The sequence below is a fragment of the Podarcis raffonei genome, chromosome 4 (assembly GCF_027172205.1).
Source record: "Podarcis raffonei isolate rPodRaf1 chromosome 4, rPodRaf1.pri, whole genome shotgun sequence".
Taxonomy (NCBI): Eukaryota; Metazoa; Chordata; class Lepidosauria; order Squamata; family Lacertidae; genus Podarcis; species Podarcis raffonei.
The window spans coordinates 52,304,153-52,448,331 of record NC_070605.1 but is presented as its reverse complement, the minus strand read 5'-3'; positions in this window follow the sequence as shown (position 1 = coordinate 52,448,331).

Here is a 144,179-nt window from a genome sequence, read left to right as displayed (position 1 = left end):
CCCCACATTTAACGTTAGAAAGGTCTGAGATAACATTAGGATAGGGTCCACATTTTCTTCTGGTGTGGAGAATCCCAAAGTATTTAGGAGTTGAATCTCTGAGCAGAGCATTACCAACTAAAATTTTACTACTCCTTCTCTGTAAAGGGAAAATATTTTCTCACCAAATTTAGGACCATTGGAATTTGTTTTATCCTAAGTCAGACCACTGGTCCATTTAAGCTCAGGACTCTTAACACAGTCTGACAGTGGCTTTCCAGAATTTCAGAAAGAGGACATTCTTAGCTCTACCAGTCAGTCTATGACCACTTCAGAAAGGATTGGTAAGATGCAGCATGGGTTTCTCAAAAACAAGTCATGCCAGAGAAATCTCTCTCTCTTTTTAATGGAGTTACAAGCTTGGTGGATCAGGGGAATGCTGTGGATATAGTGTATCTTGATTTCAGTAAGGCTTTTGGCAAAGTCCCTCATGATATTCTTGCGAAGAAGCTGGTAAAATATGGGTGGAACGCGGTAACTGTTAGGTGGGTTTTTAGCTGGTTGGCTGACGAAACCCAAAGAGTGCTCATCAATGGTTCCTTATCATCCTGCAAAAATGTGACAAAGTAGAGTCCTGTCCTGGGCCCTTTGTTGTTCAACGTTGTTATGTACTGAGCTGAATAGGATCCAAACTGCAGCAGTCTGATTGGTCCTAGAACAATAGGATCCAAAAGGCAGCAGTTTGATTGGTCCTAGAACAATAGGATTCAGAATGCAGCAGTCTGATTGGTCCTAGAACAATGCAGCGGTATGATTGGTTGGCAGGAACCACCCAATCATGCTCCAGATAGAAGTGAATCCACAACCTGATTGGCTTACAGTAGAATTCCGGAATTAGCCAATCATGTGCAGCCCATTGTGTAAATAATGTATATAAAGCAGATACTTTGAGGGGACATTCATTCATTCCTCCTCACCACCAAGAGCATGAAATCACTTTGCGACTCTGAGTATATTTCACACGTCTTTATAAATGACTTGGATGAAGGAATTGAGTGAATGCTCATCAAATTTGCAGATGACACGAAGCTGGGAGGGGTATCGAATGCCACAGAAGACAGAATCAGAATTCAAAATGATTAAACCTGGGACCTTGTGCATACAAAGCATTTGCTCTACAATCTTTACAGTTTCTGCATATCTGATGGCTGTTGAAAGATCAGTGGCAGCCCTTGTGCCCAACCTGATCCATATACCGAGATGCTTTAATATCCCTCCCAGTTTACAATAGGAACCATGTTCATAGCTGGGATGAAAGCTAATTTCTTGTCAGCTTGAAGACCTTGTTGCACACACTCAGTGGAAGCTGCTCTGGGAAGCCTTTGTAGGCAAGAGGAGTAGGCTTTAAGTATATTACAGTGGTACCTCTGGATGCGAATGGGATCCGTTCCGGAGCCCCGTTTGCATCCAGAAGTGAATGCAACCTGTGTCTGTGCATGTGCGGGTCATGATTCACTGCTTCCGCGCATGTGCGTGATGACATTTTGACCGTCTGCACATGCGTGAGCAGCAAAACCCAGAAGTAACGCGCTTTGTTACTTCCTGGTTGCCGCAGTGCGCAGCCCGAAAATACTTATCCCGAAGCTACTTCAACCCAAGGTATGATTGTAAATGAATGAATTAAAACAGAATCCCACAAAATAACTTAAAAAACATAGCTTGCATCTTAAAGGCACTGATTCTTTTTAAACAATATTTGATTTTATTGCCTTTTCTGCACTAGCATGACACAACACAGCATCCAAGATCAGAGGGAGACAAGCTGACCCAGGGCTTTCTTGTTGCGTATTTCAAATTTAAAATCCCTTTCAGAGTACATGTCAGCCACAGTACACAATATTGTAATTTGAAAAGGAGTGAAGAGCAGGTGGGGTGCTGCCAATGAAAGGACCCCTTAATAAGGAAGGTATTTTGCTTCAACCCCAGTAATTCCAAATCTCATGCAGTAATATTCTGAAACAGAATGTATCCCGTTCTCGAGGTTGCTAATGTCTCCACAGCAGTTTACATGCTGAAGGTGGCAGTATAACACTGAGAAACAATTTATTTTTGAAAATGAGATGGAAAATCAATTTTACCTTAGTTTCTGCATCACAAGGATAACCATTTCCCTTCCAAAATCTGTTAAGTTTCCTGGAACTTTAAATTTTTATTGTCACATGATAAAACGTCAAAATATTATCAAAGGCTTTTGTTTTTGTATGTTCACACCACTGCTTCTGTCACCATGTTACCTTTCCTTGGAAGAAGTCCGCACCTAAAACCCATCCAAGAAAAACAATCCTCTCTTTGCTGATCTCACTTTTTGTTTCTGGAAGCTTTTGTTCATGTTATATCAAAGGTATCAATTACTTTTGCATATCCAATTCCTTTAGCTTTTTCTTGCTAACATCTCTCTCAGATTGCAGAGGTGTAAATCAGCTGTTCTTTTCCCTCTAAAGGTAGAAACGTGTTTTAAAATGACCTTCTCCAGAAACACATAATATACTCCTTGGGTGGTATTCAACTAAGTGGTACTCACAGTAGACCAACTGCAATCATTGGACTTGAGTTAGTAATGATTAATTGGTCCATTGATTTCAATAGGTCAACTCACTCCGGTGGAATAGAGTATCTCTTTCAGTTCTTCAAGGCTGAGCATCTGCAACGGTGAATCCCAACTTGGAAGTAAATTCTACTGAAATCAATGGAACATGGTAAGGATCAGGTTGCTAGTAGTGCTACGGAGCAAATTAATGTGCTTCCTGTTGTAAAAGTGGTGTAGAGGTATTTTCTAGCTCCCACCACAAGACAGACACCAGATCCTTATGAGAAAAGCTGTTTATTTTTGGATTTTTAAAGCAACTGAGACCAGATCCTCTAACAACCATAACTGCAGTTGCCTTGCTAACCAACCAACCAACCAACCAACCAACCAACCAACCACAAGGGGCTTCTTTATCCACAGGAAGGTTGGTGGCTCTCCACTCAATTCTGTCAACTCACCAACACTCCTGGTTGCATATTCATTATCCCATCTGCATTTCTGAGCCTGGAGATGATGACAGCTTCACTTCTGAGATTTCTTCTGACCATTTGACAACCACTAAGATTCCTCTGAGGGCTGTGGTTTGTCTGTGCATCCATCACTGAACCAGCCATTGAACTAACCCTATCATCACTTGATTGCAGAGAAGTCTCTGCGTGCTCAAAATGCTACACCAAGCTCCTGGGAAACACAGTCTTCTCCCAAATCCATTTATTGTGGTTGGTTTGCAGTGAGGATGAAGGCTGCTTTAGTAGTCTAAGTGCTTTTTAAACAGTGCCAATAATATCACTGTGGAATGGACCACAAGTTCCTTCCTTTTCTACTCCCGCCATCTAGAGGGCCATTAGCCAATTTTAAATCCCCTTCCTTCCCCCCTCCAGCCTCATTTGCCATGCTTGAGCATGGGCTCCTACGATACAGAAGCCTGCATAATGTAAAAACATAAGAAAAGCCTGCTGGATCATATAGTACAGCATCCTGGTCTCACTGTGGCCGACCAGATGCCTGTTCCATGGTACCAAAGCTGGTCCTACCCCATTATCTGAAGAATGATATTGTGAGATAATGGCTGGTGCTGAAGATTAAGAGAAAGCAGCATTACTGCCACAGGAAAAGACCTTTGTATGAGCCTCTGCCATTTTTCTTTTAAAGACTACACCATATAATGTAGTTATGCAAAGCCTCTACTTAAATGGAACGTCCATAATCAGGCAGTAGACCTCTGGTCACCAGGTGAAATTACCTGGTTTGATGAGGCCCTAAGCTATTGAAGGTAATGGGGCCCTTTATATGTCCAGCTGTCAACAACAAATTGTCACTGTTTTGTGCATTGAATGTATGCTATATGATAATTTATGGACCTAATAGGTATCTAAAGCCATTTGCACATAACAAAATATGCATTTTATCAAAGTAATTATTGAACTGAAATACAATTAAGAAGAAGTATATTAATAGTGAAATAATTATTAAGCTCTAACTTAAAATGATTTTTTTATTCACAACAAACTTAATAATGCAAACACAATGGTATTTGGCAATAACAAAAGTTCCTTTAGAAATGAGCAAACCAGTGATATTTTAGGGAGCAGGCTAGCAAGCGGGGCCCATTACTTACATATTAGGAGCCTACACAACACAAAGCACTGTTGCTGTATGTAGGGTTGTTTGTTTGTTTGTTTTTTAAAAAAATCTTATATTTTGGAAATGTACATCCAGTTTTTTTCCTTTAAACTTTTTTGGGGGCCCCCAAGAGAGTGGGGCCCTAAGCTATAACTTGTTTAGCTTATATGTAAATCCGGCACTGATTACAGGCGATCATCTGGGCCTGCAGAGAGGTTCCTGGTAGTAGCTGGCTGATAAGAGGAATACATAGCACTGGGATAGATAGATCTTTGCTGCAATGCAGCAAAGACATTTCATTTAAAAAGATGTATACAATGTGGTCTTATGCTCATGTTTTAATCATTCCACATAAAAACAAGCAGCTTCCCCCTTCCCCCACTTACACTTTTACCCAGGTTACTAATGTATTTGCCATATAGAATGGACATAGAGATCTGGCATAATGCACAAGGAAAAAGAGTCAGCTGAGAGCTATCATCCAGCTCCAAACGGAAAGAATACCTGTAGGAGGAGGATAACACACCCTGCAGAAGCTTTGGAAGACAAACCATGTGTGTGCGTCTTTTTAAAAAAGCAGCTGCTACATAGATTAGCAACACAGAGATTTCCTTGGGTTTGCTCATTAATGTGTGGGCTAGACGTGGGTGGAAATTTCGGATGTGTTGACACACTTAGGACAGCTGTTGTCTTGTCAACATCTGCTATCTCCAGTCCAAAAGAAGATACCTTAATCTGTATCTCTTTCTCAGTGCTTATACTCTGTTGTTACATCATATTCTGCTCTCTCTTTTCACTGAGCAGCATATTAAAAATTCTTATGAGAAACAGATCCAACACTATTCGGGGCCAAATATTCAAATATGGAAGAAACCACAGCTTGACAAAACAGCTCACAGAAGGCATTTTGCTGTCTTATTCCCCACCCCCAACTGGAATTTATATTGTACAAGTTCCTTGGTAGAGAGAATTCTTGCAGTTTTAGCATCTGCCATAGTTCGGAGATACTCTGTTCACCCCCCACCTCAAAAGAGACTTGGTGACTTTAATACCTACATGGCAAGCAGAGTATCAAAATATCATTTCCCCCTACAACATAGAGCTACAATAGGAAAGTTTGCACCTGTTTAACCTTTTGCTGTCATACAACTGTTCAAGGCACATAGCTTCTTCAGGGGGGAGTCTTCCTAAACATCTACCGGGGTGAAAGGAATGTATTAGGAAGCCACATTCTACCTTGGAAGACAGGTGGTGCTTTTCGTTACTCAGTCTCTGATAGCTTGAACGATGGTTGCCAGCTTTTGAACTTGGACACTTAGTTTTGCTTCTAGCAGCTGAATGTTAAAGTTCATCCCTATGAAAATCTTCATCAGTTAATTGCTGCATATTGTGCTCATCTTCCACTCAGCTTTTGGTGACACTAGAAAGGTTGGTGAGGTTGGCTGTTGTTTTGTTTGCTTCCAGTTCAACAGTAACTAAAAGACCAGTTGAAGCACTTTCTGAAAAGATGGATGAGTAGGAAAGAGGAGACCACAGATAGATAGTTACCTGCTCCTTCTGTACTCACAACTGAATGTCACTTAAGTGATGCTGAAGTTTTCCACCCTTCTACTTTCAAGTGATGGATGGATGAATACACCTGAATAGATAAATTTTGGGAACAACCTATATATGGGTCATCCCAAATAAACGTGATGGACAATCCCAGGGAAACCACTCCAACTCATCCTCAAACATAGGGTTACTATCTTTTATACTAACACCTTCTCTTTGCCTCCCAAGTTTACATCCTCACTCCTATGCTGTATGTATGTGACTTTGGAAGTTTGCACCCACATTGCAATGCAGATATGGGGGACCTGTAATCCTTGGTGGACTCCAGTTCCCATCAGCCCATCCTTGTGCTAATGGTATGTCTTCATCAGCCCCTTTCATGTGAAGAACTGTATTTTTGCAAACTCTCCTTATGCATAGTAACTCCCTACATTTTTCTGTTCCCGCATTGTAGATGCTTTATTGTCTTCAGCTGTTTCATTATGACTTTTGTAAGCTGTACTTTTTTCAAAAAAATAAAATAAAGGTAGCACGTGATAAATAACCATTTTATTTTTTTTTAATCACATGGCTCCTTCTCTTCCTTTGTCATCAGAAGGTAACACCAGAGAATGTCCTCACACTTTTACCACCATGAATGGGTTGTTGTTGTTTAGCTTCTAGCTTTTCTTCCAGTTACAGATAGGTAGCCGTGTTGGTCTGCCATAGTCAAAACAAATTTTATTTTATTTTATTTTATTTTATTCCTTCCAGTAGCACCTTAAAGACCAACTAAGTTAGTTCTTGGTATGAGCTTTCGTGTGCATGCACACGAAAGAAGTGTGCATGCACACGAAAGCTCATACCAAGAACTAACTTAGTTGGTCTTTAAGGTGCTACTGGAAGGAAAAAATTTTTTTTTGTTCTAGCTTTTCTGACACTTGTAGCACTGAAAAAGCCAGAACCATTTCCAGATTTGTATATTGTGAGGGGTTAGGGTATTCCTACCATTAAATTAGAAGAGAGAGACTGTGAAACTCCCAACTGATAATGGTTGCAAGATGCTTAATCTTAGATTTGAGTCCAGGACTTACCGGTATCAAGAGCTTGTCAAAAAGTCACACAGAGCTGGCTTGGTTACGAATAAATGGCAAGCAGCTTGATATAGGGTCCCTCTCCTGCAACAGAGATTCTTGAGTGTTGAATGAGCTCTTCCCCCTTACAGAACCTCGTCCCCTGAAATTCAGCCATCTGTACAAGAGCTCAAGAGGCAATGACCACATGTGTTTTGAATGTTTGCATTTTTCACTATGAAGGGGAAAAACCCATTCTGGATTTGGACCAGAACAGAAGTATGCTTTCTTCATCATTTTCCCAGTTGGGGCATCTTATATATATTGGTAGGGCCGTCAACTTACAAAAAGCAAACAGAGAGCTTTTCCTTCAGAAATACTTTTGGAAAATGTGGGTGGCAAGATATAGGTGGTCTTTATACAGCTGAGAGTTTACATTGAAAATATATGCTCTGGGTCAGAGAGAAATGAGTTTATATAGACGTATAAAATATACATAGCAGATGTAAAACAGGGAAGATTGATGAAAGAAACTATAGTACAAGGAGCTTGTTTGTAGATTCAAAAGTTCCAATTGGGACCACTTAAAACGGTGGCAGGTGACATCAATTGTCATAATCTGTACTGCAAAATGGTTGAAATTAGCAGGTGAAATTGGAAAGAAAGTGAAAACAGATTCCACTTATTTCTTATAAAAACATCTTATTTTCCCTGCAGGTGCAAATTGAATAATTTTCCATTTGTACCATCTCATGAAAGTGTTAGGACACTGCAGACACTAGAACTGGTGGTACAGGCTAAGCCCACTCATACAGTGGCTCTGCTTCAAAGGAACAATAAACAGTTTGTGGTACTGCCCCACCCAATGCAATGAATGGAGCCCTTGTGCTCACACTGAGGGTAGGTTCTTTCATGAGCTGATTTGATGTCACCAGAAAACATACACCCTAGAATCTGGCTATTTGGTTACAGGTCTATTTTCCACACAAATAATTCTTCTTTTTTACTTATGGGGAACCTATCCCTAAAATGAAAACCTCTGTGGCATACAGGGTATATTCCAAGACAATTAAATGCAAAAAAACAAAGAAGGCGAAAGTTGGGCAACTTGTGCTTCAATAGCTGTGTAGGATAGTCACCAGTTAATAAAAGAGCTAGTAGTCCGATGTAAGATAATGACTGTGAAACCTGTAACTGAACTACAAAGTCCATGTTTCAAATCTCGATCAAATAACATAATAGATTAAAAATGATGTTTTCCTCCACAAAACTATTAAATACATGGCTTTCAGCTTGGTTCAGTATACCTGTTCTAATTTCACATTTCCATATCTGGCATAGCTGTTTAGTAGGATCTCAGTTATTTTTGCTTGCGCCCAAGCATCCATTGACACTTTTAACATAGAAACACAGCCAGCCAACAAGGAGTTCAAGGTCTGTAAAGAAGGTGTGTCTGGAGAAAATGGGTAAAATGCCTCCCTTCCTAATTTCTCTGTCCACAAATTGGGTGGAGAATTATGAGAGGGCATTTGTGCACAACTCTAAAGCCCACATTTCCCATGAATGCTTTGACACAATCCCACAGCCCTGATACCTTCCTGAAACTGACCATGTGTCAGTTGAACTAAACATATATTCTTCATCTGTTTACTTTCAGTGCCACCATCCTTCCTACCCCTCTTATTACTTCTGCTTTGTTGAACTGTTAGGTGGCAAACTTTTGGGGGTGTGGATCTGGGCGAAATCCAGTGCTGCTGTTTTCATTGTGGAATGGCTTTTGTTCCAGTGGAGGCATAAGAGAATTTTCACCAATTCTCCCTTTTCCCTGCTCCCCGTGAGTGACTATCTGTGTCACTTACCATGCGGTTTTGAAGCATCCTTCAAATTTCTGGAACACATTTTCAACTGCAGCTAAAAGGCGAAAATCCTTCACCCCTTTACAGTAGCAGACCTAACCTATGGTTAGCTCCAGCTGAATATAAGAGTTGAAATAAACATGCAAAATAAATGTGTCATTTAGAAATAGAAATGACAAAGGTAATGCTTGCTTGTTGTGGGACAGAGAAATAATCTATGTAAATACCAAGCTTCCTGCCACTAAGTTTAACAGATTTCATTTGAAAATCTGCTTCTTTTGAAACCTGCCAAGACTATTAAAAATATTAACGAATAAAAGAACTGAAGGAAATCTCATCTTAATTACTTGAAGGTCTTAACAATGAGAACAACACAGACCACCAGTATTTTAGGCAGGAAGGATTATTTTAGCACCGTAGCCACGTATTGCACCTCCAGTGTGTGTGGGGGGGGGGAGGAGGGGGAACCCTGAAAGGATTATCATGGAGTGAGAATTTAAAACATTCTCTGATATAGTTTTATTTACATTAATAGAATGTATTTCAAAGTTGCACTCTGATTTTCACATCTCTATAGCACAAAACATTTTTGCTTTCCTCAGACAATTATCCAGAAGAACTATAACATGTTAGGGCATGTTGTGAAACTACCAAGGTAATTTAGCTATCTCTATTCCCTCATCTCTTCAAAGACAACAATGCCCCACTAAGGGTCATTTAAGAGATCAGTGGAAAGAAATTGCTTCCTGTTAGCCTGCTGTATGTCTCAGGGTTGCCTGAGGCAACCACCTCAGGGTGGTCTGAGGCAGCTGCTTCTGGCAGCAGATGCTGGATGAGGGGCAGCAGCAGGCCTTGAGTGTTCTTTCTGAGCACTCCAGTCATTCTCTCCTGTTGCCACACAATGCCTTCCTCTATTTGCACATGGCCCAATCTTGCCTGCTGCCTCAGGTGCCTTCTGTCCTTCACTTCAGGCAACAAAATGTCTTAAGCGGATCTTGGTTCTACTTCTCAGCAGCAAAAACACACTTGGAAGAGGTGCTTGGAAAACACAGGATGAAACACTGGTTTTCCAGTAATGTGTTTCTCCTGCAAATGTCACATCAGCATAGAAACCGACAGCGTTCAGACCCTGAAGTTCATTGCATTATTACCTGTAGAATAAATACAATAGCAGAATGTTTTCCCCTTTCTTGCTTTTCTGGATGTTAGGCAGAGACCTGTGAATCTCAGCTGTACTCATGAGGAATCAGCCGCATGTGTTACCTCTGGCCAGTCCTGTTTCAAGAATCTAGCTTTATGCACCACCCTCTAATACTATGATGATCTTCTAGCTTTAAATTAAAGATTCTTGCCTGACATTAGAACTTTCCCTACACAGCAATGCAAGGGTGGGCAGCCTTTTTTCTGTCAAGGGCTACATTCCCTCATGACTTATCTGTTGGGGGCCCATATACTGGCAAGCTAATGGGGGATGGGCCTGAGCCAAAAGTGAGGGAGACTCTCTTTTCTCTGTCATCCCATTTCTCTCTCTTCTTGCCATCCACTTCTCTCTCTGTTTTCCCCTGCCCGCCACTCCACTTCTCTCTTCCCTGCCCACAAACTATCCAAGCAGTGGGCTGTCAGAGAAGGTCTTGCCCAGAGCTGTCCCCCCCCCCCGCAGGCAGAATACTTAGTTTTGGCACCTCTCAGGTAAACGCCATTGCCATTATAAGAGAACAAGGGAGGCGTTCATGGTGAGTTCTGGCACCTCTTTTTCTAGAAAAATGGCACTGGTTTTGCCACTCCTGGCCCAATATTTGCAGATTTGGCCTGCTTTGCAAACAAAAGTAGAATGCTAACATAAGCATGAATTAATTCCACCCCTATATAATAAATAAATGTTGACTATATCTTGACCTATTGAAGTCACCCAATGCTTTGTTAAAATCCAATGATTTGTTCCATTATTTCCTGTTCAAGCTGCTCTTCTTACTCATTAATTCCAAGAATGTCACAAACCAAATTATTGTTTTAGGACAACAGTTTAGGCTGGGAAGAGGCAGATTCTATGCCACAATATAACTCTATTCACATCCAAATAAAAATGATGAAATTATGGAAATATGTGACTGTGGGCTTGAAACACTCTTGTTTTAAAAAACCGCATAGAACTGCATTTCCAAAATGCAGCTAATTATATATGAATTTTTTCTGCTTAATAGCAAGCTGGTGATTTACATTTTGTGCCTGTGGAAAATATGCCTAATAATGTCAGGCATGCATTATGACAGTTTATAATAGGTTCAAGGGGTGTCATTTAAAACACATGTAGTTGCAGGGAATTTTCTGCTGTGTGACAGAGAAAGATGTGGATGGGAACTCAGGACATATATTTTGATAGCGCCCAAGGCTTCTCCACCATGGATTTGCTACATGCCCACCAAATTACAGAGACACAACTTCCTCTCCCCCAAGCCTACATAATGATGATGAAAATGACAATCATATGTTGATCATTCATTATCAGCAATGCTGAAAGATGCTTACAGCTGTCCTGTACAGAACAAGATAGAAAGGCAATGACAATAAAGTATACTTCAAAATCACAGCAGAAACCAAGAAACAAAAAACCAAATTAAAAGCCAGCATTTGCAGTTTAGAGAAGGAAATGAAACACTCAAGGTAGTTCTCCAAATGTTTTTCTAAACAACAGGGCATTCCACTGTTTCTTGAATGAGTTCAGATGTTTTCTTTGGGGTGGGTGGGACAGCATTTTAAAGGCTTGCTCCTTCTGTTGGCAGATCTAACCACTTTAGACTTTAGATCTGAGAAGAGCTGCCCTGGTAATCTCAATTGACATGAAAATGATGTTTCCTAAGGTATTCTGGGCACAGAACAATACTTTTCCTGTGCCCCTATTCTTTTGTTTTGGTGTGTTCTGCAACATGTTCCTCACACAACAAGAGAACTTTGCAGGAGCAAAGTTAATTAGCAATATAATATCATTTGACCAAATCAGTGTAGGGCTGTTGGATCAGATACTACTTCCTTCATTAGGTTGTGCTGACCAGAAGATGCTCTGAGTGGAACATTTAAAAAATGTGAACTAGGCCTTAGAGTCATAATGTCTGCTCTCAGGTGACCAAAGTTGAAAACAGAGAAATGAAGTCTGGGAGTTGCATGTGACCAAAAGTATCTATGTTTGGCACTTCTGCAGCAAGTCATCCATCTAGTGATTTATTCAACATTTACTTAAGGAAAATAATACATGAATAATTGTACCCTTCCTCCAAGATCCAAACTTAAGAGACTGTTTAGTGATGCCCAGAGTAACCTAAGAACTTGCATTAGAGGCTGCAATTGGGTGACATCTGATCCTTAAATATATTGAAGCAACAATTCTTATTGAAAGCAGCACTTTAGCAAAGCACAGTGGAATGAAAAGAAAAAAAAGAATGGCAGACTGCATCTGGTTTAAATATTGCTGAATAACATACTGGTATGATTCTATGACTGGATTAACAAGTGGAGAGAAGGTGCTCATATTCCTTGAAAGATGGTAAAATAAATGGTATTTGGTCATTGATTCTGGAGCTTTAAGGCTGTTGAAATATTATGCTAAAAGTGCCATTTCATTCACACACAAAGGGTGAGAGCTAATGTAGTACATGCAGGCATCCATTGTACAACAGTGTTTATTCACACATGCCCCAAATTTGCAGATTTTGGTTGCTACAAAGAAGAGACAAAGGAGAAGCTCCTTTGCTCATGCAGAGGTCCATTGTTTAAGCAAGTGGACATCACATGATGTCTCACACAGAAAATTCAATGTGTCAAGCTCCTTATTCCTTAATTTAATAGAAACATTTCACCCTTGTATAGCCAGGGTGACCTGAGTATGGAAACCAGTTTTGGAACATGAATACCACCCAAGCTAAAGGTGATCTCTTTCTCTTTCGCTCTCTAACTTGCGTCCAGTAACTGGAGATGTATGCATGGTATGCCTTGCTGGACTGGAACATTTCAGGAGAAGCCATTATCATCTAGTAATAAATACCATTATTTGCACTCAGAAGGTCCCATGTTCAAATCCTGACACCTCCAGTTAAGAGGACCAGGTAGGAGTTGATGGAAAGGACCTCAGCTAGACACCCTGGATAGCTGCTGCCAGAAAGATGAAAGAATACAGAGGAAGATGGACCAATGATATCATTCAGGGTAAGGTGGTTTCACATGTTGTGCCTAGTAAATAGCAAATCCGGCACTGAAAAATAGTACTGAAGATCTGTTTGGTTGGAGAGGGAAATGGGTTGTTCTCCTTTTCCCACAGATAGCTGACAACTTGAGCCATATAGGGCATAGCTGTCAACATTTCCCCTTTTTAAGGGAAATTCCCTTATTCCGAATAAGATTCCTCGCAAGAAAAGGGAAAAGTTGACAGCTATGATTTAGGGTTAGGGCTGGGTAATCCTGACACTAAGCAGCAAGCATCATCAGCAGCAAACATGCATGCAAAGACATCTGGATAGGGGCCAATTCTTCTCCCTTTCTGTGCTGATTCACTTGGGACCAAACCAGTAAAAAAGGTCACCGAATTACGCCTTAGAGTGGAACTAGCATACGTCAAAACTGACCCAGTTTCACTGTTCTGTTATTGTTAGTGCAGCATTTGAATTTGGTTTATAGAATGGCTTGCTGAGGTTTATGAAATATTTGACTTTGGCTTTTTGAGAGAACCAAGGCTAATTTTTGGTTTTTACACGGAAACCTCAAGGGAGCAAATCTGCTGAAGTTTCTCCCAGAACTTGCCTAAAAGGGACAGTGGGACACTATTAATCACTTTGTCCCCATTCTCTCTGTATGTATACATAGGAGAAGAATATCTGAAATGCTGCACGCTCCTTACTGAATGGATTCTTCTCACATTCCACCTCATGAAAATTGACTGAGTTTGTATTAAAATGATATGGTTGTTGCTTAAATAAGTAAGACTTTATGCAAAGTCCCATATGATCTAGGTTTATATGCTCATAAATGACAGAGCTGACATATATCAAGGGTGGTGAACTACTAGCCTGTAGGCCAGCCCACCAGCTCCCTCGCATATTTTTTTGCTGGCAGCTGCTAACATTGTAGAGGATCAGTCAAAACACACTTTCCCCCTTGTGTTATGGTTTCCCTCATGCAGATCACAAATTGAACAATATGCACTTTACCTGTTATCCAATCAGTACGGCTGGGGAGGGGAGGAGATAATGTTGCAGAAGAAGGCAAAGACCCGCTGCTGCTCCCTTAAAAAAGAGAGAGAGAGGCCCTTGCTGAGCAATAGGAACAGAGCAGCTCATTGTCACTGTCATTGAAGGAAGGAGGTGAAGGCTGCTATGGCAGGTGTGCGGCTCAGGCAAGTCAGGTGGCTCTAAAGAACTACAAAGTCATGAGAGAGGGCAAGGGGTCTTGGACCTGTACTGAATAGAACCACAGAATCTATTGCTGCAAGATGTAGTGATGGCCGCCAACTTGAATAGCTTTAAAAGAAGGGTAGACAACCTCAGGGAGGATAAGGCTCTGCCTTATACTGAGTCAGAGTATTGGTCTATTTAGCTCAGTATTGCCTACACTAACTGGGAGTGGCTCTCCAGGGTTTGAGGCAGAAGTCTCTCCCAACTCTACCTGGAGATGCCAGGGATGGGCCTTCTGCATGCAAGGCAGATGTTCTGTCACTGAGCTATGGCTTAGCCAATCCATGACAGGGAATCACATTGGCAGGCCATAGTGGCTTGGTGACTTGGGATGGTCTAGCAGCAAAACAGCTATTTGGGCTTAAAATGTCTTGACTCCCAGCGACAATACTGTGGCAACAGCATTGAAAATTATTGTGGCCATCTGCTCAGCACATTATTGCCTTTCGTGAATTTAATCATGTTTAACTGTGCTGGATTGTGGCCATTGTCTGGAGAAGCCTCAAACTTCTAAGCTGTATCCAGTGAACCAGTTGCATTGCCTCTAGGTAATAGGGTCTGCCAACCACAATTACTCAGACATATCTAGACGTCATATACCCACACCCAGTCCTGAACTATAGCCAGAAAAATAGAGCCTATAAAACTGTGATGAGATAAAAACAGAGAGATACGGTAAGTTATCAAAAGTTATACCCAAAGGGCCATTTAAAGGATGTGAACATGCAATTTTCCCCCTCACTGTGTTGGCTGCAGCAACTATAGGAGTGCTGATGCAGTCATGGAGAGGGATACTGTGAAACATTTGCACAGACATTTTGCCACACAGTCTGTTCCATAGGAGAGCTCACAGGAGGTGAGAACTGCATCTTCATCTACAGGCAAAATGGTGCAGGAACTTCACATCCATGTTGAACAGAAGGGACGTTTCAACATTTATACACAAACATGAAAGTTGTTCCTCACCCACAGCACCATTCATAAAAAAACCTCACTGGGAATTGCTTCAGAACATTTGTCATTAAATCATACCTTAACAAGCCACACCTTACTCTCTTTGCTGCCTTAGATTCTCTGAAGAATTAGAATACTAGCCCAAGTCCTGCACACCCATCTCAACTAATGGTGCATTGATAACCAAGTGAGATTTGAACCACTCAAATGGAAATGGCTTCCATGGCTCAAAGTCTTTAAAACTAAACATCTCAGGAAATAGGAGGGTCAGCAGGTTATGCCACTAAATACATGGACCTAATGCTTCTGCAGTCATATACCATGGAGCCCTATGAATGGCAATTGCTGTCCTCGCTGAGAAAAAAATGCATCTTCCAAGCAACAAAAATACTGCCGTTTCACTCTGACATATTCACAAGCAATAAAAACGCTTCCTCAATGAAAGGTTTCTGGGTCTCCTGAGTAACAATGGTATATTTATGGCACTATAACAGATTGTCTGGAAATGTCCTTAAACCAGGAACGGGGAATTTATGACTCTATAGATGCCATCGTACTACAACTCCCATTATCTTTAGCCACTGGCCATGCTGGCTGGGGGTGATGAGAGTTGTAGTCCAATGACAGCTGGGGAGTTCCCCATTCCTGCAAGAATGCTTTGGGTGCGAATGGTTTTTAAGGCAATATTTTGGCTATATTAGAATCCTGAATTTTTCACTAATATGTCTCATCTCTGTGGGATAGAATTTCCATTGGTCTTTTGTTTTAAGAAAAGAAAGAAGAAAAAAAGAAAATGAGGACAGTCTGCACTGGACAAATCGGCTCACTGCCTATTCCACTCATCTCTGACAGTGATTAATTTTGGATTCATCATAGGAAATATATGCAGGAACTCAAGGCCCCTAAGAAGTGATATTAAAATTGAAGTATAACCAAAATTTAATCCCAAAGGGAAGTTCTGGCCAAATATGAGACTGAAAGATTCACAAATATTTTGCCAATATTTCTTTTGTCCCCTTCATATCATTGGATGAATTACCGACCGTGTGTTCTTGGTGAAAAAGAAGCGGCAAGGTTAAAGTGGAATGCGAAATTAGGCTTTTTAAAATAGTTCCTTTTCTCCAAGTGATAACTAAAACCTCATAGAGGATACATTGTGTGGTTTAATAACAAAAGAACCAAAGAGAAAGGGAGGGAGAAAAGGGGGCTGGCAAAGGAAAGGAAGTTTATTATTTGTGAAATATACACTTTCTGTTTCTCCTTGCCTGACTGTTTTAAAGGCTGTACTTATTAAGGAGAGGAATGCAGAGTTTATTGTCAGTGCGAGAGTTATGTGTGTGGTAATGAGCCTCTCGAGGCTGTTTTATTTTAAGTACATGAAATGTAGGAAAAGCAAGTAGTTATAAATTTTTATCATGGAATGTAAGGGACATTAACAGCCCACTCAAGAAGAATTTTGCAGCATCCACATCTCAGCATCTCTCTGTATTGCGAGTGGAGCAGCGGAGGACAAGCTTGGAAGTATATTTCATCATACATTACCATCCATTTCTGCAAACTTATTTAATTGCAAATTTCCATTCAAGTGCTCAAACAGCCATCTAAAAATGCATCAGATAAGGGAATGGTATGCTGTCCGATACTGACGTTTGCAGCTTATTTGGTCAAAACACCACATTTTGCTGTGTTTACCAGTGGCTGCTGTCAGGATTTTTCCATGACTTTTTTTTCCTGGACCTGCTTTCTTTTTCAGTTCTGTATTTTCTTTGCCAGGAATTCTAACTGTGTAGAATTCAAGTGCACTTGAAATTCTGACAAAGCATCAAGCCTTTTAAAGAGCGATTTGGCCAGTTTGCAGCTTGCTTGTGTGCACATGGAGAAGATATCACCTCGTGGGATCTTGCAAAAGCTTTGCTAATTTGGTCCTTCATGCAATGCCTAATTGACGCAGGCCTTGGAACTGATTTTTAAACTCAGTTATTTAAAAGTACATAAAAGGAACTTACAATATTAACCCTGCAAGGACACAGACTTTACAGTGCTCATCCAGACTGGTGTTTGGGTGGGTGGTTTTTTTTTGGGGGGGGTATTTTTTCAGGTTTATTGGAAACATGTGATTGATGCAATAATGGCGTAATAGTAGTGGATTTATATGGGACCTTCCACACAGTCTCCATTTTTAGTTGCTCTGATTCTTCCCCAATGCTATTGCACTATTGCCAGCCAGAGGGGCATTCTCGCACTGTGGTGTAACAAACAAACAGAGCTGGAACATTTGTAGTATAAAAAGTTACAGGATGTCAAAAAGAAGTACATTCACTGACTGGAAATAAAACCATATGACTGCCCTGAAACTTTTGCAATGCCAACAGCTTTGAAAGCTGTATTACGTACTACTATCCCATGCCCTTCAGGACCGCAAAACACCACGAATGCAGGATACAAAGGAAATCTGGAGGAGAACTTAATCTAGTAGATAAATTGTTTCTTATCTGCTTTCCCACAAGACACAGGAATCTGGATATTATGACCCAGATTCAACTAAATAGCTGCACTAGTGGGAGTCAGTGCAATGAGTCTTGCTAGTGCAATGGGGCTTTCCCCCTTCCTGCCCCCCAAATCTGCTCAGAGGGGCGTTGGGAGGAAAGCTTCTTGATAGTACATGGGGGAGAAAAGTGGAGATTGTTCTGTCTGGGAAGCATACATGTTTGCTCTGCTGAAACTATTGTACTAGCACAACATTGAATTCCACTCAATATTTTTAAAGCATTAGTTGAAAAAAATATATCATTTGGTGGTGGCACTGCTTGATGCCTTCCGTCACTATTTCCTGCACAAACTTCGAAGTCAAACTGGAATTCCTGTTAGGCATTTTATGAACTTGAAGATTCCAGTCACACAATGCAGGATATTCCTCTACTGACCAATGAGTTGAACACGTTGAGCTCATAAGATGGCTGCTCCTTTAACTTCCTTTTTCACATTTTCCTAATGATAAACATAGAATTTAACTTCCAAAGACCTGACATAGGATGTCAATGCATCATTAGCTTAAGAAACCCGGAGATCCCACTATATATTATATTATATTATATTATATTATATTATATTATATTATATTATAATTATATTATATTATATTAGGAGACCTTATATTATTGGCTGCTGTTTGCGAGAGCTTCCAGACATTCTGAATGGCTGGTGGTTTACACATTCTGGCAAACATGAGATAGCTTAACAAAAGATACCTTCCTTCATTCTGATTGTTAGCATGATGTCTACCCTAACCCCATGTAATATCAGGCATCACACTAATACCCAGGAAGCCGGTGCTAATTATTCATGGTACAGGCATTTCCCCCACTTATGTGTGTTCTACTCGCACACAACTGCATATAGGTGTAACTCTGGGAAATAAATACCTTATTTTTTGCTCTATAAGACTCACTTTTTCCCTCCTAAAAAATAAGGGGAAATGTGTGTGCATCTTATGGAATGAATGCAGACTGTGCAGCTATCCCAGAAGCCAGAACAGCAAGAGAGATTGCTGCTTTCACTGCACACCGATCCCTCTTGCTGTTCTGGCTTCTGAGATTCAGAATATATTTTTTCTTATTTTCCTCCTCCAAAAACTAGGTGCGTCTTGTGGTCTGGTGCGTCTTATAGAGCGAAAAATACGGTAAATAGAATCATGCCAAGAAACGGTGGGAGACAGCTGGAGAGTCCTTGTGCCATCTAAGATATTTTCCCCCTACTCTGGAGCTCAAAGAGGACGTTAGTGAGGGTGGCGGAAGCCCAAAAGAGCCTAGAGCAGGGGTAGGCAACCTAAGGCCCATGGGCCTCAAGCGCCCCACAGGGGTTGTTTAACCGGCCCACAAGCCACCCCCGAACCGAGCCGCCCACTCGGTGAGTCCCCATGCGCTGCGCTAAACTGGCACGGCACGGGGACTCGCTTCCGCAGTGCCAGAAATCGTGTCTGCACAGACGCAGACGCCGGAAATTGCGGACGTGCGCATGCGCACACGCATGCGAGCAATCCAACCCACAGAGAGATCTTTGCTGGAGTGAACCAGCCCAGGCGAGGTAAACCTTGCCGACTCCTGGTCTAGAGGCACAGTGGGGCTTTGTTTAGGCTGCTCAGTCACCATGCCTAACAGCTGATGGGCAGGGTAGTGCAGCAGTAGCTGCTGCTTTTCCTCATGTCCTTCAGCCACCTGCCTTGAACCCTAGATATTTTGGTTTGGATTGGAGAGAGAGCTGGAGAACAGGGAAAAATAGCTATTTAGAGGCTTTTTAGAGGGAGCTCCCCACTTTACGCAATTTCACTTATGTGTGTTGGGGCCCAGAACGTAACCCCTGTGTAAATTGGGGTTAAATGTGTAAATCTTACTTAGATTTCTAGAACTTGCAAAGGACTGACTAAAGTGTGTTTATTATTTACTGGCCATTTCCTTCCTTATTATTTTGAGAGTAAGAAGAAATTGCCGGAGCATATGTGCACACTCAGAGCCACTGGATCATGAGACATATTCCTCATAATATTATACAGTCTGAAATCTACAGTATTGGTACAGTTGAGTATGTATGTGTGCGGAGAACAAGAAATACACACAACTCTTTTATTTCAGTTGAATATTTGGAAGGAAGAAAATAGAGTTCACTTGCATAACAGCTACAGTTAAATAGGATTGCATAGCATTTATCAACAGAAAACAAAGCACATTGTGTTCAATGTAGATATTGAGTTGAATCAGGAATAATTAATGTGTTCTGCATTATATAACTGTTTCTTTGGACGAGAGTCTGGAAATGTTTATTTTGAAGCAAACTATAGTCATAAGTATAATATGTTAAAAATCCCTAATATGTTTTTAAAAACCCTAATTTCATGGCCTTTATGTTTGCTTGTGTTGTGGAAAAATACAGTTCTGGTCATTCGTTTTAAAAACACAAGGAAGGGTGGTTGCACAATGAACAACAGCACATGGCAGTCTACTACAGAGCATAGAGTCAGTGTTTATTACACATGGTTTTAATCATGAAATGCCCACCTTCTGGACTGTGGTAATGCATGAGAGTGGATGCTTCAGAAAACAGCAGAGTAACTTAACAAATAACCTAGTATTATTATTGTGACTTTTCTAAGTAAATAACCTGTGCTGTTAGTATTCTGAAGGCATATTCTTTCTTATTTTCCCCTTCTTCCTAAGGTCAGTTTCGAAAACAATATGCAAGCACACGCATTGCCAGAAAGCAAGGGAAATAAAAATATATATGCACATTTCTTAAATAGCAGAGAAAAAGAGAGAATTCAGACTGAATTGTATTTGTCACAGGAGGTGTTCAGGACAACACAGCAGATGAAAAATTGCTCTTTTGCCACAACCCCTAGAACTTTTACTGAAAGTACATTCCATAGAAATAATAGGCAGTTGATTCTGAACCCATGTGTTTAGTAAATACATAGAATTGTTGTTAATTAAATTACCCAATGGTGGTGGTTGTCCCTTGGGACTTGGAGTAGGGCAGAAGGTTGAGAGGTCAACAGTAGGCAGACTCCTAGTTATGACAGGCAGAACCAAGAGATTTAGTTCTGTCGCCGTAATCTTCTATGCTGAGTTCTACAGGGGCAAAACTTGAGACCTGAAGAGGAGGAAGTTGACAAGCCTTGGATTGCTTGTAAGAAGGTAGACAAGTGGGCGCTGACCAAGGATCATTTCCCCTAGTAAACCAGCCTTATTGCCCATAATGTATTATGCAACATGTCGGTCTGGGTGGAGTATTGTGCCAACCTCTGAAATGGGCCCCAACCAAGTATGGCAACTCGGGTTTACATTAGGATCTGGAATTAACACTCCAAGATTTAATCACTTCATCTCACCTTGATAAAGTATCTAGAGGATAATTCTTTTGCTCCTTTGAGGATCGTGCTTCTGCAATTTAAGTTTGTGTGTGTTCGTATCCAAGGGGCAGATCAAATGGGCTGCAGTCTCAATGAAAGAGAGGATTCCTATGAAAAATATTTGGTTCTTTCCATTCAAATCTGACACTAAAGAAATAGTGATATGCTGGTTTGGGATTTATCTCATAGGAAATAAATGTGAGCCAGCACTTGGCCATGTCACAAGGATCATTGTTTCTCCAGCTTTCCACTTACTGTCTGCTCTGGAATCTGCTGCATTTAGTCTCCTGCTTGAGCTTTTTGGCACATTGATCCGTCATGGTGTTGGGCTGATGGCGACTTACTTTACAATGTTTAATTAATGCCAGCTTTTAAAAGCCCTGAATTTGAAGGAACGTATAAGCAAAGAGAAAAAGAAAGAAGGGAAAGGGGAGATTCATTAGCTACAGTGCCATTATTCTAAAGGGAGTTGTGGATGGGGCAGAACCATTAAGCTAGTTTCCTGGCAGGTGGGTAGCTGTTTAGTGGGTTGGCTCCACTGGCTAACCTTCCTGCTGCTCCACTGCTTCCCTCCCCTTCTCCAATGAAGCTAGCATAGTGGCTTTGCCACATCCAGGGAACCACTACCCTAAGTTATGCTGAACAAATATATTGATTATTATAATATCCTTTATATTGCAGGGATAGGAAACCTCAGGTCTGAGCCTCCAGGGCTCTATTTGGCCCTCACGATTCTCCCCAGCCTGCACTTCTTTCTCCGGCACATCTCCAGCCTACCTTAGCACCCTTGTGTGTGTTTTTTCCTGGCTGGAATGTGTCTTTGAATTATAATAAAACCTCTTGTTTGCCAGAATGGAGAGAGACATGAGACCAGGTATGAAACTGGCCTACTTGACAAAATCAATATCATATTGTTCTGTCAACTTTTGTCTCTGGTTCTCCTACAGCTGGCATGTGGACCCTGGAAGGTTGCTCAAAAGGGTTTGGAAAAGGTTCCCCATCCCCTGCTTTATATGAGATACAGTTAACTGCTAAATGTTGGATAATCTGAATCTTATTCTGGTACGATCAGGGACAAAGTTCCATTTGGGAGCTATTTCTCTAAGGTTATGTACAGAAAGAAAATCTTACATCTCTAGTCAATCCTACAAGAAATAATGGATTCCACACTCCTGATAATTGTGAAATAGAATTTTTCCTCAATGATGCACCCATTTTTACATTTTAAAAAAGCATGAATTTGTTCAACACTTTTAATAGCCTTTCTGGAATGAAATATGGCACACGTGGAATAAATTTCCTGAGTGTCTTCAGAATATCTAACAGCATGATAGATTCAATGGATATTTTATGTTCACTTTGTTTAGCAGGATTCCTATTTATTTATTTAAATAAAATAGGAGACAACTTATTTAACTTAGTTACTAAAATTAAATGGTTCCTAGGATGCCCTTTCTGTGTGACAATATAATTTATTGCATTGTCAATATGGCACATGATACTACATAGATATAAATATATAATGCTCCATATACATACATTTGCTGTTTGGATATAGCCTTTTGCAGTGTTAAAAACTCATAGAAAGGAGTAGCAACAGAGGGAGCATAATTCTGTATATTTGAACAAGTCCATTGGCTTCTTACATGTGCTGGAGTTCTGGTGCACCTATGGCACTCCTCAATACATGATGACTTTCTTGTCTAATACTGTGTTGGAGACCTGCCCACATCCATTGCTTGTCTGAAGATGCTACTAGCGTTGCAGTGAGAAGATAATATTGTATATGTGATATTGCATGTGTAAAGCAGGTTACAGAGCAGGTTGCAGTTAGAGGGTAACATCTAATAATGTCCACCCTCTTGTCGAATGGAAATCCTCTTGCGTAATGAGACTTCTGGTTTCGTTTCTCCCCACTTTAACCCTTGTACACTCTCAAAATTTGCTCATGGGGGAGGGGTGTCCCTCAGCTATATGGAGACAAGTTGCAGGAAGGGAGCTGAAGAAGAGGAAGGGGAAGCCCCCTTCTGCAAGTAGACACCTACTCACATGTTGCCAATGCTTGGCCATAAAATATGAACAGAATTATTCTGTTCATGGGCTACTGAAGTGATGCTTAAGTTACCTGAAGAAAGAAGAACGGCTATTCCTAAATACCCTTTTGCTCAGATGCAAAGGACCCAAGTGCTCCACATGTGTGTTTTTGTATTGGGAGGGGGGGCTTATATGGCATGTATGAGCTACTTGAGATTCCTGCTTTGCAGGGGTTGGACTGCATGACCCTTGGGCCTCGGGGTCCCTTTCAATTCTGCAATTCTATGATTCAACAAAGCTTGAGCAATAAAAGTCTGTACCATGTTTCAATGGTACTGGTGCACAAAAACCCTCACAAATGATAGTTGTTATAAGATTGTAAAATTGTTTAGCCCCATTAGCTATATACTCGTGGTAAGTAATGCTATAAAATATTTGGAACCAGATAAAAGAAACATCAAACCTGATGTGAAACCAGAATTAGAAGACCCAATTGAAACCAGATTCTGTAGCACATTATCAATACATGGTGAGTTTGAATAGATGCAAAGTATAAGCAATTAAGGCAGCTCATATTCTTTTTTGTTTAGTTGTGAAAAAACTGAAACCATATGTTAATTAATTTATTATTTTTCCCTTCGGCTAACTGAAAATAATATGAAAACCCAGGTCCATGGAATTCAATTGTATTTTCCCATTGAATTTGTCATGTATCAGATAGCTATATTTATTGTCTCAGTAAAAAGCATTCAATACTTCAGATTTTTGAAGATCTGCTCAGATATGGAAGTTACTGTTGAGGTTGTAATACAGTGGTACCATGGGTTACATACGCTTCAGGTTACATACACTTCAGGTTACACACTCTGCTAACCCAGAAATAGTGCTTCAGGTTAAGAACAGAAATTGGGCTCCGGCGGCACGGCAGCAGCAGGAGGCCCCATTAGCTAAAGTGGTGCTTCAGGTTAAGAACGGACCTCTGGAACGAATTAAGTACTTAACCTGAGGTTTGTTGTTGTTGTTTAGTCATTTAGTCATGTCCGACTCTTCGTGACCCCATGGACCAGAGCACGCCAGGCACTTCTGTCTTCCACTGCCTCCCGCAGTTTGGTTAAACTCATGCTGGTAGCTTTAAGAACACTATCCAACCATCTCATCCTCTGTTGTCCCCTTCTCCTTGTGCCCTCCATCTTTCCCAACATCAAGGTCTTTCCCAGGGAGTCTTCTCTTCTCATGAGGTGGCCAAAGTACTGGAGCCTCAGCTTCACGATCTGTCCTTCCAGTGAGCACTCAGGGCTGATTTCCTTAAGAATGGATAGGTTTGATCTTCTTGCAGTCCATGGGACTCTTAAGAGTCTCCTCCAGCACCATAATTCAAAAGCATCAATTCTTCGGCGATCAGCCTTCTTTATGGTCCAGCTTTCACTTCCATACACCACTACTGGGAAAACCATAGCTTTTACTATACGGACCTTTGTTGGCAAAGTGATGTCTCTACTTTTTAAGATGCTGTCTCTCACTGCCTCCATTTCTTCCCCTTCTATTTGCCAGGAGGTGATGGGACCAGTGGCCACAATCTTCGTTTTTTTGATGTTGAGCTTCAGACCATATTTTGCACTTTCCTCTTTCACCCTCAATAAAAGGTTCTTTAATTCCTCCTCACTTTCTGCCATCAAGGTTGTGTCATCTGCATATCTGAGGTTGTTGATATTTCTTCCGGCAATCTTAATTCCGGCTAGGGATTCAGCCAGCCCAGCCTTTCGCATGATGAATTCTGCATATAAGTTAAATAACCAGGGAGACAATATACAGCCTTGTCGTACTCCTTTCCCAGTTTTGAACCAATCAGTTGTTCCATATCCAGTTCTAACTGTAGCTTCTTGTCCCACATAGAGATTTCTCAGGAGACAGATGAGGTGATCAGGCACTCCCATTTCTTTAAGAACTTGCCATAGTTTGCTGTGGTCGACACAGTCAAAGGCTTTTGCATAGTCAATGAAGCAGAAGTACATGTCTTTCTGGAACTCTCTAGCTTTCTCCATAATCCAGCATATGTTTGCAATTTGGTCTCTGGTTCCTTTGCCTCTTCTAAATCCAGCTTGCACTTCTGGGAGTTCTCGGTCCACATACTGCTTCAGCCTTCCTTGTAGAATTTTAAGCATAACCTTGCTAGCGTGTAAAATGAGTGCAATTGTGCGGTAGTTGGAGCATTCTTTGGCACTGCCCTTCTTTGGGATTGGGATGTAGACTGATCTTCTCCAATCTTCTGGCCACTGCTGAGTTTTCCAAACTTGCTGGCATATTGAGTGTAGCACCTTAACAGCATCATCTTTTAAAATTTTAAATAGTTCAGCTGGAATACCATCACTTCCACTGGCCTTGTTATTTGCAGTGCTTTCTAAGGTCAGCAACCACACTACCTGGGTTGTACGAGCCACCCATATCTTTCTGGTATAATTCATCTGTGTATTCTTGCCACCTCTTCTTGATGTCTTCTGCTTCTGTTAGGTCCTTACCACTTTTGTCCTTTATTATGGTAATCTTTGTACGAAATGTTCCTTTCATATCTCCAATTTTCTTGAACAGGTCTCTGGTTCTTCCCATTCTGTTGTTTTCCTCTATTTCTTTACATTGCTCGTTTAAGAAGGCCTTCTTGTCTCTCCTTGCTATTTTTTGGAAATCTGCATTCAATTTCCTGTATCTTTCACTATCTCCCTCGCATTTTGCTTGTCTTCTCTTCCTCGCTATTTGTAAGGCCTCGTTGGACAGCCACTTTGCTTTCTTGCATTTCCTTTTCATTGGGATGGTTTTCGCTGCTGCCTCCTGTATAATGTTGCGAGCCTCCATCCATAGTTCTTCAGGCACTCTGTCCAGCAAATCTAAATCCTTAAACCTATCCCTCACTTCCACTGTGTATTCATAAGGGATTTGGTTTAGATTATATCTTACCAGCCCAGTGGTTTTTCCTGCTTTCTTCAGTTTAAGCTTAACCTGAGGTACCACTGTACTAATGTATCAAGCACAACACTGGACTGTTTTCCTGATATACAAGTAGTATGCTTTTACCATGCTATTGTGTTTACTTTCTGTGGCTCAGAGGAAAATGATAAAGTGAGATTTGTTACAATGTGTACATCTGACTGCACCTATATGTCCACCACATATATAGACCCAACATTATTCAGACGAATAAAACCTACCTTCCGTATGGTATCAGGACATGTGTCTGTTAACAATGAGTATATATCTTTAACCCTTAGGTGTAATAAAGAGCTTTACACCAAGAAGTTCAGCAGGCTTCCTCTCATAGATTCCAACCATGTACACAGGATCACAGGTTTGGAAGGAGCTCACTGGTATCAGCCAGACTAACTTCCCAAACCTGTAAAAATTGAAAATCACCTATATCAGTACACAGTAGTGGCTTAAAACACAGCTTTATGAACACACCAGAGAGCTGGCAGGGGTATCGTCACCAGGTGTGCATTACCTGATTTGTTTTCCTGCCCCAAACTCCTATTCAATGATGCTATTCATCTGTGCGTGCATTGTCACCTGTGCATACACAATGGCTGTCCAAATGGACACACCTCAGCCTAACCACAGCTTACATTTTCAAAATGGATGGAAGCTGGTTTGAGGGAAAATGCATTAGATGGCAGTATTTCTCAAGTAACTACGGGGTACATATGGATTGTGGCTAATGTTGTGTGTACCCAGCTTCAAACACCAGGGGTGGGAACACACTGGAGGCAGAGTAAACAGTAATGTGTACACAGTCTAGGTCTAGGAATTAAGGACAATAAATCACTAGAGGTAAATTGGTCCTGGGACATTTAGGTCTGGGTGTTGTGACCTTATACAATAAATACAAAACCACAGACTGTAGGAAATCTGTGGTGAAGTTAAAAAAAGAAAAGGAGATGAATTTATGCTAATTCTGAAATACTGTTTATCCCTATATGGTGATGAGTAGCTGGTACCAAGATGGTTATCTGTAGTCTTATATCTTCATTTTAAATGGTTAACCAAATGTCTCCATTTCAAACTTGAAGGTTTAGCTTTCCAGATGCACTCTATGCTGCCCTTGTACTGTGACATGATAAGACTGTCACCATAACAGATGGAGCCAACCACTTGGAGGCAACAAGATGCCCAGGGTTTTGTGTATATAAGAAATATTGTTTTACTGAGCCCCGATCATATTAATATCAAATGCTAGTACATGGAATCATTTGGTTTAAAGAGTAATAATGCCATTCGACATGCTTTTAAAAGTTTGGAACCAAATAAAAGAAAAATCAAACTTCACCCATAACCAGAATTAGAAGTCTCCATTGAAACCAGATTCTGTAGCACATTATTTGAAAGGAACTTTCCACCAAGAGAAATGGCTTCATCTGGAAATCAAAAACACTTTGCATGCTGAATCTTAGATCCAGGCTTTCATCTGGTATAACATGACATTGTTCTGTTTCAGTTAATGGAATGCCAAGGAACTAGTTCAGAATTTTTGTACTTTACACTTTGACTTAGTCTGAAGAAATCCTTTCCTCCGCATTAATACATGTCTATAAATACTAGTACAAGGTCTTCTTCTGAAACCACAGAGGGATGTTCCAGATCCTTTCCTTATTAATTGTGTGAAACAACTACGTCGGAGCAATGCATATGTGTTGTTTGCATGTAGACATTGGTCTAAAAAATTAGTAACTGTATGCCGTTGTATGCCACCTCAAAATTAAACACGATTTAGTTCAATGGGACTTTCTCCTAATTAAGGAGGGCTGTATGGGGCTGTAGACTTAGAGGGCTAGAAGCCCTACTTCTTGACCAGAGAAGGTACCTGGCTTGTAGCCTGTTTCTTTCTTTTTCTTTTTACATGACTGTATTGTTCTGGTATCAGCCACACATAAGATCTCCACAATTATTTGATTTGTCTTGCATTGTAGCTGGCAATGACTGAAATAGATCAGGAGAGTGAAACTTTTGAAAATGATAAACGGCAACTAATATTGCACAGATTAAGTTTTGTGAATATAATTGTGGGTATACTCTACCTATATTTGCTCTGATCCAGGTAAATTTAGTTGTGGCTAAGTCCTTTTGAAGTCAATGGGACATTGGGACAAGTTAGTAATCCCTATTAATTGTTCCACTGATTTGAGTGTAGCTTTAGCTGGATTGTCATGATGCAAAGTATCTTACATGCTTTATCTACATTTATTGTATTGCTTCTTTTATCTTGATGTTGATGAATAAAGTTTGGATAATAATACTAATACTACTACTAATAATAATAACTTCACCTATATCCAGAATTAGAAGGCGTTATTGAGACTTTTCTTACATTTAAAAAGTGTTTTTTTCTGGGACGACGCAGGGGTACGCACACCCTTAAACATTTTGTGACTCTTTGTACTTTTGTCCATTTACTGCATCTATCTTTCCCGATTTGAACTATAAAATGGTGATTTTCTTGAGTCAAAATGAGAGTATCCCTAAACATTTTTTAAAAAGAAAAAAAGCACTGCATTTAAATATTTGACAAGCTGCTTCCTTCCCTCCAGACCCTCTGGGATGTCAAGATCAGCAAAGGAATAGATCACCTTTTTCATTCCACTGTTTTCTGTTTGATGTGACAAGTTTTCAGTGTTATTTTTTTATACAGCAGCTTCGAAATGCCCACTGGAAAGAGATTTAACGATGTAACGAGGGGCTAGAAAAAAATGGCTGCCTAATACACGTGGTGTTTAAGTAAACAGCTTCCACAATATTAAAGTGGAAAATGTGAACATGTGTTTAGATAGCAGTTTTAGCCATGGGACTCCCTCAGGAATGGTGTTACTCACAAAATGCTGATGCTTCCATTTTCCACCATGCTTTTAACTCAATAATTTCACTGTGGTCCATTAAAGACTCTAGGAACAATTTAGACATATTTAAAAGATTCCAATCTCTGTGATGGTTTAGTGCTTTGACCAGAGCTGGTTTCTGAAACATGTGTTAAATTAGAGAAGGAAAGCAATTTACCTTTTAGTAGGACCTGCAGAAGATCAAAAACCTTTTAGGACAAAAGAAACAAAGTCATCTCCAGTTCCTATCTAGTTCCATATGCCCGTACCTACCCAGATTCCACATTTGCTTAACTTGGCAGACTCCTTTCCTCTTCATTGATGAAAACATCCCACCCCCCTTTTTTAAGAATTGGAGAGAGACTTCCAGAGTCAATTCCTAAACACATTTGCCATACTCGCATTGCACACGTCCCACTCTATAACTTTATTTTTTAAAATTAAAATAACTCCATTGTTTAAATGCCATTGTTTATACTATTCAGTGATAGTGTGGATATTTTCAGCTTTAAAGGTGGATCAGACCAATTTATGGAGAGTAAGTTCATTGGCCTTGAACATTAATCAGAACATTCATGTTCAGAGGCAGCATATCACTGATTACCATGGGCACAAACAAGCCCTGCTTATGGGCTCCTTAGAGGTATCTAGTTGGCTACTATGAGAGGCAGGATCATGGGCAAGATGAACCCTTAGTCTGATCCAGCAGGGTTCTTATTATTTTCATCCTGTATTCTTTTTTTTTTTTTGCATAGTTTATAGTTTCATATGCTGAGAAACGGCAAACACATTACAATGTTTCTTTACTGGAAAGCGTCTCTGAAATTATTTATTTCCACAACATAACCCTCTGAAGGATACTACTAGGGGGGTGCCCTTTTATTCTCCCCCCCCAACTAACATTTTAATAGAAGAATTACAAAAGTGCATGGAACATGATTTAATGTGTCCTGCAGGCAAACTCCCTTACAGTGCCAGTGTTCTTTAGAGACAGGGCGTACAGGAATGCAAAGTACGTGCAGAACTTTCATTGGCATACGCATCAAGGTTGCTGATTTTTTTTATTATTAAAAAAGGAGAGCTATAGGAGGAATGATGATGTCATTGTCAAACCTACTTGAAAGCAACAAGTTCAATTAATTTCTTTTCAGGATAATCAGGAGTGAAAGTTATAGACTGAATGTTCAAGCTGTGCTACTGCTCTTGAGCAATATTTAATTTAACACATAAATCATTCCCTGCAATTCATTTTTGTCACCATAATCTTCAAATTACATAAAGAGACTAATTCATGACTGAACCAGAAGAAAATCCATGGGAGATAAGAATGGGTAGGAAAATAACAGAAGGCTGTTGGATCCAGACCAACCACGAACTGAGTTCTACTCATGGGCGGGAGCAGGAATTTTTTGCAATTCCTCCTTCCCCTAGATAGAAGTTACCTGTGGCACCTGGAAAGCTGAGCACAGGAGGATGTAAGGAGACTGTGATTAGCAGATAGAATCTCCTCTCTATCTCTAATGGGAGCCTCTGCTGCATCTCAGTCGCTCCTGTTCTCAGAAGAGCATGTCAGAATCCAACACAGAAAAAGTGTAATTATGTCAACAATGGGCATGGACAAGTTCAGAATAGCATGACATGAAAATTCAAGGGGAGAGGAGAGCGGTTCTTTTGTTTGTTTGTTTTCAGGAAAATGGCAGTGAGTTTAGATTGAACCACGAAGCAGCTTTGATAAAGAAACAGATTCATAAGTTTGGGCAACTTTTAAACTACAGTGATACCTCGGGTTAAGAACTTAATTCGTTCTGGAGGTCTGTTCTTAACCTGAAACTGTTCTTAACCTGATGTACCACTTTAGCTAATGGGGCCTCCCGCTGCTACATGATTTCTGTTCTTATCCTGAAGCAAAGTTCTTAACCCGAGGTACTATTTCTGGGTTAGCGGAGTCTGTAACCTGAAGCTTCTGTAACCTAAAGTGTCTGTAACCTGAGGCACCACTGTAGAGAGTTCTCTCAATAAAAATGGTCAGGGATGACCAATGTTCCACTGTCATAATAGAGATGGTGCATGTATGACCACATAGAGAGCATTTTAGTGTTTTTGCTGTCTACAATAAATAAGCTTCCCATGCATAAAACCTTACCTTGTGGTGCAAGTCTGCAAACTGATGTTTATGTCTGATTGACTCCAGGCAGGATTTTGGAAGCAACCCTTATCTCATTTGGGAGTGGCAGGGCTGAACAAATTGGGGGAGCAATTGCTATATCTGGCCAGGAGAGAGGTGGGGTGGTGGTTTTCCCTGCCCCCCCATGCCAACTCTAGACTGGTGCTATAGAAATGCCCAGATTGGTCTCACTGCCATTAGCTGGACTGGCTTAGGATCTGGGCAGCTCCTTGATTATCCCAGATCTGTCATTTTGTGGGTTTCCGTAGCTACCACAAGCAGGAATACTGCTGCAGCAGTACTTTGACAGGTGCTGTGGGGACCTCTTCCACCATTGGAGCCTAGCAGCATCAAGCACCGTTGCCTCTCTGCCATATCCAAAACTGCTTCAGTGTGGTGGATCGGGGATGTTAATCGCTCTGTTAAGTTAAGCACCCTGTGTGGTGCCTTAAAGCCCCAGTGATTTCAGTAAGATTTAAATGCATATAACTCTGCACTGGATCACCTCATCATCAACTTTTTTATGTTGGATATTTATTCATTTACTTAATGTGTTAACAGTTGGGTAGATGAAGGTTTTAGCATTATTGTACCTTGGCACTTCACGTTCAGCCCACCCTCCCTTTTAAAACAACAAAAACAACAATGCTAGGATTTACCTTTTAAAATTAAAATGGGATTTATGGTTATGCCACACAGGAAAAGAAAGAAAGAAAGAGATTAGTGCTTTGTCAATTCATACTTCCTTTTTTCATTGTGGTCCAAACTAATATACAGGGGAAATTAATCTAGGATTAAGCCTGGGCGATATATCAATAACCTTGTTTTCAAACAGAAATTAAACATTGCTCTGACTCTCTCTGGCTTCCCAGTCTGCAGTTTTTCTTCTAGCTTCTAACTCACATGACTCAACTCTCTGCTCTCCAATCTGCCTCCTTTGTCCTTCTAACTACTCATTAGAATATGGAATAGAGCCCTTTCTTTTGTTCCCCTTAATGGCCCATCACCCAGGCTATCACCTCACCAGGAAGCTAGTCTGACTATTCTAATAATTAGAAGAGAGCCCAGGCACTCAACCTAATCCCCTCCAAAACTCAAAATTGCATTATAAACATGAAGTTCAAAAAATGATCGAACTGATCAGTGATCCACGGCCAGTGTGGGCCTGCTTTTACTAACTTGCCACATCATGCCTATTCAGAAATGGGTATTGTGTTCTGTTATATTGAATGACATTCTCTGGATATAAATGATGTAATAAAAACATTACAGAAACAGTGTAAGCACGTTTTAAGCAAAAGAACCATAATGTTGGCAATCATGAGAGAACATTGAATTCTCATCACTAACTCATTATTCAATTTTAAAGTTAAAGCTTCAACTAAAATAATTCCTACAGCTTTAAAAAATGTACTACTGTTCATTTTTCATGGGCAACACATCATAACTGCTACTTCCTAAGTAATTATCAAGTTACTGTGTAAGTCGGTGGTTTTCAACCAGTGTGCCGTGGCATCCTGGGGTGCCTTGAATGAATCACATCCACACCACAATGATCATCAGGAGTGCCACAAGCGATGCTGCCCGCTACCCCTCCATGTCCTAACACTTGGCTGAAGCTATTGAAGGAACATTCTTACCAGTGTGCCTATCATCCCAGATATAAACAGCATGAATCAGTAGAAGGATCCTCATTATCATCCTGAAGGATACAGCATCATTTGCCTCCAAGCTCTGAAATGTGATGTGATGACGTCAGTGTTGTGCACCAAAGCATAGGCACCTGATCTGGACCAAGTTTGGAGTCCAGAGTGGTATTGGGAAATCAATACAGCCCCTCTGCAATTTTTTTCTGGAGTGGGTATATGTGTTCATTCTCAATGACAAATGCTGAAACCAGAAATCCAGGAGTAAATACTGAGCATTTTTCACAACTCCAAATCACAGTAGAGGATTTAGAGGGCAGTCAGACATGCTTCATTTTCTTGCTTCACCCAACACTGGTTAGGTTTCAAATTTTTGCTCCAGCCTTCTGTAGTCATTCAACTGATTTTAGTTTTTCCTTCAGACGAAGGTATACTTTGGTAAAGAAAATAGTTGTGACTGGCCTAGAGTAAGGAAAGAGGCAGAGTTTTGAAAATAATAATAATCAATGCACCAGTCCTTTCCCACCCTCTAATGTTATTCTTGAATAATCATAACCCAAGCTTGTTGCTTTTGTTATTGCCATTCAAATTGGAAATCATTGGGCATTTTAAAACATGTGATAGGTGACAGCAGACTTTAACACTTCAATAGGTTTGGAATTAGATAGTTTTATTATAGTACATTCCAGTTTAATACTGCCCCATTAGTATAATGCAGCTGTGCTGATTTAGATCACACTGAAGAGCCAGCCTTCTTTTATTTTTTCATCTGCCTTGTTTAGCTTTCCAATTTACTTTAAACAGACTTTCACTGGGACTGTCAGCTCTGTGTCAATTTCCTCCTATTCTCATTAATGTAACATTCCATTCTGGCTGTAGACATCAGAAATATTTCATTCAAAATTTTATACATTGCTATTTAAGTTTTTTTAAAAAAAACAAAAACACCCTAAACCTTGCTTTCTGAGCTAAAAGCAATATGGCACATGACACTCCATAATAATTTGGATCAGAAGCATCCTTCTCTTTGTGTCCACAATGTGATGTTCTACTATACAGTGTATAATAAAGAAACCTAAGAATGTCACTCAGTATGCCTGCATGGTTGTAAAAACATCTATAATTCAAAATGGCAAGCACTCATTTTGAGTTGAAGAATATAATTGTCTGTGATGGGCCTTTTGCTCCTTTCCTCCTAGAAGATGTCTGGCCCTGATATAATCTTAGAGACAGGATATGGTAGTAGATGGGCCATTAGTCTTATCTAGGATGACTATTCTTTGAGTCTATTCTCCCCACAAAAATGTCTGAGCAGGGCTATTCATTTTGTTTCATTATATGTTCTCACTGACCTTAGCAGTGGCACCAGTGTTATCATTAAACTTGCATAATTGGTACTTTTACTGCTGTTGCTAGTAAAAAAGGGAGAGATTGCATCAGTTGTCTCATTGCTTTTGTGTTCAGAGAAGCAGATGGATCGTTTTATAGAATAAATATGAGTGAATAGTACTTATAATACTTCTAATGTTGCCGTTGTGGTTCTTGATTATCTTTGCCATAAGTAATATTGGGAACATGGTAATGAATCTGACAAGGCCTGCAGGGTTCCCCATCCTGGCCTCCTTGTGAGCACCTTCCCTTCGAACTTACTGGTAAATAGGGAGAGTGGTGATGACAACTACGAAAAGAGGCACAGCAGTGGTCTTCAGTAGACTACAACAGCATTGTGGGTGCCAAGATCCAAGGGATGGCGAGAAGGGCTGTAATAGCACTTTGGAGAGCTTGGGCTTTGTATATAATTACTTTGTATGTTCCAAAATGAGAAAGTGTTATTTCAGACTCCCCATTTCTCAGCTTTGGCTGCACTGGTGTTAATGTCAATTAATTTTTTCACTCCCAATAGAAAAACACACTGTCACTATACCCATTGCACCTTGCAAATAGATGTCATGACTGCTCAGGTAATTGAAAAAAATCACATGACAAATCTGAGGTGGGTTGAACAGTAATAATAATAATAATAATAATAATAATAATAATTATTATTATTATTTGTACCCCGCCCATCTGGCTGGGCTTCCCCAGCCACTCTGGGCGGCTTCCAACAAAGATTAAAATACATTAAAAAGGTCCACATTAAAAACTTCCCTAAACAGGGCTGCCTTCAAGTGTCTTCTAAATGTCAGGTAGTTGTTTATCTCTTTGACATCTGATGGGAGGGCGTTCCACAGGGCGGGTTCCACTACCGAGAAGGCCCTCTGCCTGGTTCCCTGTAGCTTTGCTTCTCGCAACGAGGGAACCGCCAGAAGGCCCTTGGAGCTGGACCTCAGTGTCCAGGCAGAATGATGGGGGTGGAGACACTCCTTCAGGTATACTGGGCTGAGGCCGTTTAGTGATAGCCCATTTCATCATTACTGTTTTAAAGGCTTTTTGTGGACCTATGGGTTTCACCATGTCACCTCTAGCTTCAAATATCCTTTATCTTAAGGCCTAGTCAAAATTAGGAAAATATCCCAGTGGGAAATATAATCAAAAGAGGTAGGCACTGACCTTATTGTTGCCAAATTATAGGACATCGCCCGTGAAAGGAGAAAAAGTTACTGCTCAGCTTTGAAGATGGTCACTTTGCTTATTACCTGCTGAAGGAGTCAGAAAGTGAGAGGTGCATTTCAGAAAGACCAAGTGGAATGCAAAGAAAAGAGATTATGACAAGCGATGAAGGAAGCAGAACCATTGCAGCCCAATGACCAGATGCATATGTATGAAAGTGCAGCATAGACACGTAGTAGCAACTTTTGATGCACAAGTAACAGAAGGTATATTTAACTCATTGCAAGGAGCATCAAAGCGACCAAACTCTGGCAACTACAAAGAGTCACACACAGAATGAAGTACAGCAAACACATTTTGACTAAGTTCTACCTTAGGGGCATTGTTTACCATGTTTTATTCAAACTTCGTATTATATTACTTTGAGGTAACTCATTTTTTAAGAGTGTGATTTTGTTAAATTAATTTTATTACTTATTATTATTTTTAAACCTATTACTTTTGGAGAAAAAGCAAATAGTTTACACTTCAAGTATCATTGCTTAACATTGTTCACCCTTGTTTTTGAAATGTGGCTGTTATCAATTATATAGCATTGCTTGGATGTTCCATCGATAATATTTTACTCTCACCTCCACCCTCCTTCATTAGAAAGTCCCAGGACAGATTACAACAATAGAATATTCAATGATAAAACAAATCAAACCATTACAATTATAAAATCCATTAAACCATTCAAACAGAATGGAATAGTATAAACAGTATACATATGTGCCATTTGGTTTCATGCCCTGTAAAAAGACATTTGTTTGAACATGGTAGGTGTGCATCACAAAATAAATTACTAATTTTTTGAGCTCAGGTTGGAGGCCTGCCTTTTCCTGTCCAGTGCCTATTGTTAGCAGATGATATCCTTTCATATTTTTAAATAATATTAAGTAAAGCTCACAAAGGAAGCAGAGAACAAGAGCAAAGTGGAGTTCAAAACTGCTTGGAAATAGGAAATAAAAGTAGACATGGCACGTAACCAACCAACTCACTCAGATACAACCCATCTATATGGACAGATTTCCGTGTTCAGTCCAGCCATTTGATGGGCATCTAGCTAGACGGTGATATAATATCTTCAGTTACATAGCATTAGTATTTTGCTATTGTAGTAGCTGACTCTGGTTATTTTATAAACACTACAGGAGGTACTTTCAGTATACATTCTTGTTTCAGGTGTTTACAATTTTACAAAATGATGGAAGTAATGCTTTGTTTGGAATTTCTTATTTGAAAGCCTTGTTCTCAAGCCAAAAAAATGCTTTGGCTAGTTTCTGTTTGATTACTTTTGAATTTAAAAAAAGGATGGGGGCGATTTAATTTCATGCTTTGCAAGCATTTTTGGACATATCCCATATGTGCTTGGAGAATGAGAAGAATGAGCTATTTTTAAAAGGCCAAATTTTCAATTCTTCAGTGAGGTCAAATTTCTTTGGATTAGAATGTGCAAAAGTGATCAACAGTGCGCCTGCAAGAGGGTCTTGCTGTGGACTTCCCTGTTTGGAATTGAGAATAATGTGATAGCTGAAATCCCTATCACATCAAAAGTGACATCAAAAGTTAAAAATTGAGGTAATGGGGATGCCTTCTAAAGCAAATGTGCTGTGACTTCCGGTGGATCCTGTGAGAAGGTAGAAGGGATCTGTGTTCTCTGTCCTATGAAAACGATATAGAGAATTAAAGGAGTCTCTGTTGATGGCTGCGTGAAAGGATTCTGGAAGGGGGTCTTGAACAGGAAAGGGAGAGGGTGCTCTTGAGCATTTTCTTCATGGTGATTCCAAATTCTTCACATTTCTCACATATGGTTTCCTGCCTTTAATTCCCAAGATCTCATCTTTCCTTGGTCAATGCAGCACCATTTAGAGAACAATGTTATATAGGCAATCTGACTTTTTTGGTGTGTTTTTTTTCATCATAAGATGCATCTTCTGTGATTACTGGGCACATGTCCATACTTTTAAATTTACAGTGGTACCTTGGTTTAAGAACAGCTTAGTTTATGAACAACTTGGATTAAGAACGCTGCAAACCTGCAAGTAGGTGTTTTGGTTTGTGAACTTTGCCTTGGAAGCAGAACATGTTTTGCTTCCTGTTGAGTGTGTTCCATTTGTAAATTGAGCCCCCTGTTGCTATGGGAAAGCACGCCTTAGTTTAAGAATGCTTTGGTTTAAGAACTGACTTCTGGAATGGATTAAGTTTGTAAACCAAGGTACCACTGTATTTGACGTTTTCATGATCTCTGCATCATGGTTATACCAGAATCAAAATGGATGGTTTTCTCATAGTAAGCTTCACTAAGTCAGATGCCAAGTAATATGAATAAAGCCATAGTTAACACCTGTGCTGTAATGCAAGATACTAACTTTGCCGTCGGACACTAATTTTGCACATCAAAATGCCAGACCTATTATGACATGATTATTATCACCATCATCTTCTATAATTTATGTTTCTCAGCTCTCAGGCACAGCACGGTTATTAGTTTAATTTGGCAATTATTTTGAAAATAAAAAAGACTTCCCAGTCTAATTAGATTATTAGTTTGTGAGCAGACTAGGAAATCCAGTACATTTATGAAACCAGACCTTTGAAATGATAAACAAACTGAATACATGCCTCCCATCAAATAGTTTGTCTTCTGAGGTGTAGTAGATTTGCTCTCTTTTTCAACTTAACAAGCTCAGACAACAAATTCAGTTTATGAATCAGCAAACACAAGGCATTCAGCGAAAGGCACAGTAGGCACAATTCTGCCAAATGTAAGCATTTTTATATCATGTTATTCGTTTTAATAAGACAATTAAGCAGATGCTTAACTTGGTCCTACTGAAATCAATGGGACTCAAAAGTTTATTACTGTGGCTGGATTGTGCCCAGGTGCTTCAATGCTGGGTCTAAGTCTCACTTACTGAAAAATGGATTTATTGAGAAATTACTGAATTGTTCATTTATGAAGCCCTATTTAGAAATTCTCCACAAGTTATGGCTTCTAACCCTGTCCCTATTCATACACCAAGCACAGATGCCTGCATGATGGTACCTACCCATGTTTCAGCTGAATGCAAATACATTACTTACCTGGCTGTTCCTCCAACCATACAGGGATCCCAATTGCAAGGAATAGCTATCCAAGCAGGCACTTCTTTTGAGATGTAAGATTCCCCTCCATGCATTTAACTTTACAAATTTATGAACTGGACTTGAATTGGGGCCACATTAGTGGAGGCCATAGGCTGTTTCCATCTTATTTTTAATTTAGCCAGAGCAGTTCCTTTGTAGTGGCAAAACCTCCACCATGAAGCGTGAGTTACAGTTTTTCCCTATTAGCAACATTTTAAGAGTTTGGAAGCTTGTGCATGTTCTCTATGTAAGAATTTGGTATTTCATTCCTTTAAAAATAAGAACAACTGGATATGCTCTTGACCCTTGTGCTTGTGCAACTTATTTTTAAAAAATCCCAAAAACCCTCCAACAAAATGCTTTGTTTATGATCAAAACTTGACATTTGATCTGTGGAAGAGACCGCATATATTAAAGTTTGCTTTTTAGTTGAAAAGAGAATTTTCAAGTTGGTTATATTTATAGAAAAATAATTACACCTATAAATATGCAGAAGAAGCAGCATTGTGCCAGAAAGTCACTCTATTATTGTTATTAAATTATATTTATACACTGCTTAATGCCAAAACAGATTTGAAAGTGGTTTACAAAGTGTAAAAACCCATTACACAACCATTAAAATATTTACATTCACAATGAAAACACATAATAAAAACAATCCCATTTAAATAACAACAATTAAGAAGTGGAGGGGGTGGGACAAGTTCGAAGCAAGATGCATGAAGTGGGCCAAATGTCTGTATTGCCATCTGTGGTTTATGAAATAACTCACCAGAAGTGGAATTGTATGAATCAAACTTTATTCTTGATGAGGCCTGGGAGCCTGCACAGAGCCAGGTCTTAGTGACTTCTCCAGGAGCTGGCCTCCTGGGTCATGCCAGATATTTAGTTGATAATGCATGCAATACAGTGCTAACAAACCCACAATTTCTGAAGCATCCATTTTGCTTCTTTGGTATAAACAGAGGAAAGGAGCTGGAATAACATTTCTCATAATGCTAAGCATTTACATGGAATGGCACACTGAATAAAAACACACACCATGTTTTCATGATTTAAAACAAAGAGGGTAAAAAAGCCAGAAAAATTGATAAATGTTGGCCAAAAGGCAAAGGGATAAGGCGCCTCATAGAGTGTCTGTTGAGTTAGTAAATACCACCCTACCTGTGTCAGAGGCGTCTCCAAATGTTCATGTGCTCATTTCATTGCATAAAAACACCTTCAAAGCTGTTTGAAATAAATCTTTCCCACATTCAAACCTGGTGCCTGCTCTCCAGTGCTAAACTAGTTCAGAGTGTTTGTAGCTGTGTTGGCTCACAGAACGAGGTACACCGAATAGATGAATCAGCTGCAGCTGAATCAACCAGCTTGATTCATTTGTACTCAAAGTACAATTGGCTTTCATGCTTTGTAAGTGCCTTGTCCCAGTTGGGGATTGAAAGGTGAACCTGGTCAAAAATGTAATGATGGGCAGCAGATTCTATGGTATGAAAATTGTTTTTAATGTTGTTTTAATGTTGTAATCCATCCTGGGAATTTAGGGTGATGGGCGGGTAATGGTAATAACAATAACAATAACAATTATGTGAACTGCCCTGATTATTCTATGAACCACCCTTAGACCTCCTGGTATAGGGTGGCATATAAATTCTAATAATAATAATAATAATAATAATAATAATAATAATAATATATGTAATCATAGCAGATTCTATAAAAAATCCTTCTGGTAGCACCTTAGAGACCAACTAAGTTTGTTATTGGTATGAGTTTTCATGTGCATGCACACTTCTTCAGATTCTAGCAGATTCTGTGTTTCAATTTTTTCATCACAAAATGTATATACTTCTTGATTTTATATGCATCTTAAATGACCCCTTTCCACTAAACAGTTTCACACACTTGTATAGGTTCACTAGTTCTCATCAAGTGCCAGGACCAACTGTACCTATTGTTGGATGGATCAGGATTTGAGGGGCCCTTCTACTAGCTTCCCACTTAAGCCAAATGCCAAGAAATGAAAAGCAGATGGGCCTGTGGCTTCCCCAAGCTTCTAGATGAACTTCTGAGCTGCCGCCACCTTTCTTCCAAAGTGGAGGTGCTTCAGCGCCACCAAGGGTTTTCATTGCAGCGGCTGATTGAAAAGACCCAGGAACAGAGTTGCTAAGAATTTTGCATAAAGTAGAAAGCCTAAAACAAAAGCTGAGGTCAATTGGGTACTTTTTGCTTTAAAGGGAATTCAAGGAGGGGAAATCGCTAGCAGCATTTTTCAGGATGTGTTTCTCAATGGGAGACATCTGAAATGCTGAATCTGAGTACTAAACATGATCTATGTGCAGGTTACAGGTACTCTTCTCTGCCATCTGGGCACCAATGTAAATCAGTAATTGAATTTTCAGCTGAGTTTTCATGGCATTGATACAGAACAAACATACTGGAACTCTGATAGTTAAACAGTGTTTTCACTTAGAATAATTCTACGACTAGAAATGGAACTACTTCTCAGATATTTGTAGTGTTTGCATTTCGGTGGAGATTTCAATCTCTTTGGCTGCCCCAGTAGTGCAGATTACCATTCTGACCCACAGGTTTCTCTGTAGTCTCACAAAACGTCCCAAGATCCTTAGGAAGCCAAGTGGTTCCATCCAATTATTTTGTTTTAATTTGGTTTATATTTCATTTTGGTGAAAAGTCTCAACTATATGATTCCATTGGAGCCTAAATTACTCACCTTTCCGTAGCTTATAGATTTACATGAGGATGAAAAAGATCTGCTGGCTGAGTCCCACATGAAAGTTCTTCCCTTGGTATTTACAAGTTTTGAAGTGGGAACATATGGTCCTATAGCCTAGCGTGCCAAGGTGTATGAGTCTTGTAACTGCGCTTTCCAAGCATTTTGTCAACCAGAGCTTACTACTGAAGCACACATTAAAGAACAGAAAACAAATATTTTGTTGATGATTGTATGCTGAATGCCTTCAGTCACACTGTCTACTCCTGAAATGTTACTCCTGCACTGAAATTTCACTGGATTTAAATGCACTGAAGAACTTGGCTTATTTGAATAATGTCAGTATGCTTCTTATTTCAGTTTTATTGCAGTTGACGCAGCTGATCTCGACAATTGATCAAAAGTCTGATTCCTTGCACTGACTGAAGTCTCATTCTCCTTGCTATTGATTCAAAATGCAAATTAATTTGTAGAGATGTCATGCTTTGTCTTGGCAGTCACTTGTAACTGCAAGGTATAATGCATGAAATGTGAACTGACTGAGGGTGAGTTTCTAGTTCTGTTAGAAAGGTTACCATTGCACTGTTAGCTCTTTTATGTTGATAATCAAATCCTTTTCTTTGCATATAAAATGTTTGGTTTGGCTATCAACAGTTAAGCTTGCAATCCATTCAATACATACAATTTTCATGTATTTCATGTATTCATGTGTTGAGAGGATTGAAAACATGCAAAAATAGATAGATAGATAGATAGATAGATAGATAGATAGATTCTTTATTGTCATTACACACGTGCAACATTGCACAAGTGCAACGAAATTGGATGCCATCCCTTAAAAACAACAAAAGCAAAACAACAACAACAACCAACAAACCACATTCCAGCCACACCCACACCCATCAATCTCCCAGGTCACACTATCGAGTTACAGCATTCAAAAGGGCCACAGCTCTCGGGTAAAAACTGTTTTTCAGTCTATTTGTCCTTGACTTGATGTTTCTATATCTCCTGCCAGAAGGCAGTAGTGCAAACAGACTGTATCCCGGGTGAGATGAATCCTGCAGGATGTTGTTTGCTTTCCTAAGACAACGGGAACCGTACAATTCTTCCAAAGATGGGAGAGGTTGACCAATAATCCTTTGTGCTGTGGTTATGACCTTCTGGAGCACCTTCCTCTCCCTAGCTGTACAACTGGAGAACCAAGCACAAATACAGTATGTAAGAATGCTCTCTATGGAGCCTCGGTAGAAGGACACCAGCAGTCTCTCACTCAGATTGTTCTTCTTTAAAAGTCTGAGGAAATAAATTCTCTGCTGGGCCTTCTTCACCAGAGCAGTGGTATTTGCGCTCCAAGTCATGCCCTGATCGATAGTTACTCCCAAAAACCTGAATTCCGCCACCCTCTCCACCCGTTCCCCATTGATATGCAAGGGCTGAATGTCCGCCTTTTTTTTCCTGTAATCCACCACTAATTCCTTGGTCTTAGCCGTATTAAGAGCCAGATTGTTCTCTCCACACCAAACACAGAGCCGCTCCACCTCGTCCCGATAGGCGGACTCATCCCCTCCTGAAATGAGCCCTACCACCGTAGTGTCATCAGCAAACTTGATGATTTTGTTGCTGGAATAGGTGGCTGTACAGTCATACGTATAGAGAGCATAGAGCAGGGGACTCAACACACAACCCTGTGGTGAGCCGGTGTTAAGGCTAAGGGCTGTGGACATATGTGACCCTACTCTAACCCTCTGAGAACGTTCTGACAAAAAATCCAAAACCCAGAGACAGGTGGAGTTGGAGAGTCCAATCGCCTCTAGCTTGGACACCAGTCTATGGGGGAGGATAGTGTTAAAAGCTGAGCTAAAGTCCACAAACAACAGCCTCACATAACTCCCCGGCTGCTCCAGATGGGACAGAGCAGCATGGAGAGTAGTGGTGATAGCGTCCTCTGTGGATCTATTTGCCCTGTATGCAAACTGGTAGTTGTCAAAAGTTGATGGAAGACAGGAAATAATATGACGGCGCATCAGTTTCTCAAAACACTTCATGATGATTGGAGTCAGTGCAACTGGTCTGTAGTCGTTCAAACTACTGATTGTGGATTTTTTAGGCAGAGGGACAATAGTTGACGACTTCAGGCAGGGTGGGACAATAGACTGGTGTAAGGACTTGTTGAAGATCTTAGTAAAGACCCTCGCCAGCTGATCCGCACAGCCCTTCAACACCTTTCCAGTGATGCCATCAGGTCCAGCCGCCTTCCTCGGATTCACCATCCTCAATACCTTTCTCACCTCATGCTCCTCTACCGTGAATGAGGGGCCCCTATGGGCTGGTGGCTGTAATACCGGCGTCTCAGGTGGCTCCTTCTCGAAGCGAGCAAAGAAGAGGTTAAGCTCCTCCGCCAGCAAAGGGTCACCGTCGACAGCACCAAGGTTAGGTTTGTAGTTGGTAATGTGCTGAATCCCCTGCCACATCTGTCTTGTGTTGTTGCTCCTTAAATTGTCCTCAATCCTCAGCCTATAATCCCGTTTTGCCTGTCGAATACCCCTCTTCAAGTTTGCTCTTGCCACACTGTAAAGCTGCACCTCACCTGACCTGAAAGCCCTGTTCCTTTCCCGCAACAGGCCCTGGACCTCTCTATTCATCCAGGGTTTCTGATTGGGATAAAACCGGATGGATTTGTTTACTGTGACAGTGTCTGTGCAGTGATTGATATAGCACAGAACTGCCGCCGTGTGCTCCTCCAGGTCTGAACGATCGAAAATATCCCAATTAGTTCTCTCAAAACAGTCCTGCAGCTGGTGAATAGCACCTTCAGGCCAGATTTTAACAGATTTTAATATTGTGGGAGCCCGTTTCCTGAGTGGGATATATGCTGGTACCAGGAACAAAGACATATGGTCGGACTGGCCCAAGTGTGGCAGCTGTAAAGCCCTATAGCCGTGATTTACATTCGAATAAACTTTATCTAGTGTCTTGTCCCCTCTTGTGGGACATTTCACATGCTGATAGAGCGTTGGGAGCACTGTTTTAAGTTCTACATGGTTGAAGTCTCCCGCAATGATGTGCACAGCTTCAGGATACTTGTCTTGCTGGCTGCTGATAAGGCTCTGCAGGCATCCCAAAGCCAAGTTGGCATTGGCATCTGGTGGCACGTACACACCAGTTAACATAACAGCTGTAAACTCCCTAGGGAGATAGGCTGGTCTACATTTAACAGCCACATATTCCAAATCCGGTGAACAGTGACTGCCCACAGTCTTAGAATTATTGGACCAGCATTTGTTCACATATACGCACAGCCCCCCTCCTCTGGTTTTTCCGAAGTCCATGCCTCGGTCATGACGATGTACCACCCAGCCTTCCAACTGAATAGCTGTGTCTGGTATGGACGGTTGAAGCCATGTCTCAATGACAAATAAAAATGTGTGAGAAGAGAGTGTGAATTTGTTTATGGCAGCATTCCCCAGAATCTGGAGGAGAAATGGAGGCTGCATGGAGAAGAAAATGGATTTTGTTTCCACTTTAAAGAGAAAACACCTAATTTGCCCTTCTCAAAGCAATATGTGAACCAAAATCCTGCTATCCTTTAAAGTTTGCTCTTCTCTGAATTTTGCGATGATGTTCTGCAACCAAACAACATGTAAAAAATGCATTATATTGCATTATATTAGGGAAAATTGCATGCACAAATGTGTACAAAAGTCAAAATTGCATACAGAAATGTGTTTATCAAGAGAAATTTTCACAAAAATGCTGACAAATTGTCATAAGGTTTTTTAAATGTAAATTGTTGCAGAAATGAGAACTGAAGATTGGAAAAATGGAAAACTGTAAGAAACCAAAATCGACTGATATATCCATTCCTACCAATATACTTGGGACTATAGCACCCATCAGCTGCAGCCAGCATTGCCATTGTTCAGGAATGATGGTCAGGAAGTTGTAGTATAAAACATTTGGAGGCTGGAGTAAGGCAACACTGAATTGCATGGGCAAATGGTCTGAATAACAAATGTGAAGGACAGTAAGAGACAGCTACTGCCCTTGTACTTGTTTTTGAGAGGCATCTTGTTGGCCACAGTGGAACAAAATGCTGAACTAGATAGGCCTTTGGTCTAATCCAGAAGAGAATTCTGCTCAGTTATATGTCTGGCATGACTTATTTATTTTCTTATGTGGCCAAAGTGGGAGATATTTTGCTAATATGCTGTCAACTGGTGCAGATGCATTTAGACTAGTTCTGAGTAAAAATAGTTGTGAAGCAGTTGAGAAGTGTACCCCCAAACCAAAGTGGCTTGAGGATTACAGTTTAGCTGCTTTGGGGATTACAGTGCCAGAGACACTGCCATCTCTAATTCCTCCTCTCCATCCTGATTGAGAAATTATACTTCAGAAAAAAAAGAGCCATGAAGTCTCTCATTTCAGTTATAAACTCTTCATGACAGCCATATTATGTCATGCCCAACTAGTGGGTGGGTGTCTGTAGACAACTGAGTTTATTTAAGATGTCAGATACAGCTTGAGTTACATGAATTGTGGTCCCAAAGATGAAAAACCAATACTTCAGCCCATAAATATTTCAGTTTCTATTTCGCTCCAAGGTAGGCTTGAAGCAAAATAATCCAACACTTTTGGAATATCACCCAGTGTTGAGATGTTCTTTGGTTTTTACAGTAGCATAGGTCAGGATGTCAAAATAAGAATGGAAAGAACAGATGATTTTGAACAGTTTAAAGTTTTTGTACATTTGCATTTGGCTTTTCATCAGTGTTCAGTGTGTTTGTTGCCATTAACCTGGATTAAAAAAAAAAAGATTGACTTGCAGATATACTGTTTACACTGTTTGTTATCTAGCTGGGTCCTGTTCTTTGAATAGCATTTCCCTTACCATCCCCCTCACAAATATCAAATGAAACACATTCCCAAAAGTATCATATTAATTTACCCCTTACAGAGCTACAACTCTAAGAAAACCACAGCTCCCAATATTCTTTGGCGGAGAAACAATGACAACAACAACAGTTAGAAATAATCATAAATTTATTTATTCACCAGCAGGTCCCAGGGTAGGTTACAGAGATTTAGAATTCAGGTTTTAAATGTATGGTGTGTACACAGCCAATGTAGCCTTCCATAGCTCAGGTAATTATAAGCTCTGAATGACATAGAACATACCGATATACCCTTTGGATTTCCATTAAATATGTCTGTATTTTGTTCACTTACAAAAAGATATATGAAACTGTGTAGCTACAGACATACAAAAAAGTTGGTACAGCATCACATAGGTAAAAGGTAAAGGACCCCTGGACAGTTAAGTCCAGTCAAAGGCGACTGGGGTTGTGGCGCCCATCTCACTTTCAGGCTGAGGGAGCTGGCATTTGTCCACAGATGGCTTTCCGGGTCATGTGGGCAGCAAGACTAAATCGCTTCTGGCACAAGGGAACACTGTGACGGAAACCAGAGCGCACGGAAATGCCATTTACCTTCCCACCACAACGGTGCCTATTTATTTACTTGCACTGGTGTGCTTTTGAACTGCTAGGTTGGCAGGACCTGGGACAGGGCAACAGGAGCTCACTCCGTTGCAGGGATTCGAACTGCTGCCCTTCCGATCGGCAAGCCCAAGAGGCTCAGTGGTTTAGGCCACAGCGCCACCCGCATGCCTCCACAGCATCACACAATTCCCCCATTAGCAAATGCAGGTGGCTGAGTGCCTATCAGGTTGGAAGTGAAATGGAGTCATATCACAACAAAGGAGTTGTTTCAACATAGCACACAGAGAAGTGTGTACATGAATAAAGAAAAGGAAGCTCTGCAACAAACCTGGAGTGTTCTTGAAGTGTGTGTGTTTGAGAGAGAGAGAAAAGTGTGTGTGAGAGAGAAAGAGGGGCCCAAAACAGGACTGGACAACCTGTGCCCCTCCAGATGCTGGTAGACTACAACTCCCATCCCCTCTGATAACTGACCATGCTAGGTGGGCAGTATTGTCTCACCCATGAGGTGGGGTGAAGCAGCTGCCTCTGGCAGTAGATTGCCCACCCACCCCATCATTTCCACCGCTAGTGGAATAGCCTCCTCTTGCCGAGTTTCAGTGCACAGCATCACTGCTCTCTTCCCCTTCCCCTGGAGCAGAGAAGACAAGGGTCAAGGCCTTGCAGAATGACTTTCCCTCACAGAGTTCAGCGAGAAGGGGGCATTCTGGTGGTGGTGGAAGGCGTGGGGGGGTGTTTTTGGCAGTGGGAGGGGGCACAGCAGGGGCCGGCACATTCCTCAGATGGTGAAATGAGACAGGCCACCCCTGTGGGTGGGGCTAAATAGAACAACATCCGGAGAGCCACCCCTAGTCTCAAGGAATCAGGAGTTGGGCTGGGCGTGGGATTTGTCAGCTGCGGCAGAAAGCAGTTGAGACATGGTTTCTCAGTTGGGGTGGGGGAAATGGAGGGCAGGGGCAGAGAGGAAATGTGCCTGCTCAAGCCTCTAATAGCTTATAGTCAATACTGTACACTGGGGATCAGAGGGGTGGGAGACGTAGGCCTGGAAGCTGCCCTGCACCATATAGGGATGTTTCAGGTGGAAGGAAGCTTTTCCCTTTCCTACTCTCCAAAACTCTCATGTCCTTCCTCCCCTACTCTAGAGCTATAAAATGCTCAGCTTCCAAGCTGGAGCTCTCTATACATACATCAATATATAGCATAGAAAGGAAAGGGGGGGGGAATCCCCTCCCTGAAGCTTTCTTCTATGGCATGATGCCTAAACAGGACTATATGACTCCTGTTCCAGAATGGTTTGAACACTGAACAGGAACACCCTTTTAGGGACTGGGGTACATTGCAACATTTTGTCAGCTGTCCTACTTGGGGTGTATTTTCTCCCCTTTTTATATTTTATCTCCGAACTTAGACCTCAATTCTGAGGAAAACATATTGTTTCCTCAGCGTGTATCACCACCTGTAACTGGAGCAGCCTGGCCAAAAGCCTGTTTAAATGAAAGCAACCTGTCAATAAATCATTATCTTGCCTTTCAGCTGCATTAACAAAGCTTTTTTCATCCTATTTCTTCCAGGAGCTTGGCCTTTCCTGAAAGTTGCTTGTGTCTTTTCTAATCCTGGAGTCATAATGCAACAGGCTGCCCTGCTATGCTTTTACAAGAAAGTGTCATACTGAGCATTTTCTGTCCCTTGTCAGTCAGAGGAATTATGTGAAGTGGGTTTTGTGTGCATGAGCTAAGCCACTCTCGCAGTTGGGTGGGTGCAAGGGGTGGGGGCTGGGAGGTCAGAAGTGAAACTGTTCAAATGAAACTGTAGGAGCACATAGCCTCAAAAATGAAGCAAACCTCCCAGATGTCTAAGGGCAAGGGGAGGTCTGATAAATTATATAACTCTTGGATGCTCTCCAAGATCACAGCCAGTGTTTTAAATCTGCAGTGGCTGTGCCATTTTCAAATGAGAAAACACCATGTGCAACATGTGTGTCTCATATTTTAGAAGCCTGGGCCAGGGTGAGCATTGCCCATAGATGACATCAGGCTCCTACAGTTTCTAAATAAACTCCTATTCACTTGCTCAGTTGCTTTTTGTTTGTTTCTATGCGACCACCATCAAAGTTGCTGTGCTGGCCTTATGTATTATGCCTTCACTGAGGATCAGGTTTGCCAACTTGGGGCTGGGTGGTGGGAAAGTGATCCATCAATCAAATGTTATCATACAACCCTAGACCTGTTAACGGGGGTGGGGAGGATGTTGGAGGGGGAAGGGGGACCTCCTTGACTTCCGTGTTTGTAGCCTCAGCTCAGTATGGAGGAAACAGCAGTCAAAGCTTTCTGCAGAATGGAGATCAGCACTGTTAGCTTGCTAAATGGGTGCAAAGCAAGCTGCTCTTTCACGACATATTTGGAAGTCAGAAGGACAGTCAACCACCCTGGTTTAGGAGTAGGTACCCTGATTTCAATCTTGCAGGACTTGTACAAATTATGACTGTGCCAGGACATAGCTTTAGCCTTGCCCTACTGTACGATCAGTCAGTGATTCCACAGCCATGCTATATAAACAAGACAGCCAACTCCCACCAATGCATTGATAACAATAGTTTAAACTTTAAACATTATTTGGAACACTGGACAGGCCTTTCCAAAAAGTTAGTAATTTGTGGAGTTGCCAATATTTTTTGAACTGTGGACACATTTGTAAACTGGGCAAAACTGTTGTGGGCAACACACGCACACCAACCCACATCCCAATTCTATTGGCTAAAGGAGAATGCGTCTTTTCATGTCTAATTTCAGGGGGATAGGGAGATGAGACCCAGAGAGCACCTGGGATGGCCTCTGTGGCCACATGTGTGTCTGTGGGCACCACATTTGTGACCCCACAGGCTCAGTGGAGCAGAAGAAGACCTAAGACTGCTGTGTGAATGGTTGACTTTTTCTACCCATTAAAGTTGTCTTATGCTGGGCCTCACTCTGATTTCCTCGACCCCATATCCTGACTTCTAAGAACTCCCTGATCTTGAGAAAGAGCCAGGTAAAGCCTTTTCCAGAGCACTACCTCCATGCAAGCAAAACCATCACCTTTAACATTGGTGCTGGTCATGCATCTCTTACCTCTAAGAGAGAAAGGCCATTATTCCTTTATGCAGGCATTTTCAAATTCAGCATGATATGGATTCAGAGTAAGGCAAACCCCTATGATCTCTTGCAGCGGATCCAATATGGCCTTGGAATAGTCTTAGTTCCTTTTCATTGCCTAAGGCAATTAACACAATTATTTTAATTAGGGACTTTAAAGCTCCAAGGAGCAAGGGAGACAAAGCAGAAGGACAGAAAAAGAGCCTTGTCAAAGGCTTATTTAATGCAGTATCGTGTTTGCACGGCAGCCAACCAGATGCCCATGAAAATCCCACAAACCGTTCATGAGTACAGCAGTAGCCCATAGCTTCTGATACACTAAGCCAGTGGTATCCAATCTTTTTTCAAAGATTTTTTTTAGGATTGAAGTTGTTGAGGTTTTTTTAGGATTTTACCCCAGGAAATAAACTGCCACAGGGGCCAGATTAAACCGACTCTGATAAGTCTTATCCTCCATTGATTTGTCTAATCCATTTACAGTGGTACCTCGGGTTAAGTACTTAATTCGTTCCGGAGGTCCGTACTTAACCTGAAACTGTTCTTAACCTGAAGCACCACTTTAGCTAATGGGGCCGTGGCGCCGGAGCATGATTTTTGTTCTCATCCTGAAGCAAAGTTCTTAACCTGAGATAATATTTCTGGGTTAGCGGAGTGTGTAACCTGAAGCATATATAACCCAAGGTACCACTGTATAAAGCTTTCAAAGCTGATAGCCCCCATATCTTTTTGTAGCAAATTCCATAGTTTAACTCTGCACTGTGTGAAGAAGTCCTTCTTTTTGTCTGTCCTGAATCTGCCACCATTTAGCTACATTGGATGAACCTGGGGTTTAGTATTATGAGAGAAGGAGTTCTTTCTCCACTTGAGAGCATGTGGACTACTGAATATGGATGGGGTGTCATTATAGCTGAAATTGTGCTACACCATAGTGGCTAATTTGAGTTTGATTAGGACATATACCTTGTCATTTTGCACTGGTGTATAGGTCACAAAATCACGAGAAAGAGTAAGCAATGCTAGGTTGCTGCTTCTAAAACGAATGCAAAATGTATCTAGGCTCACACATGCATAAATACATGCACAAGCATGCAAGTACACACACAGACATAACCACACCCATTGCTTTGATTGTGTCTGCTTCAAAGCTCTTCTCACTGTGCTACTGTTGTCTGTAAAATGCTTGCAGGGCAACAGGCCTGTGCAAAGAAATTTCCATGTAGAACTGCTAAAGATGCTGAAGATATATCTATCTATATGAAAATGTGGTGCCAAAAGTCAGGAGTGCTTCTAATTTTGTAAACAGGATGGGAAATGCTGAAATGAGAATCTCTGACTAGAAACAAAGAGGAAAACATCCATTCTGGGTGAGGTTAAATTGCTAGTAAAGTCTAGTCCTTGTGATGAAATTCTTTCCTATTATAAAGTTCCATAAAAACACCAGTTAAACCCAAGATTCTGTTGTGGATGAACCTTTCAGATGTCTGCAGGTAGAAACTGTTGGTTTATAAGTTTATGACACTATAGGGATGGGCAGATCTGTCAGTTTCACATTTTTCCTATCTGAACTCTTAAAAAAACAAACAAATTTTAGTTCTCCACAATTCCACATCAGCTTCCAATTATTATTATTATTATTATTACTATTATTATTATTATTATTAAAAAGTCCCCATGAAAACCCACCAACATTTTAGTGCAAATTTCTCCTATTATACATACTTTTGTATGTATAATAAAGGTAAAGGGACCCCTGACCATTAGGTCCAGTCGTGACCGACTCTGGGGTTGCGGTGCTCATCTCGCTTTATTGGCCGAGGGAACCAGCATACAGCTTCCAGGTCATGTGGCCAGCATGACTAAGCCGCTTCTGGCAAACCAGAGCAGCGCACAGAAACGCCGTTTACCTTCCTGCCAGAGCGGTACCTATTGATCTACTTGCACTTTGACATGCTTTTGAACTGCTAGGTTGGCAGGAGTAGGGACCGAGCAACGGGAGCTCACCCCGTCATGGGGATTGGAACCGCCGACCTTCTGATCGGCAAGTCCTAGGCTCTGTGGTTTAACCCACAGCGCCACCTGCATCCCTACATACCCCTATTATACACTTTCCTGCAAAGCAGTTTCCTCCAATATAATGCATTTGTGTGTGTTATGTATATTCATTTGCACCTTGCTTTAGCCCAGTATATGCATTTTTGTACACATTACTCTGCTGGAGAACTGACTGCATTGCAAAATCCGAAGAAGTATGACTTTGAAAGGACGGCTGTGTTTACATCTGTGTATTGTGTCACAAGTGTAAATTAGGTAGGTTCGCCTTTAAATGTGAATCATAGACTAGAATCATAGAAATGGAAGGAACCACGAGGGTCATCTAGTCAAACTGCCTGCAATGCAGGAGCTTTAAGCCCAACATGCGGCTTGAACCCATGAACCTGATAGTAAGGAGTCTCATGCTCTCTTCCAGCTGTCTTCCTTCATCCCTACTAAACTCTCAGTTTTGCTCCTGGTGGCCATAAACACCAAGTGGTATGTAAGCATTTCCATCTTCCATCTCCTCCATTTTCTTTTTTCATTATTATTAATTTATGCTGATTGATCCTTTTGTCTTTATGGGAGTATTGGTCCAACAATTTACTTTAGCAGAGTACAATGAAGAAACCCATTTTTTTACATTCAGTAAGGCAGGTCAAATTGCCCCATTATCCCTGCCTGAACATTTTACTTCAATATTAGCTCTCTGTCTTTTTAAGATGGCACATGTAAATGCAATAGATCCTGTTTATGTAAGGAAAAACTTCAAATATGAGAACACATCATTTTCTTCCATCTTTACCTGTATATCAGATATTACTAATGAAATAGCTTGTCATCAGACTGCTGTAATAACATAGCAAATTCAGCTGGATTTCTCTGTAGTCTGCATATATTTGGTGCTCAGGAGAATTTGCTTTTCTTTCTGCCCTTTAGAGTTGTTTGGTCTAGCTGGCATTGTGGGATGTCAGCACGTGTGAAGTGCTATATTTTAGAGTAAGCATTGGCAAACATCACTTGATATTTTGCTGAAATTTCACACAACCTTCCAGGAGCACCTCTTTGAAACTCATTGTAATAAATTACTAACATGGCTACTTGTAGGCATGTTGTATATCTAAGCAGATGGGTTCCATGTGTAGCTAAGGGAGACCATGGAGAGTAGCTTTGTATAAGTACCAGGAGATGCTTATAAAAGACACAGTGCTGCTAATGTGATTTGGAGGTATGAGTGCATCTGTAGCTCGCATTTATGTAATAAGTGTAACACAGCACTGTGTGTATTTTCAGGACCCCAAATTGTATTTTCACACATTGCAGAGTTTACTTTTCTGAACATTAAAAGTTGTCATATGTTGCCTTTGGAGGAGACAAAGTGCTTAAGTCCCCTAGTATCAAAGCATATTTTAAAAGTCTTTTTTTGCCACTGTGCAGTTCAATCCTCTCCATGCTTATTTAGAATTAAGTCCCACTCACTTGAGCTTATTCCCAGAATGTGCATTCAGGACTGAAGTCTAAATGTACTCTCATAGGCATACACACAGAGAAGGCACAATCTTTCCCCCATCTACTACCCTTCTGAGAAAAAACCCACCCCACCCTCCCACTATATATAAGGGTCTGGTGACTTCTGCTTCAGTGTATCTGATGAAGTGTGCATGCACATGAAAGCTTATACCAGAACAAACTGAGTTGGTCTCTAAGGTGCTACTGGACAATTTATTTATTTTAAAAATCTTTTTCCTGTTCACTAATTGCATAGCATGGTATGTTAACTATAACTTCCAAAATGAAACTTCAGATGGAAATCCCTGCTGGAAAAGTAATAAAAAGTCTTCATTTTATTATTGAACTTTGATAATGCTTCTCGCTTGCCTGGATGGAAGACAAGAGAGGGTTGTGTGAGAGTGCAGGCAATGTAATATTCACATTCAAGTGGCCAGTAGATGCCAGAAGCTTTCCTAGATGGGAATGTGGTCCTCAGACTGAAAAATTTAAACCAGTTCTGGGATATTTACAAGGCAACTTATGGGCCACTTTAGAAATAAAAATGTATTTGCATATTGACGCAAGGTCATTGGGGAGTTCTGGCTTAAAAGTACCATTTGTCACCAGTTGAGGCAGCAGTGAGTCAACTATTACCAAAACTGTAGCGTTTACAATGACCCATCCAGCCTGAAAGACAGCGTAAGAGTGGCCAGATAGGTTGAATTGATCGAGCGGTTGCCTCAGTTGGCTGAAGCATCAAAAAAGGCACTGTGGGCCACAGTGGACACAATCCAAGAGCAATGCTTGGTCCCAGAGTAGCCCCTAAAGTATGCTTGTGATCTTTGAGGGGGAGCACGAGCCATCCACGTGAGGTCAATTGGCCTTTTTTTATCATCAGCATCTCAGTCTTGTCTGGACTGTGGTTGAACTCATTGATTTTTCATTCAAAGATGCCAACTTTGATACAAAAGAAAAGTGTCAGGGGGTGTTGTCCCACTCCCATTGCAACAAGTTGTGGTCATTTCCTTCCTTTTGCTACACCCGAACAACTTTTCCTGGGAAAATAATTCTGTCATTTCCATTAGGAAGATGATTGACCGAAGCCAATTCCTCTCATGAGCCAAGTCAGGAAATCAGAATGACTACTTGATAGTGTTCATAGCGTGTCACAATTCATCTAGCTAAGATTTCCTGAAATGAATTAAATCAACAGGCTCCTTCCTAATCCAATTTGTAACCATAAATGGAAATGCAAGCTGAATAGTAAAAGCAGATTTCGAGACTGGTAAGTCGTACAGGTAGAACCCTTCAATTAAGTTATCTTCTCTTCATAAAGGTGTGTTCGGTTGTAAGCACATACTTATCCCCACTCCCAAATTAATCATGTGCTTAAACGCTTTGCAAACTGGTGCCTTGCTTTTGTGTTTTGCAAAACATTGCCTTTCAACTGCAGCAGTTAGCATATGAAAGTTGCATTGAGGAGGATTAATTTAAACATGATCTGCTATAGCTGAAGAAAGTAGAAAAAGTACCCTTTGCAGGAGGCTAAGAACCCTCAAACAATTTTCTGACAATGGCAGTTCCTCTTTTAGCTAGATCATATAATAACAAAAAACCATATAGTACTCTTTTTCGCATATTGTGCATAAGTAATCATAATTTTGCTACACCCAACCATATGGGTTAAAAACAATTTGGTGGTCACTTGGCATGTAACAAAATAGTTTTAAATATATTGTAAGCCTAGCTGCCACGTGAAGTTTCTTGCTTTCAGCCTATATGATTCCATATACCAAAAATGAGGAATCTGTTGTTGGGTTACAGCTCCCGTAATCCCTGCCCATTGAGCACGCTGGCTGGGACTGATGGGAGGACCACAGTTTGCCCATTCCTGCTTTATGCATATTGCTGCTTGAGCTCCTTTGAGATTTCTGTCACATCTGTCTTTAGAGCTCCGTAACTTAAAAAATAAAATTAGCTGAAAAAAGTTGCAGCCAGTTAGTTATAACGATGTAAAAATGAGAGAAAATCATATGGGAAAAAGATCTGTACCTGAGAGGTACAGTTCTCATTTCTTGTTCTTTACTTTCTAAATGTTACTCTGTTTTCTATAATGAATTGAACAGGAAACTCTACCCTTTCCTTTGAATGACTCATGATGTAATGTAGTTATAGATTAGGAGGGACACAATTTGACCAATGTGTTACAAGGCAATTTGCAAAGGCTTTGCCCAGTTCCTCACATTTGCCTTAGTGGAAATATCACACTACATCATTTGTGCTAAAATTAGAACATGCGTAGAGGGTTAGTGCAAGACACCACCTAACACATTTGTGGCTGTATCTTTGCTGTTTAGAACTTTATCTTTTCATTTTCTAGGAGCATGAATGCCTAAAAATGCTTTTGCTCAATTGAAGTCAAGGGCTTAGAAAATTTCATGGTAACTGACTCAGGACAACGTAATTTCTGCATTTTTGTGGACAATAACACCCCCAACCTTTTACTAAAAGTTATCTGCAAAACATCCTGCAGACTTTTTTTTGTAGGACTAATTTAAAAGAACAAAGTTCCATGGGAAGCGGGATGGATTGTTAAACCACTTTGAGAATTGTAGCTTTGTGAGGGGAATAGGCCTCTACTAATAACTTTCAGCACCTTTAACAGACTACAGTTCCCAGGATTCTTTGAGGGAAACCATGGCTGTTTAAAGTACAGTGGTACCTTGGTTCTCAAACGCCTTGGTTCTCAAACAACTGGGAACCCAAACACTGCAAACCCGGAAGTAAGTGTTCTGGTTTACGAACTTTTTTCAGAAACCATACATGCTTCCAATTTGAATGTCACACTTCCACTTCTGTTTTGAGTGTTACACTTAGGTCTGTCTGTTTTTGCTATTTATTTTGTGTTTTTGTGGCTCTTTTTTGTTTTGTTTTTGTGACTGTGTGGAACCCAGTTCAGCTACTGATTGATAGTGTGACTGCAGTACATTGTTTATTGCTTTCATTTTAATGGTCTTGTAAGACAGTAAAATCATTTGAAATTGCTGTTTTGGGGGTTGTTTTTAAAAGTCTGGAACGGATTAATCCATTTTGCATTACTCTCTATGGGAAAACGTGCCTTGGTTTTGGAACACTTTGGTTTTGGAACGGACTTCTGGAACGGATTAAGTTTGAGAACCAAGGTACCACTGTAGTATGATACTGCTTTAAATGTTTAGTGCAGATGGGGCCAAACACTGCACTTACTTGGGTGTAAGCCTCACTGAATTCAATACGATTTAGTTTTGAGTAAATATGGTTAGGAGACTCTCCAATACATAGATTTTCAAACTAAACATTGATGGACATGCAGTTCGAAGTGTTTGGCTCTTTTACATTGCATCTTTTTTGAAAAATGTAATGCATGAACAATGCAAAGTTATTTGAAGCGGATTGTATTTCCCCAATGACATGCCAAACTCTTTCAAATAAAAGCCACAAGTACCATAATAATTAGTTTTTATCCGATTAAACAAACTGCAAAGAATGGATTGTATGTTTTGTTTCTGAAACCTTAACAGAAGACAAGAACAAGAGGTATATCAGATTATATTTACTGGCTTCCATGCTAAAGTTTATACACATTTTAAATTGCCTGTGTAATTACTTTTTCTGGATCATTCTGAAGAACCACACGTTATTTACATCAATGAAATCTGCTAACTGGGCAGATATTATCCCTTAATATGACCTTTGCTGTTTTTTTTGGTGATATGATTATCTGCTATTCTCATGCTTTTTCACATTCCTGTATTTTCCCTGCATAAATTTGGACTATTTCCATAGTAGTAGTAGTAATAATAATAATAATATTTTTATTTTTATTTATATCCTGCCCTCCCCAGCCAAACCGGGCTCAGGGTGGCTAACATCAAAATATACAATACATTAAAACATAAAGTCCAGCGACTGACTGAAATACAGCTTAAAATCAGATTTTATTGAAGGACATGGTGCCCCAAAGACCACTGTAGAAGTTTAACCACAAGACTAATTCAAATTTTGAATAGAAATGGGACTGAAGTAAGAATCCTATCCTATTCCACCTCTCAAATCACCTATCCTAACACATATCCTAACACTTGCATACGCTCCCACCACAGGCCAGATTATAATGGCCATGTAGCCCATGAACCACCTTACTATCACAAAACAAAGAGTATCAGACTAGTTTCTCTTTAAGCCTCTGTGATTCTACATGCCAGCAGTCAACCAATGGCAGAGAGTCATAAGAACACCCTCAGGGTTCCTTCCCACTCTACAATTCTATAATTAGCCTACTGGATCAGGCCAATGGCCTATTTAGTTCAACATCCTGTTCTCATAGTGGCCAACCAAATGCCTCTGGGAAGTCCAGAACTCCAGAAGAAAGCTGCTTAGCAACTTAACAAGTGAAGATCACTTGTTCCTTTTGGAACAACAACGGCATGGTGTGAAGTGGTGTTCCAACTATCCAATATTGGCCATTGCTGCTTCTTCATTGTCCCTTTCCATCCCAGCTTGATATCCACAGATCTGCCACTGCCCCCAGCCTCACTGCCTAACTTATACATCTGTATTATGTCCTCTTTCCCTCATCTTTTTTCCTAAGCTAACCCCCTCCACCGATGGTCTAACTGTTCTTCACACAGGAGTTGCTCCATCCCCTTTTGATTGCTCTTTCCTGCACCTTTTTCAGCTCTACACACATGGCAAACTTCATTCACCTGAGTAGATCAGAAATTACTTTCAGGCTCATTCTGTGCACAAATCAAAGCATGGGCCTGAAGTGCTCTGCTTTTCTGTGCTCTATTTCTAGAGTGTGGCAGCAGGAGGTTAGACACAAATACAAAATGTTGATTAGGGCAGCTGATTCAAGGTTACTTAACCAGCTACTTGTGTGAATGTGGCCTTGGAAACAGTAGCAGTGTCCTTTTGCTGAAACTTCTATTGAAACGGGGATTTATATGCAGAATCAAATCAGGTGCATTATCTGTTATTTCCTTTAACAAGCCATTTATTTTACATTGTAGCCATGGCAATACTTGGCAAGAGCGCTGTTATAGTGAATGTGTTTATTGAATTATCCTTGTGGTTTCATAACAGTTCAGTTTCTAGAATATGCAGTTTTACAGGAAGAAAGTTGGGCCCAGGGAGGATAAATGAAAACTGCAATATGTGATCATGTCAACAGATGAAGGAACACTCTGAATAATTGAGGTAACAGCTGAAAAATAGGTCCGTGAAGGTGTTTGGAGTTTGTCCCAACACATTCTGATGGGGTGGGGTTAGAAGTGCAGCATATGCTTCCTTCTTAAGTTTAGTCTTACATTCAATTCATTATCAAGGAGGCATAGCTGTTTCAAGGCATGACCCTGAATGACATAACCACTGATATGCTCAGTGATCATGTCTGAACGAAAATTGTGAACGTTGACATTCACACTAAAGGACATTTAATAAAATCACAGATGCGCTTTAAAATAAAGATTGAAAAGAAGAAGAAAAAGACTGACAAAATAAAATTTAATTTATTTGTCACTAGTAAATGCTCCTCCTTTGAGGAGCTTCGTGGAGTTTTCCCATTCTGTCTTCACCTCCACCTAGCAAGCTAAGTAAGGCTTGTTTATGGTTAAAGACAACATAGTAAAGAACGAGAACTTATAGTGGATTTCTCAGCTGAAAGGAAAGGGTGTCAGCAACCTGGTATCCTCGAGAAGATTTGGATTACAGGCCCCATCAGCCCCAAACCAGAGACCCCGGTTTGGCAAAGGCTGATTTAGAAGAAGTACATACCAGCAAGCTGAATGCTGGTTCACCTGTTATTCTTAACCCCCACTCCCCACTCATTTCAGACAGGCTGCCTGCTTTTAATTTTCACTTAAAAAGCGATGGGTACATATCCACATATATCTTTTGCTGTAATAAATTTATCAATAGAAATAGTAATGTTATCCTTTTTTAAAAAGTACAAACTGCTCCAGAATTTGCAGAGGACAGTGAGGTTAATTGGGGACATCACAGAGCAGTATCCAACGAGTGCTGTCCGCACATAGGATCAGTTGCAAACTTGCAGAACTTATTTTCTTCGCACAGCTGATGCCAAGAAGAGCATTTCCAAATCATACCCCCCACTGCTTTTAAAGTGTCGTGTCAGTCTGACCCCTCGGAGCACTTTAAGAGAGTTTTCTAATCCAGAGAAAAGAACATAAGTGAAACTGAAGTCTAAATGTGGCTGACTCTAGCTTACCTGATACAACCACTAGCTTTCCCATCTCTGTGGGGAGTGGAGATGCTGATCATTTTACCAAACACCACTGCCTGACATGTGGTAAAATTCTCAGCACCACTGGCTTCAGAAGTCCAATCTGTCCAAGGTGTGAGGACTCGTTCTGGAGTGCTTTGGTGATTTGTATGAGTTTCATTACTGAACTGAACTGCCATAGATTCTGTCTGACCCACATGGTGTACTTGAGTCACTGGACCAATTTACCTCTGAATGATGTGGCATCCAAGCAGACCAGTCAAACCCCATGGGACTAATCACTTTACATGATGGGGAAGTTTTATACCATCTCTTCCACATTGTGCCAGTGAAACATGTGCCTGGCCAAATGGGATCAGTGGGAGAGCATCAGCCTACCACCATTATGGGCTGTTGAGAACTTGATTGTGTTGAAATAGATAGCGCAGATCCAAAAACAACAGTAGAAGAAGCCATCTTTATTACCACCTACAGCATAGGGTTCTTGGAGGGTCATGTTTTCATCAAACCCTTTCATTAATGCTTTGAGAAATGTAACTCAAAGTAGCCCATTGTCAGATGGTGCAGAGTTTTGCTCTTAGAACCTTTATGCATGAGAATGGGTCACAAGATTCTGGTTGTAAAGCCTTAAATAAGCTTTTAGACACTTATGTTATTACACCACAGTCATCCCTTCTCTGACTGTAAATTTTAAATGCTCAAGGATCAGACCTTTCTCCTTCCTTCCTGGCCGCTCCAAAGATTCTCATTATTTTCAGCTGTCACCACAGTGTCCAAACCCTTTTAAATCCAGGGTAGATCAGATAATTCTGATAGCTGCAGTATGATGCATATCCTGTTTCAAATCATAACTCTGCTCCAGAGGAAACAGGATAAGTGAAGATGAGGTCTAAATGTGATTGCCTTTTTTATACATGTGTTCTTCCAAATAAGTACCCTCTGACTGAGAGTGCCTCACACTTCCACATTTGTATCTATAGGTAGTATTGGCCAAACTTGTTTCTACTGCATGTCTTCACATTTTCAGAGAAAGATGATCACGGAAGAAAATTAATTATTAACATTAAATAAAAAAATGAATTTTGTTTCATATTGAATAGCAGCCAACTTAACTGAAAATTTGATCCCACACGCATCTGAACTTGTGTGTATCTGCCTAAATCTGTATCTGCAAAAACCTACAAGCTGTATATAACTATGTCCAGAACTATTTTACTGAGGCTTGTCTTTTGCAACAATAAACCATTTGGACCTAAAGCTGTTTCCATGGGGTGACTGGTACTGGAAGCAACTTCCACTGCGTTTGTATCCTACCTGAGATTCCCAATAGGTTATGAGTTCAGCTACCCAGCTACCATATCCCAGCTAAAAGAAGTCAGGAAGCAGTAAATTGGTGGATGTCTGGACAGACACCAGCAGAGATGCAGGCTGGAGTTGAACCAGTAAGTTTGTCTTGACTGATTCTTGGGAAGCAGATGCTTGTGAGTGCAATATGGATGATTTTGGATACTATGTACATTGACTCTAGAAGTGGGTGGCAGTATCATTTGCCCCTTCATCTTAGGCAACAAAATATATTGTACTGTTCCTATGAATGAGTGCATGATATATGCAATTAAGTAGCTGAGAAGTTGTGGTGATTTTGCTTTTCTAGAAGCAGTCCCTCATAAACAGTAATGTCTAAAGGTTTCAACCAAGTTTTTCAGAAATTTCAATTTTCTTTCTTAATCTGCAAAACAGATTTGGAGAAATTAATCTTCTGTCCACCTCTTACATCAAGGCAACAGCCAGCATTTCTCCCTCTTCTTTCAACTTCAGAAAGAATCCCTCTAACAGCAGATCAGGGACAACAATAAATTAGATTTACCTTTGCTATTTTGAAACAAAACCTAGAGCTTTTATTGGCCTATACTAAATTTAGATGTACTTAGGAAAAAATTGCTGTGCGTAAACTGAGTCAAAGAAACTAAAATGAGACAATGAACACAAAGTTACAAATGAGTTGTTTCCAGTCTGAATTCCCAGTCTGGTTTCCCTTCTCTGACACTTCCTTGATATTGAAAATGTATCCTTGGAAACAGAATCCTCTTATTTGTCCAGGCATAGCATGACCTGTGGCTCCTAAAAGCTGTGAGCATGTGACAGCAGCCACAGCCCAGGAAATGGCTTCAACTGGCTGGCTAAACCAGGTGAGGGTAGCTCATGGGTCTCAAACTCTCAGTGCGTTAGGGACTTCCCCTGTATATGAATACAGGCTCTGGAGGATTGATTGGACAAGACCATTAGCGGGTCCAACAGCAAAGAAGGCACTTACTGGATATGCTTTATTGGGAAATGAGGGGCAGATGGGGCCCGTCAACCTGGAAAGGTAGCCTATCTAGGAGAAGGAGAACTCTGATTCCAAACCTTGGCTGTCTTATGGCTATACTCATTCATTAGTAAGTGTGGGAGTAAACCCTGAGATAAAATTCATACCCTGTGTTTAGTGGGGTATCTTTGGGAGAAGAAAAGGTTAAAGAGTAAAGGTTAAAGAGTAAAGAGTCCCCATGATGGTTAGCTGGCATCTTATATGCCGCCTCCTGGCAAAACCTGCAGCAAAAACAACACAGGAGGCAGCAGTTATGAGTCACCAGTTTCTACATCCACAGCAGGCACTGTGATTCTCCAGTGGTTTGATTCCCCCCGAGGCACACTCTATTGTCTCTTGAGGCAGATGCATGCTAGCAACAAGCATCTTCAATGAAATGAACAAATATAGAAATGCTTTATACCTTGCTGAAGATGCACCTTTGGGTATTTGACTCCTGAGATCTGTGTTTTTGAGACCCACTTCTATTCCTGTGATTATAATTGTCTATTGATATTTGCTTACTTTTCAGGTAAGCAGGTCCAGATGGAAAAATGGGAAGCCAGAGGACTTTGCCCAGGAAATCCTTTATTTAAATACTTAAGTATTGGAGACATGGACACACATAAGATTTTATTGGATTGATTGATTGATTGATTGTATATCCTGCCCCCCCCCCAAGGAGACCAATCACCTGAAGCAAACAAATGCCGTTGCTATTTGGAGCTGTGCAATGGCTTCATAATCAGACTAAATATTTTTGAAAGATGGAAAGGACTGTGGGGGTTGGACTAGATGACTGTTGTGGTCCCTTCCAACTCTATAATATTAGATGATTTTATTATGCTTTTTTCAGGCACCCAGTTTTATGCAAGTCATTTAGCCAAAGTAGGGGGGGAAATGCATTTACTCATTGTACTTATGTTAAACCAACGCTTAGAAAAGGAAAGAAACATGTTGATGTCCTGGTTTCTGACTGATTCTAGATTTCTCCTGAATATTTTTCACCATGGCAATGTGTTGATATGGACTGCAGCCCAGGTCTTTTTCTTCTGGTAAATTTCCCTTTCTTGCCGTAAATAGTATAACTGATGAGATGCAGACTTCAGTTTTGAAATTGTTCCACACCTCTCCATTCTCTGTGAGTCTTTTTGTGGTGCTTGCCAAGACTATATATTATGTAAGAGATCTCAGTCTTCAATTAACTGTGCCAGTACAGAATTGCCCCTGGCTCTCGTGGTTATAGATAATAATAATAATAATATAGTGTACCTGTAGTAGTTTAGAGCCACTTACTACCCTAAGTTGAGGCACAACACCTAAAGTAAAGGCAGAGCAAATGATAGAATGGGAAAGAATTATCCAAAAGAGGCTTAAGTAACAATTGTGCTCCAAGGTTAGTTATGCAGATTTCTGTTCTCTGAGTAATAACATATATTTTAGCACAATATCTTAAAATGTTTCCAGACAGAGGGTGGAATTCAAAGTAGCATTAAGGAGATTGCTCCATCAGTGTTTGCCTGAGGTAACACCCTCCCCTCTCTTCCTCTTCCACACTGTTCCGGGGTTCTACTGACCCCCCAAGCCATTTGAGGGGGAACATGAAGGAAGGAGATGGAGGAAGCCCCATTGCAGTAGCCGGGCTCCTAGTGCTAGCTCCTGCTAGTGCAACTAATTCAGTAAATCTGGCTCAGAGGGCTTTTTGAATGCCAAATGTATTGACTTGAGTGAGCCTGCAGCTCCCTCCCCACACTTTACATTTTTTAGGTTACAGATATTGTTTTTGAAGTGTATACCCCAGCAGGGGGCCCACCAGTATCAGTTTGTGGGGTAGCAAAGGTGGGTCAGCATAAAGGCGGATGGTGACTTTTTGCTTTCATCTTGTTTTGTTGTTGTTGTTGTTTAGTCGTTTAGTCGTGTCCGACTCTTCGTGACCCCATGGACCAGAGCACGCCAGGCACCTCTGTCCTCCACTACCTCCCGCAGTTTGGTCAGACTCATGTTTGTGGCTTCGAGAACACTATCCAACCATCTCATCCTCTGTCGCCCCCTTCTCCTTGTGCCCTCCATCTTTCCCAGCATCAGTGTCTTCTCCAGGGAGTCTTCTCTTCTCATGAGGTGGCCAAAGTACTGGAGCCTCAGCTTCACGATCTGTCCTTCCAGTGAGCACTCAGGGCTGATTTCATTAAGAATGGATGCGTTTGATCTTCTTGCAGTCCATGGGACTCTCAAGAGTCTTCTCCAGCACCATAATTCAAAAGCATCAATTCTTCGGCGATCAGCCTTCTTTATGGTCCAGCTCTCACTTCCATACATCACTACTGGGAAAACCATGGCTTTAACTATACGGACCTTTGTTGGCAAGGTGACGTCTCTGCTTTTTAAGATGCTGTCTAGGTTTGTCATTGCTTTTCTCCCAAGAAGCAGGTGTCTTTTAATTTCGTGGCTGCTGTCACCATCTGCAGTGATCATGGAGCCCAAGAAAGTAAAATCTCTCACTGCCTCCATTTCTTCCCCTTCTATTTGCCAGGAGGTGATGGGACCAGTGGCCATGATCTTCGTTTTTTTGATGTTGAGCCTCAGACCATATTTTGTGCTCTCCTCTTTCACCCTCATTAAAAGGTTCTTTAATTCCTCCTCACTTTCTGCCATCAAGGTTGTGTCATCTGCATATCTGAGGTTGTTGATATTTCTTCCGGCAATCTTAATTCCAGCTTGGGATTCATCCAGCCCAGCCTTTCGCATGATGTATTCTGCGTATAAATTAAATAAGCAGGGAGACAAAATACAGCCTTGTCGTACGCCTTTCCCAATTTTGAACCAATCAGTTGTTCCATATCCAGTTCTAACTGTAGCTTCTTGTCCCACATAGAGATTTCTCAGGAGACAGATGAGGTGATCAGGCACTCCCATTTCTTTAAGAACTTGCCATAGTTTGCTGTGGTCGACACAGTCAAAGGCTTTTGCATAGTCAATGAAGCAGTAGAAGATGTCTTTCTGGAACTCTCTAGCTTTCTCCATAATCCAGCGCATGTTTGCAATTTGGTCTCTGGTTCCTCTGCCTCTTCTAAATCCAGCTTGCACTTCTGGGAGTTCTCGGTCCACATACTGCTTGAGCCTTCCTTGTAGAATTTTAAGCATAACCTTGCTAGCATGTGAAATGAGTGCAATTGTGCGGTAGTTGGAGCATTCTTTGGCACTGCCCTTCTTTGGGATTGGGATGTAGACTGATCTTCTCCAATCTTCTGGCCACTGCTGAGTTTTCCAAATTTGCTGGCATATTGAGTGTTTTAGCTTGTTTTAGCTTGATTCATAATTTGCTCCAGCTAACTGAGAGCCATTTCCCGAAATTCAGAAATTCAGAAAATAGCTTGCCTTTTCTCAGGTGACATTAGGTGCCCTTTTGGGACCTCGTTATACTTCTGGTAACGTCTGGTAACATCATTGGGAATGCAAAGGCATCAGGATTATCCACAGGTAGGCCCAGATTTAGATGAAGAGAGGCCCTAGGCTACTCCACTTGTGAGGCCCCTCCCCATCTCCCACCCTCACAACTAGAAGAAAATGGAAGAGTGTTATAAACAAAATTGAGTGATGCCAAGGAGGATGACGGGTATTCAAAATTCTGCAATTCACAATTTCTCTGTTTTGGTTTGTTTGTTTAAGAGAAAGATAATGCTTTGAATTCGGGTCAACTTTCTTCGTTGTTTCTTGCAAATGTTTTATGTTTTTGTCCTTCATTCAGATCTAAAACCCTCTCTTGTTTCTGAGAGTGAGGAGGGGGAATTAAATTTCCAGATCTCTCTGTCTCTCTCTCTGTCTCTGTCTCTGTCTCTTTCTCTCTCTCTGCCATGACTATAGGGTGTGTGTAATCATAGCATGTGAAACAAATGTCCCCAGTCTACAATGTGATCATATGTATGTCCATAGCATCAGCAGCACATACACCAACACTAAAGCTAGGAGTAAATTCTCAAACAAGCAAACATTTTCCCCAACATTCACTGAGAAAGTTCTTAAAACCACACTGATTCTCAGCCAAGAGAGCGGTGTCCCTGTCCATATACCTATTCTATGTCAAACCTATGTTTGCTGCCATGAATGTATGGAATGGTCCTGGGATCTGCAAGTCCCATGTAAATTTGCTAATCCAGATGACATACCAGGTGCTAGTAGGTCAGTGAAGAGAGAATGAATGCAAGAAGGTACCTCTGCTTGAAGGATTTCCCCCTCTTACTTAAGTGCAACAGTGCTAAATCATGCATTACGAAAGCTGCCATCTGGGTACCGCCTTAAACTAACAAACCCCGTGGATATAAAGAAAAGAGGGAATATTGTATGTCAGACATGCAGACACGTAATATCAATGAAAACATGTTTTTGGAATGTGGCATTTAAGTAACTTGCTCCCGGTGAGATAGATCCTGAGTTCCTATTAAACTGAGCTTTCTGGGTGATTCTGAACCATATGGCACATGTTAATGATGGCCAGAAGACCTCACCGTTGCTGCTTAGCTGCCATCATGCTAGAAACAATGTTTCTTATTTATGGGTGGCACTTGCCTTCTAGAATCCACAATATTCTGGGACTGAGGTATGTACAGAAAGGGTAAGAGTAGGAAATGAGAAATAGGGAAGTTGTCTTCTACCTGCACCCTATCAAGAATTTGTAACTACATAGGCTCTGTTTTGGAAGGAGACTTCTACAACAATGAACTACAAAAACATCACATACTTTAGGACTCTCTATTTTGGTGGAAATGCATGCATGCTTCCATAATGGATTTCCTGCCTAACAAAACTCACCAAAACTCTTCTGAATTCGTGTGTGTTTGTTAAAAGAATAGATTCAGTTTTAAAGTGCAAATGGAAATTCCTTCTGTTCTAAGTATATTTGGATAGCTGTGTTGTAACCTCACAGAGTGTTTGTTGTGGGGGAGGAAGGGAAAGGAGAATGTTAGCCGCTTTGAGACTCCTTAAAGGGAGTGAAAGGCGGGATATCAAATCCAAACTCTTCTTCTTCTTCTTCTAATGGGCTGTTGCCTGTAAACCTGATTTAAATAACAAAGAAAAATAATTCGATTTGCTTATTCGCTATTCTGTGATAATTTGTTTTGGCTCATCCTTGCCTTTTTAGCAGCAAAGTTAAATTAAAGGAATGTAACTGCAGAAAGTATGAATTGATATCTTTTGTTGTACAAGTCAGATGAAGCGGAATAAAAAGCTTTAAACAATAGGTATCAGGTTGACTTGAAGACTGCAATGTCGTTACTTATTTTTCAAACTGTTATTTCTTAAAAATCGAATTTTTACATAACTTTGCAAGTACAATTAGAAAAAGAGACTCCCTCTCCCACCCACCCCTGTAATGTAGCAGAGAAAATACACTATGCCACAAATGAACATGTGTATTTGGTGGGTGCCAGATATCTTCGTTGCCATTAGAAAAGGTGAAGTGTCCTTACTGAGTTTGAGTATCAAATGTTCATGATAGTGAGAAGTGTGAGACATCTTTTGAATTTGCTGCACCAAGTACTTGGAATCAATTACTAGTGGTCTGGCTTCATCCCATCTGGATTTTTGACTTCGTTCCAAATCCATTGCTCAGTCTAGCAGCCTTTGAACTATTCCAGGCTTTAGGTAGTGTTAAATCTTAGTTCTGAAGTCAGCAAAACCAAATTTTTACAAAAACCACATTTGAATCTACACATAAGCCACTAACGTTAAATCACCCTTCTAACGGTCTATTTCATTTATGGAGTTTCAGCAAATGGTGGCAAAAGTATCTCAAAGAGCTTTAGGAGAGCAGAAACCATCAATATAGCTTCCCATTACAGTGGCAAAATCTTCAATTTTAACAGAGTGCTATTTTAAATTCAAATCAGTTTTGATAAACCTAACATAATATAACCAGTGTGACCAAAGACATATTAAACATGTTATGTTATGGACAGAATGATCTATTGGCAACATTTAGTCTTATGAAAGCTGTTGATCTGATTTACATAATTATATGGCTTGTGCTTTTTCAAGCTGTTACTAGTGAACTCACATCATGTGATGATAGAAAGAAGCCACTTGAGGTCATTGCCATACCATGCATGTGTCTTTACATGCAATACTTGAGGGCAAGAGATGTCCCTTTTTGTGATGACTCATCTCTCTCTTCTCATGAGGATTGTGGAAAAAAGAAAGAAAGAGGGGTAGAGTGGGGGAAGCAAGTTCAAAAAGAGAAAAGTACAAATGAGGCTTGTGTCCTAACCAATTCCAAGAAGTTTCTAGGGAGCTGAATGTTTTCTGAAAATGCGATGACGTCTGAAAACTAGGGACACAATTCTCTGGGAAGTTGCCCTTGTGTGTTTCTCAGAGAAGTGTACTGCAACGATATATCTACATAGCAGCTTCAACCAGTTTATTTATTTTAGTCAAGATATTTACAACTTGCCCTGTGATCTCAGGACAGGGCACACAAACAATTAAAATGACAATGACAGTTTTAAATAAAATAAAATAAAATCCAGAGCAGAGAAAACCATGAAATAATCTTGAAATGCAATCAGCAATCAATAAAGTTGTAAGATCAACAATTTCTGAACACTTGAGCAAATAACCAGGACTTAACCTGGTGTCAAAATGAAAACAAAGTTGATGCCAGACAGTCCAGAATTTGCTGCTGAACTCAACATGGATTGTTCATGGAGAGAACCTATTAAACCAGGGGTCAGCAAACCTTTTCAGCAGGGGGCTGGTACACTGTCCCTCAGACCTTGGGGGGGGGCACTTTATTTTGAACAAAAAAGAAGAAGAAAAAAAGAATGAATTCCTATGCCCCACAAATAACCCAGAGATGCATTTTAAATAAAAGCACACTTTCTACTCATGTAAAAACACGCTGATTCCCGGAATTTGTTCAGTCCCCCCCAAAAAATATATAGTCCGGCCCCCACAAGGTCTAAGGGACAGTGGACCAGCCCCCTGCTGAAAAAGTTTGCTGACCCCTACACTAGTCCATGGACCACACACCAACCTTCCCACTGCTCAGCTTTATATGGACTGATAAGACCTTTTTATGTACAGTACTTGAGTGTGTGTGTGTGTGTGTATTGCAACACAAACACAACATTAAAAAAGAAAACTTAAAAAGAAATTACAAAAACAAGTACGAAACAAATAATGAACATATAACCATATTTTCTTCTTTTCTTCTAGTTGACTTCCTTCGTCCACAATGTGGGTCTGCTTTCATATTTAGTAAAATATTTCCTTCTCACTTCATTTCTCCCCCTTTTCTTTTTATTTTAAACCTTTACAGCATAATTTATTTTGCAAAAGTTAATCAAAACAAGTCCAGGTATTAATCTGAGAGCACTGCTTTTTAAGATAATCTCTACATTTCCCCCATTCTTTTTGATTTTTTTTTGTTTATTCAGTACTTGAATGTTTCTTTACTGGGAGCTTATTTTTAGTTAGTTCAGACATTTCCCTTTACACTGTTGGGCTGAATTTTGTTTTGTTTATTGTTTGACTACTGTTTTAATGCTGCCATGTTTTATCGCACATCGCCATCTTATCCTTTTTGACAGAAAGGTAGTGAATACATTTTATAAAGCAAAAAAGAAAAAAAGAATGAAAGAATGAAAGAAAGAAGTCATGCCAAACTACATGTTCGGGAGGAATGCGACTGAAAGAGAAGAAACCTGCAGACTGAATGGCATTGCTTCCTTGGCTTGTGTAGCCTGCCCAGTTTGTACTAGTTCCTGTTGTGGTCTCCATATGCTATGCTTAGTGGGTCTGAAGTTTTAGCATACATTTCATTTAATCCAATATTTATTTTGGATCATTTATTTATACAGCCATCCGTCTTGAAACCTAGAGCTGGGGTATGAATTAATACAAAAATTAATACAAAATTACTGAAATGGAAAGCTCCCTGCTGCACTAAATATGGAATATTTATAAGACTTTCATGGACCTTACTTAAATGTGTAGCCTGTAAAAAGAAGATGGAAATTACTCAAAACATTTCAAACTGACTGACAATCTATGTTTCCCTTGGCTGTTCATGGCATCTTGGGATATGGTGGAAACCGTTCTTTCCTTCTCTCCTCCTCTCTTCCTCCTCCTCCTTCCTGTCAAATTGTAAATAATATGTGAAACAATTTAGTGTTGACTCAGTGCTTCTAATTACTTCACCAAATTCCCTATGAACAAGAGAGATCTCATATAGCTTACACACCTACCTGAGAGTAAGTCTTATTGTACCCAAAGGGACTTATTTCTGAGTAGGCAGGCTAAGGATTATGCTGTTGAAGTTCCACTACTTACTTAAGCACTTGAAGAGCATTTACTTAAACCTTTCCCACTGAAGTTGATAGGATGTACTTAACTTTGCCTGGATCCTGATTGTGGCTTGGTGTGGCGATCACACAGGGTCCCCAGACGTTTGACGGTCTATTGATCCCTGTGCTACCACTGTGATCGCTTCCCCGCTGCCACCAACCCGTTTCTCTTGGGTACACACTGAGTCCAGACAGTTGTTAACATTGAACCAAATAAACAAGGTGATTTTATAAGCATTAACAAGTTTATGGTTTCAGATCATTTTTCTTGTCAGTTTCTTAATCTTAGTTTCTTTACCGGCCTATACCTTCCTAATATCTTCTAACTGATTATCCCAACTGTTTAACTGACTCCTCTTAACAGATTCTCTCACTCTCTCACATCAAACTAGCCCAACCCACAGACATCCTCCTTCTCTAACTCCAAACTGACTTCTTAACAACTCTAACTCTAACTCCTCCCCTTGGGTTCCTATTGGTTAATCATTTTACACTTAGTTAACCCTTTCATTATGACCCAGTATGATGTCACACACCTAGGAGGGCAAACGCCACACTTGGAAACAAGCGTCACTGATTTCAATGTAACATTTTCCTCCATTAAGAGACTGGGGTTTAATATGACTGTAAGGTTCAGTTTCATTCAATTAAAATGATTACAATTATAACAAATAAGTACATTTTATAACATATCTATAATATCCATCAAAACCGATTCTTTTCTTTAATGTTGATTCCAATGAAAAATAAAGCTCAATTGAAGAATTAGAGCAATAGTTTTCCAAACCTTTACAGTCAATATAAGGTGCTTCTGTAAGCAGATGAATGAACAAAATTTGTACATTACTCTGAACCTGATGTTTTCCACATCCCAGAAACATTGTCATTGGAGTCAGTTACAGCTGGCAACTAGCTATTCCTTTAATAATTACTTGAATTTCTCTCTGGAATTCTGGAATTAAACAATAGTCTCAGTTTAACCCTCTGACACCTCCAATGCATATCTGGTGCTGTGATAGGAAGGTAATATTGGCTATGCTACTCGGGAAGGCAGTAGCATACTGCTGCTCATACATCTTCAAATTTAATAAATAATAAAAACATAATTTTCATTTAAAACATTGGACTTATTTTTATATAAAAATAAGTATTTATGGGCATAGCAGCATTAACAGTTCAATTTTGCTCTATCCTGTCCTAGTCTCCAAGACTTGCTTGTGTTATGTAAAGTTGAGTAACTACCTCTACTCTTTCGTTGCCTGTTTTATATTAAGAATGAAGCATTTAATATTTTTCCTTGTCATTGGGGATGGATGGATCTGTCCATTTCGGTACTTTCAAAATATTCAGTCTTCAATTTGGTTTTGCAGCAAGCTGTTTTGTTACCAGAGCAACTGAAGTTTCTAATCCATCATACCAGCTCAGGCAATCAGTGTCAGAGACTTCGAGTATAATGGGACATAAATTATAATTGTTAGGGTTACTATTATCATTGTCCCATTCCTGCATAGGGCACTACACACACATATATATATTAGATATGTCCTATTTTTCTAAGCTTAAACATTTCCCCATGGATTATAGGTTTCACTGTGAATGGGTCATGAACTGTAAACAAAAAAGAGAGAAGTCATAACTCAGGTTAATACTAAACCATGTCAAATGAGAGTTATTGTATAAATTTGGTACAATTTGTCTGTTTACTTGGGGAATTACTTCCTTTCATTATGTGGGCATTAAAATGCTGAGGGGCTGAGTCATCAGGAACAGGTTTTGAAAAGTGATCTCCTGCCATTGACGTATATGCAAGGTAAGAAAAGTTTTATTTCATTGTAACAGCAGACTTTAATGTGATGGATAGAAAGGAAATCCACTAAGTCAGCAGAGTGCATTAAATGTAAGATTTGGCCTTATAATCACCATCGTATCCTAAGCTGAATATCTCCTGCTTCTGGGAAGCCAGTTATTTCAATTACGACCTGAATGCTATAATTCTGATAAATATTTTTTAATGGTTCCTTTTTTACCTCCCCTCCTACTCAGGTTAGAAACAATGGTATTATGGGGAAGCTATGACCAAGACAAAAAGCAGGTGTTTCTAAATAAGAATTACATGTGGCATTAGATTGTGCCGTGGAACGGACATTGCAACTCATGAACCATTTCCTCTGAGCGAAGTTCCATGGGATCATTATCTCCAAGTAAGTGATTCACATGATTGCAGCCATTCACTGCTCTAGGAGAAGCAGCAGTTTGTGACCCACCTAGAGATCTTAAAATATAATATGCAAGAGACATGGAAAGAGAAGAATTTCCACATGGTGCCATTATAAACATTCTATACTAATTTTTTTAATTATGCTTTTTAAAAGCTACCATGAATTTCTTGCTAGATTTGCAGAAATTGATAGGAGAACAAGTATTTTCAACTTAGTTTCCCCCCCTGTTTCATGATATATAGTTTTCATTTTTATTTTTAGTTTATTTATTAAAATATTTATATATCACTGTTTATAAGAATTAGAGAAGTTTACAACAATTATACATAAAACCATACAATAAAAACCATGTCAAAAGTTCAAATTAGAAATCAGCTATTTTGCAAAGATAATTTTAGTATATAAACATCTAGGCAGGCATGATACTTTTCTTGTTATCAACAAATCACAATATATATTGACAACCAGTGGAAGGGGGAAATGGTTTAAACTTTCTGCTGTGACCTGTGATGCACCACGGTAAAGGTAAAGGTAAAGGTACCCCTGACCATTAGGTCCAGTCGTGACCGACTCTGGGGTTGCGGCACTCATCTCGCTTTATTGGCCGAGGGAGCCGGCGTACAGCTTCCGGGTCATGTGGCCAGCATGACTAAGCCGCTTCTGGCGAACGAGAGCAGCACACAGAAATGCCATTTACCTTCCCGCCGGAGCGGTGCCTATTTATCTACTTGCACTTTGATGTGCTTTCAAACTGCTAGGTTGGCAGGAGCAGGGACCGAGCAACGGGAGCTCACCCCGTCGCGGGGATTTGAACCGCCGACCTTCTGATTGGCAAGTCCTAGGCTCTGTGGTTTAACTCACAGCACCACCCGCGTCCCAATATGCACCACGGTACATCAGCACAATTTACCTTGAGGAGTACCATTATAGTTTTGTATGCATTGAGATTATTTGGTAAAACTGCTGGTTTCTAATTTAAGCAAAGTTGAAAACCCCTCAACATTGTGTAAAATAAAATCCAAAGACAAATGAAGAATTCCCAGCAATATTTATTTATAATACTCCTAAGAAAGGGTTGCATGGTCTGAAACATGTGTTAGAAATATACTTTTAAAAGATAGCAAAGTCTTGATTTAGAATGAAGTTATATTATGGATTTGCAGTGGTAACAGCTGTTTTCAGTGTCAATTGCCACAGTAGCGTCAACTCTTTGTGTTGTCAACTAAGATAATTTTCTTTTGTCCTAAGTGGAGTTTGTTGTAAATGATCAAAGGCCATGTGGAATCAAATATGGGAAACAAACCCACCCGGTTCTTTGATCACATAAATGCATCCTGAAGACCAGGATTTGCTGGCGGAAGAGGCTGACTGGGGAACTGGGGATGAGACCTTTGCAACAAATGAAGTGCTAGAAGGGCATAAAACTGGAATCATGGCATAACCTGTTTTCTCATCCTTTGAACCAGTGAAAATAGCAAAGTACAGGTAATGCTATGATTTACAGAGCATCTCACCCATTGAGAAACCATGTGCTGAAATATAACAGGGACAGGGAAAAAAAGGAATTGCATGTCATTCCTTTTTAGAATGATTTTTAATGAGAATGGAAAACTGAATGCTTTAATTTGCTCGTTGCTTGTTACACTCTTTAAACTGCAACCCATGCTGTATTTTTAGCCAGGGCACTAGCTAAAGGCAAGTAAGGAGAACACAAATATGATTAGTAGGAAAGAATACACAATGTTCCCCGCAATTAAGGATAACGTCTAATTCTGAGTGTTTTGAAATCAGATTGGGACTGGTGAAGAGATGATTGCTGACTCAGACGACATGTTCCATTTGCATGAGTACTGGATGGATCTGGATTTATAATATTACCTACATTTACTTAGGACTTAAGAAAATAAACTTATTTCCTGTTACCTATGATGATGATGCTTTTAAATGGGTTTTAACACTATGCATTTTATTTCTTGTTGAATTTATATATTTTTATTGCTTTCTTCTTTGTATTTTAATATATTTTCATTGGACTGTGATTTTAAATTGTTACAAGCTACCCTGAGTGGTTTATGGGTACAGGAAAGATAGTATAGAAACATCTTTCAATTGTTGATGAATTATCTTGCAATATGTGCTATATTTCATTAGGTAAACTTTTCTGATGTTGTGAATCACTAGGAGCATGGCTTGCCAGGGCAAAGGAACAATCAAACAAACTGGTGTTGCAGCCCTAGAAAGTGTGCCTGTAAATTGTGGCTGGAAAGTGTAAAGCAAGACTGTTCTCTGCATTGTGCCGAAATGGGGAGTTACTATTCATCACAATTGCCTTCTGATTTTTTAAAAGATAGAAACATGCTGTTGCTTCTCTTAATATAACAACAACAACAACAACAACAACAACAACAACAACAACTCTTGTATAACGACTACTCCTTGAAAGAAGAATGATTACTGCCTGTCCCTTAATACAAATGATACCTGTCAATTCTAGTCAGAATGTCTCTGTCTACAGAGAATTGCAGGATGTTAAAATAATCTGTCTTCCTAATGTATATAAGCATGGGATGAATGCTTTGGTTTACGTCTACATTTGCTGAATAGAGGGAAAGGTGACAACCTGAGCCATCTTCATTACATGGAAAGTGCTTTTAGCACATTGTTTTCATACCTGTTCCATCATCGTTCTTAAGAACCATTCCATTCTCTTCCGTTCTGTGAATATAATTGTGTTCTTTATACTTTTATCCTACCATGAAAGTTTCATTACTGCACAAAAACCACCCTGTTTTGAACAATTTGTTGAACCCTGAAACTGGCACACATACATCAGCTTCTAGTCATAGAGGAAGGAACTAAGAATGGCTGCTTATTTGGATCATTGCTGAGGACACATGACACCATCAGTTTCCTACAACAAAGGGAGTTTCTATGTATTGATTTAGATTAATTTGTTTGAATTTCATTAGTCACCTTGAACACATTAAAGGATATAAATTAAGTGAACTAACTAACAGGCAAACAGCATAAACGTACAGGCTCTGTGGTAGTACATCATCAACATTTTTGGTTTTGCTCTTTGGTGACCTTAAACAGCATTTGTGCATGAATGAAAATAATCATGGGAAGTTGCCAACATGTCAGAACATACAAACTATATCAGTCAAACAAGATGGCAAGTTTATGCAAAAAAAGAGAATTAGACAGTTTATCAGTGTTTGGAACTAAGAGTATGCTGTTAGTATTGGTCAGTACAATTGCATTATTCTTTTAAAAAATCTTCTTTTGTGTTGTATGTTCAAATCTTTATTCATATAACCTGAAATTATTAAAACATTTAGAAAAATAAAATAATCCTTGTCCATCAGTCAGCATGAACACACATGCTGGTTTTTCAGATCCCTTTTCTCTTGGCTTCTTTTCTATTGGAAATGTTCATTTTAAATAGGTCTCTGGAATGTAATTTAGAGGGCTAAGCAAGAATTTTTTTAAAAAAACAAAACAAAAGCTTGTCATAGCTTCAAGCTTCATACATTTAATCAAAAACACCCTAATTCTTTTAAGGTTTGTATTGTGGTCTTTTGACTTCCTGAAGAAGCATAAGTGGAACCACTAAGCCACATCATAAAATATTTTATTTGCTTTGAGGAACTAGTTAGTATAAGTCATGGTAAAGTACTCTTGAAACAATAGGTCCCTCTGTCATGATGAAAATAAATTTCTCCTCAGTTCCTTTTTGGAATAAATGAGCTGACCCAGAGCCAGCTCAAGACATTCTACTGCCTGAGGTGAATGACAAGATGCTGCCCTCTCTCAAGGTAAATGACAAGATGCTGCCCTCTCTCAAGGTACATATTGATGCCAATTGGACTGACATCTTACTCCAGTACTGGTGAAGGGAAAATATCTTCCACTGCACTTGAGGGCAGTAGGCTACCATAGCAGGTATAGGGCAGGCTACATGGCACTCACAGTTCTGTCTCCTCCCTACTTTTCAATCTCTGCCGCTTGAGGCAGCTGCCTCCCTCTGCCTCATCACAGGGCTGGCCCTGAGCTAGCTTCTTCCCTTCGCCCTATATCTCCATGCCAGCGAGCTGATGAGTCTGGAAGTTAGCTTTGCTCAACTATATCACAACCTAGAAATCATAACAAATAAAATGTAAAACCTAAAAGTTTCAGAACCACCACAGGTATTTCAGGACCCCCTTCCACTTTTAATTCTCAATCCTGTGAGTTGTGTAGGTTAGATCAATATTAGCCCCGGAAGCATATGCGTTTTGTTTGTGTGTGTGTGTGTGTATGTGTGTGAGGGGGACACACAGAAGGAGAAAAATGGGGTAGAGAATGAGCACTCAGTTATATTTAATATCACAAGAGAAACAAAAGTATATGAGAATGGCAAAAACTATGAAACAAAATAAAATTCCTTTATTAGAATTTGGACATTCAGTGACATTCCTTATCGCCAAGTAAACAAGGCTTGCATAGAAGTTATTTAACAATGATAACTTTTTACTCCTGATGAACTGCTTGTTGATTGTTGTAACCAGACTAGGGAAAGGTAAAGAGCTTGGTACTTGCTCCAGAAATATCAGATTCTTTGAGCATTTTCTTTGCGAACACACAAAACCCCTCAAGAGGGCCTTTGAACATTCAAATGGAATCTTTTGCTGATGCTGAATATCAAATATTTGCAGAAGATTCCTCATCAAAGTTTGCAGGGGATAAATTTAGGAAGCAAGCTATTCCACTGACAAATGCTAAGAAGCAAACATTTTTAATGCGTTCTTCTGAACAGTCCTGAGAGTTCACTAAAAGTGCTCTTGCCCATGTTTCTTACATTGTTTACTGTCTTTCTTTTTTAAAAAACAACAGCAACAGCAAACCCATCATCTTGTGATTGCTTGGACCACTGATCCAGGTCAATAAGCAGTTCAGTCTTATAAATGTGATGACATCACAACTTAATGTACCCAGTCAGATTTTGCTACACACTATGAATGGGCAAACATGCCCCTGCCCTGTTTTCAGTCCTTCTGAATAATCACCAAGAGAGGAGACAGTGATTTCTGTAGATAGTGATGGCTTTCATGAAAAGTATTCTCTCACAGGCTCACAGGAAATTTGTTTAATCTCTAACACAGAAGGAAAAATTGGAAGGACTCAGCAGGCTTAATTTTCAGAGTGGATTCACATACCCAAATTTTCATGTGGCTATTGCATAGTAGTCTGATTGATTGCAATGCTCATAATGAATTGGCTTTTCCTGTCACAGTTTTCCTTTTAAATGGGAGAAAACAAGACCAATTTGTACATTCCATTATACATTCGGATGGTGTCCTCCAAGCTTCAAATATTCGGGAAATCCATGGAACCTTTTCAATACTTGTAAAACATCTCTGCAAATACTGACATACCAAAAGAATATTTATAGCCTTCCCCATTGGTTCCATTCATCTTCTTTCCAGCCTTTCTTTTAAAACAACAGCTTCTTAAATTGTTCTGGATGTACTGAGCATGTTTGACGTCAGAAGTCCTTATGTGTGACGCAGGCTAGTGGTGGCCGGAACAAATCTAAGGTTGTTGAAATTGTCTTCTGGCATGGCTGAGGGGTTGACAAGAGGCACAATGTGCAGTCCTCAATAGCCAAAAGGTCTAATCTCGCCTACTATCAGTTGGAAAGGCTGATGTGTGGGGTTTTTTTGGGGGTGGGGCATGTATTTGTATTCAAGTTCTTAACTTCCAGCTTGCATGTTTACTAGTTGTAAAATTCTAGCAATGGAAAGCAGTGCCCTTTATGATGCTTTCAAGGAACATTTATACTTTAACAGAATGAGTCTTGATAAATGGTAAGGAAGATCTTGGCCTCACATCCATTATTCGTTAATTTACAGTTCCAGTCAGAGCCTTGCAACATTATTTTCTCATGATTTGTTTAGTCTAGCTGATGCACTTAACAGTAACAAGTGCTCATATCTCTTGTACAATGATGTCTTTGAAATCTGAACTTTAAAAGTAACTTGCTGGTAGATTACCCTAGGGACATTTTAATGGCTACCCTTGAAAGTATGCACTATGGTACTCTGGAGGAATCTCTGCTTTACTTTAGTTCTGTGTGAGGTTTTGCTAGGTGGAATGTGTGACGAGTGGGGACCCCATAGTGAGCATGACACAGAGAGATCATAATTCCAGAGTTTTCTCTAGTGCAAACACCCAATAGTTGTTAAATACAAAATTTTATTCAGAACAAGACAGAATTTGAAAAAGCATATCAGGATTATTCTGTAATTTCTGCTCAAATGGGCCCATTCATACTCACAGCCATGTGGCCCACGATTGGCCACAAACACAGGCAGCAAATCTGAACACTGTACCAGCTGGAAGAGGCTGGAACATCTCCTGTTGGATGCAGGAGACCAGAGACACACTGCAGGATGGGCAACAGGGCTGGAGGTGGCACCAGACTGAAAACACAGCATTATTGGAAGGGTGAGCAGATGATCTTGTGGCCTTCTGGGAACTGTGGTTTGTTTATATTCACTTAAATTCTTTGCCCAGTCTCAGGAGAGTGGATGGCACAAGTTTGGGCAAAACAGAGAACCAACCAGTTCAGTGCCACTGTACTAAGGCTGTGACATTCACACTTCCTCATCAATCTACATAGAACCACATGATTCTAGGGGTAACTGCTTAATGTGCCCAAGATTCTGAATGCCAAGTTTCTTCCATGGACCAGCTTAGAGCAAGGCATAGTATAAGGGGAGCCAGTGTTGCACTCCAGCTTAGAAAATCCAGTGATTCTATATTTTTCAAGCACTTTATTTTGAAGTTGTTCCTCACCGTGGCAAGTTCCAGCTATTTGAGAAGAAGTCATTTCATGGCTTAATTCAATGCACATTCATGTCTCTGCTGGAATAAAACACACAACTTCACTCATCTTCAGCTCATAAAGTATTTATCCAATTTTGCAACATGGTTAGGAAAATTATTCCTGCTCAGCTTCTCTGCTTGGTGAAGTACATTCTACATTGTCATAGCTTTCATAACTTTGAGGTTTCTTCTGGTTCTTAAATGATTAAATGCCTTGTAAAATGTTGTCTAAGTGTCTGTCTTAATGAGGTGTGGAACTCCAGTTTAAATGTATACTATAATATTCACGGCACAGTGTGGTACTATAACAAAATTAACTTTCAGCAAGCATCTCTTTGTTCTCACATTTTTGGCCTGTTAGAGACCAATTAAGTTATTTTAAGGTTAATTGAAGAGGCAAAGTTGCTTCTTTTTTTAATGGAGCTTTCATCATGCTGCAAATCTCTGCTGGTGCCATATGAACAATTTTGCAACATTAAGTTCCTTTGATTAACTGAACCTTGTCAGGAAGACACTTCATCAACATGTTCCATGGACACAAACTCTGGTGTTTTTAACAGACCATTTGTGAGCAAAACAAAAGTATCTCTTGCTGCGAAGACAGATACAGTATTTCAAGAGGAGTTCTTTGCCCACATGTGAACACACTTTTCAGTTTGCATGAGACATACATATCAATCCATTGAATGCTGGCTCAGACACCAGTCTCCTCCTTTCATGTTTCCAGCAGCCTAATAATTTAAAAAAGTATATATAAAAATTTATACGCCTTTTCTTAAAAAAGAAAAAATCAAGCCAGATACTAACTTAGGGATTTTTAAGGAGCTGTAGCAATGTTATGTGTGCTAGCCAATCAGTGACCTGTTTCAGTCAGGTTTTCACCAAGTCAAATAATATTACGACTCAGCAGAACCTATTATCCAGTTTATCTGGAAGAGAAAATGCCTGTTTGTACTAAACAAGCTCAAGACACTTCTGGACTAGCCTCACTGCTAAAAAAAATATGCGCCTTCTTTCCCTTAGTTGTGCATAGTTTTTATAACCATCCTCATATTTTATTGATTACTTTGCTGTAGTTTTCATGAGTCAGGATTTTTATTTTTTCCATTTTCCTTTTTTTTAAAAAGAAGCCATAGAAAATGTTTGTCATTGAACAAGCTTCATCTTCTTCTTACACAAAAAAAGGTTCTAGTTTTCAAAAGCTGGTGGAAAATGCAATTTTACAGGCATGACAACAGGAATATTCCCAATCATAAATGTAGAACATTGGAATGCTGAGTGTGGATCAGCTACTAAACTCTTTTCATTCTGACCATCTTCCTCCTCAAAATTATATCCCAAACTGTGTTTTCAACATGTGGAGGGTAAGATACAAGTGGATTTGGATCTCATTCTACAAGCATTATTAGACTTCTAACAACCAAGTTTTTGTGAGCATGGAATGTTTCACTTTGCTGAGGTCATAGCACCAAGTTTTTAAAAATGCTATTGCATCATGTTTTCTTTTTGCTAAAATCTTATACTTGTGAATGTATAGATTCTATAGATTCAACGTGGGGATGAGGGAAGGAGGAATCACGAGCACCACACATTAGCAGACTGCAAATTGATGGAGAGAGTTAACAACATGATAGCCAACTTGAAGAAAACTTCCCATTTAGATCTGTACAGTTTACGATCTGTGAAATTCATTAGATTTAGAATTAACTTGAAAATATGTTCTCCAGTGAATACATAAAAGCATGATGGTAGAATTATATACAATCTTTTCTTCACTCATTAGTCACCACAGCAGAAGACAAGCAGAACATATATGTAGGTGGAAAAGTGAACAGTTTGCCTTCTGGCTGGAAACCTGAGATAATTTGACACATCCAGCTTGACCTGATCTGCCCTGATGTGGTGCATTTGACAATCACACCACTGTTGTGTTCCGGCAACAACTGTGAATCCCAAAGCATATGGGAATCATTTAGAAATATAGGTGGGCGCAAGCAGGAAAAGGAGGTTTTGCATTTCAGCTTATGTTCAATATTTTTAGGAAGGGTTTTGCCATTCTGGAAAAACCATTGTTGGTGCATGTGCCGTAACCAGACCCACAGAAGTATTAGCAGCAACATGCCCCTGCTTGGGATAGGTGCACTGATGACAGGTTTTTGGCAAAACAAAAGACCCCACAGGAACCTGGATTGGCAGAGCCTGGTCTGTTTTACAACCGTACTTTAGTTCTCAGATGTTTTTAATGCGTCTCAGTAGAGCAAGCAATCATATGGTATTATCCAGATTCAAAATATCAATCCATGCCTCCAAACCATACAAATAGGATCAACTAAATGAATTATTTTATGGAGCCAGACGTTATCCTGTTAGAAATGGATATATTGTTGCTGCGATGTGCTTTCATGCGCAGAATGCCTTGCTGCCAGTAGCATTGCGTGGACAGGCGGAGTCCCCAGATCCTGAGCGGTCCCCCCCATCATGTGGAATAACGACTCAAGACAACGTGTTATGGGATTAAATTGGCCTCAACTTTATTAAATTTCAAATGTGGGTAGACCTTGGCTCAGGCATTGGGCGTTCTCCCTCCCCAGTCCCCAGCCGGGGACCTAGGGAGCATCAGGGTTATCCCATGTGTGTGGGGGATGGGCCGGCTCTGGAGAACATATGTTCAAGCAGAGATAGCCACCCTCGTTACGCCGTCGCCGCAGGGGAAAACAATGACGACCTTTCGGCGTATGGTCAAAGCCTCCCTTCCGAAGCCCCTTTAACGCGGAACCCTGGTATCGCCGCCGCAAAGAGGAAGATGGACTAAAGGATTCCGCCCAAGGCCTGATACCGCCAAAGTTGTGACATTTTGCTACGGGAAAGGCGAAACCTGCCAATGCAGGGAAATTCCTTTCTGGCCCTTTAACAGCAACCTTAACGTAGGAGCGCCCGCATACCTGTGAAGGAAAGTTAGCCTGCAAAACCTGTGAAGAAAAGTTAACCTGCAAAATAAGACATTAACTGAGGGTGGGTAGGGTGGGAGAAGCTCTGGAGCCAAGTGAGGATTCCCAGGTAAGATCCTCCCTCTATTGTGTGGGCAGGTAAACCCTCCCCTACCTGGCTTGGTCTCCTTGGCAACGCTTCCCCCAGGTGGGATTGGACAACTGACTGAGGTAGGCGGAGACCTCCAGGTATCCCACCTGAGGGAAGGCAAAGCCAAGCCTATGCTGATGGAGCCGCTCCAGATCCAGGGGCTGCACACGTCCACGCAAAGGGCGCCCCCCGTTTTAAGTGGGGAGCAGTCACTATGCACACATTACTTGCGTGTAGGGCAGCCCTGATAACAGGGCTGCATGTTCAGTCCTGCACTCAACATTGAGTCTTTTTTCTATAGCAACTTTGTACTGAGTGTGGTTGTTTGTACAGGAAAACCAGAACATAAGCTTGTTTCTTGTAAGGAATTTCTGTGTGATCAGAGCACTGGGTTGGGTAGATGTTCTGATCACACAAAGATGTTCTGATGTGTTTGCACACTGGCCATTCCATACAATGAACATGCGCATGGTGTGGTTGCCAAAGAAAGAAGCCCAACGCCACAGGCAGCACCATTCTGGGCTGTACTTTGCTGTGCCCTAGATGTGAGTAATGCTTCTGTAGAGCTTTAACCTTGCTAGTCTTCACCAACAGAGAAACACTATTTTTGTTTAGTAGATGGAGAACTGAATTTAAGGCCTCTCCTTCGCAATCAGGCCAAGTTGGACCTGTGTGTACTTCAGTGCATTCTGCCCTTGCAAGTCTCATGTAGTGCTGTATCTCATTTGCTTTTAATAATGGAGGAAATGCTTTGCTTAGGGCGAGGGAGAAGAACTGGGTTCAGGTGTCCTGTGTGCCTGCTCAGTCTGCTGTCCAAGTGGTGTTGATGGGTAACTTCAAGGCCCCTCCTCTTTTCTTATGGTTCTTTGTCTTCACCTGGGCTTCACCACACAGCCCTTCCTATGATGCCTTAAAAGAGATGGCTGTCCTCTTTAAAGTTGGCTATGTAGCTATCCTGATTCCTCTTTACAAATTTTTCACCCTAGAAGAAGGAGGAGGCATAGGCTTAGCTGACCATATCCACCTGCTCAAGCCACAGGCGTGAAGGAAAGGCTTTGCATTACCTCCGCTTCTGCCAGAGCCCACTGGGCCTTGCCCTCTGACCTAGGTTCTGCCCCCATGACCTGCACTTGTGCCACAACATTGCACATTAAAAGTTGAAAAGCCTACTTGCATCCCAGTGGGTGCTGAAGGATTGTGAAATATTAGTAAGGCAAGATGAATAGAAATTATTTGTCCAATATACTAGTCTCTTGCTACATAAAAATTCTCTAAGCAATTTACAAAACTTTAAAAAGCATAACATAATGATGTACCTCTCATTCAGTTATAAAGACAAGATGGCTGTGGCTGTGTTAAATCTTGGTTCTACTGGAGAGCCTGAGTAACTTATCATATGAGGGGACAATCCTACAGAGCATTTAAATTTGGGATGTAATCAGCCAATCCTGCTCCATAAAAGTCCAGCAGAATATTTAAGAAGTCTGCAAAATCAGAAAAGTTCTAATCCAAGCAACCAATACACACTGATGTTGTTCACATAAACTGTTAAGCGAAACCATGGCTTAGTGTAAACACACAAGCCTGTGGGTTCTTGGAGAGGAGATCGCAACTATTTTGCTCCTCTTCTACATGGCTTGGGTTAGCATGTCATCCAAATCTGGGCTCGTGGTTTATTTTGTGGTTTCTTTCATGACATGTGAACTAAGCCATTGTGTTTGCAATTAAAACCCAGTATGATTTTTAATGGAAGGAAAAAAAATCATGTTTTCTTGTCAGGATTGACCAATTCTACAGAAAATTGCAAGGATTTTCTATCGTGCTGCCTTGAAGAAGTAACACAAAACATTTTTTTTAAAAAAATATTAATTGAAAATTGGCAATAGAAGCATTTCCTTTGCCAAGTTCCAAGTACAAGTTGCTGTTCCAAAGCAGGTGGCATTGTAAAACAAAAGTTGGCTACAGAAAGCAAGTACAGGTTACAAGGAAGGAAAAAGTTCATATGCTCAAATTGAAATAACAACAGGGCAGAGCTAGATCTATGACTTTATGCTCCTTTTTAATGTGGTCAGCTTTAAAAAAAAATCATGGCAACAGCTTTCACCTCATTATGACTCGTTTTTACTTTTTCTTTTCTTCCAATCTACCAGGAAAGTGAATTTTGTTTATTGCATTTTTACCCTTCCTTCCTTCCAATAAACTCAGGGCAGCACAGAGGGTTTGCCCTTTAAACCTCACAACAACTCTTTGAGGCAGGTTATGTTGAATGGGGCTGACTGGCCCAAGGCCATCCCATAAGCTTTGTGGTTAAGTGGGGATTTGAACCTAGGTGACCTTGGGCTACTCCAAGGCTTCAAACAGTGGCTCTCCATTGAATGGATTATGGCTGTTACTGATAAACAGTCATGTCAACCCCAAAACATCTGCAGGTACAAACAAAATTGAAAGCAGGATCACAGATAGCCACCTTGATACCATCACAAGGACAAATCATAATGACAAAACAATAGAGGGTCCCTAAGAGAGAGAAAGTGGCTGAAAGCATGTTGAGTTTTGCAGTGGCTCTCTCTGGGGATCTGATGTGAGGTTGAGGATTCATCAACTATCAGGAAAGTGTGTTGCTTCCTCTGTTTATGCTTGACTGTATATTTGTGGTAGTACAAAAACATGAAGGGTACGTTCACATTAGCAGATTAAAAGGCAATAAGATCATTTCCTTCACTGCTTTTCAAGCCTTGCACAGTGTTGCACAGTGCTGATCACACACCTCTGGAACTCCTATTCATGAAGCTGTCATGTGCGCATGTGCTCTTATCTGTGCACATGCAATGGCTGTCTCAAATGTTTACATTGTTGCCAAGTCTGCATCCTGTTTCTAGTCAGGCTGAAGCTGATTTAAGGAAAAAATGCAACAAACAGAAATATTTGTCAAGTACTGTAAGTACAGGATCGACATGGATTGCGCCTAATGTCACGTGAATGTGGCTACAAAACCCAGCAAAGGGAGTGCATTGCATGTAGAATAAGTGACCATGTGAACATAACTTAAGTTTCCAGTGCTCACTCTTCTAAAGGAAGCCAACCCCAGGAAGCACTGCACTCAAACTTCCGACTGTGTGGGAAAGTGGGGGACATCTGTCTAATTTAGAATCCACTCTTCATCAAAAGGATTTGGGGCAGATGATCACATGTAACAGCGTCAAGAGTTCATTCCGCTGATCCACATCTCCTTTGTTTTTTAAGCACGTGTACCTAACAGCATCTAAAACAGAGGAGAAAATGTACTGCTATGCGCTGTAGTCCAGGAACATAGAGGAATGCAACTGAGGTCACTGAAACAGTAACAAACATGGGAAGTTCAGCAAGCAGGAAAAGACATTAATGCCCCTGTGCCATTTCACATTGCTTAGGGTACTTAAATCATGTCTAAACTCATTACCTCTCAGCTGTGTACAGGGATAGCTAGTCAAAATCAATCTGCCTTTGTACTTGTGGGAAATGCTTTCATTGTGAAAGCTTTACAAGTGTCATGGAAGATAATTACGTGTACTAGGATCTGAAAAACTGGCAGTATCCACTTTTGGCACGAGTTACTACCATTACACTTTTTATTGCTACAGAGTCACCCATCATGTACTTGGGTGCCATTTCAACACTTCTGGTGCAAATAAAAAACGACTCTCTGGTTTGGGCTGCCAAATTCCTCTACCTAGTCAAGCCTTTTGTTAAATCCCACATATGTCTTCCAGAGTCAATTGGATAGCAAGGAGGTGCAAAGGCAACATGATATTCCTCATCCCCATAAGCACCTCAGTATTTTCCCTTAGAATCACAGAATTGTGGAGAAGGAAGGTACCCCATGTATAAGGCCTGCAGAACCTAGAACAGACTTGAAGAATTGGGTACACACCCCGGTATTTTAAATTTTTTAATAAACCCTATGGTTTGTCACAAACAAGAGCTCTTCCTTACATTCCGCATACAGACAGCACATTTTCCTGGGGCTAGGCGCAATATATATTCAATAAGGCTTTTTTCTGAGTATACATGTGTAGGATTGTATTTTTCACCTTTACAGCTCAGAAAGACATGCAAACTGTTTCTCACCCCACCCCCAATGCAATTCTTCCCCTGCATCTGATTATATAGCAACCTTAACGAGAACTAGGTTCCACACTGAGAGAGTTATTTCTATTACTGCAGTGGCTGCAAGACATAGTTAGATCTGAAGGTACAGGTGACCATAAATCCATAATCAAACAGGGGCTAGACAAGGAGGGGCGGTGTTCAGTTTTTATTGCCTCTGTGGTAGGTTGGATGCTGGTGGTATTCACAGTTCCAGAGGATTATTCATTCTGTAGGCCTTTTTATTGATACTCCTAAAATCAGATAAGTGAGGTGGCATATATTATGTATAGTATTGTAATTAATAGTAATAGTAATAGTAATATAGAAGTCATGTATGTGTGTCATTCACCCCTGTAGAGCAGCTAGCTAGAAGAATTAAAAGCTACACTTTGAAAACAGCATGGGAATTGGCAATCCCAACTTTTTAGATTGTTTTGTTTAATAACTGTTGTAAAATATATATTATTATTGAGCAACAGCAAAAACAATGCCCTGAAGGAGCAAATTCATACCTAAGTACCTTTGCTAGAGAATAAATTTCTGTCACGACAAAGGCATGTTTTCTTTCCGGTTAAGAAATAAAAACTATAATTGTAAGCTCTACCATTAAAGTTAAGATGATTAAACTTTAAAAAGTAGATTAAATGATTTCCTTGCATTCAATTGCATTTATTGAGTTGTGAGGTATTTGAGCCCTTAGCTGCATGCTCATGTTTACATTGGTTACCAAAGGAATAACTTGTTCTAAGGATACAGATGTCTAAGTAGTTAACCTTACAGCTTACATCTGCTGCCAAGGAAACAGGAAAACCTGAGCTGCTTTCCTGCAAAACTGCTTCATTAATCTACAGTTTTGATATTAATGCCATGCTTAATTTCTATCTCTTAGACCATTTCCTCTGGTTTATAGAGGTAGTTTTAGAAAGCGGCATTCAAAAGATAGTGGTAGGTGAATGGTCTTTTTTGTACATTAGAATAGGCTGGGGAAATTCAAATGCAAAGGCATCACTGGTGCATGCCAATCCAATGATACATTTCTCAAAGTAGGACTGTAAATTTGATCCAGGAATATTCTCTCTTCAGAATGCAATTATTCTAAAATAAGTCAGGATATCTTAGAGGTATGCATGACATGTGAGCTCACTTCCACTTTGTCTAATTACTGATAACAAGAAACTAAACTGAAGTTATTTGCTGCTTCAAACTTCAGCACTCAACCACTGATTCTAAAGAAATTTGCCACAATGCAACACTCTTATCTAGAAATAAGGACCGGTTCACATATTGATGATTTCCTATGCAGAAGCCACTTCCTTGCAGGCACTTGTATGAATTCTACATGCTGTTAATTATGCATGGCAAGTCCATGTTCCTATGTCACAATACAAATATATAAGGAAACCCCAGCTGGCAATTGCCTTTAGGACTGAACTGTGTGAAAGGCAGTATGGAAAGCTAATATCCAATGCAATATTACAAACACACAAACACACACTCTATAGTTAAACAAAACAAAATATTAAAAATATTTTGCTGATTAGTCTACTGATTAAAACTAGCACATATGGACTAAAGCCAGTAGTTCATGCTATTTCCTAAGTTCCAGTTCTTGCCTCGTGTCTGCTAAGGGCTCATCCACACTTACACTTGCCCCATGCCTTGTCCTGCCCCTTTCCCAGGGCAAACCTGCTCTTTAGTGCTAAATTGGAACCAGCGTCAATCTGCAGAAAACCCAAATTGCCGTTTGCTCCGATTTGAGTGCTAAAGAGCAGTTTTCCCTAGGACAAAGCAGAGGGAAAAGAGGAAGTGTGGATGAGCCCCAAGCTACCTTGGTATTTTCAGGTGCAAATGCTGTAATAATGTCCAACTGCCAATCTTTTGATAAAGTGGGAGCAGATGATGTATTTGCAGCAAAGTGTCTTGGGCTTGCTTGTCTTGGAAATCAGGTCCTTTGAAATAGTCGTAGGCTCAGATATACTCTGGACCATATTCCATCCAGCAACAGTTCCAATTTTAATGGCAGATGCTACCATCTAGCATCTGACTCTTTCCCCAGTGAAGTAAGTGGAGAGCACATGAGGTTGCCAAGGGAGAGAAGTGAGGACTGTATGATGGCGCTCCCAGAGTCACAAACCTATTTCAAACTCCTTTGATAGGCAGCTCAAGGCTCCTCCTAGAAACCTGTCTCTGACATTTAGTTTTAGTAAGTCAGGCCAGAAAAGGCAGCAAATGTACCAAAAGGAGCAAATCTGTGTGCAGATTAAAAAAATATGGATTGGTTAAGTGGCAAACCACTTTTCCAGTGCCAGCTCTAGAGATTCCTTGCTGATTCCTTGCAGTAAGTCTTTCTCTTACTGTAGTTAAGATTAGTGTCCCAACAGTATATTTTGAGGGGTTTCTTGTCAATGCAGGCTTTCCAGAGCACTTTTGCTTCCCATTTAGGCAGCTTAAAAGTGAAAACTGATCCTCCCCTCTCTCAACATGACCAAGAAGATCCATTAAGGCCAAGCAGATTTGCTCAAGTGACCTCCTGTGCTCCATGGGCAAAGAGTTGCATACATTTGAAAGCTAAATCTTCTCTTGGAACTCCTATCTCAATCTGCTGGTGTCTATGTGTGTGTTTGTGTGTGTTCGTTACATCACTTACATTGCATATATTCAACTCTATTCACTGCCAACTGCTTAACGGATAAGGCAAACTTGGCCGAGTTATCCTAATGCCAAACACAGTTCTTTTGTAATCAAAGTGCCACAATCCACATGCAAGAAAGTGAGGTCAACAAGTTTTGGGGGAATTCTAAAATTTGCAGAAGTATTATTATTGTTGTTGTTATTATTATTTTTAAAACCCTTAGAAAAGCTCCTTCAATAGAGGAATTGAGCATGCTCAGTGATGGCTGAGTCTCTTGGCAGAGGGGGAGAGATATATGCAGGGGAGGACTGGAATGGAGCATCTTGAAATGGCTGACTGGCTCCTTGAACAGGAGCACTCCACACTGACCAGGTCCTGTTTATTCAGTCTATACCAGGCATGTCCAACAAGAAGTAGGGTGTGATCTACGATCCAAAAACTGGCAGTGATCTACCATCCAGGGATGGGTGCAGGGTGGGCAGGTGGGGGCTGGCTGCTTCCCCTGAGGGGGCATGGATGGGTGCAGGGTGGACGGGCAATGCCGATCCTGCCTTCTCCCCCTCCCTCCATCCCCTGTCAATGAGAGCCACTCAGGCGATCCCGATGCTGATCCTGCCTTCTCCCCCTGCCTCCCTCTACCCCTGCGCAGGCAATGCTGTTGCTGGTCCTGATCCCACCTTCCCTCGTCAGAGACCCGGCTCCTTCTTGCCTCCCTCCTCTCCCCCCCCCCAAGCACATCTCTCTCTCTCCTCAAACCAGCTGGACTGCGGAGCTCTTTCATGCCTGGCTTTGGAATCATTATCTTTCTGGCTATTGAGCGTGCTGTGCTCGGGCTGCCTTGGGCTCACGATTGACCAAGATCAACCCCCTGATCGACTGATCGATCAGGATCGATGGGTTGGACATACCATCCATAATGCAAGAGAGCATTTTTGTGTATTTTACTTATTTTAACTATTTATATTCTGCCTGTCCCCTTAATAGTAAACCTCCAAAGTGGCTTACAGCAGACTGAAGAAGATTTTGGAGGGACAGCAATGTTAAATGTAGGATTTGAGTACAAACAGAACATTTCTGGTTCAGAGCAAGGCAAAGTGTTCTGTCACATAAGCTGCCAACCATTCATTTATGGAGCAGAAAACTCTGTGTGGGAAATGAACCTCAGTTGTGCTCTGGATTTCATCATAGAAGATTCTCAGATACTCTTCCCATCTCAATGAGTGATAAGATTGGCATATATCATGACAGAGGATGGCTCAACATAGCAGCAGGTGTGTGAACCAGGTGTTCGAAGCTGCAGGTGCCCCATAGCTTTCTCCATCATTTTACTTCCATGCTGGCACTCAGCCATCTTGATTTCTGTGCGGCAGGACAGTGTGAGAAGCTAGAGGAGCAAGGACAGTAAAATGTAAGCAAGGAGGCCTCCATGTCCCAGCATCACTTCACAGTACATTGCTTTGGAATATGAAAAAAAATGCAAACTTTATTATTTTTCTCTCTCAGAAGCACATCACATTTCACCAGTAAAACAATCCTTCTTAAGTTATCTTATCTTGGGATCTGAGCCAATGTGTGGGAAATCATAAAAATCTAAGCAGTGATCTTGATTTCATCACAGAAGGTCTCAGACACTTTTCTCATCTCCCTGCATGAAATGATTGACATATGCCATTCCAGGCAGGTGTACCTGGGTGGCAAAACAGCAGCTGTGCCACCCAGGTGTTCCTGTGTTGTAGATGCCAAATAGCTTAAAGCAGCAGCTGGGGTTTGGAGGGAATTGCACAAGGCCCAGGTCTTTCAAAACCTTCCTTGTTGAATGAACTCCAAAAGGGGTTCCCTCAATCAATCACATTTCATTTGCAATTTTCTTCTGCCTGGTAGTCAATATAGGTGACCACAAATTGAATGAATTATTCTAATCATACAAACTCTAGGCTGAAAAAGAGTTGACTGTGTTCTGTCATTTGGGAGCATTCAATTAAACTTGGCATGCCATACCTGCATAGGAAGACTGGAAACTTGTCTTATTCTGAATCAGACAATTGGTCCATGGAGCTCAATATTGTCTACACTGAGGGGGTCGCTAGTATTTTGTGGGAGTGATTCAACTACTCCACTTTAAAAAAAGAATCAGGACAATGCATTGAAAAGAGTGGGATGAGAGAATGACCAATGGGATAACATATCAATACCCCATAGGCAACTCAGAACAAATTTGGGATGGATGCTCATTATTGTTTAACCACCCTGTAAACAAAGCAGAGCGAACATTCAATTAAAACCAGATATAATCAGTTGCGTGTAAGCTTTCTGCAACCAAATCTGGATGAATGCTGATTAAAGAGGTCATCTGAGGGAGTCATGGTGAATCTCTAGAGTTCATACAGATGTTACTCCCAGTCCAACAGGAGATTCTGAAGAATGAACTTGGGATTCAATATGCAGAACAGATGCTTCCCCACTGAGCTATGGCCTTCATAGAAACAGACATTTCCTGAAAAGGAGCTATGGGAGAGTTTGCTTACAAACTTGTCTCAGAAAGCAGCAGTTTATTTTTTAAGAAAGGTTGTGGCCTACCTTTTGAACTTTTGTGCACTCTCTTTAATTAATGAGGGTTCACCCACTTATTGTGCATGGGTAAGTCTGACTTTTGATTACAAGTCCCCCTGAACTTTGAACAAGTGTGTCACTCTCCATTGTCCCATATTGCAGCAAGGGCATTGGTGTTCTGTGCCATTTCCACCATTTCCTATCTTTGTACCTAGTCTTGACACCTCCTTAATGTATTACAAACTCAGCCAACACAAACATACTTCATTAGATTTGGCCTACAAGTGTAAGGATTGAGAAGGCCTTTCATATGCTGTTCTGATTATTACACACAGTTTTCAGGGAGAAATATTATTTGTTATTATTTACATCAAATACACTTTCCCCAGGGCAAATTCTAACATATTGCTATAGTGGGATGGTGTTGTTGTTGTTGTTGTTTAGTCGTTTAGTCATGTCCAACTCTTCGTGACCCCATGGACCAGAGCACGCCAGGGACTCCTGTCTTCCACTGCCCCCCGTAGTTTGGTCAGACTCATGTTCATAGCTCCGAGAACACTGTCCAACCATCTCGTCCTCTGTCGTCCCCTTCTCCTTGTGCCCTCCATCTTTCCCAACATCAGGGTCTTTTCCAGGGAGTCTCCTCTCCTCTTCTTCTCTTCTCTTCTCTTCTCTTCTCATGAGGTGGCCAAAGTATTGGAGCCTCAGCTTCTCAATTCTGTCCTTCCAGTGAGCACTCAGGGCTGATTTCCTTAAGAATGGATACGTTTGATCTTCTTGCAGTCCATGGGACTCTCAAGAGTCTCCTCCAGCACCATAATTCAAAATTCTGGGATGGTACTCTCACCTAAAAAAAGGGACACCGGTGGCGCTGTGGGTTAAACCACAGAGCCTAGGACTTACCAATCAGAAGGTTGGCAGTTTGAATCCCCGCGACAGGGTGAGCTCCCGTTGCTTGGTCCTTGCTCCTGCCAACCTAGCAGTTCGAAAGCACGTCAAAGTGCAAGTAGATAAATAAGTACCGCTCCGGCGGGAAGGTAAACAGTGTTTCCATGTGCTGCTCTGGTTCACCAGAAGCAGCTTAGTCATGCTGGCCACATGACCTGGAAGCTGTATGCCGGCTCCCTTGCCCAATAAAGCGAGATGAGCGCCGCAACCCCAGAGTCGGTCACGACTGGACCTAATGGTCAGGGGTCCCTTTACCTTTACCTTTACTCTCACCTAAAGGCCAGATTTCTATATTCTAAAGTAAAAAAAGAATGTGCTCTTTAAAATGAATTTTACTAGGGAACACCACAGTATTTTCATTCTGATAGCCTTGTTCACAGTAAATTAGAAATACTTTATACATTTGGAAGAACCAAACAGCCATATATGGACTGTACTGCTACTGTAGATGTATGGGTTGCAGGGTGCTGCAAGTTTGTACTCGCTCCAGAAAACACCTGAGAGCCACCTGTCTTAGATAAGGGAAGACTGAGACAGACAACCCACCAGCTGTACAATCAAGGAAAAACAGGCATTTGCTTACCGTAAATGTTCTGTTTTCAAGATAATTGATGCTCTGGGCACAGAAGACAGAGCCAACTTGTGTTTGACTCCTCTATGGGGAAGTGCTCTCATCCTCCCAGACCAGACTTGTAAGAGCAGGAAGTTCCTGAAAAAGTAAAAGAAAGAGATGTAATATTTACAAAAAACATAAATGCCAACATGGGTGAAACCCTGCATAACAGCCCAAGGAACAAACTATTATTCAGGTACATTTAAGAAGTTAGAAGGGGAAAACCACTCCAGGTGGCCATAACTATTGCGCTCACAATTTTACCTGTTGTCCAGAAGGATGAACTGATAACACCTAGAGAAAAAATAGAAGTGGATTGAATGCTCTCCTTATTCTCCCAAGAGCAGAACATTTACAGGAAGAAAATTACTGTTATCTCTGACAGAATAAATAGGGCATTCTAGATTCTTTGGGCCCTTCACCGGCTGATCTCAGGGCGGTTCACAGCCTTATTAATGTATGAACAGATGCTCACCTGGCCATCTGGCAGATGTTGTCAAGCCCCAGAAGACCGAAGATGGAGGCAACCAGCCCCAAGAATGCTTGCTACAATTAAGAAGATAGAAGGGGAAAAAAGATCCCAGGAGCCCCCAACTAGCTCCCACATGCTTCATACCATTGGACTGTAAGTTCTGTTGCATATACCTGCATGGAACATTTTCTTCAAAGGCTACTGGAGTCAGTCAAAAGTTACACTGATTGTCATGGAAATAGGTGAGAATCCTCCTAAATTTTTGAGAACCCAAACAAAGCATATGTCATATCTTAAGGAAAAGTTTAAAGCTTTGGAGCTTAAAACTGTGATTTGTGACCCAAACAAAAAATATGCAAATGGAAGCTATTGGGTTTTTTTTAAATTTTTTTTTATTATTATTTAAGAATAATGAAACTCCAACATTAATATTGGAGTTTGTTTTTTTTTACTTAAAAGTGCATGTTTTTAAAACATGTGTTATTTATATATTGGTAGATTATGCTAGCAATTCTTTTAGTTGTGGGAATCTTTTTCTTCAGAGTTTATTTGTGTGTTATGATGGTATGGAAAGTAAAGTTGAACCGTCTAACATTGTGCTGGCCTTGCCAAGGAAAGAAAATGGATCTCAGTCTCTTTCATAGGGAGATCTACTTTTGTTCTATGGCTCTTTTACTTTGATTTTGTTTAATCAGCTTTGCCTATAAATATGTATATATGTGTGTTCTTTCCAAACATGCACATACATGGAAGAAAATAAAAAAAAAGTTTTGAAACTGAAGGCAAAATTGATTGGAATCAGGGATGGGGAAGAAATTTGATTCATCTCTCATTTCAGTGCAAACCTACCGTATTTGTACTTTCTGAAAGGATATACAAACTGAAGTACAGCCATCCTGCAAAATGTGCACCTTTCTGAAGTTTGCAATGCAGTTCTCTGGCCACATAACATGTGGAAAAATGCATATTCTGGGTCTTCATCAAAAAACCTTGCATATGCTGCTGAAAATAGCATGCAGAAATGTAATTGGGGAAATTGCTTTGTAAAAATGTGTGTATTAGGCAAAATTGCATACAAGTGTATGCTAGGAGAAATTTGCACTAAAATGCTATGGAATCTTCATGGGACTTAAAATCCCCCCCCCCACTAATGTGGAATGTGAAGAACCAAACTAAAGACTGGGAAAAGGGCAAATGGAGAGAATCTGAAACTAATAAATTCACCCATCCCCCATAGAACTCAACAGGACTTACTTCCAAGTAAATGTGCTTAAAATCAGATCATCAGTCATTCCATACCATATCAGGCAAGCAGCAGAGCAGCTAGCCTGCATAAACCAACAAGGAGACAGCATCTTGAACAATATTCTTTCTAAAATTCATCTTACACTTGATATACATCTATCCTGGAAATATGCAATGAATCGATAAACTTCTTGGGCAACCCTTCAGGGTTATTCAACTGGACTCAACCATCCAGGGGTCCTTTACCTTTACCTTACACTGCGGGTGAGGTTAGACAATACTGAGCTAGATGGGCAAAACTCAGTCTAAGGCAGCCTTCTATCTTCCAATGACTTTATTTAATTTTCAGATTACAGACCCCCCTATTTTCCAGGGACAGTCCCAGATTTACAGAAGCTGCCCCAGTTTCTGATTTGATTCTGGAATGTCCCACTTTTCTTTAGGATGTCCCTATTTTCTTCGGAGAAATATTGGAGGGTATGGTAGGATGTCCCTATTTTCATTGGAGGGTATGGCGTTATGTGACCCCTAAGCTATCTGAAGGCAGCCCTGTATAGAGATTTTAAAAAAAAGTTTAATGCTTTATTATGTTTTTATATGTGTTGGGTTCAGCCAAGAGTGGCCGGGGCAACCCAGTCATATGAGCAGGGTATTATTATTATTGCATGCCCCTATTTTCATCAGAGAAATGTTGGTGGGTATGAGATTGTAATTGTTTGATGCTGGTACATTCTACTTTATTCCACTCACTCCATGTGGAAAAGTCTATAAGTAATGTGACCCAGTGCTCAGCTTACATATAAATGTCAAAATATTATTTTCACCACCTCTGTTTTTTGGTTTACTGCTGATAGAAGAGCTCATTTTTTAAAACTAAGGAGGTGTACCTCAAATGTAAATTTAGAGTTGTTGTTGTCCATAAATTTTGCTTGTTATTGACCATTCTCAGGAGGCAGTAGAGTTCCATGGAAAGAGTCTGGTTTATCTTTCTGGCTCCATCTTGTAAATCAGGATATAATACGACCCCTCCATGTCAAAAGGTTACAACTCAGGAGCCTAGTGGAAAATTCTCTAATTCACCTTGGGGAACAAAAAAAATAAAGCGGAAAGCGTAAATGCATCAAACCCCAATCCTCAACAAAAGCAACTGTATTACATCACCAGCTAATTACATTACCATTTTGTTTCTGTTGATTTTTATGAAATACTTGCTTATTCCCCAAGTCTGGCAAATTAATTTACATATATACTTTTGAAAAATAAAGATGCATAATACATTATAGTTATTTTCATGTTAAATGAAATCAAAATAAAGATCCCTCTGAGGGGGAAGGGTCATAGCTCAGCAGCAAAACAGATGCTTTTCATGCAAAAAGTTTGAGACTATTTTTATTTATTTATCCATCTTCAATTCCACACTTCCTCCCAAATAAGCCCAGGTTCAATCCCTGGTATTTCCAAGTAGGACTGGGGAAGACTAATGTCTGAAACTCTCCACAACCAGCACCAGTGAGTGTAGAGTAGGCAACACTGAGGTAAATGGTCTGACGGGATAGTGTATGTTCCCATCCCTGGCTCTTCAGATCCTAGGTGTCTCTCCACAAGGGAGTCAAAATGGAAAGACAAGCTTTTCCGAAAGAGAGTTTGGCCACCCATTATCAACACTGTCCTGCAATGGTCAGCTTTAGGGGAGTGTCAGATATGTTTTGCAACACATAGTGAGACCCAACAGGCCTGGTCAGTTGCCTCTAGAACTGAACATGTACTGTAGAATATACCCCATAATATTCCCCACAAGAGGTTATATGGCTGATGATGGTGCTTCTGCCGTGAAACCAATGTGGAAATTGTTCCACAAGGCACAGAATTTGAAAACTATACCATATGCTGTAGGTAAATGGCCAACTTTCTAAAAAAGGAATACACAGTAGGAAGCCGTCTTATACCAAGTCAGTCTATTGGCCCATTTAGCTCAGTATTGTCTATTGACTGGCAGTGGTTTTACAGAAGTTTCTCCCAGGCCTTTCTGAAGATGCTGAGGGGACCTTCTGCATGCAAACTATGACCCTTCCCCTTAAATGTATAGCATGCTTTCATATATATGCTGGCCCTATTATGCTGTTTAGCATAAAGCTGATTGAGTTAGCCACAAACAAACAGTGGTGCTCTGCTGGCAACAACTCAGGTCAGCAAGATAGTAGGATGCTAGGAAATGTCATATTTGTACACCCAGTTCCCCTCTTCTCTTTTATAATGTGTTTGTGTGTGTGTGTGTGTTGAACTAGAGCCTTCCGCAAGCACTCTTCAGTGGTACAATTTTTCCTGCACCACGACTCTCCTGGCTTCTCAGTAGGCCAAGCAGCCTAGACCTAGGCCCACCAAGTGGTCCTAGTTGGCCTGTGAGACCATTTCCCCAAACTACCCCCACCTATCAGCTGATGTCAGTGCGGGCACACAGCCAAACTGAGCAGGATCTAATCCCTGATGAGTCCTGCTGGTGTGCTTGCATTATGCCAACTTGACCACCACCTTGCCCCTCCTCCCAGTATGTCACAGCTTGGTGGTGTCTGGATGTCAAGTACACAGTACCAGTCAAATGCTACTGGTGGTGGAAGTGGTTGGAATACACCTTCCCAGATGAAAACAAATGCACTGGGATGCAAGAAATGGCCTCTCAAACCATTTCCACTATATGAGGACTATCTTCACCTATAATGAAACTTGGCCTTAGGAGTGGAGCAATGTGGTTACCAAATATGACTGGCTGCTACAAAGGAATACTGGTGGTGGGGTTGGTGATAATAGTTGGCTAGCCAGACTGAGGCCATCATATCACAGTTGGGGACGGGTGAGAGAGCAGTGCATATGATAGAGAGGGAACTAAGAGCAGGAAGAGAGCATGAGTACAGTATATGGTGGGATAAGAAGCAGCTAGAATTATTACCACCTCAAAGAGCTTTGTTGTGCATTATCTTCAAAGAAGGCAGTACCATTGATTTTATATGAGACTTGACAGATAACACTGGTGATTGTCTAGACAACATAGCTCTGTCTTATGTAACGTTGAAGAAGAAGAAAAATGATAAGGAACACTGGTTTTTATGTGTTCTGAGATGCTTTGACATTGGTTTCCTTTGCTACTACATCTCCATAAATATATTTCAGTCGGCTGCTCCACGTGAGATTGCAAGGATGAGGATGATCTGAGGTCATGCAAAATGAGTAGCTTACCAAAATGGGGAGAGGCAAAACGCAAAGGAAGCCTCCTTTAAAATATAGTGTGGTGAGCAATCTTAGTTCACGTGAACCATAAATCTTATGGTAGAAGCTAAAATATATTAAAGTGGTCGTTTATTTGACACATTGTAATAAATGAAGTTCTGTGTTTCATGCTTTTTTATTACTTCTCGAGGGCTATAACAAAATGCAACCATTGTAAATTTTCCAGAGTTGCACATATATATTCTTTCTGAACAGATTTACAATTTTTGATTCTGATCTTCCTTGTGTTTTTAATCCAGCAGTTACCTAGAAACAAATCAAAACAGATTTCCCAGCAGTTATAAAACTGTCAAGTGATTATATAAGCACAGCCCTAGAGGGTGGGTTCCCCCTCCCCACAAAAAATTAAAAACAAAACAACAAAGAAACTAATGCTGTGTGGTAAAGTTCTACTGTCAGATACCTGGGTTTCATTCACTGTTTTGTTTAGTATTTGCACTCATAGCCTTCACTGAATGATCCCAGAGCAGTTTATTAAATATCACAATTAAAACAAGTGCAATTTACATTGTGGTTGAATGAATAGTTGGTAGTATAAAATGCCAAGCTCTCAGAGGAATCTTAAGTAGAAGAAAAGTGCTTACTTATGTTCCACCACCAGAGACACTCATCAGAAGCTCAACTGTGGTTGATTTACAGCCTTCTTGCAACCATGTTGCACTTCTGGACAGTTGTCCACACTGGGGTGAACAGTACTTTTAGGCAGGATTCTGACTTTAGTAATCAAAGGTCATTTTTAACCCCTTCCAATTTCTATGTGATTCCATAGTATTCCAGAGGACTGGGCAAATGACACCAAAGGCTCAGTTTCTTGTTGTCAAATGAGCCTCACCAACTTGGGGAATGACCAAGGATGCTCCTGCAGATGATTTAGTGTCACAATTACATTTTGCACTTTTCAACACATTCAAAATATTTTATTTGCAGCTGCATAGCTGAGTCCTGAGCTAAGGGTTCAGGCTATCCCTGAGGTACCCTGCTCCCAAGTTGTTTAGGACTTTGTAAATTAATACAAGAAACCTTGAACCTGGCATGGTAGCAGATGGGTAGCCAGTGCAGCTTTTTTTAACAATGGTGTCACGTGTTATTAATGAGATGTCCTCACCAGCAGTCTGGCTGCTGCAATTTGTACCAGCAGGAGCTTCCGAACCAGACCCAAAGGCTGCCTAACATAGAGCACATTATAGTAATCCAGCCTTGCGAACTACAGTTCCCAGGAATCTTTGAGGGAAGCCATGACTGCTAAAATGTTTTAATTGTATGGTATGGATGTTAAGAAGCTCAGTATAAGCATATAATACACAATACACAATAGGTAGAATGTATGATGGAGCACCAAAGGTTTGTTGCCATTAGTTTGAGACAAACTCATTATTTGCTTGTGGTAAAGCCAAGAGTGGCTTATGTAGGCCATTGGAAATGTGTGGCTTAATAAAACACCTATATCATCCCCATTGTCTACCATGCCTCTGCCACATGTTTTAGGGGAAAATAATCACAATATTCAGGAGATTTCTTTTCCTTTTAGTTTTATTAGCAACTCCCTTCTTTTGGTATCCTTCCATCTGAAAAGCCAGATGTCTTAGAACCATGAATCCTGCCAGTAAACTCTAAAACTGCCTACAGTAAGCCTTGTGTAGATAATAATGCTACAGTTTTATGGTCTGATACTTTCTCACAATGCATAGGGGCCTGAAATATGTTTCTTATATAAATGCTCATAAGCTTTATGAGGCTGCAGGAGCTCAATAAGTTCTGGTCCAGAGCAAAGCATGTTTTGCACTATATCTTGGACTAGAATTATTCAGATGGAGAAATTAGATTTTGGAAAAGAGAGAATTATTTGGAAAGACACAGGGGGTTCATGTATGTATATAAGTGGGTGTTATTTAAAGTTGCCCTGTAGGTGGAATGTTAGATTATATCCCGATGGAAAACATTAGCTGGGAATACCAGATTGGAGGTCAAAGCTAGGTGAATAATGGAAATGTTTTGTTGTATACCTGTTTTGCTCTTATGTTTTGCTGTAACCGAATGTATAGGTACATATGCTGCCAATTTTTTAATTGTTTCTTTCCTTGTTTTTCTTTGATATGGAAAGTCTTAATAAACAGTTCTTTTTTAAAATAGAACACAATAGAATTGTTACATTTTGTCTCTCAACCCCGTGCATTTATTTTTAAATAGTAGTTAAGAAGTATCAGTTGAAGCTACTGAGATGGTGGGTACCTCCAGTCTGTCACTATTTTGTGGAAGGAATTCAGATGCATACTGGAACTTAGTGACAGAGAAATGTACTGAAACATGTGAAATGGACAAATAACTAAAAAGGGAAGCTGTATAAAGCAGGTTCCGGGGTTTAAATGCATGGTGTTAAGTGGCCACTTCTCACATGAAGGGATGACAACAACCATGTGACCTCAGGGGCAGGGCTAAATGCTCAGTCGTGCAGTATCTGTGTTGGTTCCTATGGTGACAGAGCTTGTGTTACACATTCTTTGCTTGCTTCCTGATAGGCTCCTTGATTGTGCCTCATCTTGTCCCTGTTTCTGTACTTTCCTTTAACCTTTATCACCTCCTTGAATGCAGCCTCCACCCACGTCCTTGTCCACAAATCAGCTTAGTGCCTTGCTGGTTTGCTCAAAGCCTCCTTTGCTACTGCTTACTGTCAATCCCGCAGAAACTCAAACATCTTACAAGACCCCTCATCCATCAATGAGATAGATGTCTTTCTGTATGTACCACAATCAACCTGGAAGTTTCCCTTCATTTTATTATCCTGTTGTCTTCATATTTGGGTGGCCAGGTGGACTGTACAGAGGTCCTCTCCTTGAAGAGTTGTCCAGGCCAAGTGTGGTTTAAAGGATACCTGGTCACAGTCTTCTCCACTATGAGATGCACTGTATTTCTACTTAAGTTATAGTAATTATTTCTAAAATAGCATTACTATATATATATATATATATATATATATATATATATATATATATATTACATGTGCCAATTTTATGGGAATTGGTGTCCTCGCCTATCCTTTTTTTTGTATGATGCATTTTATCTCTCTCTTTTTGGTGATGTGTAAGTGGTTATGCTATTTCACCTTTGACTCAGGCCTACATTTTACAGTGCCCTTACACCTTCTGCTCATTCTTCCAGCTGCTCCTTTCCAAACTCAGCCCTTCAAAAAAAAAAAAAAAAAAGGGACAGCAATGGTTCCATAATTGCACAGTTGAGTAAATTCCAAATGCAGAATTTCTTTCTCTTTAATGCAAAATCTAAACTAAAGGACGGGTGAGACTGCATAAATTGGTTGCTTAATCATTGGTGTTCTGGAGCGATACATTTTCTCTTTCGGGCACAGGATGGCAGTAGAACTCTTTTCAAACACATCAACTATTATGGTTTTAACTGCAAGGAAAGGGGTTTGTCAATCTCACTATGATGAAATATTTTTACTCTGTCCTTCAAAAGATGTACTGATGAGTATCTTTATAGGCCACAGAAGAAAGGAGTAGGTAAAATTAGTTTTTGAATTTTATAACTTGCGTTGAACAGAAAGAATTTGGGGGAATTGCAAAATCTAGTAGGATCTAGCCTGCTTGGACTTCTCTGAGCATGCAGTACTGGTCCAGATGTTCTCCTCGACTCCTTTTGACCTTAGAGCACTTCACTCATCTATTACATTTACAGTGGTACCTCAGGTTAAGTACTTAATTCGTTTCGGAGGTCCGTTCTTAACCTGAAACTGTTCTTAACCTGAAGCACCACTTTAGCTAATGGGGCCTCCTGCTGCTGCCGCGCTGCCGGAGCCTGATTTCTGTTCCTAACCTGAAGCACTATTTCTAGGTTAGCGTAGTGTGTAACCTGAAGCATATGTAACCTGAAGCGTATGTAACCCGAGGTACCACTGTATTATGTTTAAATCCCATTTTCCTATGCAGGACCACAAATGTGTAGGAAACTCCCTGTTGGTCTGCTGCTCATATCCAGATATGCTTTACTTCATAGAAGGATCTGTCACTTTCAGACTCATATCTTACCTTCCCTCATCCCTGAATGGCACTTTCAAGAATGTAGAAAGGCCCCCCCCCCGAAGTCTTTGGAACTTCCCTTTAGTTCCTGTGTGCTAATGAAATGTGCTCTGTAAAGAAGGCAAAACACACATAATGGAAAAAAGATCCCCATATTGGTCTGATTATTTGTTGTTGTTGTTTAGTCGTTTAGTCGTATCTGACTCTTCGTGATCCCATGGACCAGAGTATGCCAGGCACTCCTGTCTTCCACTGCCTCCCGCACTTTGGTCAGACTCCTACTGGTAGCTTCGAGAACACTGTCCAACCATCTTGTCCTCTGTCGTCCCCTTCTCCTTGTGCCCTCCATCTTTCCCAACATCAGGGTCTTTTCCAGGGAGTCTTCTCTTCTCATGAGGTGGCCAAAGTATTGGAGCCTCAGCTTCACGATCTGTCCTTCCAGTGAGCACTCAGGGCTGATTTCCTTAAGAATGGATAGATTTGATCTTCTTGCAGTCCATGGGTCTCTCAAGAGTCTCCCAAATAATGGCAGCATCCTAAAAGTCATGGGTTCTCTACCTAGAAGAGCATGATTATAGGTTGCACTCATTTTTTCTACAAGCCAGATTTGGGAAGAAAGTGTAGTCTGTATTTAGACCAGTGCAGTATTCTTTCCTTGCCTTTACTTTCCTCTGTTTCTTCTGCTGTTTCTTATTTAGATTACAAGCTCCTTGGGGCAGATAACTTCCTCTTAAACTCTGTGATGCATTATGCACATTGGTGGTGCTGTGTGAATGAATCAATGGATGCATAATATTCCAGGACCTGGTTTATATTATAAATGGTTAATGCTTTACAAATATTGCACAACACTCCTTCCTCTATGGTGAAGAAGAAGCCCTTGTGACCATGCAATTTTATCTGAATCTGAATCCTGACTGATGTCAATTGATTTGGCTAAAAGAAAAGAAAACCAGCTTAAAATATTTAACAGTAGATGGCAGTGTTGCATTTCTCAAATAATGGGTTTAATGGGGGAAACGGGAAAATATTCAGAGGTAAATTCGCCTCAGTTATTATTTTTGTCCAAAATGCAATTGAAATATATGGAAATTATGGAGTTAATTGTGAAGTGACATTTGAAGTGAAATTCATTATACATTTCTTTCTAATACATATCAAAGGACAAAGAAAAAAAACCAACACCCTGGCAAAACAAGAGTCTTGACCAGCTGAATCTAGCTGGTAATTGATATTTCATTGAAAGAGGGAGTCCTGGCTGCTGTGAAAGAAGCAGTTGTGAGGACTCACTGGACTCTGAAGATTTTAACAACTATCTTCCCATTGCAAATATTCCTTGCTGAGACAAAGTGATTGAGCAGGTGGTGGCTCAGCAACTCCAAGCATTCCTGGAGAAGGCCAGTTGCCTAGACCCATTTCTGCCTGGCTTCAAGCCTACTTTTGGCACAGAAACTGCCTTGCCAGGAGAAAGGGATGGATAATTGCCCTGCTTCTCTTAACAGTGTCAACCATGGTTTCCTTCTAAATAAGCTGTTGAGGTTGGGAGCTGGAGGCATGGATTTCTAGTGGTTCCATTCCTACATGGAAGGCTGATTCTAGTACATGATGCTAAGGGATTGTGGCACAGGCCCATGATGTTTATGATATGGGGTTCTACATCGTTTTATTTGGTTTTTCATGCTCTTGAACATCTGTATGATTTTAAGGGCTACATGTGCAGTTACTTTTAAAAAATGCTCAGAACTGACTGTTAGCTCAGCATGTTGCCAGTAACCACTAATTGCCACGGGATCATATTCATCCAGTGCTTTACCAGCTGCACTGGCTCCTGGTGGAGTACAGGGTCAGGTTTAAGGTGCTGGTTTTGACCTTTAAAGCCCTATGCGGCCTAGGACCCTCGTACCTATGGGACCGCCTCTCCAGGTATGCCCCGTGGAGGACCTTAAGGTCCACAAATAACAACACTTTGGAGGTCCCAGCAGTGGGTTCACATCCAGGGCCTGATGGTGCTAACCATCCTTTCTGGTTAATCCTCAACATCTGCTTGTCATAAGTAAGCTGTCTCTGAAATTACTCATTACCTGTCCAGCTGAGAAAGTGATTGCTGTTCAGAAATGTATTATTACTGTAATTCCAAACAGTAGGGACGCGGGTGGCGCTGTGGGTAAAACCTCAGTGCCTAGGACTTGCTGATCGTATGGTCGGCGGTTCGAATCCCTGCGGTGGGGTGAGCTCCCATCGTTTGGTCCCAGCTCCTGCCCACCTAGCAGTTCGAAAGCACTCTTAAGTGCAAGTAGATAAATAGGTACCACTTTATAGCGGGAAGGTAAACGGCGTTTCCGTGTGCGGCGCTGGTGCTGGCTCGCCAGATGCAGCTTCGTCACGCTGGCCACGTGACCCGGAAGTGTCTTCGGATGGCGCCGGCTCACGGCCTCTGGAGCGAGATGAGCACGCAACCCTAGAGTCGGACACGACTGGCCAGCACGGGCAGGGGTACCTTTACCTTTAAGATTCACTAAAATCTATAGGACTTCCTTCCTTAGAACTGAAGCATTCAGAACTCTGTGGTCCCCCTTCTTTCCCTGCCCCCAAAATCTTAGACTTTCTTTTTCTTTAAAGCCTAGGAGGAGCTAGCTTCCTTCTCTTTATTATTTTTCTACTATTTTCACGATCTTATTCCTGAGGCAGAAGTGTCCAATATTTGTTTCAGTGTGATGATAGCATTAGGATGTGATTTTCTCTCATGCTACCACTGATTTCTATGATTTCCACCTCAAACAAACTGGGCTCAGTCTAGAGAAAATTAGGTGTCCTCATTCCATTAAAAACTACAGACTTGTCCACATTTGAGCATTATTTAGCTGTTAATCCCGCTTTTCTCCATTTTAATCAGACTGGAGTAGTCCACATCCTCACTACACACTTGAATTTGTACATGAGGAGCAATTTAGTTCTCTCCTGTTCATTCTAGTAGGTGTTCCCATTTGTGTTTATCTCTGGCTTTGTTGGTTCTATTATGCCAATTTAGTACCTACAGGGCATGTTTGCAGATAGCTGTGTACTCATTTTTTTAAAAAAAGATCACTGCCCAGGAAATGCACAAAAGCACACAGTCAGACAGTTGCAAATTCTTGGCATGCGATTTTTAATGTGGTTTCCTTGTGCAGTTTTCTGGTTTTGTGCAAATCTGAGGGATCCAAAGGCATGGCTAGCTCAGTTCAGTAATGTGCTCAAAATAGTTACAAACATGGCTGGAAAAGAAGTGAAAGTAGTACGCATGGAAAAGGGAGTAACAGAAAGTGAGGATTGATCTACCCACTCAAAAACACCAAAACAAATAATATGTGACCTTGAGTGGAGCTGTCTGGAGCTCGATTTCCCACAACTTATTGAATTATCCCTGTATCAAGTAAAGCCAACTTTACAGGGAAAACTTTGAGATTGGGGTTGCTTGAGGACAATGTCATGCAGACCACGCAAATTAAATAGGAATGCAAACAGCTGCAAACATATAATATATCCCAGTGTGGGCAAGCCCTACGTACTTTCAGACAATGGGTGCACTCCTCACATTGATGTAAGTGGCCACACACTTACAAACATGTTAATGGAGCCATATTACATCTCTTCTGTTTTGGTCTGTTGTATTAGTCAGCAATAATATACCTTCTGCTGTTTCTGGCTGTTGCTGCACTCTTGAAATGTTGTTGAGTTTAACATGGGAGATTAAAAGTGCTCTGTAGCAAGATAATATCCATGTTTACTTAGCAATCTTCAAAACAAAAAGACCTAAAGGTCTGTATCAGTTCTGAGAAAATGCCTTTGAAGTTGGATGATTAAAATATAGCTGATAAGGCCGGAGCGTGATCCAAGTTGGCATTCAGCAGTAGCTCTGATATTTTTTCCCCCAAAGAATATTTATTAAAGTTTTCAATAGTAATACCATAAAAATCAAAAAAAGAAAAAGAAAAATAACAAAAATACGAAAATAAAAAATAATTAAAGAACACATAACGTTTCCATTACTTATTTTTCATTAATTTATTTCCCAGACCTCCTCATACCTCCCTTTTTTGTATTCCAATTCAAATTGTTAGTTCAGCAAATCCTTATCAATAAATTTTAACTTATTTCTAAACCTTTTTTTCCATATTCTCTTAAAGCATTACAGCTGGAAACCACTTAATTTCTATCCGACATCATTCTAACATTCATTAATTTTGCAATATTTCTGTAAATAGTCTTTAAATTTCTTCCAATCTTCTTCAGCCGACTCTTCTCCCTGGTCTCGGATTCTGCCAGTCATTTCTGCCAATCCCATATAGTCCATCACCTTCATCTGCCATTCTTCCAGAGTGGGTAGATCCTGTGTCTTCCAGTATTTTGCAATGAGTATTCTTGCTGCTGTTGTAGCATACATAAAGAACGTTCTATCCTTCTTTGACACCGATTGGCCGACCATGCCCAGTAGAAAGGCCTCTGGTTTCTTAGTGAAGGTATATTTAAATACCTTTTTCATTTCATTATAAATCATTTCCCAGAAAGCCTTAATCCTTGGGCACGTCCACCAAAGGTGAATGAATGTACCTTCATTTTCTTTGCATTTCCAGCATTTATTATCGGGCAAGTGATAAATTTTTGCTAGCTTGACTGGGGTCATGTACCACCTGTAAATCATTTTCATAATAGTCTCTCTTAAGGCATTACATGCCGTAAACTTCATACCTGTGGTCCATAACTGTTCCCAGTCAGCAAATATAATGTTATGTCCAACATCTTGTGCCCATTTAATCATAGCAGATTTCACCGTTTCATCCTGAGTGTTCCATTTCAACAGGAAGTTATACATCTTTGACAAAATCTTAGTTTTAGGTTCTAACAGCTCTATTTCTAATTTTGATTTTTCCACCTGGAAGCCAATTTTTTTGTCCAAATTATATGCCTCCATTATCTGATAATAATGAAGCCAATCTTGCACTTTGTTTTTTAGTTTCTCAAAACTCTGCAGTTTCAATCTATCTCCTTCTTGTTCCAAAATTTCCCAATATTTCGGCCATTTGGCCTCCATCTTGAGCTTTTTCTGAGCTTTTGCTTCCATTGGTGACAACCACCTTGGGGTTTTATTTTCCAATAAATCCTTGTATCTTATCCAAACATTAAACAATGCTTTCCCGACAATATGGTTTTTAAATGCTTTATGTGCTTTAACCTTGTCGTACCACAAATATGCATGCCATCCAAAAACATTGTTAAAACCTTCTAAGTCCAAAATGTCTGTGTTCTCAAGTAGCAGCCAATCTTTCAACCAGCAGAATGCTGCTGATTCATAGTAAAGTTTAAAGTCTGGCAGGGCAAATCCACCCCTTTCCTTTACATCAGTTAGTATTTTAAATTTTATTCTGGGCTTCTTGCCCTGCCAGACAAATCTAGAAATATCTTTCTGCCACTTCTTGAAACAATCCATCTTGTCCACTATTTGTAACGTTTGAAACAAAAACAACATTCTAGGCAATACATTCATTTTTATAGCTGCAATTCGACCCAACAAGGAAAGCTTTAAGTTTGACCAGATTTCTAAATCTTTTTTCACTTCCATCCAGCATTTTTCATAGTTATCTTTAAATAAGTTCCCATTTTTAGCTGTCATATTTATCCCCAGGTATTTCACTTTCTTAACCATGGTCAATCCCGTCTCATTCTGAAACCTCTCTCTTTCAATTGATGTTAAATTTTTCTCTAAAACCTTAGTTTTTAACTTGTTCAATTTAAATCCTGCCACTTGACCAAATTCATGAATTAGTTCTAAAACCCTTTTAGTACTAGATTCTGGCTCCTGTAACGTCAATACTAAGTCATCTGCAAATGCTCTTAATTTGTACTGTTTAGCTCCGACCTGTATACCTTTAACCAGCAGGTCCATTCTAATCATGTTCAGCAGAACCTCCAGGACCGAAATAAAAAGCAATGGGGAAATTGGGCACCCCTGTTGTGTCCCTTTTTCTATCTTGAATTCTTCCGTAACCACATTATTTACAATTAGTTTGGCCTTTTGTTCAGAGTATATTGCACCTATACCATTTTCAAAACCTTGGCCTACCCCCATCCCCTGTAGGTTCTTTTTCATAAAACTCCAAGAGATGTTGTCAAAGGCTTTCTCCACGTCTACAAATATCAGAACTGCTTTAGTGTTTATATTCACTTCTAGCTTTTCCAAGATGTCAATTATGTTCCTCAAGTTGTCAGACAAATGTCTTCCTGGGAGGAGGCCCGCTTGGTCCTTATGAATCTCTTCCTTCAATACTTTTTTCAATCTCCTGGCCAAAAGCAGTAGCTCTGATATTAGCGGTTTTACATTTAAAAAAATGTCTGAAGTAAATCTCCTTACTTTTCTTGTGCTCTTCGCATCAAAACTAGAGTAAAACCTCAGGTTGTCTCCTTGCTTGACAGCTTCCCTCCCCCCTACCCACTTGTATTTTTTCAAGCAATAGCATTTGGGGATTTGCCTTTTCAACAGTTGGTTTTGGTACAAAGGAAATTGGTGAGGGACTGTCAGAAAGCCACAGGAACAGATTGTCAAGTGAGTTTAAAAGCATGATTGCCATCCAAGAACTATGATTCCTTAAGAATCAGTCAGCTAGACAGTAAGAAGAGAGAACTTGCATGTACCTGTCTGAGTTAGACCTACTGGGTCAGAACCAGTTCATTTTGCTTAGAGTCAACCCTTTGAAGTCAATGTAACTTCAGGAATATGCCTTATACTTACTTAGACCATGGATTCATCTTGTTTAGTATTGTCTGCAGGGGCAGACTTTGGTCTTTCAAATTTCAGCGGCACCCTTTGTGAGCCCAAAATTTGGCCCTTCCCATTTCTCGTCTTCCATTCTGCAAGTGCACTATGTCATAGTTGCAGAGCTCTGTGGGGACCCTGCAGCTCGGTGCCCATTGTTAGGGAACCAGTTGCCCTCCATAGACCTGCCTTTCTTGTCTGCACTGATTGGCAGTGACTCTCCAGGGTTTCAGAAAGGGGACGTTCCAGATTCTCCCTGAAGATGCTAGGGATTAAACCTGGTATCTTCTGCATCCAATGCAGATGCTGTACCACTGAGCTAGAGCCATTGGATCTACTCTAAACATGACCCAGCCTGGATCTCACCTGTTATACTTGCATATAAGAAACAAGTGAGAATGGTATTTAACATAAAGAGCTGGGGGAAACTAAACTGTTCCTTGATGGTAACAGGGGAGTTGGAAGGGTACTGTTCAGAAGATGGAAAAATAATAACGTGGTAGAATGATGGAATTTTGAAGGTATCTCCAATGCGAACATAGATCCCAAGAAGATGGAAATATTGTAATATAGTGCATTTTAAAAATAAAGTTTATTTCAATTTTTAAAAACTTAACGAACTTAAGTATTTTCTCTTTCTTTTGACATGTCACCTCTTACCCTTCTTCAGAAACAGCCTTGGCTTAAGGAAGTGTTTCTCAAAACTTTTAAATTTGGTGCCTCTTCCATTTTAGAGTCTGCCCCTCCACGTCGTAGCAATCTGTTCCACAGCAGACATATTTTTGTTCAGTTGCTTACATGCAACTTGATGCTTTTGTGAACAGTCCTGTGGATCCAACATTGGCTTTAGAAAGGAGAATGGAATAAGACCTCGCTGACTTCCCTTAAAACCCAAATCAAGTTAAAACTTGTGGGACAAGAGGAGAACAGTCACACAAACCCAATGTAAATTAATGACAGCCCACTGCTAGATAGTTTTCAACCAACCCATATTTTGGCTGGTGTGGGAAGGAAGTCTCTGTCTCCCTCAAGATCCTATCCCTCTTTAAAATATTGCTCTCTTCTTCCAGATGCTTTCCCTCACAATGGAGGTCTGCACCCATATTTAAGAACTGCCAGCTTGTGGCCCCTCCTAATATGCTTGCCTTCAACTATTACTTTTGACTGACCTCCTGAATTTTTGAGGGTCTTATGGCGACCATTGTGTTTATTTTTATTTTTCTTTAAAAATAAAGTCTCTGAAGGTCAAGTTTTCTGTGAAGGATGTGTATGTTACACATGTTCAATTCTGTCTTGCATTTAGAATTATGTAAGGGGTTGCTCCTGCCTCTTCCATGACACTCCCATGCCAGGCCCTGCCACCCCTGACATGTTTAAGAGCAAACATTTGCAGCAGGGAGCCTGCTGTCTTTGTGAAGATTCCTCAGCAATTTAGAAACCTGCGTGATCAGGGTTCTAAAATGTATGGGGAGTCTATGAGTACAGTAGACTCCCTCCTGCAGATGTCGTCCCTCCAGATGTTAGGTGAGTTGTCATAGAGATGCAATGGAAGGAAAAGGCTAGAGAAGATATCCCTCATGCAAATTGAATAGCTACATGTCTTATTTTTCGGTTTGTGTATTTTTGGGAAGCAGATCTTTATAACCCTTACATACGGACCATAAAATTAGGAAAACTTTGCCCCAATAATACATTGCATCCTCAGAGTAGATTCTATGACTTTGCTCAGAGAACAAAAATAAATCTGCCCTAGATTGGTAGACTGCAATATTTCTTTCATTGCCCACATGTTTCCATATATATCTATGTATATTAAACAGAATTGGATGGTGAAAACCAAATATGGTTTTGACTTGACCATTCAATTACCAAAAGTACACACACAACAGCAGATGTTTCAGAATGGAGGGCAGTCAGTGTAACTAGTAAAGGAACCTTACACAAGAGACCTGCTTTCTCCCCTCAGAGAAAACAAGATGAGATTATTTTGCTCTGCTCTGTAATCTTGTAACCACTTCCAGACTAATGACACTTTTCTGAATTATCTCATTGTCTAGGTACATGAATAATATTCTTAGTTTATGGTCTCTATCTCTTTGTCAATAGAAGTCCTGAAAGAAAACATCTCCCAAGGTGAAGAGGACATTGAACATGCCAGGTTGCTTCCTTTGAAGGAAAACAGAAACTTGAACGAAGAAAAGGTGGGTGTATAAAAAGGCAGTAGTTATCGCTCCTTAATGGATGGGAGATTTAGGGATCCATCTTACAATATGACTACTATGTAGAGCTCACTTGAAATTGTCTCTGTGTGGCAGTGTCCCCATTTTATGAGCCATTGATATGTATAGTCAACATATGGTTCCAGGGGAGGCATCCTAGCTTGTGGGGCTTAAACCAGGAGCTCCATGGGTCAGCCAAGCCCGCTGTGCTGCCAATACAGCTTACTACACAAATCAAATTCCTGTATGTTAATTATTTTGCCTGCACAGTGCCAAAACCCAAAACAAACAAACAAACAAACAAACAAACAAATAAACAAGCAAGCAGAAAATCAGGAATGTTAGGTAGACAAATGATTACTTACAAGTATATACAATGAGGTAAATTACTGATTAGTAAAAGTTGTTAGATGCACAGGGCTAATCCGTGTGGCCAGTCAGTTTATAAGAAGAACTTGGCATATGGTGGACCTGTCATTTCAAGGCGTCATTTGATGAAAAAAATGTGGACACAATGGTCTGAACAAGTCTCACACAATAATGCTACACACTTCTCATGCAGTAGTAGATGCCATGGCAGGGCTATGCTGTTCCCCTGACCTATGCCTGAATGTCATGGAGAGAGGGAGAGGAAACAGTGAAGTTGGCATGGTGCACATGCATTGGCAAAAGTGATGGACTGGCTCTGCTGGTGGGTTTGCACCACACTGACCTTGCTCCGCAACTTGCTTCACAGTATGCACAAGCAACTCTCAATGGCAGAGTCCTCTATATCCACATCTATTACCATGATGGCCATCCAGCAGTCAATGTCTTCTTGTTTTTGCTACATGACTTTATCTGAGGTTTTTTTTATAAAGATTCCTTGCAGCATGACATATTCATCTCTAGTTTTTTTTAAAACCCCACTTCTATTTAACTGAAGCAAACAAACAGCTGCTCATTTAATTTCCTGTTGCTTATGACATTGTTTTGTTTTTTAAAAGAAGAGAACATATCTAATGTTACTACTAATTTCACTGTATAGACCTCCTGATTTAGCTTGGCCCTTTTTTTATCTGAACACAACAGCATTATGGAAAATTCTACATTTCCCCTTCTATATGAATTTGAGGAGTTTCTTTTGGACTAGTAGTGGCTAGAATAAGAGGTGCAGAATCACATCTAAAATACACACTGAATAGGAAACCAAGCAAACTTTGAAATAGATGCATTTGGAGTCAGGTGTTTAGGCCAGACTACTGACAAGTACCTGGAGCAGATAGGCAGGCCAGTAGTCCAGTAGTCACTGTCTTCCACCATGTGCAGCAGCAAGCTATCAGGAGAGATATCTTGATATACTGGACAAGAGAATTCTGTGCTTGTGTCATCCCACCATATTGCATGCCCCCCCCCTGTATTGGCAGCACAGCGGGCTTGGCTGACCCATGGAGCTCCTGGTTTAAGCCCCACAAGCTAGGATGCCTCCCCTGGAACCATATGTTGACTATTTAGCAATCCTCTGAATGATATGGATCCCTATTAAGATAAGACCTTAACCATAGAGATTATACTTTTAAAGATCTGTAGTATGAGTTAGCTGCAGCAGCGCCTAGATTGCAAAAAATCTTGTCCCTGCATATTAAATTTCTAGCATCATTCTTCTATATCTGAATTGTAACGAGTCTTCCTATCAGATTTCTGTGAACAGGACCATCTCCGTAAGTTGCCTTGAGGCAATAACTGACCAGGGTCTTGGAGTTGACAAAGAAATGTTAACAGGTTCTTCCAAAAAATTGTCACCATGAGAACTAATTATTAGAAGATTGCCCATAAATCTTCTGAATAGCAAGGCCAGTAAGTTTAAAAAAGGATCTAGATGATTAAATATGTATATTGTGTAGGATCTAAATAACTGCTTCTTAAAAACAGAGGCATCACATCAATTTTTCAAAAATTCCATGTATATGTTAAAATAAGGTTATCAGATGTCCCCGTTTCCCGGGGACAGTCCCCAGATTTACAAGTCAGTCCCCTGACAAAATTCATCTATTTAGCAGGAAGTTGAAAAGTGTCACTGGATTCACTGAAAAAGATCTGGTAACCTTATGCTAAAACAAATGATGCATGAACTAACTCAAATATATTCAGTTTCCCAGGAGAGCAGAAATTATCTAGCATCAGTTAAGCAAATGATGAATTATTGTGCAAACTACTTCCAATTTTGCTACAATCACCCAATTATGTAGATGGGAAGCACTATAACAAGAAACATTAAATGTTTATGTTACATCTTAAACTGACCTGATCTGCACTTAGCACTGAGGTAAGGCAGCGCTTTGAAACCCTGAGTTCAAGGTTTCAGAGACAATATTTGCTACCTTGCTCCTTCTTTCTTTATGCATATGAGTGAGAACCCTTTTCTTATTGGTATGCTGTTGGGGAACTGAGCATGTTTCAAGTGATATTCAAGGTTTCCAGTGGATTCCTTGAGATTCTACTTTTTAAGGATCTCTAGAAACAGAAAGACCGTGATGTAGCAAAGAGACCATATAGACTCGACTCTACATCGAGACGCGGGTGGCGCTGTGGGTTAAACCACAGAGCCCAGGGCTTGCCGATCAGAAGGTCGGCAGTTCGCATCCCCGTGATGGGGTGAGCTCCCTTTGCTCGGTCCCTGCTCCTGCCAACCTAGCAGTTCGAAAGCACGTCAAAGTGCAAGTAGATAAATAAGTACCGCTCTGGCGGGAAGGTAAACGGCGTTTCCGTGCGCTGCTCTGGTTCGCCAGAAGCGGCTTAGTCATGCTGGCCACATGACCCGGAAGCTGTACACCGGCTCCCTCGGCCAATAAAGCGAGATGAGCACCGCAACCCCAGAGTCGGTCACGACTGGACCTAATGGTCAGGGGTCCCTTTACCTTTACCTACATCTAAAGAAGAGAGTTCAAAATTGGCAAGTGGGAGGGGGAAATAGGTGCCAATCAATCGGCACAGAAAGTCTCTTTTGCACTTCAGAAATTGAAGTAGGACTGATGGTGCACTTCTATGGTCTGAGAGGATTTTTTTGTAACCCACAATCCTGTGTGACTTTCATCTAAAAATGCATGTTGGATCATTGGGATGGCCACTGACAAGCAGTCATCAGGTGCACAGAGTGGGCTCTACAGAATAGGACTAATATTTCTGTAATCAAGGGGGTTACTTTGATCCTGAGAATCTGGTGGAATGCTGGTATGCACTCTGTCCATTAGTGGCCCCCAGATGCTTCTATATATAGTTTTATTGCAGTATTGCAAACAATGACCATTTGTTCATAAAACATCAAGGGCCTGTCATTGCTGCCTCCTATCAGCGGCTGCCCGAGGCAGTTGCCTTCTTTTGCCTAATGGTAGAGCTGGTGCTATGTATAAACCCTCATATTGTTTAGTTGGCAGCAGGTGTCTAGTTATTTCCTTATAGCAATAGCGCTGTATTCCCCCACCCCCTTCCATCATTATGAAAGTGCTATGCAAACTGTTCCTGCCTCCCTCCCTTTACAAGATGCAGTGGACCATTTTTGAGTCTCTGACATTTTGTGTGTGTGTGTGTGTTGGTTAAAATGAGCAATCACAGTCCAAATAAAGCTGTTTGTCCTATATAAATGTTGGTCAAACGCCTACTCAGTGTGGAAATAACTGAATATATCTGGACATGTAACCTTTTTGCCAGCCTTACCTGTGGTGAGTAAACATCTTACTTGGTCGCCACTTATTTGCTGAAAATAAACTTGGTAGGCTTAAACAGTCACTCCTCCAGCAACCAAATAATATTTTTAAATGGCCTATTTGTTACCAAATGTTTCTTTTTCTGTCTCAAAAGGGAAGTATATATCAGTTTCATATATTTGCAAATGCAAGAGATTTACCATAATCTCATTATCCTATTTACTGACTACCACCCTCAATTCCTAATTTTATGATTTCACACAACTCTTAAGTAAGGAGGTTTGTAGTGCGATCTCCTATCTTCTCTGGGTTCCAAATCTAGGCAGGCAACCATATACTTTAAAGGCTCAATCACCCATTCTTTCAACCACCTCTCACCAAATATGTTTTTGAGTTGTTTTGGGGATAACCCAAGTTCATGACCATTTTTTGGTCTGGAAAAGGTCTTCCTGTCTCACAGCCACATATTAGAAATTGTTTTGTGGAATATGCATAAACAAAATATTTGCAGTCAGGAGGCACAGTTCAGTCAAAGCTATGCTTTGAAAGCCAGATAGACTTCCGTGAAATAAATAAATAGACGTCCATGTAATGCTCAAGTAGAACAGAATACAATGCCAAATATTTGCTCCAAATCTATATAGACCTGCAGTTAATTTTGAGTATGCCGCAACATTGGGGTGGGGGGTGGGGGGAATCAACAACCTGTTCTATTTTAAAATTTGAAATGCACTCTGCTTTCATCCTTTAAGCAATCACGTTTTCCTATGATTGAAAATTGTCATTACCCATGCATGTAGCCCATTTTGTATGCCCACAAAGAGTTTATACACAAATTAAAGCTTACTTATAGATATCCATATAATTATGGATTGATGGGTAGATGACTCCAGAATTGAAATGACGGGTAACGCTAACTCATACTAGAATTTCTTCTGTAGGATCTGGATTAGTTGCGATGGTGGTGATCGTTCTGTAGATTAATTTCCACATCCTCAAGGCTTTGACAGTATCTTGACTGCTACGATCTCTGTAGATGGAATGAAAAGACATCTTTAAAAGGAGAAAAGTAGTTACAGACTACTCATATAGATGCATCAATCTCTTGTTGATACCAAAATTGTGTTATTAAAAGGCCCACTGCCTGTCTTAAAAATAAAGACAACTTGTTTCCATGGTGTTCTTATTATTCTGATAACAACTGTTTGACATTTTCACATTGGCTCAGTTAATCTTTTTCCAATGCACTTTTCTGCCAGAAGGAAAAGAAACCCTCAGTAATTCCTTTCCCCCCATTTTAAATCTCATATTGGAAAAAATGCATTTTTCTCTGATTGTTATGGAATACACATGCTGAACAAACAGCTTCAAATGTATAATCTGATAGTGCTATACAAACCAGAGCAAAGGCCACCTTTGCCACTTTGGAGTTGCCACAATGACCCATCAGAAACAAAACAAGGATTTTTTAGGCCTCTGAGGAAGCACAATAAGCAAAGGGCTTCAAATTACACTGGTTGACAAAGGACAGGATTCCTTCTGAATCCTTTATGCTAGAGGTGGGGATTTTTTTCCAGTTTAGGGGGTCACACTCTTTTCTGGAGAACCTTTGGAGGACAACATTGCAAGATGCAATTTGACACAAAAATAAGTGGAGGATTGCATACCCTCCAGGATTTATCTGATGAAAATAGGGAAACCCTATTCAATAATAATAATAATAATAATAATAATAATAATAATAATAATAATAATAAATACCCATCTGACTATACAGGGCTGCCTTCAGATGTCTTCTAAAGGTTGTATAGTTGTATAGTTACTTATCTCTTTGACCACATAAGTATAGTTACTTATCTCTTTGAGTCACATAACGCCATACCCTCCAACATTTCAGGTCACCAGTGTTGCATCCCTACACTTGTTTTGCACTACAGCTCACATAATCTTTGACCATTGGCCATGCTGCCTGGTGCTGATGAGAGTTATAGTTCAGCAAAAATATGGAGAGCACCACATTGGTTATAGATGCTAAATGGATAGCCCCATGAGGGTTGTGTCTTCCCAGAGGCTAATGAAAAGTGGGTCCAACATTAGTCCTTGCTTAAGTTGGGGTGGAAAACATTTTCAGCCTGAGGACCACATTTCTTGCTGGACAACCTTTCTGTGCACCCCTCTCTATCCTCCAGTCAGGCAAGAAAGAGTCATTTTCTGAGTTCAAGAACGCATCCCAGACAGGCAAAAATGCACAAAGAAGATGTGGAACTATTTAAGGGCGTGAAGCTTTGGGAAAGAAGTTGCAGCTGGGGAGCGACTGTGGCCTGCAGAAGTTCTAAGGCAGGCATAGGCAAACTCGGCCCTCCAGATGTTTTGGGACTACAACTCCCACCATCCCTAGCTAACAGGACCAGTGGTTAGGGGATGATGGGAGTTGTAGTCCCAAAACATCTGGAGGGCTGAGTTTGCCTATGCCTATTATAAGGACCTGGAGGGGCCACATGAGACCTCTGGGCCTGAGATTAAGTAAACTCATTCTCAGGTGATCAGCCATTGAATTCTGAAACTTTTTGTCTCTTTGACTATTCCACTTTTGCTCCTCTAAATAGCAAGCCTGCAAAGCTTGACCTTTACTGAAAGTTTGTCAGAGGAAAAGATGCCAAGGCTTTCTGGGCTCTTGTTCAGAATGGCAGTTTTTATCTCCACTCACAGCTCAGACCTCTGATCGGCTTTCATCAGAGAACCAGGCATGGAGGCTCCTCTGGGGCACACGATCTCCAAATCGGTGAAAGGATAAAAAGGAAACGTTATCTTAATGGTGATTCTTCAGCGTCACTCAGCTACCAGCATAATATATCAGCCCTGAAAAATTGGCCCAGTGTGCTTCATTAAATGAATTTACATCTGTGGAAGAAAGAGGGAGGGAGAGAGGATTAAAAGGACTCGTTAATTTGCAAGGAGGTTACTCTGGATCAAACACTATGGCTGTATTCTTTCAAATTAGGCAGCCACATCTTATTTATGGGCTCTCTCGGTTTCACTTGTCCCTTCATCTGTCAACTGTATTTTCCTTAACACTAGATTGTCATTGTCACCAATGTCCCCACTTGTGGCTTAAACAAAGAAACTTCCTGGTGGAAGCTCTGAATAGTGCTCTTCATGGGGAACTCCTACGTATTGCTATGGGGGTGGGGGGCAAAGATGGATAAGATTAAAATGGAGCAAAAAAAAAGTAGTTTTGTACTACAATGCATTTTAGCAATATTAAAGAGTTCCTAATTGAACAGTCTTTTCATATACAACTCCCTCAAAAATTCCAAAAGATTTTTTAAAAGAAAAAATCTAAATCTAAATATTTATCTCTAAAAGATATAACCCAAAGATATAAGCAACAGTAATGACTATTGTAAATAGGCTCTAGAAACAAACCTGCCCAAACCATTATTGTCAACAGAAGGGAGAAATTATATTTGGTTGAGAGTGGATGGATTCCCACCGCCCCCCCAATGACTTTTGTCAGACACTATAAAGGTCAACAAGAATGATGGGTTATTTTACAATAGTGACCTTTGTAATTGTTATTGTGTTTAAACTATGTGCAATTAAGAAGGAATGGATGCTTTGTCAGATAAACATTTCAGCAATGGATGACATCAAATTAAATCGTAATGAAGGGATGGGGAATCTGTGGCTCTCCAGAGATTGGTGGATTACAGTTCCTATCTTATCTGACCACTGGCCTTGCTGGTTGGGGCTGTTGAGAGCTGGAGTCCAACAATATCTAAGCACTACAGATTCCTCTTCCTTGTCCTAAAGGATTCTGGTATCTGTGGAGTGTCTGTGTCTCCTGTATTCTCTGTCCCAGCACAGTTCTTCATCCCTGCTGTTGGGTACTTAGGCATGGTCTGTCAGCTTTGACGTTGTAATGTGTGGGAATTATGGTAAATTACATATTCATGGTAGTTGGTAAGTAGAGTATGAAAATGAGAGTTGGTGTATGTAGAACATTTTCTCCTGAATTTGGACTCTCCTCTATACAGTGGTACCTCAGGTTACATACGCTTCAGGTTACAAACGCTTCAGGTTACACACTCTGCTAACCCAGAAATAGTGCTTCAGGTTAAGAACTTTGCTTCAGGATAAGAACAGAAATCGGGCTCCGGCGGCGCGGCAGCAGCAGGAGGCCCCATTAGCTAAAGTGGTGCTTCAGGTTAAGAACAGTTTCAGGTTAAGAACGGACCTCCGGAACAAATTACATACTTAACCCGAGGTACCACTGTATTCATTCTTTTCCTTCCTATTTAATTATTTTAATATCAGAAATGTTTAAAGATGACTATACATGTCAATTCTACACATTGCTTTTCTTTTCTTATACTGGCTGCATGCACACCATGCATTTAAAGCACGTTACTTTCACCAAAGAATCCTGAGTACTGTAGTTTGTTAAGGGTTTTGGGAATTGTAGCTCTGTGGAGGGCAAACCACAGTTCCCAGGATTATTGGGAGACACACCATGCATTTAAATAAAGGCTGTCTATGCTGCCACTATTTATGTAAGCCATGTTTAAGCCTAAGAAATCACAGTGGTCTCGACCACGCATCGCACTGTTGAGAAGATAATATCAGTCATGTGAGAGACAAAAAGAAGATAACAGACAGATAAGATGGCAGAAAATGGCCCACTGAGGAGATGCACAGAAAGGAAATAAAAGTCAAAGCTCCTGCCTGCTAGAACATTTCATATAACATATAACAGAAAATGTATCAACAAGCCTTCCATTTAATGTCAATGAAGAAAGCATCATGCTTCTAAGTTTCAATGAGGAACACAGCTTATCCTTTTAGCTGGTGATGATGGGGAAATACTCCCCAATACTGACAGAGAATTAGACGGGAAAATTGCATGAATGCATATTAATAGTGTCATCAAATGAGTTTTTATCGTAAACAATTCATGCTGTGCTAGAATAGTTAGAAATAAAGTGTGTAGGAAAGCAAATGAGCTTTGCTTGATCATCTATGAAAAGTCTCCCATACACTGAAAATGGATTCCCTTGGCATCCCCGCACCCAACACAATTTCAACTGAGATGCTTCTTTTCAAACTAAATCACTAGCCACACCCTCCCTTTATTTTGTATTACTCTCTCATTACATCATCTTTCTCTGTTCATCCAAACAAAATAGCAGCCACTCATTTCTCAGTAAAGCACATTTGTCAAAGAAAAATGATGTACTATGTGTTTGATATGGAGAAAACGTGAACAAAACGACAGTAATCAGATAACATAAAGCAGACTGCGCTTCAGCTGTGCCTGTTTCCTCTCTGTGCGTAAGCACCTATCTATCTAACATAATTGTGTCAGACCTTCAGGTGTTATATCATGAAAAATACAGTTCTGCTGTGATGAAATATTCCCAAACTCATTTTCTATACCTTTATAATGAGTGGCTTTCTGGGGTCCCTCCCTACAATGGTGGGCCTATTCTTCATATGCCCCTAACATGGTCTTCTTTCACTGGCTGGTTTACAAACCTCAGTCGCCCTTGGAAACTAGGGCACTGGAGGGGAACCTAGAGTCCAGAGGCCCAAATATGTTACACAAAGGAGGGGGTGAACAGGGTTCCCCCAAAGCAAGGATTTCTTATCACCTGAAGAACTTACCCTCCAACATTTCTCCAATGAAAAGAGGGATGTTGCATTCCATAATGAGAATTTTATTATTTATACCTCACACAACTTACTGGGCTGCCCCCGCCACTCTGGGCAGCTTCCAGCATAATAAAACATTAAACGTTAAAAAACTTCCCTGTATAGGATTGCCTTCAGACAGCTCGGGGGTCGGATAACTCCATACCCTCCAACATTTCTCCAATGAAAATAGGGATGTCCTAGGGAAAAGTGGGACATTCTGGGATCAAATCAGAAACCGGGATGGCTTCTCCAAATTGGGGATATCTCTAGAAAACAAGGACACTTGAAGGGTCTGGAAGAAGAGCTCTTTGCCCCAAATGCGTTGGGATTAATAAATCAATGACCTATGTCTACACCGTCAATACAATCCTCTATATGCCAATTCAGAAGGAAGCCCCACTGAATTCAGTGGGACTCACTCCCAGCTAAGCTGGTATAGGTTTGCAGCTTGAATCCATCAATACTAATAAGTAACATATCAATATAGCAGATGGGATTGCAAGTTGTTGGCCAATACACTAAGAGGTGGCATTTCAGTGGCTTCTTTTCATTGGCATTCTCATTATTTGAGGTCTGCTTATGTCTCTTCATTTCAGTATATATTCATTTCATATCAATATCTATTGTAGGAGTTCTTGGAGGTGTAACATTTCAGTAAAAATAAAGTCAAATGGCATGGCAGGCATTTTTACATAGACAAATTTTTCTGCTAACTACTTTCAGTGTTTAGTATTTTCTTTGACGTTAACAATGTGAATATATAATATGCTTTACCAGAATCCGTATGTTTAAAAAAGAGTAGTGCTTGCGAGTGGGCAGATATGTTTATATTTTCAGAAAAAGAATATAAAACCAATAGTTTGGAGGAATGAGTGGAAAGCTATAAAATATTCCATAGAATATTGTATTAGTTTTTGAACATTTTCCCCTGCAGAACAATAGGCAAATCATGCTCCAAAATAGCAGGAAAGCAAGAAGGCACTAATAAATTGCTATTTGCTTGAATGTGGATTTTCTCATTTACAGCACAAGGAGAGCAATTCTGAAACCACTCACAAGTATTGTGCCAATGAAAGCAGTGGACATGCAGTGTAACCATGCCCTATAATATATTCAAAGCAAACACATTTTCTAAGTGTGGACCCTTATGCAGCCAAAATGGTTTACACAAGCCATGAAAAGTCTTTGGGGGGAAAAGTCCCCCAAGTGGTGGTGGTTAGACCCAAATCATCTCAGTGGGAACAGAATGCCTACCGACAGTTGAGGGTGAGGAAAGCCCATACAAATGAAGAGGGGGGAATGGAGTATCCTGGGAAAGGGCATGGCTAGCTGGAATCTTACTTGTTTGTCCAAATCCTGTAGGAGGCATCCATATTTGAAATATCTCCATTGATGGTTGACTGTTGGTGATTGACCAAGCTCTCTGCTTGCAAGATCTGAGTTTCCTGCCTTGCCCAGTCTTCTATGAATATAAGCTACTGGTGGAAACTAGAGTTGAGATAAAAGGCCATAAGAAAGTAAATGGAAGACTCTAGCCCTTTGCTTCATCAGTAATGAAAACTAGAGAGGAAATAGCGCAGTCCTGGGTGCCAATTGAGCTGTTTGGAAGTGGATGATAATTTCATTCTATAGGAGAAAAATAGCCTTCACACAAATTTATTTCCATTGTGAGAAGCTTGCCCTAATCATTCTCCACTCTTGTCTCCCTCTTTTAACAAACCAGTAGCTCTTCAAAATCCTTCCCACACATTTTAGTTTTCCATATGCCTGTTTCCACATCCACTCCAAGTTGCTATTGAGTAATTTGCTCATAGCGACCCCTTCATTTTATATCTGAACCCCCATCTCATTCTTTTGCTACTCTACCCTTTGTTCCTGCCAATAAGGTGGACCACTATGCTGTCCTACAGCAAATGAAGTTTTAAAGTGTTAATTAGAGATGGGCTGTATTTTTACAGGCTTTTGAGTTCTCCAGAATACCCTTGAGTTCTCCTATGCAGCTTCACAAACCCTACTAGAAACATACAATCCAAGTGATTGTTTGCCAGTTTACCCCAGTGTGGGTATAGCCATTTGGTAAGCTAGACATCTGTATTGCTTTGTCAACAAATTGTGAAAAGAATGGTCAAGACCTTTATTTTAATTTCTTATAAAAGCAATTGTATACCACTATTCATGAAAAAAAATAAAGCTGTTTACAAGTACACATCGATACAGGAAAATTGAATATCAGCTAACTAAAGCAGAAATCAACTATTACAGAAATATATTTTCTTATTCATTAATAATAAATAAGTAAACTCCTGTACCAGATCAGAAATCCAGGGTATCAGGAAATGGTATCATGTAAGTGTGCCTTTGCCTATCATTTACTGCTATCTTTGTTCGTTTTGATTCCAACAGTGGTAGGAATATAGGAACCTGCTTTCAACAAGGCTACACTATTTGCTCCCCTAATTCAGCTTGTCCTTTAATTTTTTTTTCATTTTTGCCTTTTACAAATATTTTAAATAAGAAAAACAAAATCTTTACAAATTTAATTTATTTTCCCCTCGACTTCCCTCCCTCCCTTTCTGTGGTTACTTATATTATATCTTTTTATTACTGCATATCCAATTCAAATTTATTTACTAATTTCCCCTTATCTTCCCCATCATTATCAGTTACTGCACGTGTTTATATCAGTCCTGCTAATGTTTTGATTTGTTTACATCTTCAAATAATCAATAAATTTTTCCTTATTCTATTTAAAAAAGTCTCTCTTGATTTCATATTCTTCCAGTAAGTTTCGCCATTTCTGCATACTCCATTAATTTTAGTTGCCAGTCGTCATTTGTCGGAACTGAGTCTTCCTTCCATCTTTGGGCTCAGCTTGTCCTTTTTGACTGGCAACTATTTTCCAATGATTGAACCTAGGATCTTCTGTATGCATAATGTACGTTTTACCACTGACCCAAGGTCCTTCCTTGCATAATAGTGAATGGCACATGATGCAGAGACCTTGCCAAGTTTAAGCAGGCCTGTGTCTGGTTTGTGGCTGATGGTGATGGCAAACTGCTTTTAGAACCCTGGGCACGCCAACCTGTGTTCCATGATGGAAGAACAGTGGAAACATAAATACTGTATGGGAAGTAAGGAGATGAACTGTGGTACCAAAAACATTAATATGAGATGTAGGAAAGGAGAGGATTCCCCATTCTCTTTACAAAGATAACCATGTTTTCCTTTTGTAAAATATTGCATGAATATTATGCTGCTCATTCCTTGAAGATTGCGACAGGAAAAACCTTCAAAGAGTCGTGCAAATGCTCAAATGTCACAAATGTGCTTGTGGTATTGCACTGCTATGCTTCCTCCAACACATACGAAATCAGGAAATACTGGGAGTTTCTGAAACAGCCAACTTTCATGATCCTTCCAGATAGAATATCTTCAGCCAAGGTTCCAGTACAAATCTGGAGATGTGCGTGCTTGTACTGGACTCATCCAGACCTCTGAACATTTTGAAGTTCACACATATTTGAGAACAAATCTAGCAGTAATTTGTTCAGCAGGAGAGGAACGAATTAGCTATCACTTAACTAAGAGGCCTGCCACATATCATAAAATATCATGGCCTTCTCTGACATTACATCTATATTCTTTTGGGCTAGATCTTACTGAGTTTTTATAAATAGATTATTCAATCTGGGAGTGTATGGAGTGTTAGGGGAGGGGTAGCACCTCTGGTTGGGGACACGTAATGCTCTTTCTGGGGTAGTTTGTCCATCTTTGGTCCCCATTTCATACTCAGCTCTCACTTGTTGCTCCTAGAAGCTGTCAGCATGCGACAGTGACCACACCCTAAGACAGTTGGATGGCATCTTTTACACCTCCTTCTGGCAACTCCTGCCGCTACGTTGGTTCCAAACATATTGCTCTGCTTTCCCTTGGACCATATCAGCAAACCTGAGAGGAAGGTCTTCTCTTCTGGCCAGCTCAGGACCTCCATACCCAGTGCCCAGGCTTGCGCTCTGGGGAAGCCACTTTGGTACTACTAACACAACGGTTTGACTTCACTCTCGGAGGTGTGCTCTATTATTTCTTGAGACAGATGGATGCCAACAACGGACAGATTAAAGCACATAAGCCTGTACATACTGGTCCCAAACCACTCAAAGTCTGAGAAGATTGGAAGAATTTTAAGGACTATTTACAGAAACATTGTAAAATTAAAGAATGTTGAATGATGTTGGATTGAAATTAAGGGGTTTTCAGCTGTAATGTTTTGAGATAAGGATTTGCTGAGTAAATAATTTGAATTGGAATACAAGAAGGGGAGGTATGAGGAGGTCAGGGAAATATGTCATTGAAAATTAAGTATTGAGAACTGTATGTGTTTTTCTTTCTTTTTGCTTTTTGCTTTTTGTTTGTATAAAATTGGAAACTTAATAAATATCTTTTTTTAAAAAAAACCACTCAAAGTCTGTAACTGCCTGTGCTCCCTGCTTTTCTTGCTTTAACATAAAAATGGTAGCAAGAAATCATTAATGCTAATTTGTTTTCAGTCAATTTCAACTTAGAAATGTGACAACAGCCTGCTAAACCTGCACCTGATGTATGCATGTACATAGGAATGAATGATTTATCATGGTCACAGATGAATAAAGATCTGATGAAGTAGTTCCTTCCTTCCTTCCTTCCTTCCTTCCTTCCTTCCTTCCTTCCTTCCTTTCTTCTTCTTCTTCTTCTTCTTCTTCTTCTTCTTCTTCTTCTTCATCATCATCATCTTCTTCTTCTTCTTCTTCTTCTCATCACTCATAGCCGAGTAAGATTGCCTTCCAAAATAGGGTTTCAGCAGTGAGTCTGTAAGTGACTGTGGAGGCCAATTCTGGATCCACACATCCTTCCACAGTGGGGGCATAGGTTTCCGGGCGGGAGTTGATCATGGTGGGGGTTTGCCATCACACCATCACAGGGTCAGTTGGCTGCATCTGGTGGAGGTGCATCAGGTGTAGTAGTAAGGAAAACACTGCCCATTCAAGGACCACCTATCTCCTTTTCTCTGGCAACCTCCCCCCCCCGCAAGTCTGTGTGGTATGAGATTGTCTGCCCTCTCCACCACACTCTTGCTCCCTCCCTCCTCTCTCCAATCAGCCAGAATGGAGTCTCAGCTATAAATGTTTTGAACCACAATAACTGAAAATGCATTATTTTAAATCTTCCAGAGTTGAGAATTTGGAGACATTTTTATTCAGAAAGCTTTCCTAGCTGGTCTTTGTCATGAGTTTCTGTGTGGTTTCATATTTTTTTTAAATGTACCTGCTTTTTGTGTTTCCCACTGTTTTTATTGTATGTTACCTTGAGACAATTATATAGAAGCCGATAAATAAATGCATAAATAATAGCTATAATAATAAATAAGACCTTGTATCAATTAAATCCCACACTTCTGAAGCATAGAGGTGGAAATACTTTGTAATCCAAAGAACAAAACGGTAGCAAGTGATAAGCAGAAACTGAAATGTCTGTAAAACAGCAGCATAGTTTTAACTCAATTTTATCTTTGCTAGCTCTAGGTTCAAAGCATTGTCACTGTGTAAAAGAGAACAAGGGGGTGGGGAAACCTCACAAAGTTCCATCTATCTCACAATATGTTATTAGGAAGTTGGGCAGGAGTTTGGATACTCTACTATTTACAGTTGGTTTTATTTCCAGGTCTTTGAGGTCACCACTGCTTCTGTTCTGCAATGAAAACTCAGCATGCATCACTAATGAATTCTTAAAGAACATTTACAGTTCCTGTGAGATTATCAAATCACCCTCTTCCTTTTCCTTATAGCATTTTCCAAAGACTATTACTTTTTAATATATTGCGGTTAGGGCTGGTGGCATCTTCTGGCTCCTAAAAGTTTCCTGGCATGCCAGAGGCAAGAAGCCAATCGATGTAGTTTCAGGACTCTTCAAGGGGAAGGTCAAAAGGTTGGTTTTTTAAAAAATGTTAGAATATATATCATATGTTCCTGCTCCAGGAGTCATATAAACCTCTCTTGTGGGAAAACGATGCAAGTGATTGTTCTTGGACAAGTAAGCACCAGCTAGCAAGCAATCTCTGTTGAAATGAATTTGGAGAATTAAACCACTCTTAAACAGCATGATGTAACACAAGCTATCAAAAAGTATTTTGTTAACCCAATTTGTTTTCAAATGCAGTATTAAAAATATTTAAGAACTTAAATATTTAAATAAAATATTAAAGCATGTTGAGGCTATGCTAGCTTCTTGTGAGGTAGGTTGCTGTTGCTTATTAGAATGTAGGGGGCAACAATCTCTCCCCCCCCCATTGTACATACTGCCAGCTGCCTTGCATACAAGCAAAGACATGGGTAAAGGGCTCCTTAATCTTCTGCTTTTTGATTTACGGTGCTGGAGGAGACTCTTGAGAGTCCCATGGACTGCAAGAAGATTAAACGTATCCATTCTTCAGGAAATCAGCCCTGAGTGCTCACCGGAAGGACAAATCCTGAAGCTGAGGCTCCAATACTTTGGCCACCTCATGAGAAGAAGAGACCCTGATGTCGGGTAAGATTGAGGGCACAAGGAGAAGGGGACGACAGAGGACGAGATGGTTGGACAGTGTTCTCGAAGCTACCAGCATGAGTTTGACCAAGCTGCGGGAGGCAGTGGAAGAAAAGAGTGCCTGGCGTGCTCTGGTCCAGGGGGTCACGAAGAGTCGGACACGACTAAATGACTAAACAACAAGAACAAATCTCCTCCTATGCTATGGGGGTGGGTCATAGTTCAGTGATGGAGCATCTGTTTTGCATGCAGAAGATCCCAGGTTCAGTCTTCAACATCTCTGGGCACTGGTGGGCACTCCTATCTGAAATCCTGGAAATTTTATGCCAATCAGTGTAGACAACACTGGATTAGATGGGCCAATGGTCAACTTGATATAAGGCTGCTTCCTATGTTTCTATTCATAGCTGAGTAAGAAATATGTAGGATCCTGTTGCCTTTGTGAGTGGCTTTAGGGCCCAATGGAAGGCTCTGCCAAATCCTAGATAGACAGGTATTTTTAAAAGAGCCATTTTTCTATACTTCACCGCATGCAGGAGTCTATAAGTAGAATCAAGGTCCTTCAAAAAAGATGGCTGATGTTAAACAGGATTACCAACCATACTTCCAAGGCCACCATTCTAACTAAAAAAATGAAGTTACAAATAGCACATATTCAACCCACAGGCAGCTATTACATTGTTATTGTTCAAGTCCCTTTGATTTCAAGTAGGTTGAGAGAAGTGTTGCGTATATATATATATATATATATATATATATATATATATACCTATTAATTGCCCATCTGAAGCACATCTGCATCTTGCCAGAGAGTTTCATATTGCATTGACATGACTGGGTATCCACTGGTCAATGTGTGGCTTGGACTTTGTGATGCAATTTTTGGTTGCGTGATGTTGACAGTTTAACTATCCATAAAAAACTCCCAATGTTATTCCTTGTTAATGATGAGTTCAAGAACATCCTCTTCCTTCCCAGTTTTAATCATTTGCAGATCCTGAAGAACCACATTTGTCAAAGTTGAAGGCATGGCATTTCTTCAACTACACATGCAGTACCACTTATGGAATGCTCTCCCTAAAAAGGGTCAGCTGGCACCTACATGAACATCTTTTTTGCACCTGGAGAAGTCTTCTCTCTTCTTTCAGGCCTTCAGATGTTGCATCTCATAGTCACCGCTGTCATTTTGTTTCTGTTGATTCATTTTTAATGGTGGTCATATTTAGATTGTTGGGGGAGATGGGTTCTTGATTATTGCAATGATCACTTGTTGTGGTGTAGCTAACTGTTCTGTGTCCTTTATATTTTTATATGTAATTTAATGTCCGTGGTGATAGTAAGTCACCTTGAGACTTTGGTATAAGGCAATGAATAAGAAGTATAGTCGTAACTTGGTTTTTAAACAGCTTAGTTCTCAAATGGTTTGGCTCCCAAATGTGGCAAACCTGAAAGTGACTGTTCTGGTTTGTGAACTATTTTGGGAAGCCAAATGTCTGACAGGGCTTACATGGCTTCTGATTGGCTGCAGGAGCTTCCTGCAGCCAACCAGAAACCACACTTTGGTTTCTGAATGTTTTGGAAGTTGACTGGACTTCCGGAATCGATTCTTTTCAACTTCCAAGTACAACTGTAATGCTAATGATGATGATATTACTGCTAATTACCAATGTACTTGATGCTGTGTCCCAAAAGCACAGTAACACAAGTGGTGGGGCCACAGCCTTAAATTCCAAGCATGAGCTGGATTTGATTGCAGACTTAAACAGCAGCAGTCATGGTCACTGATTACCTCTACAGGTTTTCTTCACTGTTCAGGACAATGAATGGCAAAAATGACTTTTCAGTTCTGAAGCATATTTTAGTAGAGAATGCTATATATATATATATAGAAAAGAACAAACTGAGTGCACATTGGCTTACATTTTGGAACATGTGGATGTTATTGCATGATCAAGACATCAAAACCAGATTAATTAGAATGTTTAATTTGTTTAAACAACAGTCCTCAGCTAATTTATAATGGATTTGGAGCTTTTAATTTTGAATTCTTATGCAATCACATTCACTTGTCAAGATGTGCCTTAGAGCTGCAAAGAGAAATCGATGCCTAGAGTGGAGTGAAAATAAGGTTTCCTACTTATGCTTTGTGGGGATAACATACTGTGTACCCCAGATGCTTTCCTTTGCACTCTGGCTTGAACTCAAGCTCAGCCGTAAAGGAAGATTCCTGCTGAAAGCTCCTGACCAGGAACTCTCAAGTGCTGTTGATCCCAGCAGGGCTTGCTGAATTCCCTTGTAGCAAGTACATGTGTAACATGTATGTGTACATGTCAATGCTGTGTGCCAGCGCACCAGCAGATCTGGTACCAAGCGGCAGAATCACACCGAGACCCAAGCAGTGACACATGCCCTGCAGTGCATCTTTGTGTGGTGCAATCCTTCATTTTGTGTCCAGCGTGTGGTCCCCTTGCCAAAATGGTTGGATGCTGGTGTTGTAACTAAATATCTGCGGCAGCTGATGTCATGCCTAGCCAGAATGCCTGCATACATTTCATTATGTCAGCTTTGAGGGTAATGTATACCTACTCCACAGTTGTCAAGAAACCAAACACAGTGTGGTATCCCAGGTTGAATGAAGTTTCTGTTTTGGGCATCTGTCTGTATTGTGGAACCGGAACTGAAGAACAGAAAGAACTTCATCATTATATCACTTTTGTGGTTTTGTGCCAAATCCACAGTGGAGCAGGAAACTTGCATATGGGCACGTATGGCATTTGCATATGATTTATTTAGAGTGCATGAATAAGAGTGGTGGTGGGAGAAGGGAAACTGTGCACCATAAGGATTTTGTCTGAAGCCAGGTCAACACTTGCCCGAGATAAGAGCTGATGACTGGATTAATTGTATCGTTAGCTACCAGCGCTGACCAGACTGTTTATCATCATGCTGATAAAGAAAGCAGGCACACCATAAGCAATGCCTTTCTTGTTAGAGCCATTTTATTTTTTTGGTAAGGAACTATGAAGAGGGACCCATTTGTTTTTATCTTTTTAATAAAGCACCCAGTATATTTTTAGATTCTGCACAGCTATTGCCGCTTACGTTACTACTACGAAATAACAGCAGTGACCATGATAGCAAATCAGCTCAACTGCTGTAGCCTGTAAGAAATAATGTGTCAAGAAGATGAAATCGACAAAAACTTCAGCAAATCACATTATTTCCAGCCATATGTAATGCTTTGAAGTTGAAGACATTTTGTACCCCACTGAATCAGAAATTTGAATCAGATAAAAAAGAGGGTTAGTATGACCTCCACAAAATCTCCTTAATTTTATTTATTTTGGCACCTACATTGTCACAGATGTTCATCATTACACAAGCAAAAAAATAAATAAATGTAAGCATAGTAGCTGCTTTCTAAACAAGAAAAGAAGTTGGAATAAAATATATAAGCATTTTTATGTGTGATCTGACCCTGGTCTGCACTTATTACTAACCTGCTGGGATCTAGTTTTTTTCTTGGGAACAATACAGTGACGCAAATCCACTTAGCCATACTTGGGGCTATTGAGATTATTCAATGGGTTAGTTAGTGAGTGGCTGAAATGGGGATCCAGCTAAGGTAGGGGGGGAAATCCTTTCAAAGGATGTTTTCAGGTCTGAAAGAGATAAGACAGTTCTGCAATCCTTTTTATCACTTTCTTGTGCCAGGTCACTATAGATGTGTCTACAGGAATGTGGACATAGTCATTTTAACAGTTCTGGTCTCATGGGAAATTTAGCTGACCTTGTCAACCCTGACAGAGGTGCTTTAGTAAGGAGACCTTTCAGTGTACCTCCCTGGGTTTTAAGAGGTCTATAAATAAGCCAGCAATGCCTAACAGTACCCTAGCGTCCAAAATGCAAGCTTTAATTACTGGTATATTCAGTTTTTTACTGCGAGGATTAAATTGATGATGCCAAGGCAACACATACAAAATAAACAGGCTGTTGCTCACCAGCTACTTACTTCAGAGTAGCTCTGCTGACATCTATGGACTGCACTGAAATTTATGCTTTATGTATTGCAGCTCCAGAGTTTCTTGGCACTCATGACTGATTTTAATCCTGGAGCCTATCCTTTGGCATTAGGAATCTTATTGGTGTAGCATCCACCCTGTTACTTAACCACCTGGTAGACGTGGTGGAGCATCCCAAGACACTAGTCCTGGAGAACTATAACATACATGTTGATGGAGAGGACCATTGACAGGATCACTCATAAGTGCCCTGTCTGGCCATGAAGAGACCAGGAGTCTCCTTGCTTTTCTGAGAAGCTCTGGGCAATAAAGCAACTGGGATGACAACTAGTGTGCAGGGGGCCTTCACATTAAATACACGAAGGATTGTAATTTCTTATCCATAGGGCTTTTCTTTAAAAAATAAAAATATGGTTAAAGGTAAAGGGACCCCTGACCTTTAGGTCTAGTCATGACTGACTCTGGGGTTACGGCGCTCATCTCAACTGCTAGGTTGGCAGGAGCAGGGACCAAACAAGGGGAGCTCACCCCATCGCAGGGATTTGAACCGCCGACCTTCTGATCGGCAAGTCCTAGGCTCTGTGGTTTAACCCACAGTGCCACCCGCGTCCCTAAAAATATGGTTATTAGTGCTTAAATTAGTAATAATACACTAATAGATATTTGCAAAATGTTCCCATCATCTGTTTTGCTTACTTACTATCCTATACCTGTGTAAAAGTCATGCAAAAATAGCACAAATTATGTAGTTTATTATTATTATTATTATTATTATTATTATTATTATTATTATACTTGTCTCCCCACCCAATGTCTGAGATATGTCATTTTCCCAGGCAATTTTATACCACCCAGTATACTGAGTTACACTAGAACAGCTGCAGCAAAGAAGAAAACCTCACACATCAGGAGAAACATATTTAGAGTTTGTCATGGTTTTATGAGCATCTGAAAGTGAGAAATGGGTTTGCCTTCTTAAGAGGCTTTAGTTGCATTTACTGGGAAAATCTGTGGAATTTCGTGGGATGAATTCTTAAGTGCAGCTATGAAAATGAAGAGTCTAAGAAAACATAGCATGACATCGGACACCATATGAAAAATCCTCAACGTTTCAGCAGAACTTTCAAAATACTGTAATAGAAAAGCAAGCCATGGAGGCTACACACAATGGCTAATATTGAATATAACATTTTCCCAGTTAGCAGAGAGTAAGCTGACTGACAAGTTGCAATTCAAGGTAACTTAGAAGTTGGAAAGCTGATCGACAAAATCTAATTCAAGGTAATCAAGTGGTTGGAAAAGCCAGCTGATGAATATCAAGTGATGCTAACTGAAGAAAAAGAAACCAGCATTATTAAAATGTGTTTGAATCCCTTTTCAAAAGTGGGTTACATTTGACTGATTAACACCCCCCCTGCTAATTCCACAGTGTTTCATTGAAGCCAGTGTGGGATAATTTTCAGTTGATGTCTAGGGAAAGAATAAGGGATTCTAGCACTGGGATCACTATTTTGCCATGTGTGCTGTTAGAGATTAGTTGGTCAAAGAACTTTGGGGAACAGTACCAAAGCCTTAACAATTGCATTATCCCGAGGGTAGTGGAGAGTCACTCAACATCACAGGGCTCCCTATTTGTACTAGATTTATCACAGAGGCAGTGGCACTCATGATAAAAGGTAAAGGTAAAGAGACCCCTGACTATTAGGTCCAGTTGTGGCCGACTCTGAGGTTGCGGTGCTGATATCACTTTATTGGCTAAGGGAGCCGGTGTACAGCTTCTGGGTCATGTGGCCAGCATGACTAAGCCGCTTCTGGTGAACCAGAGCAGCACACGGAAACACTGTTTACCTTCCCGCCGGAGTGGTACCTATTTATCTACTTGCACTTTGATGTGCTTTCGAACTGTTAGGTTGGCAGGAGCTGGGACCGAGCAACGGGAGCTCACCCCGTTGTGGGGATTCGAACCGTGACCTTCTGATCGGCAAGTCCTAGACTCTGTGGTGTAACCCACAGCGCCACCTGCGTCCCGGCACTCATGATATGCTGTAACAAATGGTAACAAATCACAGTCTGATGCAGTTTTGGGACAATAGCTGACTCTACTCCAGGTCCAAGAAATTCATGTCTCTTTGGCCAGGGTGCCTTCTCCTATCTCAGATAAATGGCCCATAGAACATCCTCTTGCTGCCTTCTTGCATAGTTGTCATGCAATTCCGCCTTTAACTCCTGGCTCATGTCACTCTCTTTTCATCTTCTCTTCTGCCCGTGCTACTCTTAAAACCTCCTTTGGGCCCTCAATCTCCTCTCCCTCCATGACCCCTCTCCTTGCTTCTTAGATCCTGCAGTCAGAATGTACACCATTCTTCTTCTGTATCTATTGACCCCTGGGGTTCTCATTTCTCTTTCTGTTAAGGGGCCACCCAGGGCCTTAATCTCCTGGCCCTTATTTACCCTTTTCTGCCTGGACATCTAGAACTCTTTTACCCACCTCTCCCAGATGAGCTGCAAATGTTTGGTGGCAGAGCTCACTTTTGGCAGTGCTGATCTTTCAGACTGGGTTACCTAGCCATTCTACTCACAAATGAAACAAATCTGTTTTATGCTTGTAATGCAGGGACAATTGTTCACACCAATCTCCTTTTGGCTTATTACAATTGACAAGTATGTGAATCACTTGTTCACAAACTGATGAAACTAGGACTCTTGTACATTGGATATGCATGATTGCTTGGGACACCCTGTGCTGGTCAGGGATGGAAGCATATCTGAGTGATGGATCACATGCTTTATGTGTTCAGTCCCTGTATCTCCACTTAAGGGAATCAAATAGAAGATGCTGTGAACAACTTTGTGTCTGAGAACCTAGAGTAGACAATACTGGGCCAGATGGAGAGCTGGTCTTACCTGATAGAAGCAGCTTCCTGGGTTTTGAACAAGAGACGCTACTAAATTGATACTATGCTGAGATTATTCTGTAGCTCCCTAGTTCATACTCCTGGAATCCTGATCACCAGTAATTCAATCCCTTTTCTTGTGGGTGTGTTCTGACATGAAACCACATATCCCACATAACATGTGATGCAGGCAATACATGAGCTGTATTGCAGAACAGGGGTGGTGTTTTGGTGGATCCGAATTCCACTGAGTTTCTCATTCATCTTCCTGATCACTGAAGTATAGAATGTGGAAATGAGTTAATATTTCCCAGAAGTTAAGGCAACTTTGCAGAATGTAAGTCTTGCTGTGGATACTTTTGGCTTGATATGGTTGCAGAAAATAAATGTGTTGTTTAATCTTTAGACCACTGCAAGGGTATAAATGTATAAAGAGTGGGGATGTGTGAATATGTCAATTTTGTTTTCTCCACTTTCTCATTTTTCCAGGCATAAGTTTAATTCTTCACATTTCCACATCAGTTTGTAATTTGCCAGCTGTGCAGTCCCACAGCTCCTTTCAACATATGGACTCCTTTAGTAGGGATGGGGAGAAACTCAATTTGATTCGCATTTAAAGGCAAACTTACCTAAATTGCACTTTCTGCAACAATAACAGACCAAAATGTAGTCACCATTCAAAATTTGTATTTCTCTGAATTTTGCAATGCAGTTATCCAGCAGAGTAACGTGTCCCAAAATGCATATACAATGGTAAAGTGTCCACAGCAATGCATATATTTGTAAAAATAACATGCAATAATGCATTATATGAGGGTAAATTGCTTTGCAAAAATAAGCATGTCAAGCAAAAATATGAATATTGGAAAAATTCACACACAAAAAGCTGATTACTTTTCATTAGGACTTTATTTTTAAAATCCACAAACTACTCTGAAAATACGGAGAACTGAATTAATAATGGAAAAATGAGACCCAAAATTGACAGATTTTCCCATCCCTACATGTGAATGCGGCCATCAATCATTCCTGAAAAGCTTGTTTAAACTAGCTATTTGTGTGTGATTGTGCATAGCAGCAATAACAGTTGCAGCCTTTAGGAACCAGGGAGAATATTTCCTCTGATGTGAAGTGTAGAACTTCAAGGGGAATTTGAGAGGCAAGTGCCTGGTAGCTAGACACATGCCTTATTTTTCGCTCTATAAGACGCACCCGACCCTAAGACGCACCTAGTTTTTAAGAGGAGGAAAACAAGAAAAAAAAAATATTCTGAATCAAATGTTGTTGAAGAGGAAGGAGGAGGGAGGATCAGGCTAAGGCAACACAACAAGAGGCGCTGCACAGCTCTCCCTCTTGCTGTGCTGGGTTCAGTAGAGCAGCGCAAAGCCTCTTCAGTGAAGTGGGAGGAATGCTCCCGCTTCACTGAAGAGGCTTTGTGCGGCTATCCCTGAAGCCAGAACAGCAAGAGGGAGACCTGCGCAGCCTGCATTCGCTCCATAAGACACGCACACATTTCCCCTTACTTTTTAGGAGGAAAAAAGTGCGTCTTATAGAGCAAACAATACGGTATATAGCCTCTTCTGAAAAAGGAGGAGATAAGATGTTGTGGTGATACACATGTCTGCCATGTGGGAAAAATGCACTGATGGCCACTCTTCAGAGTACATACAGAACTTTTGGATTGATATCTGTGTGAACCAGTCTAAAATGATGACTTACATTTGGTGAACAAGGCATTTGAAATCAAACATTGCTAATAGAATTTTCATATCACCTCCAATATTTCCCTCGATGTTACAGCCATCAAGTAAGGAGCAAACACACATAAACAAGGCCTAAGAGTGGTCCAAACAAATGTTAATTTCATAATATAAGGCATTTTGTTATGAAGCATCTTACAATGTGTGAACTGTTCAGAGTGCCTTTTTTTTTACTCTTTTAAATGAGAGAGCTAAGTAACTTTCAATATGCTCTTGATCATCTTTCCAGTAAATGTGTGTATGCTATTTTGTTTTGCTATGGGAAAAGTGGAAATTAACAGGTGCAGTAAATTTGGAATAGTAGATCAAAGGACGTTAGCCAACAGAGCATTGAGTTTTAAAAGGTCATGCAACTTTAAGCGCTGGAAGAGGAACAAAAGCATTAATGCCCTTTTTCATAGCAGATTTTCTGGATCATTCTCATAGAAAACAAAAGGGGTGGGCCAAGGGATATATTTAAAACGAACTCTTAAGCATGACATATTGCAAGATATTGCTTAAATTGCTATCTGGTAAATTGCAAGTTTGAGATCAAAGATCACACAATATTTTCTTTGTTAAGGTATAAAGATCTGACCTACTTTACATGCTGCTTATTGGTACGTTGACTGAAGGTACAGAAATTGGCAGATATAAGCAACTTCACAGGTGTTAAACTAAACCAAATGCCTCTGTGTTTCTAATATGACTTCATGCTTTTTATCTGCTCAAGATGTGTTAGCAGCTACTAATGTATCTCTGTTTTTGTTGTGTGTGGCAAATATATATTTTAAGTGAATGTCTTTAAAAGAAAATAGGTCTCAGGTTTTTTTTTAAGGTTCTTTTTTTAAAGCCTAAAAGCATGCCATGGAAAATCAAGGACATGCAGAGATGTTAGAATTCTTTTGGCTTCTGAAACTTGGGGCTGAGCAAACAGGATGGTGAACACATTCTAATCATGTTTGCTAAACATGCTAAATGAACAAAGACTGCCCAAATAAGTCCAAGTCAACAAATTTCCAACAGTCTGTCTAGCAACTTAAGAGGTCATGAGGCCTTGACATTAGCTTATTGATGCCAAGCCTTCAGAAGTTAATAACCATAACCGTAGGGCCATATTAGGTACGATGCAGGAGATGAATTGAGGACCTCCTAAGGTTTTAAAAACGAAAAGCAGGTTGTAGGAGGTTGCGAGTTTAAGCTGAGGAATGGAAGATCGAGGGATGGATGAACCATTTCTCCTTTAGTTATTTTTCCACTTAAGAATTTCTATCCCTAAGCTGCATTTTTTGCTTGTGGAGAAAATGACACTGGTACCCAAAGCTTTTCTTTGCTGGTGCACGAAGCTGGAAAACGGTTGGAGGGGAAAGGTACCCTTCTGCTCTTCAGCTGCTAATCATTGTTCCCCAATGGCTTAAAAAGAAACCAACATTGAGGCACTCTTTACATCTCTCCCTTGCAACATCTAGTATGTTCCTCGGTTGATTTGCATTTGGTTTCTTGGCATAGGGCTGTATATATACTCCTGCTTATGCTGTACCCAATGAGCTCCCACTGCTGGTTTGGGAAGTGGTGTGCGCACTATGCCAGCGACAATCTATATCTAGCCTGTTTCTATCCTGAGATTTCTTATGAAATACCATGTTTTGATTCATTCCCCCCCCCCAACTAGCTTCAATCTGAATTGAGAAAAAGAATGACCTAGCAGTGTTTTAAGATGGTACTATGTAAATAACCCTGCTGCCAACCTAGCAGTTCGAAAGCACGTCAAAGTGGAAGTAGATACATAGGTTCCAGCGGGAAGGTAAACGGCATTTCCGTGCACTGCTCTGGTTGGCAGGAGCAGGGACCGAGGAACAGGAGCTCACCCTGTCCCGGGGATTCGAACCGCTGACCTTCTGATGGGCAAGTCCTAGGCTCTGTGGTTTAACCCACAGCGCCACACCTTATTTAAATAACCTAGGTCTCACATAGAATAACATTGCAAATTCCCCCCCCCCCCCATGAATCTATGCAGCCATGCCACAGCATCCCATGTTCCGGCAACCTCCCATTGGATTATTGTAATGGTGATGGGACTAACCTTGAATCATAGAATCAAAGAATTGTAAAGTTGGCAGGGACCATCTAGTCCAACCCCCTGCAATGAAGATGGTTCAGAAGCTGCAGCTAAGGCAAAATGTGGCTGCTAAAATAATATGGCAATGTATTGTTTTTGTTTGTTCCTATGATATGCTTTTTTTGTGTTTTTATATTGTAAAGTGCCCTGTGAACCTCAGATGAAGGGTGGCATAGAAATTAATTAATTAATTAATTAATTAATAATTGAATTCTGAGTAGTTCTACAAGGCAGAATCATGCAACACCAATTCTGTACTGGCTGCGTATATGCTACTGAGCTTAATTCAAGGTATTAATTTATTGTTATTAAATAAAACCCTAACTGACTTGGGACTAAAGGCAGTTAAAAACCCTAGTGCAGCTGCTGGTAAAGGCAAACAAAAATGCCTGTAATTGGGAACTGCTGAGTTAGACCTGGCTGGCTCATCTAGGAAGCCAAGTTCTCTTGCAGATCCCAATTGCCCTACAATAGTATTATAAGTGTCAACAGCAGACATTAGATATTAAAGTGTATTACATTCTCTCTACCTGGGTAGATGGTCCAGGCTTTTTCTCCCTCTGATGCTGGTGGGCATCGGTGGGAGATAAAAAAAACTTATAATGTTGTTGCTGTTAGTTAGCTGTATTATTGAATTACATTTTAACTGATGATGCTTCAATTGTTGCAGATGATTTTATAGTGTTGTCTTAACTGATATTGTGGGAGGTTTTTTTTACTCTGCTATCTGCCCAGAGATCAGGAATTGATGATCAGGTATTGTGGACCCATTGATTGAAATAAATAAATAAATAGCATGCAGAAACTTTCTGCAGAAGGTTTGGAGGGTGGCAACACGAGAAAGGGGCCTTCTCTGCAGTGTCTCCCCATCTGTGGAATGCTCTCCCCAGGGAAGTTCACCTGACGCCTTCATTATACACCTTTAGGTGCCAGGCAAAAACGTTCCTTTTTAACCAGGCCTTTGGTTGATCCAATTTACATCCTATGCCCTTTTAAAATGTGTTTTTTGGGCGGGGCACTATCGGGTTGTTGTTTTTATTTTCATTAGGTATTTTGTGGTTTTATATCTTGATTTTATTCTGTGAACCGCCCTGAGACCCTCAGGTGTAGGGCAGTATATAAATTCAATAATAATAATAAAATAAATTAGGCAGAAACTCTCCAGCTTGACATCTGCCATCTGAGTTTCATTTAAAAATCTTTCCTTCATTTCTGCAAAGTAAGAGAAGCAGTAGTATGTCACAGCTCTCCTAACAACCTAAATTAACTAAGAAGTCTGGCACGAACAACACACACTGATGGTAAAAATGTAATCATATTATAGAATAATTGCAGCATTGCCACAATTGGCAATTTGACTTTCTGCAGAGAAGAGAAACATGATCCAAATTATCTGAAATGCAGGCAACTAACATGCAAGCATGCTTTCAAAATGGTCATCAATGCTGAACAAGTCAACTTGCATTCTTCTTACACCTTCAGCGCTCTCCCTCTTTCATTACAATAGAGACAATTAGTTTATAATATTACAAATAATCAAATTCAAAATGGAAATTGTGGGTTGTTTTATATACTGAGGGTTTTTTTTTTGCAGGAATAGGACAACTGGATTAAATGAGGTAAAAATATGGACTGGAATTTTGATGCTGATGTCATCATGTGGATGCTGTAAAAACATGCATGAATGAGCAGTAGTGATTCCAGAATAAATTTCTGTGTGGAAAATACTGAAAATACTTCCACAATCTATGAAAAGAAGCATAGATGTTAAAATATCTATTTTAAAATGTGGACAGTCAAGGTAGTACCATTCTAGGCCTAGATGTGTGAATGAGAACAAAGGAAGGATGTGTGAATGAGAACAAAGGAAGGAAGTGAACTATATAAGTAAATCATTTACTTTGCTTTCATCAATTACCGCAACCCCACACAGACACAGCCGTGCTCTTATGCACACATAACAGCTGCGTTAGGCTTTCCTGGCAATAGTAAATTTACTACAACAAAAAAGTTTAATGTTCATTGTACTTGATGTGGGTTGTAAGGAAGTTGGTGGAAAAAATGGCATTACTAAGCAAAGTGATGTTGATTCAACAGTTTTGTTTCAGATTCCAAGAATACAATGAAAGGATCTTTTGAGGAACAAACTGTGTGTTGCCATTACAACTCTCCCATTCATGATGATATTGTGGGGTGGAATGATAGATGTGAAGATATGAAAAAGCTATGAACATTGTCTTTCGTGTTCCTCCAAGTTCTTAATAGAATAGCATGTGTTTAACTCATTTCTCAGCTCTAGTGGTTTATGTCTTAACGCTTCTTGTCTCCACTACAGAGTTCAAGGAGTTCACCTGCAGTAGGGCAGCAGTTGGATTCAGATATTATACTCTTTATTTCAGGCAATGGTTTAGTTGTTGCTAGAGATGGAAGATAAAATAGATTCAATATGCATTTATACTTTCGAATTTGTACTTTCTGACATGCATCACCAGCTCAGTCTAGTGAACGTTCATAGTAGCTCCCAGTACTAGCCTGAATTGTTTTCATACACTTTGCACATAAAACACAGTTTGCAGCCCGGCACTGGAAGATTCTTCATTGTACACATGCTACTGACAACACTTGAACATGTAAAATTATGTTGAGATCAGACTTACAGTCACCCTGTATCCATAGCTTTTATGCAGCTCTGCATTCCCATTCATTTCAATTGAATCATCTGTTCTATGTGTACACAGGGGTTTTGTGTTGGTAAAGTCTAATGCATTGGGCTGATTTAGGTTAGGACTGGATCCAAGACTACAATGGGAACTATGCTTCTTTGTGAGTCAGAGAGGCTGTAGTCAAGTCGATATACAAATACAGTAAGTGTGTTTTGACATAAGAGATGAAATTCTAATCCTTTCTTCCTATTTTATGTTGTGCAGTACTGGAATATTGTAGCAAGGAGTCTGTAACACTGACCAACTTATGCATTACAGTAAAATGTAATGAAGTTTAATGAAGCAGAAAACCAAGACTGCAATCCAGGCTGACTTGTACAGTCCTATAGTTAATACATTACCATAATGCAGACTTCTCCTGTCTAGACCTGTTTAGATTTCTTTAGCTACAGGCACATATAATGAGGGTTAACATGTGACAATTTAATACAAGTTGCCATTTTTTGTTATAAGACTAAATGCAAGATTTTTCCATTCCTTCTGAGAAAATAATGATTTTGTATTTTTGTTTTGTTTTTGGCGTCTAGACAAGAAGTTATCAGTACATGTATTTATTTTGCCTCTCTGTTCCTAATTCGCTCCCAGCTTAAATTAATGAGGCTTAAATGTGCTTTACTTTATGCTCTTCATAGCTATTGTACAGAACTGATGGTATTATGAACTATAGTAAACTATAGTAAATCATTTAAGTTTCATTTTAAGATTTCTCATATGCCAATATGTTTAACAGCATTCAGTTTGAAGGCATTTTGTGATGTCTTCTTTGTGTGGTTCAGGTAAGTTTTCTTCTCTTCAGTGCTTAATTTCTGAAATGAGAAGCACCAGGATCGAATCCTGCCTGAAAATGGCATAAATTAAGACCTGCTGGTACTTCTGCAGTCGGCTGCTGCTTCTGGAATATTAATTTTCTTACACGTTGTCCATCCAATAAGTTTGAAAGGAGTGCAAAGAAAGTTGGTAACCAATGTGTAGAAATCAAAACATATTCTGTCAGATGGATTTGTATGTTAAAGTTTTGGGCTTGTTCCCCCCAAAAGCAAGAATGGGGAACCTGTGGCCCTCTAAATGTTTCTAGACTCCAACTCACATCAGCACTAGCTAACTTAGCCAGAGGTCAAGGGTGATGGGAATTGTTCTCCAGAAACAGTTTTTTATTTTAAAAGTCAACAGCGATTGCTCAGGAAAGTGGTGCTGAAACTTCATTGCCGTTATTTGTTTAAGGGATTTATAACCACTCCTGGAGGAGGTGGCGTTTGTGCTGGTGGCTGTCAGGGAAAAGAGAGGACAGTAAATTCACCTTTTGCACACACTGCCTTTGGTTGCTAAAAACAGTTGACAGTAAAAGCACAGCTTTGTCTCAAATCCCCTGTGTATTTTGCTCCATATATTCTTCTCCATATATTCTTCTCCTTTTCCAGCTTACAGTGTGTCATAAAGGGAGAAGAATTGATAGAAGAAGAACCAAGTGTGAGGGAAGTAGAACATGGAAAAGAGAGGGACCTCTTCTTTCCTCTTATTGTTAAACAGAACAGACAGTTAATTGAATAGGCTGTCATTTATAGTTTGGTTAATAATAAAAATAATAATCCAAAACAATTTGCTGATACAGATACCAATTTAGGGTTTGAAATTATTACAATATGTTTGTGTGGTTTGAGAGCAGGGACAGGATATAACCTTTAATATCTTTATTTATGTGGTGCCTCATTTCCATCCTCTAAAATCAGTGGGCTATCCCATTAAGCTTCCTTTCAAAATGGTATCATATTTTGGTTCATTTCCTCAGTTCTGTGCAGTGCTCTTCTTTTGATTAGTCATCCTGGACAGTTTAAACAAACAAAGAGGGAAAAATTATTGGAACCAAAGTATGTCGTTTTGGCCGTTTTCAACAAGGCCCGAGGGAACACTGAGTTCAAGCGAATACACAACGTTTCATTTCGCTAAACGTCTGGCAACTTTGTGCAAACAGATTTTTATAAATGGCAAATTATGCCTGTCAGAACAACAAACTGTGTGTACTGTATCTCCTAACGTACCATACTTCTGGAATTGGCAGGTGGCTGTTTCATTGTGGCTTTGTGTTCTTGGTGGTTAATGGATAATTGTTAGTACTGGCTTGTAAAATTCACAGGGCTATGTCAGGGCCTCGGGCTCCATTATGCACTGCAATCCGAATACAAGGGCTGTAATGGGCATCCCAGAAAGTAGTATGAATGCTGGAGACACATTTATTGTAACTACAAACCAAAGGACTTTGCATGAAATCTTATACCATGAATGTGCACTTGGCAGTCGACCTACTTCGTCTCAACTAGCTGACTCATGGGCCATCTTGATTCACAGCACTGGTGCCCTTGACAGGAATGCAGCTGAGACTGAGGCCCTGGTGTGACATTTAAACTACTCCTTGGCACTTTGGTAAAGAGCTGCAAAGTGTGATGGAGAGTGAAGATTTATGTTGTGCTGGAATTATGGAGAGATGGCACAGTCTATGTTTCTCGTCTCCAAAAGCAATTATTTTTAAAATGTTAAATCTCAATGAATTCTCCCCACCCACCCCCAGGACCCAAATATTTATTAGTGTTAAGAGTGTTCCAAATTGCAATCCTCTTTGTATCCTCAAGCATAATCAGTTGTAGTTCAATACAAACACATGGGCATTGAAAGATTCCTTTATTAATTTCTCTGTTAGTTATATAAGTTATATAAATTGTTAACATTACCAGAGAAGCAGGCTGTGAGACTTAATTCTAATCACTACTGAAATACTGGGCAATTTATAACAAAATATGCAACCAGTATGTTACTTAAAAATGCAGGAGTCATTGTGTGCAGTGGATAACTGAAGCTGTATCTTCCACGTTCAGTTCAAAGAAATAGCTCCAAGATCATCATTTCCAAAAAGTGAGTCATGCTATTAATACCTTCCAACCCTTTCTCTCTTTAAACATAGTTTATTGAGGCTTTACATGTCAAAGAAAAGCAAGCATAGAAATAATAAAAACTTAGTGCGGAATATGCCTATACATTTGGTTACAGTAAACATAAGAGCAAAACAAGCATACAACAGAAAATATCCCAGAAATATACAATCCACAACACACAAACAATTAGAGGGAAACAAGCCTATAATATCACTCTATAAACACACATAAGTTGACAGAGGAAGCCATTCATGCTCTTTGACCAAAACATATTTAATTAAACAAAATAATTTCACATAAAACATAATTTTTTCCTTGGATTCTTTCCTTTCCTCAGTTGACAAGTACTGTACATTTTTCCACAAGGACCACGAGCCCAATAAGAGAATACCACTTTTCCATCAAATTAGCTGTTACTAATTTCCAGTTTTGTGCTACCACCATATGAGCTGCAATAAAAAAAAAGGGGGGGGGAATCCTCTTATAAAGTATACTTTTGTATCCATCATCAAAAATGGACAGCAGCGCCATAAGTG